The sequence below is a fragment of the Rosa chinensis genome, chromosome 1 (genome assembly GCF_002994745.2).
Source record: "Rosa chinensis cultivar Old Blush chromosome 1, RchiOBHm-V2, whole genome shotgun sequence".
NCBI lineage: Eukaryota > Viridiplantae > Streptophyta > Magnoliopsida > Rosales > Rosaceae > Rosa > Rosa chinensis.
Genome location: NC_037088.1, coordinates 37,932,664 through 38,047,297, shown reverse-complemented (window position 1 = coordinate 38,047,297; position 114,634 = coordinate 37,932,664). Strand labels below are relative to the sequence as shown.

Sequence of the window (114,634 nt, the reverse complement as noted above, 5' to 3'; positions counted from 1 at the left end):
AGTCCCTCACAGGAGAAGAGCTCTCAAGTCACAGCAACTGCCGCGGAAGAAAACAAAGAGAGAAGGTTGCCCGTGCGGGATGAAGAATTTAAAGGGTGTGTGAGACGGGTTGGGTAGAAAAGCTCAAAGAATGTAGACCGGGATACTAGGTGAAATCGAAGAGACTTTCCATGCGGCCCAAATTTGATGACAGCAAATGTAGAAGTGTTTACACTTTAATGAATTTGAAGGTGTTATCGATAATTTGTATAATAAAAACAAATTAGAAAATGCAAAAATGTGTGTTGATAACAATTTGGGGTTTGCTGAGTGTTCAGCGCTTAGGCTATTTGTTATGGATGTTCGGAGAATTGGGGTGGTAGAAACGAAGTTTTTAGCATGGAATACACCAACAATTTTTAGCATTGGTGATGTTGCTAGGGTAGATCGATCATTGTTGGGCGGAGGAGAGAATGGTGGTTGAAGATATAAAGAAATTATTGCAATTACAGGCTTTTTCGACACCGACCTCATTAGTTCGGCTTGACCTCAGTCCATTTGTAATAGTTGGCAAGATTGACCAACCCTAGTTGCCCTAAGTTGGTGCAGGTTAACCATACTAGCTAGAGAATGAAATTAGTAATATTATTCGCGAACATATTGAGCAATATAACCGAGAGGTAAAGATTTTAAATATCAATATCTGTACTTCAAGTGAAAGATGGCATTGCTCGTATTTATGGTCTTAATGTAATAATAGCAGGTAATTAGTGGAATTTGAAGAAGATACGACAAGCATTGTTCTGAATTTGGATCAAATAATGTTGGTGTTGTATTAATGGGGGAGTTCTGTTAAAGTAATGGGAACAATTGCTAGTAAGTGAGGCTTTATACATTAGTATAGAAATCAACACACTTGAATCCAAAATATAAGAGCAATAATTCTTGTGTGTATAATGTTATTAGTCCAACTTGTATATACTCTTGGTTCATTACATCATCAGAGCTAGTCACTTACTTGAGTTTGATAAGAAGTAATAGGCCTCCTGTGACGTCCCGAACCCGAATTCACCGGTTTACTAGTCATTTGGACGGTAAACAACTTTTACTTTCACTTTTACTGTCGTTTCAATGCTTTTAGGGGACCCTAAAAGTTGACTTTTTGTTTGGGTCAAAATTTGAGAAAATTTCCTTCATGAAAGTTGTAGAGGACGTTAAACCGAGCGCGTGCATATGTGGTACGTAAAAATTGGAGTAGTAACGAAGAAGTTATAAGGGTTTTAAGTTAGTGGCAGTTTTGTAATTTTGTGGAATTCATGTCTATAAATAGAAATCTGGACTTTCCATTTCGGGAAAGCCCCGAAAATTTCCAGTTTTCTTCCTCTCGCCAACGTAACTTTCCAGCGTCGCTGCCGCCTCGTCCGGCCACCTATGGCCATGAAATTGGTGTCCATCTCTTCGTCTTGAAACAAGGTTTCTATCTATATATGCCTTGCACCCTATCATTCACCATAGACGACGAATCGAAGCCAACAAGTTCACTGTAGCAGTTTGGGATTTTCGTCGATTTCCGGCGATTCCGGCCATCTCCGGCCACCAAACCGGCGTCGAAGGAGCGGTTTTTCCCAAGGATCATGTTGCCCCTAGCCTTGAGCCACGATTTGCAGTGTGGAGGTCAAATCGAAGGTTTGAAATTCTGAGTTACTATTCATGATTCGGGTCCAAACTTCTCTTTAATTGTTGAGGTACTTCCGTTGATTTTCTAACTTGGTCACAGTTGAAAGAATTAATGGGTGTGTTGAGAAGGTGCTACTGCCAAATTTTGGTGGCCATCAGAGATGGTGGCGGTGGCGGCGGCGGTAGCGGTGGCTAGGGTAGCTTTTTAATTTCAATTTCTAGCTAGTTAAATTCTATACTTATCATAGAGCTTGTATGTGAAGTTTGGTGAATTTTGGAGAAGCTTGGAATTAATTATGAATTTTTGAAGTTTAGGGTTTCGATTATCGAATTACGAGAATCCGACCGTCGGATATCTCTCGGTTCTGCCTTGGAACCTTTAAATTAACGAATTGGTATTAGTGGTATAATTTGGGTTGCATCCAAGGAGAAGTGGAGATGTAATTATGAGGAATTGATTTTAGGAATCGTATTAATTTGTCGAATAACTATTCACGGAATATAATTGTGTACAGGGCGATGTACCGAGCTATTGCTCGACGAAGGAACTCGTATGCATGGTCGCCTAAATAGTACTGTGAGTGGACATTTGTTTTTAAATTAATTCCGCATGCAGTATTATTATTATTTTCTTCCAATTGAGATTTAATTATGTTTTGAATATTTGAGATTTAGTTTATCGAGATTTATTTATGGATTACGAGATTAGTATTGAAATTCCTTCCCGAGGGCTTTTAGTAGATTTTTGAGATAGTCATTCATGAGTTATTGAGTTGGGAAATGATTTTCGGGAAGTGACTGATTCGGAAAAATATTATGAGAATTATTGTTTTCGAATATCAGTTTTTATGAAGATATACGAGTGCGATGGATTTAGCAATATTTGAGCATGATTGATTTATCGAGATTTATTGGGTTTTGAATTCCGCACTTATCAGACTTGGGTTAGATGGAGCTTTCTTTCCGAAAGCAATTATTGAATTATAGAGTATGTGATTATGCTTTCGAGGATTTATTGAGATATCGAGGATTGAGTTAGCGAGTTATTACTGAGTTATGCTTTTGGTGAATTATTATTGATTTATTGCGGTAATATCGAGTTTCTTTCCGAAAGCAAGTGATTGAAAGAGGTTATCTTCAGTTCTTGAGGAGGCTATTCAGTTTATTAAGGAGGCTAGTTTTGGGCGCATGCGTATCTTACCTAGTTGGCAGTCCCATCTAGGTAATAGTCTAGTTGGCAGTCCCTTCCAGACTACAGCTCGGTTGGCAGTCCCATCCGATGCGTCACCTGGTTGGCAGTCCCTTCCAGATGACATGAGGTAGTTAGTCGGCAGTCCCATCTACTACCTGTGATTAGTCGGCAGTCCCGTCTACTACATGTGGCTAGTTGGCAGTCCCATCTATCCACCGCCTCCTATTCCGGTTCTCAGTCCCTTCCGATGCGTCATCTAGGTGGCAGTCCCTCCTAAATGGCATGAGATGACTAGACAGCAGTCCTTTCTAGTCATCAAACGAGCCTCATGAAAATGATGTTTTTATAAGGATTGAGGATGAGATTTTAAGAGTGTTTTCAAGATTGTTACTGCATGCGAGATTTTAGAGAATTACTTGGGAAAGCATTAAGTTTTACTTATACATTTGAAAGTACTTATTTTTTCGTCCACTCACTCTAACGGATTTTAAATGTTTTCCCCTGGGCCCTTCGGTTTTAAATGCCCAGTTTGCAGGCCAGTTTAGCTTGAGGTCGAGCGTACTTGGGGTTGAGGCATAGCTGTCATAGCTTCCGCATTATAAAAGCATCGGTCATTTATCTTGCTTTCTATTCTCTTGTTCGCCTGTATATTAGATTGCTCTGATAACCTATGAGATTAATATTCTTAAATTCAGAATTGTTTATGAAATGAGATATGTGAGATGTTGTGATATAGGGAGCAGGGTGGCTCCAGGAGAATAAGGATGGATGATTTAGAAGTGTGGATGTTTTTCTACAGGTTTTGGGTTGTCCATTTTTAGGGGAAGTTCTGTCAAATTTTTGGTAGAATTTCTTCTAAAGTGGGCCCCGCAGGGCCTCTTCGGATTTCAGGGTGAAAACCGGGGCGGGTCCTGTCACCTCCTCATAGTGGTTCAATGGTCATGACATTTTGAGTGCTCTAGTCAAGTTTGTTGAAATTTTTTTGATAAATGAAGTAAATAGGCGAGTAGGACATTGTTATAATGCACATATATACATCTAACTTGAGGCCAACATGGGTAGTATTCAAATATCTTAGCATTGTTAAGGACTAATTGATAGGACCCGCCCCAAATTTCACCCTGAAACCCGAGGTGGCCCTGTGGGGCCCACCTTAGGAATAGCTCTACCAAAATTTCGGCAGAGTCACCCCTAAAATGGACTATCCAAAAACCTGTAAAACACACAAAACACTTCAAGCAAACCAACCTTATACTCCTGGAGCCACCCTGCTCCCAATTACCATCACCTCCATTTTCACAAAACACAAAACTCAACAATACTAATCCCAAAGGTTATCAGAGCAATACTAATACACAAGGGTATAAAAAGAAGAGTAAAAGATCAATTAAGGGATCCTACAATGCGGAAGTAGTGACAATTATGCCTCAAATGCCATGTACGCCCGACCTCCACTAATTCTCCTGCAAACTAGTCATTTGAAATCGAAAGGCCCAGAGCAAAGTAATTTAAAACACGTTAGAGTGAGTGGACAAAAATAAATAAGTTAATTCAAATGAAAGTAAAGCTTTAATACTTTCCCACATTTATTCCTTTAAAAACTCGATGCATGCAATGTGGATAAAACGTATTTCTTTAAACTCAAAAACTCGTGAAAACATTCCAGCCCCGCTGGTCAAAAGAAATCGAGCTAGCCCCGCTAGCTGAAGGTATCAGTCAAATATGGGGAAGAAGTTCTCACCATACAAATAAGGGAGCCTCCCAGGCTCGGGTCGGAGTGTCCCACACTCTAGAGCATCCCATGCTTTGCTCTACTCACCCATGAACACATAGTAAGCAGGGAGGAGTACTAATAGGCTAGCTAGCAATAAATATGATGACCCAAGTATGGTGGTTTAAAACCATACGAAAACTCAAAAATCAGTAAGGCTTCCCCAATACTCACGAGAAAGGACATATTCCAACGACGTGGCCCCGCACGCCAAAATAATCTCAAGTCAATGAACCATTAGGCGAGAAATAATCGATAAATATAATTCCATCGAAAATTTCATTTTCGAAAAATATTCCAGAAATCTCAATATCGACAAATAGAAATGTATTATAAATTTCCAGAAATCACCTCGGAAAATAACTCGTCGAAAATCATGATTTCAAATAAAAGCCATATATCGGAGATACTTATCGAAGGCTCAAAATCCATTTCTGAATCATAATTGAAAATAATTCATAATTAATCTCCGAAAATTAAATCATATTTCCGAAAATAAATCTTAAATCCAAATCCGAGCATAATAGATTCGTAACCGAAATTCATATGGAAAAACAATGTCAAAATTATAATCCAAGGCAAAATATTATGCTCAATCAATAAAATGATAATTAAATAAATCAATAATTTCAAAATAAATGCATGTATCATTATTTAAAACAAAAGTCCACTCACTGTACTATTTAGGCGATCACGCATACGAGTTCCTTCATCGAGTAATAGCTCGGTATATCGCCCTTTAAGTGCTCGAAATTGGCCGGTGAAGAAAACCCAGAAAATCCAAGAACCCTAGGATCGGGTTTTGATTGATTCTCCCTCTACACTGCAAATCGTGGCTCAAGGCTAGGGGGAAAATAATCCTTGGCGAAAACCGCACCTTCGACGCCGGTTTGGTGGCCGGAGACGGCCGAAAATGGCTGAATCGCCGGAAAAGCTCAAACTGCCCCCGTGAGGTTCCTTGCTTCAATTCGGGGTTTTCTGGCCAAATCGCAGAAACTCAAGGGCACTAACGTCAAGAGGAGGAAGAGGCGATCATGTGGTGGCCAGTTGCCCACCGGTTAATGGCCGGACGGCGGCAAATTGAAGGGGAGAAGGAATCGCCCGAAGAGGAAAGGGGAGAGATCGGGGGAAAGGAGAGAGAAAGGTGGGTTTCTGGATTTGGAAACCTACCACAGTAAATTTTTATTATTTATACAAATTTCTATCATGAACAGTAACTTTACCTTTTCGCTGATAACTTTCGCATACGAACTCCGATTTTTACGTACCACATGTCCACGGATTCGGTTTAACGTCCTTTACAACTTTCATGAAGAAAATTTTCTTAAATTTTGACCAAACAAAAAGACAACTTTTAGGGCCACTAAAAGTATCAACACAGAGTAAAAAGTTGAAGTAGTTGTCGTTTACCGTCCAAATGACTAGTAAACGGTTAATTTAAGATACGGGACGTTACACTAATAGTGTTTCTTCCACAGTTTACCACTCCAGCAATGTCTTCTTTTCCTAATTTTTAAGATCCTTATGCTCTTGAACCAACAATTCTGCCTCTTGAACCAATATAGTTAACTAAGAACAAATTTAGAATAACTAATGATTCATATAATGTCAATGCATAGTAAAGTGAAGTCATATATAAACAAATGTTATGTTTCCACACTAGCAAAACTTCGAGTACAACTATTGTTGGTTCAGAGTCTTCATTCTCACACGATTTTCAATGTGTGAAAGCTTTTACCTATGAGGCTTTGATACACATGGATTGTTTTTCCGTGCTCTCTCGAATGGGGGCTAATGCTCATCTCACATGATTTTAGAAGTCAGCCTGGGCCACACTATTTATCCATAATTAATTTTAATTAGTTCAATCTATGTGAGTAGAAAATTATAATTAACTCAGACTAATTTCTGTGTGGAAGCCCTAAACCCTAACTCACATTCATTTCTATGTGGAAGATAACTCACTCTGATTTCTATGTGAAAGAGTGATAGCATTTAATTTTTTTTTTTTTTTGCAGATTAATTAACAAATACATCTACAACCAATGTGTCTTTTTTTTTTCAACATTTCAACGAGATAGAGTCAATCTATTCAACAACAGATTTGCTCTGAAATTGCAAGATGAACCTACTAAAGATCCTAACAATTTGAACATAAATAGTATCTGTGCATAAGAATCAAAGTAGCAAATTGAAAACGCAACTCTAAACGCCATCACTTGCATCCCCTTGACATGATTGCAGCCGCAAGAGAGATACCATAGCAAATCAACCAAACAAAGTAGCTTGGAAGACGATGACAATGTTTCAAACAAAGAGCACCCACAAAACCCCCTTCTAGATTTATAACACAAGTGTCCAAATTGCGGATCATAGCTATATTAGAGAACCACCATAGGAAACATGAAGTCATGTTAAGAAAAGAAAATTGATCATATCCATAAAAGAATCAAAGTAGACGAAAACCAAATGGTTAGAAGTTCTTTATTACATTACTGGGTAGAATCCCGTGTATCCTAGCAGGTAACCGCTTAACACAACACCTAGAGGCTCGTTCTAGAGAAAGCCTCCTTATTTATAAAATTTGAGGATCTTTACTATTATGAGTAAGCAATACGATTATGAAGATTGAACTCGAAAGAGTCAAGGTGTTCAATATCAAGAACACATAACTGCGTCTTGTGAGATGTGTAAATTGCTCTTCCTATAGTGTGATAGTTGTCATTGTCTTGCCAAACGCCTCTTTGAGGGTTGGCCCGGGCGGAATGTCACCAAATACGTGCTTCACCAGTCATTTCCTTTTTTATTCTTTTATGGGAAGATCACTTCACCAATCATTCCTTTGATTCTCTCCTTGTAGGCTCTACTGAACCAGAGTCACCGGAAACGCTGCACCTGCCGGCGACCTGCGTTCTGGATGGAACGAACCCGATCGCTAGGCGTTCGCGATTCGGATTGCTATGTTTAGCGATCCCATGGTGTTGGCGAACTCACGCACATCAGAGCCAATTCCAATCACAACTCAGACAGATCAAAAACATGGTGTCACCGGAATCTGGAAACTCACACACATCAGAGACATTGGTACTGAGATTCTGAGAATCTGAACCATTTCCAAGAGCTCTTTTGATTTTCCACACCGATCTAAGGAAGCTGAACCTCTGCTGATATGCACCGCATCATCAAACGCCACCGCGAATTCAGCTTGCGGCAGAGAAGGAAGGACTGCTCGCCTCTGGCTTCCTCTAGATCGGCGGCAACAGTTCCTTCTAGTTTTTGAAGAGATGAAAAGAATCAGATGCAAAAATGTAATATTCGATTTGCTGGGATTCTGAGAAGGAATACAAAATCGCAATCTACTACATGCAAACAGTACGTACAACTACAAAGCATAAAAAAAACCTCTCCTTTCAAAAAAAAAAAACCTCTATTATTTTAGCTCAACTCAACAATGGTGTTTGGAAAAGGAAAACCATCCCATCAAGAACCAATTTTTGAAGAAAATTATGAAGGTGATGTCGGTGAGCTTGAAGACAATAATACTATTGAAGAAACTCAAGCAAGTAATACAGACCAATGATCGAGTAGAAACAGCCATGAACAAGCTCAAGAAATTCCAATGAATTTTGACATAAAGCCATTACTCAATGAAGTTATTATCACAGGTGGAGCGCAAGGAAAAAATTCGGGTGAAACAAAATCATGGACCTGCAAACATTGTGATGGTCAGTATAAGAGTTCATACACTCGCATTCACTACCACTTTTTTGGTAATCTCCCTGGAAAAAAATCAGAGATCTGTCGATGTCAATCATTGATTAATAATTGGGAGGAATATGCGAGGGTTCGCAGATATGGAAGCTGAAAAAAAGGAGTTTCTTCATCTTTGAAAAGCTCAACAATCTTGAGGCAACAACCACAAAAATCCACTGCGGGTGCTCTTGATGTTATGTTCAAGATTATAGACAAAAATCGTGTTGATATGAAGGTGATGAGAGGATTGTGCGCTAATGGAATTCCATTTAATGTGTTAATAAATCGCCAATTTCATGAGATGATTTCAGCTATAAATAATGGACCCAAGGGTTATAAGGCTCCATCTTCTGAAAAAGCAAGAACTACTTTGCTTGATGAGTGTAAACGAAGTCTGGAAAAATAATTAGCTCCTGTTAAAGATACATGGTTTACTCACAATATTTCAATTGTATCAGATGGATGGTCTAACATGAAGCATGAGCCACTTATCAACATTATTGCTGCAAATAGTAGAGGAGCGTTGCTTCTTTATGCTCACGATTTTTCTGGGATAGAAAAAACTGGTAAAGTGATTGCTGCCTTTATGCTTACTGCAATTGAAGATGTGGGATCGTCAAATGTCCTCCAGATAGTCACTGACAATGCAAAAAACTGTGAATCTGCTGGGAGAGAGATTGAAAAGGTACATAAACATATCTTTTGGTCTACCTGTGTTATTCATACCTTGAATCTTATTTTTAAAGATTTGGCAAAAGAGTTTGAGTGGTTTCAGAAAATTTATAATATTGGAAAAGCTATTGTTATGTTCTTTTTGAACCGTTCACATGCTTTGGCCACATTCAGAAGTCAATCAAAATTGGAGTTATTGAAAGTTGCAAAAACTAGATTTTCATTGCATTATATCTTGTTAAAGCGACTTATTGATTGCAAAGAAGCACTAGCAAGTACGGTAATTCTTCAAAAATGGAAAGATTGGGTGAAGACTTTAGACCCCGAGAAAAGAAAACTTGGGGAGAATATAACACAAGCTGTATTGGCAGACAACTTTTGGGATGATGTGTTGGCTATAGTGAATATCACAAAGCCAATATATTTTTTAATTAAATATTGTGATGGTGATGGTCAAAAGATGGGTAAAATTTATGAAAGGATGGACAATATGCTTGGAGAAATAAGAGAAGTTATGAGTTCTGGGCCGCACTCAAATTATTTTCCACAAGTCGAAAAGATTGTGCTCCAAAGGTGGCAAAAAATGAATTACCCTATCCATTGTGTTGGATATGCCCTGACGCCAAGATTTTATGATAGAGAATTTCTCAGTAAAAAAGCATGAGGAGGATTCACTCGAAAGAGCCCTAATCAAGATATAGAAGTGATTACAAGCCTCATGGAAGCATTTGATAAGATATCAGAAGATCGAGAAAAAGCAGAGTTATTACGTCAACAGTATGCCATTTTTCATCAGCAAAAAGGTATTTTTGCTACACAAGTTGTCCAGACAGATGTTGTGACTATGGATACCATTAATTGGTGGTCAACATATGGTTCACAAGTTCCAGAATTAGCAGAAGTTGCACAAAAGGTAATTTTTTGTTATTATTAATCTTTTAATCTCTGTTCATTTATAATTGTTATATATATATATATATATATATATATATATATATATGTCTAAAAGTTCAGCGGTAGCTGAACTTCAGTTAATGCTGATCCGATGAGCGGACCGCTACTTATGATATTTGGAACTTTCGTTTACCTGTCAAGTAAAATACAAAGGGCGTCAGAGGGAGACCGCGTTGAGCGGTCTTCTCTTCTCCGATGCCTAAGTTAGTCAATGTATTTGTGTTGACAAAGTAACCGTAGGTAAGTAGTAAATGCGTAATTAATAAGGAGAGAGGAGAGAACCTTTTATAGGTGAGGAGGGGGCTGATCTTCTCCATGTTTTCAATGTGGAACTGATGTGTTTCAGTCCCCAGCTTCTGGAGCTTCTGATGCTGTCTTGGCGCGGTGCGTGGCGGAGTGTCGGCGGTGATCTGGGGGTAAGCCGGGACTCAGGCGGTAGCCTGCTTGGCTGTGTTCCCATAGGTCATTCCTTTGGCGGGAGTTGGTACCGCAGGCGGTAGTATGAGCGTGGCTCATTGTAGCTAATTATGCTTGCAAATGCCTATGTAAGTACAAGTCCTCCAAGTCCCCAGTCAAGGAGGGCAATCTTGGTTGGGGAGTTGTGATTATATGCATTATATGTGTGTAATTATATCTAAAACACTATAAATAAGTCAATCCCCATGTCAATTTATATGTAATTAATCTATTTTTATTATTTTGTAGAATAAGCGGAATTGTGCGGAAACGAGAGAAATTGGTGCAAAAATTGGAGCAGATTGGAGTTTTCGACAAAAGGACGAAATAGTCAATGCAGGTCAACCGTGGTCAATGCCACAAGGGAGCGGAATTCAATTGCCTCCGAGAGTATATGTGGAAGTACATGGCGACGAGAGAAGAAAGAAGACGGAAAAGAAGAAGGGAAAGAATGGAGAAAAGAAAAGAATAGAAAAGAAAAGGAAATGAAATTTATTTATTAAAAAAAAATAGTTATGACATCATGCTGACGTTAGAATGTTTAATTGCATAATTATGCACGGTGGCTTTCCCTTTCCTGATTCTTTCCTTTCACCCTTCCTCTCAGATGTTGACACGCCAGCCTACCCTATCCCTTCATGTCTCTCGACCAAAAAAAAAAAAGGCAGCCCTGTATTTAATCCTCCCCCTCACAATTAAAAGGCAGACTGTTCATTCCTTTCTTCTCCGCAGCGCCACAACACCAAAACAGAGGCAGCCCTTTGGGCTACTCTCTTTCCCTTCCTTCTCCATTTTTTTTCTCCCTAACAAGAACCACACCACCTCACTAAAATTCCTTCTCCTCACTAAGATTCACACCTCTTCACCAAGATCTATTTCACCAAAATTCCTCCTCATCTTTTCTTCTCTTCACCAAGATCTATCTCACCAAGATTTCTTCTCCTCACCAAGATCTACTTCACCAAAATTCTTCATTCTCATCTTTTCTTCTCCTCACCAAGTTCCACACTTCCTCACCAAGATTCATACTTCCTCACTAAGATCCACCTCACCAAAATTTCATCTTCTCATCAATTTCACAAAGATTTAAAGGGGAAGCACTTCAAGCATTAGGGGTTTAATCACCACTTGGGTAAAAGGGAGAAATTATCATTTCAAGGCTTGTTATGTTTGCTTTTTAGCATTTGTAACTTGTTTTGGTTGTTCTCCCTCTTCTATACCTTTTCCTCTTTTGTTTGTATGAAATTGATGGAATTGATGATGTATATATTTATGGGTAGTGAGTAGAAATTTTGTTGGGGGTTAGGGTTGTTGCCTTTGCCCAAATTTTATGTAAAGAATGTCTATTTTAATGGATTGATGCAGTTTATTTTATTGGATGCTTATATCAATTTTTATTGGGTTGAAATGCATGTCTAGGAGCCTAGTCAACTCTAGGGTATGTATTTTAAGCATGTCTAGGACGGAATTAGAGGTTTGACCTCCTTTATTCCTAAGCTAGAACCCTCAATTTGGTATTGTATGAGTTATAAGCATGGTGATTAACACCCGCCGCTTGATTGCGAGGGTGAATCATTTAGTGGTCTAATTCTTGAGCTTTATGCCAATTAGAGCGACTTAGAGACCCTTGAACCAGCTCTAGCTCTCTCTAATTGAGTTTGTGTGACCCTTGAAATGGCGCATTAATGCCGTAATTGAGAATATATGGTCCTTGAGCCTTGAACAGCCTTGGATTCGACTACCGCCTAATCAAGAATTTTGCATCTACATTAGATAGCTCCCGACACATAGGATTTGGGTGAAGGAACCTCCCTAGCACCCAACACTCTCTTGTCTTGAATTTTTCACAAATTACTTTAGCAGTGCATTTTTATTTTTAGCAATTTTCTGTTTTCGGATCTCATATTTAGTTTAAGTCTTCACAATCAAAAATCACAATTTTGGATACTTGTTACTAGGATAATTTGTATTTGTGCTTAGTTGTCCATAACCAAGTGGGGGTTCCCTATTCCCTTGGGTACGATACTTGGAGCTTAATTTATTTACCCTAAACTTGATGACCGTGTTGTATTACGCGTGAGGCGCTAGTATAGGCACCGAATCAAGTTGCATAGCGGTTCGAAGCGTTACTTCTACTAGACTTGCAAGAGCATAATTAGCGTCGGTGCGTTGTCAACCATGGTCCTACTAAGCAAACATTTGTACCCTTTCGGGTGGGCCCCTGCTAGGCCCCCTAGGGAGTCCCCCACTCTCCGGCTAAAATAGACCTCTATTTGGTTAGTGTATTGTTTGTTGAGGGGAGTTGCGCTTGGCAGAGGGTGTTGGGTAGCGAACCCAATCTTTGATACCCAAGTGGCGGGGGTCAACATGCCTGATTAGGGCCGTTGAAGACTCTGTTGAAGCGTCCCCTTGTCCCGAAGGACCTTGGTTTGACTGTAACGCCGTGTGGCGGTCGTTGTAAAATTGAGGCGTTTCCTCGAGAATCGCCGTTGGCGGAAGTCCCTCCACTGATAGTACGTGGCCAGCAGTGTCGCAGGGTTTTGCTTGCCAGTAGCCCAATGAATGGCGTTGCGGTCAGCAATGACGGCCTCGCTTGTAAGGTAAATGGGGAAGTTCTACTGGCGATGTTGCGCTTAGCAGAGACTATCTCGCTTACAAGATGAAAAAGGGAGAAGTTCCATGTACTTACATAGGCATTTGCAAACATAATTAGCTATAATGAGCCACGCTCATGCTACCGCTAGCGGTACCAACTCCAGCCAAAGGAGTGACCTACGGGAACAGAGCCAAGTAGGCTATCGCCTGAGCCCTGGCTTACCCCCAGATCACCTCTAACGCACCGCCACGCACTGGGCCAAGACAGCATCAGAAGCTCCAGAAGCTGGGGACTGAAGCATGTCATTCCCACATCGAAAACATGAAGAAGATCAGCTCCTTCTTCACTTATAAAAGGTTCTCTCTTCTCTCCTCATTGATTATGCATTTAATACTTATCTACTGTTACTTTGTCAATACAAATACATTGACTAACTTAGGCATCAGATAAGAGAAGACCACCCAGCGCGGTCTCCCTTTGACGCCCTCTATATTTCACTTGACATGTAGCGGGAGCTCTAAAGAGTATCATAGATAGCAATCCGCCCATTGGACCAGCATTAGCAAAGGTTTAGCAACCGCTGAACTTTAAACATTAATATTGGCGCCGTCTGTGGGAATTCTTGAACATAAGGTCATCCCACCACATCCACCATGACTAACGGTAGCGGGGAAAACACTGAGGAGTAGGCGGATCAATCCGCCAACCCCTATCCCACCAACCCAATGATCAATGTCAATCTAGCGGTTAATGTTAACCATGCACTATTCAGCATGCTGGTCAACCTTAGCGGGGAACCCCAGGCAAGTTCCCAGGTCCCACCAACCTAAACCACAGCGGAGGCTTAGCCGAGTGGTAGCCGCCCTCCGGTGCAGGACCTAGCCGCTATGTATGAGCTGGCACTGGCGGACCTTCACAAAGCAAATAGAGAATGCGAGTAGGAGCACAGAGAAAAGGCTGAGGCCCAAAAGCAGGTGGTCACACTGATGTCAAGATTTGACAAGCTTAAGAGGGCGCTGGAGAAAACGCCAACCCAGCGCAAAGCGAACAATCGCAGAGCACCAGGCACAGTCAGCCCAACACCGGCGGATTGGTACCCGGACCAATCATACAGATGCAGATACCGCTGAACCCACCGGAGCTACTGGGAATGGGACCACCACTTCCACCCCGACTAATGTTGGAGCAGGAGGCAGAGTCACAACCACACACTAGCCGCTCAACAATCAAGGCCAGAACCGAGGGTAATATACATGTCCCCAGGCGAGAGCTGGGTCAGCAGAACACACAGGCAGGACCCGATGGGGACATAACCACCTTAATACTGGAGCGGATGCAACAACTAGAGCAAAGGCTAATTCGGGCCGAGGCAGGCACCCCACCGCCAATACCAAATCCACTCTTTGCGTCCAGATCAAGAGCATTCACTGCCAGGATCCTGCATGCCATCCTCCCTGCGCACGCAAAGACACCAAAGATGTCACATTACAGTGGTATAACTAACCCATTTTTCCATATGGACACCTTAAAAGAAGTCACCAATAACAAGGGGTTCGATGACGCCACCTTCTACCACTTGTTCAGCGAAACGCTAGATAGTGAGGCAATTTGTTGGTTTTTTTAGTGTCCGCCGAGGTACATTGACTTATCCCACGCACTATCAAACGCTTTCCTCTCTCGGTTCATCCTATTGGCGGCAGGACACCACAGTACGACACAACTATTTAGCCTCAAGCAGGGGGCGGAGGAAATGTTGAAGGCATTTGTCACCATGTGGCGAGGGGCAACATCCCAGTGCAGCGATCTTGATAAGACAATGGCGCTGGCAGCTTTCAAGCAGGGACTCCTCAAGGGGCCATTTCTCTATCACCTCAACTACAATCATCCAAACGCCGCTTACGACCATGTCATAAGTGAGGCTATCATCCATGCACAGGCAGAATTCATCACATATGGAGAAACCCCACCACCACCACCAACGCTTGTAAAGTCCACCCAACCCTCCGCCAGCCATCAGGAAACCGCTAGCAAAACCTCTGCTGCACCGCCAACTGATAAAAAGATAGAATGGCAACAGAGCAACCACTAGAGCAAGCTGCAGAAGGACCAGCATTACAATAAGGGCAGTCGCTCATTTCATGGGGATAACAGTAATAAACAGATGGAGTCATCCCAGCGGTACGCAGTGTTTATGGTCCTCACGGCCTTATACAAGGAAATATATGATCAGTGCAAGGACCAGATACCGCCACCACCCCCAAGGAAATACCCAAGGGTGGGAAAGCCCAGAAACATTGGCAAGTGGTGCAAATATCACGAGGACAGCAGTGGCACGATCATCGCGTCGCCATGAAATCCTAACAGTGGGAAATCATTCCTTGGCACCAAATATCTTTGAGGACCCCAGGGATAACGAGAAGAAATATGTCAAAAAGGAGCCTGTCAACCCAGAAACATCCTTAAGGGTTATCAGCATCTCCGACGAGCACCCTGAGCAGACAGTCCTCATCAGCGCTCATTCAGTTTCTACGTGACAACGCCGCCGTCTTTGCATGGTCCTACCCTGACATGCCAGGCATCTCCCCCAAGATCATCACACACAAATTGAGTATCAAACCATCCACCTACCCTACCTAGCAGTGGCGAAGGGCCTTTGATGAGGAGAGATACTGTGCTATAGGGGAAGATGTGGCCAAGCTCCAGAACATTGGATTCATCCGCCAAGTAAATTACCCTCAGTGGATTTCCAACTTGGTCATGGTAAAAAAACCCAGTAGAAAGTGGCGAATGTGTGTCGACTTCAAAGGCCTCAACAGGGCATGTCCTAAGGACAGTTTCCCACTACCTCGCATAAACCAACTGGTCGATGCAACCGCTGGGCACGAGCTACTTAGCATGATGGATGCCTTTTCCGGCTACAATCAGATCAAGATGCACCCTGGTGACCAAGAGTGCCCCTCCTTCACCACCGATAAGGGCCTATACTGCTACAATGTCATGCCTTTCAGTTTAAAGAACGCCGGTGTAACTTACCAGTGGCTGATGAATGCTATGTTTGCTGAACATCTGGGCAAAATCATCGAGGTCTACGTGGACGATATGTTGGTAAAAAGCATAAAGGCCAGCGGACACGTGGCAAACCTCAGAATTATATTCGCCATTCTCTTGGCCTATGGTATGCCCCTTAACCCAGAAAAATGCTTCTTTGGCGTCACCGCTAGCAAATTTCTAGGTTACATAGTCAGTGAACGAGGCATAGAGGCCAACCCTGACAAGGTACAAGCCATCCTCAACATGAAGGCTCCAGAGTGGAAGAAACACGTTCAGAGTCTCCAGGGCAAACTAACCGCCCTTTCTCGGTTCATCTCCAGACTCACTGACAGATGTCTCCCATTTTTCAAAATCCTGAAGACCACCCACAAGAAGGTCATTGATTGTAACCCAGACTATGAGGCAGCGTTTCAAAGCTTGAAAGAGTACTTGGTGGCAGTTCCGCTACTCTCTATTCCTATGCATGAAAGGCCAGGTGGTGGCAGACTTCATTACTGAACTCACCGAGTGATAGGTCGAACCCAGCACGGAAATGGTAACCGCTAAGGAACCAGCTCCCCAGCAGTCAGACTGGAACTTACACGTGGACGGCTTCGCTTGTGCCAAGTCCAGCGGCGCTGGAGTCATCTTAATAGGGCCAGGGGGACTAAATGTGGAATACGCATTAAAATTCAACTTCAAGGCCTCAAACAACATGACGAAGTACGAATCGCTCATCACCGGCCTACTCCTCGCCATCGACTCAGAAGCTGACAGTGTCAACATATTCAGCGACTCCCAGTTAGTTGTCAACCAGGTCAACGAGAGTTTCCAGGCCAAGGATCAACAGTTGGCGGCATACTTGGGTTACGTCAAGACGCTCCTCAAAAAATTCAAATTTCACACCATCACTCAGATCCCCAGGGAAAAGAACGCCAAAACTGATTCACTGGCCAGACTAGCAACCGCTCAACCACACCGAAGTCCAGCGGACACAAGGGTGGAGTGTCTTGACAGGCCTAGCAGCACAAAAACCCTAGCGAAAATCTTCAACATTGAGGTCAATCCCAGTTGGATGGACGAGATCATCGAATATAAGCGCAATGGAACATTGCCAGAGGACAAGGTTGAAGCACGACAGCTCAAGCGGAGAGCAACCCGCTACAACATCCAGAATGGCAAGCTTTACCGCCAGGGGTTCACCCACCCCAACCTCCGGTGTCTAACCCTAGGGGAGGGAAATGTCGTTCTGGCAATGATACACGGCGGAGAATGTGGAAACCACTTGGGCACCAGATCCTTGCCCAATCGGACAATGCAACAAGGCTACTTTTGGCCTACTCTCGGTGACGACGCCAGGAGGGTATCGAGATCTTGCCACAAATGTCAACAGTATGCTGATTTCCCACATGCCCCGACGGAACCACTGTCGATCATCATTGGTCCATGGATTCACTCCACATGGGGCTTGGACTTAATGGGAAAATTCCAAACCCCCAAGGGCCAGTTCAAATACATCATTGTTACCATCGACTATAACAACAAGTGGATAGAGGCAGAGCCACTGACGGTAATCCCCACCGCCAAGGTAACTCACTTCCTCTATAAGAACATTTATTGCCACTATGGTGTCCCCTACACAATCATCACAGACAACGGCACACAGTTCAACAACAAGGAACTCATATCTTTCACTGCTAGCTTAGGCACCCCGATGAGTTTCGCATCTGTCGCCCATCCCTAAACCAACGGCCAGGTCGAAGCAGCAAACAAGATAATCAAGAAACTGCTAAAAAAGAAACTCGACGACGCCAAGGGTTTATGGGCGGAGAAGCTTCCGGAAGTTCTGTGGGCCATCAAAACTACCCCAACTTCCTCCACTGGTGAAACACCATTCTGTATGATGTTCGGAACTGAGGCCATCCTACCCATTGAGGTAACTCAACCTACCACTAGGGTCGAAGGCTACTGCCCCAAGACCAACGGCGAGGGCGTCAACCTCGACAGAGACCTCCTAGAGGAAAAACTACACAAGACCCATTTGCACAATTTTCAAAACAAGCAGCGGGTATCGCGTTTCTATAACGCCAGGGTCAAAGCCTGGAACCTCCAACTCGAGGACTGGGTAATGAAGAAAGTCATTCCACCGCCAACAACACTTCGCACAACTTAGGAGGGTCCATACCAAATTGTGGAAGTCGCTAGCCCCGGCACCTTCTACCTAATGGACAAGGATGGCGTCACAACGACCCACCCTTGGAATACCGAACACCTTCGGTATTATTACAAGTAGACATCCCGCTACCCTAGAGCATCTTGACTTAGCTAAATTTTTGACACAATATTTAGCTAAGGGAAGCTACCCAACGGGTACAACCTCGCTTTTTGTAAAACGCTAACATATCAGCTATCAATGAAACGAGGAATTATTCAAACCATTGTCGCCAAGTCCAAGCATAAGAATTAAAGGGCAACGCTAACAAAGTTCAGCGGACGTAGTCCGCTACACCGTGCACTTGGAACAATTTTAATCCCTTTAATGTTTCATTGTCACAAAACAGCAGTCAAAACTCTAGCGGTCCATAATCATGCAAACATACAATCGATAAACACGTTCATCTCAGAAGCAAAATACCAATTGCATTTTAGGGGTCGGGACTCCCCGCTCAAGAATATTGTTGAATTACAAAAGGCCTTAGTGGCGCAAAAAAAAAAAAAAAAAAGAAAAGAAAAAAAGATAAAGGCCTCAGTGGCACTACTTCAGGCTGTGGAGCTATCTTCATAGACGAGGGGCATCCGCGGCAGTCTCGCCCTTCGGCAGCGGTTGTTGCTCGGACTGACGGCTCATCTGATCGGACCCATGAGTGGTAGGGCTCGGCGTTATAATGGTACCATCCACTCGGGTGTGGGCGGCCAGGAAGCCAGCACGGGAGACCTCGGACTGAGTAGGAGGCGGTGTTTGCTGAGAGTCGTCCGCCGGACGCACACCACTCTCCCAACTACCTGAACGGGTAACCTCAACCTCGGCGCGAACCACAGCCTGCGCGGGCGATGCGTTCTGACTGGACGACCTAACAGGCTGGGGCGCCTTGACCCAGTCAATGGCGCCCTTTTGCTTCAGTAGCTCCACGTTGGCAATAGCACTGGCCTTCGCCGCCTTAGTCAATGCTTTATTGTACTCCGCCGATTGCTTAAACGCCTCCACTGCTGCAGATGTCGCACGACTCCCCTCCGCTCCCAGACGAGCAACCTCATCCTCCAACCTCTTCACCTTAGCAGACTTAGTGGCAGAATCCCGCTGAAGGATCTCAAATTTCTTCACCTTTGCCGCCACTTGATCCTTCAACAAGGCTATGTCTTGCTCTAGCCTGGAGACATGGTCATTCTGCTCCACGTCCCGCTCAACGGCGACAGACAGCTTGCCGCTCCTTATCCGCCAACCTGTCCTTGGCCTCCGCCAGCTCCCTCTGGAGACCCTCGATCTCCTCCCTGAGCTGCTACTCCACCCGGGGCTGCTTTGAGGTTGCCAAGAACATCTCATGTAGCCCAACAGACAAGTGCCTGAAGGCCGAGCTGTAGGGCGACTGATCAACGGCGGTTGAGCGCATGATTCCCTCTAGCCCACTGAAACCTAGCCGCTAGTAGAGGTGGAAGATAAACTCCCACTCAAGCTCCGTCTGGAATGGGATTGGAGCAGCTTGGTTGAATGATGTCGCTTGTCAATCTGGGGCTGAGGAGCTCGACGCGACGGGGCTAAGGAAGTAGCGGGTCGGGTCTGATTTCGACTGGTCTAATGTGAACCCGATCTGATGATGTTGTCACCGAACAGAGCAAACGGTCGGACGGTGCGGTGGAGGAAACTTTTCTAGAGAAATTGATTTCTGGTGCCCAAGCAAAAGGTTGGGTCTGAACGAGGAAGATGAAGCCGATCTTGACAGGCGATGGAGGTAGCTGGTCTAATGACGTTGAAGTCCAAGAAGAAGACGATCTGGTCGTTCTTGAACAGACGTGAGAGTAACGCCGTTAAGAGAACAATAACCCTAACAATGGGGTTTTTGAAATAATTCAGAAAAATAAAAATAGAAAATAAGAGACAAAGTCCTCTCGGATCTTTGCTCTGATACCAAGTCAGATAAGACGAGATATAGAGAATGAATTTTCTGATATCTTATTACACCCATTCTGTGGTGTATATAAACAGATTACAATCGTACTACAACATACGACAACTATTGTGTACTACTGTACTACACAACATATACAAGGTAAGTAGTTACAACAATATATTCCCTTGTAGTCTATTCCAAATAGGGAACGATGACTCACACTAACAAAAGCTAGTTCAACCAAAACGAGAACGAGTAAAAAATTAAGTATTCCTTTTACTGAAGCATGTAGGAAGCTCCATTGTAGCTGCTACAAATTTAGCTAGCTAGTAGATACACATACATCTATTTAATTACAGGGGTGATGATTAGTAGTCTAGTACAATATTGGAGTAGCTTAAAACAACTGGATTGGTTGTAATAATATTTTTACAGAGTTGCTCACCTAAAGGAAGGAATGTAAGGAACAAGTGTACCTGACCGCTGATGATAAGTGCACAGTTTTAAATTGTTATAATTTCAGCATTTAAATTTAATACATGTGGCACGTATTCTCTTTTCTTGTTCTCTTCGTATTTGTTCTTCAGTTGTAACAATGTAATGTTGATATCACAATGTGAAATTACGTAGTCCCGATCTTTCAGCACTTGCATCACTGTTTTTCGAGTTTTATAAAGCCTCATAATTTTTCTTCAGTTAAATCCATCAAGATTATAAAACCCATAACTCACTATAAAACAAAACCTAGAGAACTAATTATACCGTAAAAATCAAATTCGGAGGATAAATAAGAAACGTATTCAAACCTAATTTGAAACCCTAGGTCAGGAAAGAAAGCATAATTCAGAAAAAAAAAAAAAAAAAAAAAAAAAAAAAAAAAAAAAAAACCGATTGTTTTCTGTGCAAAGCCAATCGGGGAAGAAAGACTGAGGAAAGAGAAGGGAATTGGGGATTCTTGGGTGGGGAAGAATTAAAGGCGGGCCGTTCGACTAGGCTATCTGATAAAGCCCAAAGCACATAGCCCAATTTTCCCTCCTTTTGTTATTATTTAGTATTTACCCAATAATATTCAGCGTCCCAGATATTGAACACAGGCCACAATAAAAAGAACTGGTTACTGATACAATGAAATTACTACTTTTATTTAGCTCACAGCTTATAGGTGAAGTAATCCGGAAGTTCTGAAAATGAAAGGGTGATCAATCTGCGAAGAAAGTAGGTTGTTGGACGGATTACAATTTACAAATATATACAAAGCTAGGACATCTAGCACTGCAAACAGCGCTACAAATATATTTACAATTCACATCTGTTGTAATAGCTGCAAGCCTGCAACGGGTAATACACCAGATATATACATCACATTAGTCTGATTCTATGTGAAACACAAAGAGCTATAAATATATGTGGGTGTTATCAGGGACTGGGAGAAAAGACTGACCATATATAAAGTCGAACTTGTGGATTTAACTAATTAAGGAGTGGATGCAGCTTGTATTTCCTCTGTTTTTTCTTCAGGAGGCAGAGGAGCTATTCATAATCAAGATACATTACCATACACCAGGAATAAAAGTAAAAAATTTAATTAATAAAACTATTAATTTGATCACAATATAAGAGGCTATGCTGTTATAAAACGGACAAAATCAATTAGTCACATACCATCCACAGTTGATTCCTCATAGTCATTAGCAACTACTCGAGACGCACCTGCTGCTTCCTCCATTTCTGGCTCCTTGTCTTTCTTGTAGTCCGGTTGAATATTTGTGATTATAATAGAAGGCACATGTTTAATTTTGTAGAAATCCTCTCCTTCTTCCCCAACCCTACTGCAGAATCTACTGGTCATCACATTGATTGTTAATTCCTTGAGGGTAGTAATATGCTGAAGCCCATCTGGTACTTCCCACAATTGTAAGCACCATTCAATATGCAATCTCTGAAGACTAGGCATGGCTTCTTTCTCCACCCTCCACTCGTTCAACATAAACAAAGCACTTAGTGTAAGAAATTCCAAATGAGGAAAGCCTCCTGGGGAGAAAACCATTGTTTTTGATTTGAAAGCATCACGACCCAGGTAAAGCACCCTTAACTTGGGCAGCATCTTCACTATATCTATCTGGTCACATCTCAGTTCTGTACTAACCAGCGTTATCTTGGTGAGTTTTGGATAGCCCAGGAGCTCTTCTGGAAACTCCTTCATTTTCCCAAGCAGTCGCAGTTTGTATAAATAAGGACACCTTAACACTATATCTCTTGCTATATCCTCATTATCATCTCGGTTTAGCTTCAAAGATAGCGATCGAAGATGCTCATATGTTATACTTCTTGATATCAACATGTTCTTGAACTTTTCCAAATGACTAGGTTGTGATACGATTATGGATATTTTCTTCAGATTGCTTAACTGAACAAGATCATTTAACTCACATTTCTCAATTGGAAGATCACCCAACGTCTGCAAATTGCACAGCCTTGCAAATGAGAGTTTCTGTTCACTTATATAGTGACGCCAAGGTAAATATAAATGCCTCAGTTGCTCCATATTCCAAAACACATTTCTGATTCGGGTTGCCCTCTCCCGACCAAAACAAGATCCTTCATATAAATAATAATTATACCGCAGATCTAGAGTTTGCAAAAGTACCAGATTAGAAACAGATGATGGCAACCCACTATATGCACTATGCTTCAGACTCAGAAACCTCAAGTGGACTAGATTCCCAATCGTTTTCGGTAACTGAAATTCTCTCTCTATTTTTTCAAACTTCAGAACTCTAAGCAATTTGAAGTCATTGAATACTGATCGCATTACTTTTTTGTTCCACTTTTGGTCAAACCCTTTTGGGGTAAAGTATAATAGAGACCTAATATGCTCATCTCTTCCATCTATACTGAAATCATATTTAACATTTTCGTCCAAATGGAGGGCAAGTCTTCGAACCTTGCCAATTAGTGGTGTCTTAGATACCAGTCCCGTAGAAAAGTTAATAATTCGGAGAAAATTCTCCTCTTCTGCCTTTTGCAAGCACAAGTCTCGCATAAAATCATGGAGACCGCAAGTTTTCACCTTCCCACTTAAACCATATTCTACAACTTGAACCATAGATCTTTCCACCAATTCAACTAGGCAACTATATGACAATTCTTCCAAAATTTCCCCTGAAACATGCATTTCTGACGTTGAAGTTATAAATCCTTCTGCAATCCATAATTGAGTAAGTCTTTTTACCCGTATCTCATCATCCTCAGGAAATTGGGCTAAATACAAAAAGCATAGTTTTAAGTGAGATGGTAAGTCATCATAACTCAATGCCAAGACACCTGAAACACCACACTCCTGACCTGTCTTTTCTCTTTCAAGGACATTTATGCCTCTCATTATGTATACATCAACATTAAGAAGTACTGCATCCCACTCATCAATCGTCTCTCGTCTACTAAGAAGACCAGCGAGCACATTGATGGCTAATGGTAAACCTGAACAATGTACAAGCATCTTCTTTCCTAATTCTCTCTTCTTTGCATAAATTTCCAAGTCTGAAAAAGAAAAGCAGTACTTCAGTAAGAGAGATTTAGTCATTACTGAAAACTGATTGTCATATTTACTTTTGTGTAGATAGAATGTCATCATATGCTTGAACATATAATATTGCTGTTCTTGCATATAATTTATAACATTTACAACATGCATATGATATGTTGAAACAAAAAGTTAGAAACAATTGCATATATATGAAAAGAAAAAATTAGATATAAACCCAATTTTCTAAAGAGGTATCGGGAAAAACCCAAGCATATTTTTCTATTAATCTACACCTAATCCACGTAGGCAACCATCGTTGTAAAGTGTTTATGTTTAATTAATTTTTTTTCTTCTTGTTTTTCTATATGCCTGATGTACCCTTAGGCAACCTTCCTTACAGAGTGTTGATGTATAATAGTAACATTTTGAAAGTATGTGATTTATGGCTTAATTCATGCATGCTTCGATTTCAAATTTTCACTGAGCAAAACTTTTATATATAGCACCATGATTTCAAACTATACAAATACTAGTTCAGTTCATGTAGACCATAAGAAAGAAGTTCAAATTTATTGTTGTTAACTTGTGTATCATCTTTGCATTCATGACCATATTCTCTTCTGAAAGTATGATATCCACTAATAAGGTATGTTATTCATGAGATTTAGTTTTCCAAATCTTTTCTTTTCTCATCATTGTACCCCGAATTTTCTTATGGTAAAGTAACTATTTCTAGATTTGAACTTTTTCTTTTGTGTATTGTCATATTAATTTGATCATTGTTCATTCTTAATTGTTACCTAATCGATAGATGCATGCATATAGGGACAAGTTAGAGATTTTCAACCTAAGAATATGGTCAACTCGCAATGATAGAATACCTAAGAAAGAGGTTGATATGAAAATTCCCAGAACGTACACGTCTAATCTTTAGGTTGTAATTAAAATAAAAACCTATTAGATTGGTTAAATACTTAAACGTCTACCTTTAAGTCAGGTTGCAAGTAAATTGATGAAAAACAAAAAATCTACCTTTAATATATAAAGTTTAAATTACTAAAAAGTAAATCTCATATTCATTTAAATCTATAAAGCCTTTGAATTCAAAAAAATATATGTAAAGAAAGGCTCCATAATTCTAGCGTTAATGATTAGTAGAAGGGAAAATGCTATAATAATGGGACCCAAAAAAAATAATCTAAAATTAAGGTAATTAAAGAGAACGTTAATTTTGCCAGCTTTAAATAGTGGCAATATATGTAATTTAGAAAAATAAAATAAAATAATTGGGTGCAGATTGAAAAAAATTAGGTCATTGACCCAAAACACCAAAATGAGCCAAAATTATCTCACTTACCCTAACAACAGATTTTTGTTCTTATACACACTTTAACAGCAAATAACCATTTTGCCCTCAGCCTAATTAATAAATTACAACCACTGTCACTCCCTCTCTATCTCATCCCTTCAGCCGGAGCCCGATCTCTCTCTCTCTCTCTCAAATTCCCTCTTCTTCTTCAACCTCTGAATCCCACATCAAACTCTAATTTGCTCTCTCCGAAATCGTCACCATGTTTCTCAAAGCTTCTCCGACCTCGTCTGAGTTGCCCACTCATGGAGAGAGCTTGGCTCCTCTGTTTTCCTCTGCTCCATTGTCATCTTCTTCCTCAATTTACTCCACCGCTCCTTTAAGCTCGTCCACGTCTCTGTTTTTTAGGCTCCAGCCAATGATGACAGGGTTGTGGTCTGTGCGGCCTCGAAGAGTGCGAACATCCGGCCTTTGTCGGATCCTGAGCCGCAGGTAGTTGCGGTCTCGCGGACACAAATCCTGACCTGATTGCGATTCCGGACTCCGACGATCACACTATATTGGCCTCCTCAACCCCACCTTCGCCATTCCGAAATCGGCTTTCATCAGGTCGTCGTAGCCACACGGCCTGCCTACCACATCTGGTCGGTCTCCACCACCTCCACTCAGAAGCGGGTTCAGATCTTCTGAAATGAAATTCCGACCATTATCACCGGCTCCAGTAGTTCTAAGCTCACCAATTCGAGTGATGTAAGGTTTTAGTTTAGGAAGGATGGAGTAATGAGACGTTAATACGGGTGATTGATTATGTTCTGCTGTTGTTATGTGGAAGTAGATGAATGCTTGGAGGCTATGGTGTTACAAATTGCCACTGGGAGATGGTGAATTCTATTCTGTCGCATTTATTCTAGAGAAAGAGGAGATGTTGGTGTCTGGGCTTATTTTGAGTCTTAAATAATGGGTGGGGATTGAATGCACGTTGTTGTTTATGTCCACAAGTTTCATTTTAGGGCTTTGTTTTTGTTTTGACTTTTGTCTCTTCTTTAGGCTTTGTTTTGGTCTTTAATCAATCATCCAATGTCGGTAAAATGAGGGAAGAATGCCCAGAAGGAAACAAAAAAGAAAAAAGAAATTTTTATCGAGAGGCAATAAAGTGCTGCTGGGGGGCAATATATGTTTTGAATTGATGTAATTTCCTCATTTTTTTTCTTAATCAAAGTTTTATTTGTCTAATTTTAGAGAGATTAGCTCTCATTCCGGCGACTAAAAGTTCTATTGGGGGCAATAAAGGTTCATTTGGAGGGCAATAAACCTTTCCAGCCCCATATGAGATCTCTGAAGACTTCTTTGGGGGGCTCTAAAGAAGTTTCATAAACTTCTATTGCCCCCCAATAAAGGTCTATTGGGGGGGCAATAAAGGTTTATTGGGGAAGGGGGAAATAAACCTCTCCGGTGACCTATGAGATCTCCGACGACCTCTTTGGAGACCTTCGACTTAGTTTTCAGAGAAGTCCAATGGCCAGTGATCGATGACAGGAATCTGGCGATCGTTGGCCAGTGACCAGACTCGGGTGAAGTCTCTTATGGCTTCTCTCTCTCTCTCTCTCTCTCTCTCTCTCTATGTAACAAAGGGGTGAGGGTAAAATAGTCTCAAAAAATAAAAAATAAAAAACTTAATTGGGTATTAGGGTAGACCTTATTAGAGTCTTTATGAGTAAGGGGGAATTTAAAAAAAAAAAAAAACTTAATAGGGTAAGTGGTATAAATGACCTAAAATTAGGGTAAATGGACAAAATCCCAAAAAAATAATATGTGTGGGTTTTTTTCCGTTAGATTCTATAGGAATTTCAATGAATTCCCCCATATGAACTACGGTGTTCTATGGAATGCAAAACTTCCCGAGGCTAGAAAAGTACAGATAAATATGCATTAGTTGGCTGAAAACAAAAATACCTGTTTTGTCGCTTCCACACATCGCTATCTTTTCAAACAGTTCCCAGCTCTGGTTGTCATCTAGTGGTCGAGGTTGGTGGAGATGATCATTTTTGGAAGCAAGCAAGGCAACTTCTTTCTTGCGAGTAGTGAGTAATATCCGGCTCTCTGTTTCCTCATTGATTGGGAATCCAGCTTTTATCGAATGCCAAGCCTCTTGAGTCCATATGTCATCAAGGACCACCAGACATCTCTTTTCTCGTTGGATACTAAAGACCTCCCTTGCTATTTCATCCTTTTTCATTTTGGAAATTTCTCTCCTTTTATCTGCTGTTGGGGAAGTGAGTTTAATTATAATATCTTCCAATACATCCTTTCCTTCCCATTGTTGAGATATACAGACCCAAGCAAAACAATCAAAATGACGCTTAACTTCATTTTGAAGGAAAACCTGTTTTGCAAGAGTGGTTTTTCCAGAGCCGCCCATCCCCCAAATAGAAACAACACGGTGACGCTTTCCTTCTCTCACCAACTCCTTCACTAGTATATCTGTGTTTTCCTCTAAGCCAACAGTATGACTTTCAACTTCATGAGCATAAGTTAGCCGTCGGTCTAGTTGCCTCTTAAAAGAAGAAGCGACACGGCCGACACCATCACCCCCACTTATTTGCCTGATGTTATAACTTTGCAAACTTGACCTCAGATGAGAAAGTTTGGTCATAATATCCCCAATTTCGGACCCAATCTTGTATCGGTTAACTCCTTCATTAAAGATGCTGGCAAACCTTTTGAGAGCAATCTTCACAGTACCTCCTCTCCTCCTGGAAGCCACTTTCAAGGCAAAAGATTCAACGACATCCTCCAAGTCATAAGCAGCATCTCTAATCAGTTTAACCCAAACGCGGACTACCTCTTCTTCTCCTTGTCTTGCATCTGCATCTCTAAGGAAGCCGCGGATCAAGTGTAGTTCAACTTTTGCAAGCTCAACTTGATAGCTGACTCCGCTCAAGAACTTCGCTTGCTGAATGATGAAGTCTCCGAGGGTCTTGATCCCTTCAGCCGCAACAACAACAACACCTTCAGCCATATTTCTGATTCTCTCACTCTCTCTCTCTCTCAAATTGGTGAAATTAATCTTCTTAATTTGCAGTGGATGGAAAACTAATGTTCTTCTATATGCAAAGATGCTTCCTTGTAGCTACCTCCATTAATGCTTCCTTCTATAAGTCAGTCAACGTCCCATGTGGGTGCTACTTTTCATTTTCCTTTTGTCATTAGCCCCGGCCCCAACTAGTCACTTTCGAGACAGTTAGCTTTTGTGATCTTAATGGGCTCATCAACTTTGGCGGCCTACCATCTGTCTCCAATTTGACCGTCCCTCCGAATTTTCACGCCTTAATTTCCTTCCACTCTTTGTTAAGTTTGTTTCCTAGCCAGAATTTCCACACCTTAATTTCCTTCCACATGCACAAGACCCCAACAAACACGTACCTTGGTTTTCAAGGTGTGATTCCCAAAGAATCCTACTCGGCCCGTGCAGCCGTGCTTACCTCCACTTCCACCTCATTACAAAGTGACCAAAGAAAGCTGCACTTGACTTCCTACAAATAAACGACAAACATTTCTCCTCCAACTCTTCTACCCATCCCAGTCCACTCCTCGCCCAAATCCACCCTAGCTAACAACCAACATCTCCGACCAATATGCATAGCTGGCTCGGCGGTGGACGACGTGCCCACCGTCCTCACTGGTTCATATCCTCCGTCTCCAATCGACGTTGGTGGCGTGCCCTGAGCTCTACCGGAACCTCGCCAAGCATTGCCATCACCAACACCATGTCGCTGCGCGCGTCCTTTTGCCTTAAATTTCATTTCATTAGGCATTCCGGGTTGTGGGCTCAGACCACAAGGGAATGGTCCGTTTGACTTAAATTTCATTTCATTAGGCATTCCGGGTTGTGGGCTCAGACCACAAGGGAATGGTCTGTCATGAGAATGGACCGGTGTAGTTAATCTCAAATTCTCATTGGACCGCACTTTTCTTTTTCGGTCTTATTTGCCCCTGATAACCAAAAAACCATGTTACCTCCGTTGTAAGTTGCAGCCATGACATATGTAATGGAGATTTAATACCGTTGAAGATAAAAAAGAAAAAAAATAAAAGAGATTCTTTATGGTGATCTCTGTTAAAATATAGTTCTTTTATGAAAGTTGAATCACAAAATCTTATGATAATATGACAAATGATACGTCAAATATATTTTTTATCACGTAAGAAATGAATACACTGAAATCGAAAATATATAAGCATCTGATAAAATCTTGTAATTCCATTTGTACATTAAAGAATGAGTATAACTTGTATGATATGTACACATACTGCGACTTCTTCCATGATCCCATTAGATTATCCTATTTGAGACTTCAAATGTAAGGGCTACACTCAATTTCCTTAAAACCAGATCTTTTATATTGGACCAGAAATTGCCATCAGGATATCACAAAACACTACTCATTTTTGTTGGAGTTTTAGGCACAAAGGCAGTTATGACTTTGTGTTGTACTAATCTAGGCAAGCCTCAAACTTCGTGACATTTGTAGTGCAACACTCAAGCTTGTTGAAACTTTCCTAGCAAAGATATTCTGTTCACCCATGAAACAATTGGATGAATTAAGTAAATATACAAGTATGACATTGTTGGTGTGTGCATATATCTGATTTGACGCCATGGCATGTGTTGGGAAGTATTCAAGTATCTTAGCATTGTTCAGGACTGACCTGTGTTTCTTCCACAGTTCACCTCTCCAGCAAAGTCTTCTTTACTTCATTTTTAACCTCCCGATACTCTGGAACTAGAACATGCTTTTGAATCAACAATTCTGCCTCCTGAACCAATACAGTTAACTAAGAACACTTTCAGAATAATTAATGTTTCAATTAGTGTCGATGCATACTAAATAGAAGTCATATATAAACAAACATCATGTTTTGGCACCAGCACAAGTTTGAATACAATTATTGTTGGTTAGGCCTCCCTATATAAAATCTATACATCCAATTTGTAATTCTTAATAGAGGGTGGATCCTTTTCATCAGAACAACAATACTATTAAGCAATTGATCACAATTGTCAACCTTAAGAGGCCTTGGAATACAAATAAACTAAGCAAGCCATTCACCATAGACTACGTATAGTCCGCATGTTTCTGATACCAACTGGTACTTCATGCCCATACGTAGAGTTAATAGAGTATAATCACTATAATGACATTCACGGGATATCAAGAACAGTCAATTCAAACAATAATTTATGCAATTTTAAACTTCACCTGGAAAATCTTCAACTACCACTTTGATCTCATCTCACTTATGACGAGTTTTGCAAAAGGAGTCAGATTTTGTTGAATAACCATGATGCCTGTGTCCATATCCTCCTGAACCACGCGTTTGATGTAATTCTTGATTGTCTTGACCCCAACTTTTGGTTTGTCAGGGAAAAACACATAAATCTGGTACACAAGAACCAACAACAGTTAGAAGCTGAACAATGCTACTTCTACCACATTAAATAACATCATCAAATACCTGATCAAAGTCGTGACCTCACTTCCTTCTATTCAATAGTAAGGTCTTCCCTTTTCATTTTCTCTCCATATTTGTTCTTACACTGGCAATGTGAGGTTGATATCAAAATCTGAAATTACGCAGTCCTGGTCTTTCTGCGTTTGCATCACTGTTTTTCTAGCTCTATAAAGCCTCGTAATTTCTCTTCAGTTCAATCCATCATTTAGCTGAAAGATTATAAAACCTATCTTTTTGTTAGTGAGGTTCTTTGGAATTACAAGAACAAAGATTGTCGCAAATTAAACATGACTGCAAAAAATTCATATTTACACGTGGGTACCTAAAGTTGCTTCTCCATATCATTAGAGATAATTCTACATGTATGTATAGAAAAGTTATCATATACTTGGTCCTCTGTACTGTATTCTTATTTTCAACGGTTAAAAGGACAACAAACAACCCTAAAACTTTTGTGAGATGAGGATAATGGATAAATAAAAGTCATCATAGTTCTATTATCAATACAAAATTCCAGTATGAAGAGTCAAGGTAACCAGAAATTACAATGTAAACATAACCAACTGAAAAACAAAACCTAAAGTGCTAATTATACCGAAAAACCAAAGTTAGAGGTAAAATAAGAAAGGTATTCAACCTAATTTGAAACCATAACTTAGAAGAAAGAGACATACCTATGTGACTAATCTGTGTGAAGCGACGAGGGAGACTCGAGGTTGATGATTAAGGAAGGAGGAGACACAACTCACAGCAGCGCTGAGAAGAAAGAGAGGGAATGGAGAATTAGGGTGAGGAAGAATTAAAGGCAACCATATGGGATTGTCAAAATGCCCAAAGAACATAGAACGGGTAACCTTATGTGAGAAAAGGCCATAACATGTGGCCCAATTATAGTGTTCGCGGCACAATCTCACAGTAGCAAATATCCATATAACAGGCTGCCAAAAATATGCAAGGTTATAGTATGACAAAATGGGATTGAGTCAATTAGTCACATACCGTCCACTGTTGGATCCCTGATGAGTCACCAGCTGGACCCGCAACTACTTGAGACGCACCTGCAGCTTCCTCCATTTCCGGCTCATCATCTAATCAATATTTGTGATTATAAGAGAAGGCACATGTTTAATTTTATAGAAATCCTCTCCTCCTTCCCCAACCCTACTGCAGAATCTACTAGGCAACAAGTTGATTGTTAATTCCTTGAGGGTAGTAATCTCCTGAAGCCCTTCTGGAACCGCCTGCAGTTGTTCGCACCATTCAATGCGCAATCACTGAAGACTAGGCATGGCTTCTTTCTCCACCCTCCTCTCCATCAATTCTCCAAGTGGTACTTTGAACCCATTTCACTAACGGAGATCTTCGCAAAATCCCAACTGCAATGTTCATTTCTGAGCTAACCTTCCATCACGACACTTATAAATGAGACTAATGCAATCCAGGTTTCAGCTTACAATAAAAGTACTTGGATAACATAACGGTAGGTGATATATCGTCCTGCAGTCTCACTCGGCTGGATTATCTTCACAACTTGTCCACGCTTAAGCCCGTAATATCTTGCAATTGGATCAATCAGCTGAATACGAGGAAGCTGAACACCATCCACCGAATATGAAAATGAATTACGTATCCAAATCAGTTTGGTAACCGCGGAAAAAGATCAACGGTTTGTTAAAATTGTTTGGAGGGTGCAAAGATAGATCAAGCACCACTACCAACAAAATATGCCCACCCCGAAACAATAAAAAGAATTTACTAAAGAGACTTGTTACACATTGTTTGTGTATATGCATCTAACTTCAGGCATTTGTTATTATTCAAATATAGCATTCTTCAGGACTGACCTGTGTTTCTTTCACAGTATACCTCTCCAGCAAAGTCTTTTTTTCCACATTTGTAAGAACCCGATGCTCAGGAACTAGAACATGCTCTCTAATATTTACCAACAATTCTGCCTCCTGAACCAATAGACTTAACTCAGAAAACAAAATCTTCTAATTTTGTGAACAGCATACAGAATGGCCAATACATATTAAGGTGAGATGAATATATAACAAAAGCAATGTGATTTCGCCAGAATTAGTTAAAGATGTTCCACCAACAAAATAAAAGATCACACAGTGCAATCTAATCCTCAAAATACCCTTAGTTTTTTCCTCTCAGAGGAGACTGTCGTATTAAACCGATTGTTTTTTGGTTCTCCCAATGTGCAAACACCACACAGATATGCCGCATTAGATAGCAATAAGAACATCTTTCTCGGCTTCGCTTGTAACCAAAGACAGGCCTAGTTAAAGTTTGATGCTTTTGTTGGGCATCTCTACTAACTAGAGTTATCAGATAACCCTATGCATCCAAATTGTCACTTTGAAGTGTCATATTGACAATACTATTAAGTGCATTCAATAACATTACTTGTGAATCAAAAATGGCATTCGAGTAGAGATAAACTAAGCTCTCCAACGCATAAATGGTTGGGAAGTAACATTGTAATTATTCAGCGTAGACCTATCAGCATATAGTTTTCATATACTAAGTTTCTGGTACCATGAGTTTCCAATATGTAAGGTAATAGACTATCATGACAATCACGATATTTCAAGAACAAACTTCATTCTAAAAATAATTTAAACAATTAAACTTCACCTGGAAAATCTCCAAGTGGTACTTTGAACCCATCTCACTAATGGAGGTCTTTGCAAAAGGAGTCAGATTTTGTTGAGCAACTAAGATTGCTGTAATCACATTCTCCTGATTCATGTGTGTAATGTAACTCTTCATTGTCTTGAACCCAACTTTTGGTTCGTCAGGGAAAAACACATAAATCTGGTGCACAACAACCATCAGTTAGAACTCAAACAATACTGCTTTAAGAACACTAAATCCCATCAAATACCTGATCAGACTCGTCACCTCTCTTCCTTCTATTGATAGTAAGGTCCTCCCTTTTCATGTTCTCTTTTGTTTTTAAACTGCGACATTGTCATGTTGAGATCATGATCAACAATTAGATAATCCTGATCTTTCAGCATTTGCATCACTGTCTTTCGAACCCTATAGAGCCTCGTAATTTCTTCTTCTGTCAAAACCATCTTTCCTGATAATTTACAAAACCCACCTTAGTGAGATTTGTTTGGAATAACACTGAACAAAAATTCTCGCAAACATGTTGACACAAAAAGTTGCTTCTCCATACCAAAGAAAATCATTTTACATGATCAACTACAATATGGAAAGAAGAAACATCATATATTTGTATTTTCCTTCTTTTCTAGAGTGATAAAGATCCCGAAAACTTTCAATTGCAGTGTGAAAAGTCAAGCTAACCAGAAATTACAACGTAAACAGAACACCCTCTAAAATCCTAAATTAAACCGTAAAGGTGTAAATTAGAAGAGAAGTAAAAGGTAATATGGAAAAGGTAGGTGAGGAAGAGAAATGAGAAGATAGAAGAAAGAGAAGAACCTGGCTGAGTGGGAAGAGAGGAGGACAGACAAGTCACAGCAGCTGCCGCGGAAGAAGACAGCCTTGTCCGTGTGGGATGAAGAACTTAAAAAGGGGTTTGAGACGGGCTGGGTAGAAAAGACCAAAGAATGTAGACCTGGATATCAAATTACAGTGTAAACATAACTGAGCAATTATACTGTAAAAATCAAATGTAGAGGATAAATATAAAAACGTATTCCAATCTAATTTGAAAGCATGGGTGAGGAAAGAAAGCATAATTTAGAAGAAAGAGACATACCTGTGTGTGTGACTGGTCCGTGTAAAGCGGCGAGGGACTGAGGGAAGAAACACCGAGCTGCTGTTGCGGTGGAAGAAGAAGAGAGAGGCAATGGAGAATTAAAGGCGGGCCGTATAGGATTCGGCCATCTTGAAAAAGCCCAAAGAAAATAAAGTGAGCTACCTTTTCATGGGTGAGAAAGGTCTTTTCATGCGGCCCAATTCGATTACTGGCTGCAGCAGCATAAACATGAAGAAACTGCAGCAAGTAATACAGATTCTGATCGGTAAACAATTTAGTAAATAAAATCTTTAATTTGATCACACAATAATACAAGATTACAAAGTTATGGTGTGATAAAACGAGATTGAGTCGATTAGTCACATACCCTCCACAGTCGATTCTTGATGGAAGTCACCAGCTGGAACCGCAACTACTTGAGAAGCACCTGCTGCTTCCTCCATTTCTGGCTCCTCATCCAAAGGAAGAATATTTGTGATTATAAGAGAAGGCACATGTTTGATTTTGTAGAAATCCTCTCCTCCTTCCCCAACCCTACTGCAGAATCTACTGGGCATCCCGTTAATTGTTAATTCCTTGAGGGTAGTAATCTCCTGAAGCCCATCTGGAACTGCCCGCAATCCTCTGCACCCTGAAATGCGCAATCTCTGAAGACGAGGCATGGCTTCTTTCTCCACCCTCCACTCCTTCAACATAACCACGTAATCAAGGGTAAGAAATTCCAGATGAGGAAAGCCTCCTTGGGAGAAAACCATTGTTTCTGATTCGAAAGAATGCCACCAAGGTAAAGCACCCTTAAGTTGGGCAGCTTCTCCAGTATTTCAATTCGGTCACCCTGCAGTCTTGTTCTAATCAGCGTTAACTTGGTGGGGTTTGGTAGCTCTTTCGGTAACGCTGTCATTTTCCACTCCAGTCGCAGCTTGGTGGGGTTTGCTCTTGCTTCTTCTTCTTCTAATAATTTGTGTGAAATATTCACTGGTGCACTATTAGAACAAGGATTGCCATCAAACATAATATCAGAGTGACCCTACGCTTCATCTGTAATGGACTAATGGCATTGACATGTTGCAGAACTGCAGTAAAATCCATGGCAATCTGAGTTTATACATACTAGCTAGAATTACTTTTCATAGGTTTCTTATTTTGTTTTGGTTGAGTGACATAAATATTCTCTTTATAAATGGGAGATCCTGAGATGGACCAGTTGTATAAATATATATAGATATCATATAAATACACACATGCAAACACTTTTGTTAGTCACCTCCAAATTTACTCAACCACAGGCAAAAGATATTCACTCTTTTACTCTGGATCCTGGTTCAAAAAATCTACCCAAGTACACCAATTTCTAGAGGCTAGGGAAGAGTTATTTAAACTCACGGAACTCTAAACATACGAAGCAACACCATTCAGCAAGGGAAATAAACATCCCTCGCTCCCTCCCAAACTTATTTAAACCAATATAATTAGCTTCTTCTTTACAAAAGAAAGGAAAAACAAGAGTGATAATGTATAATAGAAAAGCAGAAAATCAAGATAATCCACAAGTAGGAAAGTAAACATAACATATGCATTATGATCGTTAGTGAAGGTGATATGATGGAATAGCTACTAGATGCTTGGCTCTTGGAACCAAGATTCCAAACTCCTCTATCATGTCCAATTCAAGCATTAGGGTCTCTCCCAAATTGCCCATACATTTTTGGGTATCTACAACTTCTCCAAGTCTGGTTCCTCCACCATCCTCTCCATTCCCACTACATTTGCTATTCAATTGCAACCATTGAATCACAGACTATTGAAACCCCTCTTGTTAAACTCCTCATCCATACACTAGCTTCTTCCCAAACACCATTCTGTAACTCATGTCTGCACTGAGAGACAACACCTTGGAGCTTCTTCCCAACCAAAAGTTGTTGTTCCTTCGCTGCAGCCTTTCAAATACCAGAAGGGCTAGCTGATAAACAAAATACACCAGAAATTAGTGCACATCAAATAAGTAGGAGAAATCAGAAAAGGTAAATACATAAATTCTTAATGTATTAACTGTATCACAAGTATGTATAGATATGGTATATAAACAGTCAATTTATACCATGTACATCTACTTCTACTTCTACACACCTTTGTTATTCGGTTTGAATATTTGTGAATACAACAGAAGGCACATCTTTGATCCTTCCAAAATCCTCTCCTCCTTCAACAAGTCAACTGCAGAGTTCACTGTACATAGTTCTTGGTTCCTTGAGAGCAGTAATATATTTCAGGCCCATCTGGAACTTCCCTCAATTTTTTGCAATGATAAAACCTCAATGTGCAGTAGGCATGGTCCCCTTCTCCACCCTCAACTCATTTAAGATCAATTTATCAATGGTAAGACAAGGAAAGCCTCTTTCTGAGAAAATCATTGTCTCCCACTCGAAAGTACTAAATTCAAGGGTAAGCACTCTTAAGTTTTGGAGCTTCTGTAAAATGTCTAATGGGTGGTTCTCCTCAACCTCAGTTCCCTTCAGGTATCTTGGTGAGGTTTGGAAAGCACAACAGGTCTTCGAGTATATCTGTGATACCCCCAGTCAACTGGAGCTTGTATGGATATATCCATTGGCATATCTCTTCAACGTTTTGCACATCCAGTGATAGAGATCGAAGTTGGTTAAATGTGATTCTTCTTGATTTCAGGATTTCCTCCAAATGTTTAACTCTCTTGATGACTCCAATCGCCAAGACTAGAGAATGACAATTTCTCACTTTGTAAATGATCTTGCAGTAATAACAAATGCCCCATTTGCTTCATATTTCTAGCATTTTGTACACCCAGTACACATGTAAGTCTAGAGTTTGCAGACATACCAAATTAGCTATTGATGATTGCAAGGGTTCCCTCACACTATTCTTTAGACTTGAAAACCTCAAGTGAACTAGAATCTCAATAGCACTCAGTAACTTTATCTTTCCCTCCATTTGTTCCAACTTCAAAACTCGAGGCAATTTGAACTCCTTGAAATGTGATGGTAACAACTTTCTGGTCCACTTTTGGGTAAAAATATCCGAAGGTGGCCATCTCCTTCACCTCTTGTTCAAGGTAATTTTTCAACTTTTCCTTTCAAATAGATGGCAAGCCTTCTGACCCTACCTGTTAGGTGCCTTGGTTACTGAGCCTGCAGATGAAATATCAAAGAACATGGAGAAAATTCTACTCTATAGCCTTTAACAAGGACAAGTCTCGCATAAGATCATGGAGCCCGCAAGTTTTAACCTTCCCATTTAAACCAGGTTTTACAACTTGAACTATGCACCTCTCCACCAATTCACTTGATTAGGAGACTATACGATACATCTTCCATTGTCTCCACTGAACCATGCATTTCTCGAAGATATAATCTCTTCTGTAGTCCATAATTGAGTCAACCTTTTCACCGGTACATCATAATCTTTAAGAAATTGGGCAAAATTTAGAAAGCGTAGTTTTAAGTGGGATGGTAAGTCATCAAAACTCATTGCCAAGATACCTGAAGCACCATTTTGCCTGGTGCCTTTCTAGATTGCTGACAAGAGATTGATATCTCTTCATTGTATATGAAGTCACCTACTACAGCAACTAATAATGCAATTTGAAATTGTGGACGTAAAATTTTACAATAATGCAATTTGGATCCAACAGACGAGCCCATCAGTAATGAAGTAATGATAACTCGGTATACAAAGTTAAAGTTTACACAGAAGCTCTGTTATTATTGGTCTGTTACCTAATACAATAAGGGCTGCATTGCACCCATATGTGCGAGGGCCAGGGTTCCTTGTACTTGCTTTTCACAGTCCAAAGATACTTTGTTAGCTTAGAAGAACAAGTGAGCTGCTAAATATCAGAGTTGAATAAGATCCAGAACATAGATTCTCTATGATTCTCTTGATCACCAAAACATGAATACTCTTGGTCTCTTGGCTCTGTAAGAACGAAGAACAGCATTGGATGGAAAGACCTATAGAGCGCTAGTTAACTACTGGTGATGCTAAGACGATTTTCTTCACTTGATCACCACCAATTCAATTAGATTTTCTCTGCAGACAGTCCCTAGAAATTGAGGTGCAGTTCTTAATGTGAGGTGTATAACCTAAAGTTAATAATGATATCAACCCTGCACTAAATTCCATTCTGTTCTAAATGAACCAAGATTTGAGTTTGGTGTACTAAGACGGGTTTTGATGATGGTTGTTTCAACTAATTACCTGCTGCATAATTAAAGTGTCTATCTTGGAGGTTCTAAATGCGAAACCTGGAAAATTCCTCCAACCTGGGTTTAGACAGGGATATCACACATCAATACCGATTGTCAAATTGTTCCAGCAGTCGAGGACTACTGTTAAGTGTAAACCCTAAAGTTAATCATGAATTCATGATATAAACTTTTCAATTGTTCTAGCATGCAGTTATATTTCTATTGAACTCTCAACTTAAGCTTTTGGTTTTCCTGAACCAGGGAAATAAATTTAAAACATATGAAAATAAGAAAATTGTAAACTAACAAAATTCATGGAAGAACAAAAAGTTCATAACAAATCTGTAGTAGGAGACTCACCTCTGCAGGCAAATGGTGTGTCCCAAACCACCAGGCAGCCTTCTCACTTCAAAATGCACTTGCAGAATTTCCCTCACTACATGCCAAAAAGATAGAGACCTTTATTCTGGATAATAGTTTCAAAAATCTATCTAATTAAACCAATTTACAGTGCGAACAAAACATACTGCATTAACACCATTCAACAAAGAAGAAAACAGCGTTCCTAAATTTAACTGAATTACACCATATTACTTCATTAGTGCTTTCCCGTATCCAAAAGAAAGCAAACACAAGATGCTACTACACATAGAATAGAAAAACAGAACATTAAGATAATCCCGCCACAAGTGGGAACTAGCCATTACATACACATTGTCATCATTTGTGAAGGCGATATGATGGAATTGCCAGTAGATGCTTGGCCCTAGGAACCGTTATTCCAAATTCTTCAGTCATATCCAAATCATTCGGTGACATGTTTTCTGGAAGTTCCCAGTTAAAACAATGCACAAGTTGTGCCAGCACTAACTGGACAACCGTTAGGCCTAGTTGAATTCCAGGGCAGCGCCTTCGTCCAGAGCCAAAAGGAAGAAGCTCAAAGTGGTTTCCCCGAAGATCTATACTACTATCAACGAACCTCTCAGGTATGAACTTCTCTGCTTCAGTCCAAGCATTTGGGTCTCTCCCAATTGACCATACATTTATCATAATGCACGACTTTTTGGGTATGTGGAAGCCATTAACAGTGCAATCTTCAGTTGATTGATGGGGAAGCAATAATGGTGCTACCGGATGTAGCCTCAAGGTTTCCTTCACAACCATGTCCAAGTACTCCAACTTCTCCAAGTCTGACTCCTCCACCATCCTCTCCATTCCGACTACATTTGCTAACTCTATTTGCACTTTCATCATCTCCTCTGAATGCCTGATGAGTTCGGAGACTGCCCACTCAATTGTTGTTGCTGATGTGTCCATTGAGGCGAGCATGTCCTGCAAAGAAATTTACCATTGTTAGACAGAATGTGGAAAAGAGATCCTCTAATATGTTTCTCCTTTCACTAATGACACTTTTTGAATATAGAGTAAAGCGTTAAATCAGAATCATTCTGACCATGAAACTGTTGTCAGTTTGTCACCCATTGGGATTTATATCAGAAATATAATATATTAAATTAGAGCTTAAAGCAATCTCATTCTGGATATAAACACAGTGTATCAGCAAAAAAAACAAAAAATAGAATGAACCTAAATAGAAAATAAAATGAATCTCAGACAAGAATACCAAGACAGATATGTGAACGTGCTTAATTGTATATTACTTACCAATATGATGGCTTTGATGTTTGAGCGTCCGATTTGGTACGCAGATTCTTCAGACCCCATGAAGCCCTGCAACATCAACAAAGTCCTTGGTTCTTCTTTCTCCATGATCCCTAGATTGAAGATGCTCCTCCACAATCTTCTCCAAAAAGTCATCAAAGACCCTGTGAACAGCCTTCATTCGTTTAGTGAATCCATGGAGATCGAGTGGAGCAATGCAAGGAATGTAATCTCCCAAGTTAGGGGCAGCTCCTAATTGCAAGCCTTCTTGAATCAAGGATTTAAAACCCCTCTCACTAAATTCCTCATCCATGTATTTCTTCCCAAACACCATCCTGCAAGTCACGTCTGCGCTAAGAGACAACACCTTGGAGCTAAGATCAACCGAAACACGTTGTTCCTTGGCTGCAGACTCTCGAATAGAATCCACCATGTGGGCGACCTCTTCTTTCCTCATTGACTTGAAGGAGTTGATTTTGTGGTTGCTAAGTAACTCAAGAGTGCACATCTTGCACATGTCACGCCAGTAAGAGCCATACTCAGCAAAAGTCAAGTTCCTTTGGCCATAAGAAATATGCTTTGCACCTTCATGAGGCGGCCTGCTCGCAAACACAAGGTCGTGGGTTTTGAGGAACAGCTCGGCTGCTCGAGGGGAAGAGACGATAATGACAGGCACAAGGCCTAACCGCATGTACATGATGTCACCATACTTTCGGGCCAGTTGATGCAAATCTTTGTGAGGTAACTTCCCTAACAAGTTGAGGCTTCCAAAAATGGGAAACCCTCTCGGACCAGGAGGCAACCTCTTCTCGCTTCTCCATGTCCAGGGTTGCAGGACATAAACAAGCGCAAGCAATCCAAGTATTACCCAAATGAAAGCCATTTCTCAAAGGTTGAGCTAGCTAGGAGCTACTATAGAAGTGTTTAGTGTTTAGTGTAAGAATGCATTGTTTAAATAGACTTTGTTTAAGACTGTAGGGTTTTGAATTTTAGGAAAATGATTGAAATTCAACAAAGAATGGGCACATGTTGTGTAGCTTGGTGGACAAATACTGAGTTTATTCATTTCTTTTATTTTCTTGGTGATCACTCCTAGTCTGTCTGCCACAAATAGATGTGCCCAGGACACAATGCTAATATAATATATATAGAGGATAAAGGATAAAGCATAAAGGTTTTCTTTTGCGGCCACGAAAATCCTCGTAGCAATAATAAGAAATCCTTGTGTTCAAGGCTATCCAACAACTGAGATATAAGAGATAGACTGATCTCGTTGCTGTGTTTTTCTGTGTAGCTAAGTACTACTTTGTCTTTCTAATATCCAAGAACAAAGAAACACACAAAAACAACAGAAGTAGAAAATGATGAAACAAATCTCAAGAAGGAGAATCACCTTCGTGTTCGCTGTCCTCCCCCGCTTGTATTTGAAGCCAGCTCAATATCGGGAACCGACCCGGTCCCTTTCCATACCCTTTTCTCAAAGACTACAAACTGGCATGGTGGATGCTGGTAGGGTGAATACGGTTGTTTCCAGCATAGTTATTAGGGTTTAGCCGTTTAGGGGACAAGTTTTGGGGACCGTAAGGAACACTTGAATTTGACGGCTGATGAAGCTAAGATTGTTTAGCAGGGTCTTTTAATAATTTAATCTCTCAAGCAACCAAGCAAGCGTTATATTATATTCTTTATATTTTTTTTTCCTGTTATATTGAGGGGAGTCGAACTCCCTGATCTAACCTAATCATAACTCAATTCTCAAGTCCACCTCACCCAATTGAGCTTACAACAAGGGCAGTCTCCGCTTTTCAACATAATTTACTGCTAGCACTCTACATTTTACCTTTTACTACTAACTCCTCTCTACAATTCCAAACATCACTCCCATAAATAGCAGCGTAGATTTTGAATGGAAATTGCCTATTTAAGAGGGATGGCATTCATAATTACTGTCTTCCATTTTTTGGTCGGTCTTTTATAACATCCGATATTTCCATGTCATCTAAAACAGATCAACAAAGAAACCTAATCAGATGATCCTTTTTCAAGCAGCCCAGCTTTGGTTACCAAACATATGCTACCTATCTCTGCCGTTCCAATAACTTCAAGCAGCTCAGCCTTGGTTACCAGACAGATTAGAAACGGTGAATGATACCAACTATTTGGTGCCACACGAATATGTGAGTGTATCAAAAAGCTAACTGGTTCAACATCCACACGAGCATATGCATTCAAAAGAAAACAGAACCATAGTTAGAATCCCACGTTATGAATTCCAGAGCTGATTGTTAGGGGAAAGGGTCTGACAGAGGAAATAAGAATGTTTAGGATGACAGAGGAAATATGAACTAACATGAAAGAGAAGAAAAACAAAGCATCCCCCAAATTGGTTTCATGTAGCCATTCAATTCCTAGGAAAATAATCAAATTCTTTTGTACCAAATAACATACACCATGTCAACCGATTAACAAATTCTTTATCATAACTTTTCCAGGCAGAAGGTTCTTTGTTACCATTCGAAATCAGCAAACGCTTAGTCATGGTCAACTTTAGGACAAACTATCATTGTATTAATTCCTGGAAGTACCTGGTAAGAAATCATGATTACATTAATATGCACATGCCTAGTAAAGTGGTTAACTGCAGGTAAACTATACACGATGAGGTGATAGGCTGCCTGGCTCTTCTTTCCCTGGTTTATCTTCCACTTACAACCCAGGTAGGCTCCAGAGAAATCATTTTAGGAAACACCAGTTTATAGACACTACAACATAGAGCAGGCAGCCAAACTTTATTGGCAGAAAATTGGTCCTATGGTATATTACATGTGATGTCTGCACTGAATGACAGCATTCTTAAAACCAACTAAAACTTTCCCGGTCATCATCATAATAAGTGACCATGGAGCTAGAATATGTTCCCAGAATATATCTATCAAGTATACATTGTTTTACAAATCAATAGTAACCATATTAAATGATACATGCACAAGTGTGTTTGTGTACATTTGTATAAATGAGAAACATTTGATTTGATTCCCCATCTAGCTTTTTCATTACATGGCAAATGACTTCTTAAAAGGGCACCCTATAATGCCTAACTCAAAAGTTTGGGGGCTTGACTAACTTTAAACTTCATGGGAATACCAAATCAAGCATCAAAACCAAAAACTCAACCAAGATGCCCAATAAGTCAATAACACAACAGAATAATTCTCTGCCAAACTTCCATAAAGCAAGCATTCATACCATCTAATGCAAAAAAAGAAACAAATTGGCACAAGGAACTTCAAGATCAAACAGCTATGCATTAAACTGAGATAGGAACAGAATAACTATTCTACATAATTTCCAGTATTACATGATGCTACAAAGATTAAGCTACAATCATCCAAAAGGGCTAAAGTGACCAAGTTCCACATTCTCCTATCACTTAAAAAGTGGTGTGAAAGCAAGTTAAACACAAACTTACAAACTAGCAAACTCAGATATATCTTCATTAAGACAAACCCACATCTGCTACTATGAACAGGAAGCTCACTCATCCTCAAAGACACCACCATAAGAAATCCCCAAAACTCTGAAATTTTGGAAACACAACAAAACCCATTAGGGAACAACTCTTCATCCAATCTCCAATGCAACATCATCTAAGCCTCAGACGACGGCATTCTCTTAGCCTTCTTCTTCTTCTCCGATACAGCCTTTGCAAAAGCCTCCACAATCCACTGCTGTGACTGCAAAATCATCTCGGTCCTCTTCATCTCCATCTATATTTGCATAGTCTCAATCTCCCTGGCCATCTCCATCTTCATCTGCTCCATCCTCAATCACCCATCTCCCAAAACCTTAATCGCCGACACCATTTCCGCCACAGGGTCTCTCCCCCTCTCTCTTTCCCTCGACCTCTGCCCCAACCCCCACTTCTCCCCCCGAATTATAATTGCACTCTCTCATCACCTTAGCAGTAGTATAACTCGGCCCCGAATGCGAATTCAACCCGAATTTCGGATCCATGTTCGGATAAACTTTGTTCCCAGGCTGAGCTATACTAATGCCAGTCAGAATCCTAATCCTAAACCCACCACTTCCACCACCAACACTGCCCTTACCACTCCCCCCAACTCCATTTCTATACATCTTATGCATACTCTTCATATTCAACCCATACCTCAATTCCTCATAGAATCCCTGATCCTGATCAATACTGCATCTACGACATTAAACAGCGTCATCAAATACCTGAACAGAGTCATGATCAAAGTCATCCCTTTTCATGTTCTCTCCATAGTTCTTAAATCGTGGCAATGTAATCTTGAAACTAAGTAGTCCAGATATTTCAGCATATGCATCACTGTTTTTTGAACTCGATAAAGCCTCGTAATTTCTTCTTCAGTTAAATTGCGGCAAACATGACTGCAAATCCATATTTGCACGCCTGGTCACCAACCATATGATTAAAGATCATTCTACATGATCGACTAATTGGTCCTCTATACTGTAATCTTCTTCTCTTCTACAGTTAAAAGGACAAAGACCAATCCTAAAACTTTTGTGAGATGATGATAATGGATAGTCATAGTTGTAGTATTATCAGTACACATGTCCAGTATGAACTATGAAGACTCAAGCTAACCAGAAATTACAATGTAAACAATACTCCCTATAAAACAAAACCTAAAGTAATAATTAACTAATTAAACAGTAAAAATCAAATTTGGAGGATAAATAAGAAACGTATTGAAACACAATCTGATAGCCTAGGTCAGGAAAGAAGGCATAATTTAAAAGAAAAGAGACGTACCTGTGTGAAGCGGTGAGGGGACTTGGGAGAGGACTGAGGAATTTAGGTGGAAAAGAATTATAAGCAGGCCATATCAGATAAACCCCAAATATTGAAGGGCTACGTTATATATATATATGCGGCCCAAATATTGATAAACCAGCAGCTTGTGGATTTAACTAATCAAGACATATCAGGAGGAGGAGGAGGAGAAGCTGGTCATAATCAAGACATATCAGCAGGAATATATTAATAAAAGTTAAGAGAAGTGATCAATAAATAAAATCTTAATTTGATTACACAGTTGAGTCAATTAGTGACATACCGTCCAGAGTTGATTCCTCAGAGTCATCAGCAACTACTTGAGACGCACCTGCTGCTTCCTCCATTTGTCGCTCATCGTCTTTCTCATCGGGTCGAATATTTGTGATTATAAGAGAAGGCACGTGTTTGATTTTGTAGAAATCCTCTCCTCCTTCCCCAAACCTACTGCAGAATCTACCAGGCATCAGGTCAATTGTTAATTCCTTGAGGGTACTAATATCCTGAAGCCCATCTGGAACTGCCTGCAATTCTTTGCAATATTCAATGCACAATCTCTGGAGACTAGGCATGGCTTCTTTCTCCACCTTCCACTCCTTCAAATCTCCAAGTGGTACTTTGAACCCATTTCACTAATGGAGGTCTTCGCAAAAGGAGTTAGACTTTGTTGAGTGGGAAGCGGTGAGAGAAGTCGGACAGGAGAAGAGCTCTCAAGTCACAGCAGCTGCCGCGGAAGAAAACAAAGCGTGCGGATGAAGAATTTAAAGGGGGTGTGAGATGGGCTGGGTAGAGAAGCCCAAAGAATGTAGACCGGGGTGAAAATCCAAGAGACTCTTTCCATGCGGCCCAAATTTGATGAGAGCAAATGTTTAAAGTGTTTACGCTTTAATGAATTTGAAGGTGTTATGGATAATATATAAATAAATTAGAAAATGCAAAAATGTGTGTTCATAACAATTTGGGTTTTGTTAATACCTGTGGAAGGAAGAGTGTTCAGCCCTTAGGCTATTTGTTATGGATGTTCGGAGAATTGGGGTGACAGAAACGAAATTTTTAGCATGGAACACACCAACAATTTTTAGCATTGCTGATGTTGCTAGGTTAGATCGATCATTGTTGGGCGGAGGAGAGAATGGTGGTTGAAGATATAAAGAAATTATTTCAATTAAAGGCTTTGTCGACACCGACCTATTAGTTCGGTTTGAACCCAATCCATTTTGTAATAGTTGGCAGGATTGACGGACCCTAGTTGCCCTAAGTTGGTGCAGGTTAACCATACTAGCTAGAGAATGAAATTAGTAAAATTATTCGCGAAGATATTGAGCAATACAACCGAGAGGTAAAGATTTTAAATATCAGTATTTGTACTTCAAGTGAGAGATGGCATTGCTTAATGTAATAATAGCAGGTAAATTAGTGGAATTTGAAGAAGGTATGACAAGGATTGTTCTGAATTTGGATCAAATAATGTTGGTGTTGTATTAATGTGTGCCGGTTTGATGATACGAGAGGGGAGTTCTGTTAAAGTAATGGGAACAATTGCTAGTGAGTGAGGTTATACATTAATATAGAAATCAAAACACTTGAATCCAAAATATAAGAGCAATAATTCTTGCATGTATAATGTTATTAGTCCAGCTTGTATAAACTCTTAGTTCATTACATCATCAGAGTCGCTTGATTTTGCAAGAATTATTGCTCTTATATAGTGTATTAGAAAATATAGTACATATAGCATATTTTCTTGTAACAGAAATTGTGAGTTCTAGGCTCCCGTTTTATCTCCTTGGCAACTTAAGCATAAACATGGTAAGTATATGTCCTTACATCACCGATATCGCAATAAACACTACTAGCAAAATAACAATACACACGGATTTACTGTAGTTAAAAGCCACAGAAATCCGTGTGAAATAGAAATACTAACAGAAATCCGTGTGAAATGAGCATAATTGAGCCCACCATAATTTATACAATAACAATATCAACGGAAATCCTTGTGCATAAACAACAGTCACAAATATCCGTGTAAAAACTAAAACATTTTCACACGGATATCTGTGTGAAAATCAATTCACACGGATATCTGTGTGAAAATCAATTCACACTGATTTCTGTACGTATTATAAATTAGTTTATTTCGAAATAATTAATTTTTTATGTTATGTGAATTATGGAGGGACGGATTTCCGTTACAATAAGTATTTGATACAGATATCTGTGTGAAAAGAACATAATTGAGCCCTACAGTGATTTATACAATAACAATATCGACGGAAATCCATCTGAATAAACAATAGTAACAGATGTCTGTGTAAATGATAAAATATTTTTACACGGATATCTGTGTGCAGATCAATTTACACTGATTTCTGTGTGAAAATCCGAAATTAGTTTATTTCGGGATCATTAATTTTGTTTGTTATGTGAATTACAGAGGGACAGATTTCCGTTATAATAAGTATTTGATACAGATTTCTGTGTGGAATGAGTAATACACACGGATTTCCGTGTGAAAATGTTGACACAGATATCCGTGTGAAAAGAACAATGAGCTACAGAATTCTGTGTGAAAACGGAGACTACACACAGAAATCCGTGTGAATAAGCAACAGTAAAAACTAAAATCTTTTCACACGGATATCAATGTGAAAAGAACAATTAGCTACAAAATTCCGTGTGAAAAAGTATATGTGTATATTGAAAGAACGACGGATTGAGTTAATTTTTTTACACCGTACCTATTAATATGCTATAAATAGATAAGTAATGTCAAATTTATCAATTTTTTATTTTTATTTTTTGGATTGCACAAAATTCTTATATGTCTACTAATGTGGTATAACTAGTTTATTAGTTATAATGAAAAGTATACCTTCCATAAGCAACAATGCGTAGGAAATAGACTTTATCAAAATCGACCGTAGGATGTTATCATGATAAGAATAAATGGTTGTGTTCAAAATTTCAGCTATTTTCATCGTCGTTTGGGTTTGGATCTAGTAGGTCAACTCTAAACCTTAAATACTACATAAAACTAATATACTCATCACCGCTCACTCGTAACTTATTTTTTTGATCTGTAAACTCTCATGCTCTCATGGGTAGAAGCTATATCAACTAATGTAAAATTTTCTGAAATTTTATCTCCTCAAGGGTCGGCTCCCGTTAGGGAAATAGAAGCGTTTAAAGGGTTGACCAGTTTATTTCATGTCAAAATAACGGCGGATCGAGTTAATTTTTTTACACAATACCTATTAATACGCTATAAATAGATGGGTAATGCCAAATTTATTGAGAAATCGTTAATTTTTTTATGTTATGTGAATTATGGAGGGACGGATTTCCGTTACAATAAGTTTTTGGTACAGATTTCTGTGTGAAATGAGTAACACACGAATATCAGTGTGAAATGTTAACACGGATATCCGTGTGAAAAATAACAATTAGCTACAGAATTCCGTGTGAACAAGTCTACTAGAGACAGAATTCCGTGTAAACAATCGAATGACAATTGATCATGGCAAAATAACAACACACACTGATTTACTGTACTTAAAAGCCACAGAAATCAATGTGAAATGAGCATAATTGGACCCACAATAATTTATACAATAACAATATCAACGGAAATCCGTGTGAATAAATAACGGTAACAGATGTCTGTGTAAAAACTAAAACTTTTTCACACGGATATCTGTGTGAAAAGAACAATTAGCTACAAAATTCCGTGTGAAAAAGTATAGGTATATATAAGGTTGACCACTTATTTGATATCGAAATAGCGGTGGATTGAGTTTATTTTTTTACAAAATACCTATTAATACACTATAAATAGATGGGTAATATCAAATTTATTGATTTTCAATTTTTATTTTTTGGTTCGCATAAAATTCTTATATGTCTACTAATGTGGTATAACTAGTTTATTAGTTGTAAATAAAAGTATACTTCCATGAGCAACAATGTGGAGGAAATAGACTTTATCAAAATCGACCGTTGGATGTTGTCATGATTAGAATAAATAGTTATGGTCAAAATTTCAGCTATTTTTGTTATCGTTTAGGTCTCGATCTATTATATCAACCCTGAACCCTAAATACCACATAAAGCTACTATGTTCATAACCGCTCATTCGCAACTTATTTTTTCGATCTGTCAGCTCTCATACTCTCATGAATATGAGGTATACCAAATAATGTAAAAATTTTGAAAACTTTATCTCCTCGTGGTTTTACTCCCTTTAGAGAAGTATAGGTGTATATAAGGTTAACCACTTTATTTGATATTGAAAGAACGGCGGATTGAGTTAATTTTTTTACACCATACCTATTAATACGCTATAAATAGATGGGTAATGTCAAATTTATCAATTTTCAATTTTTATCACATGTATGGCACAAAATTCTTATATGTCTACTAATGTGGTATAACTAGTTTATTAGTTATAATGAAAGTATACCTTCCATAAGAAACAATGCGTAGGAAATAGACTTTATCAAAATCGACCATAGGATGTTATCATGATAAGAATAAATGGTTGTGTTCAAAATTTCAGCTATTTTCGTCGTCGTTTGGGTTTCGATCTAGTAGGTCAACCCTAAACTTTAAATACTACATAAAACTAATATGCTCATAACCGCTCACTCGTAACTTTTTTTTTTTATCTGTAAACTCTCATGCTCTCATGGGTAGAAGCTATATCAACTAATGTAAAAATTTCTGAAATTTTATCTCCTCAAGGGTCGGCTCCCTTTAGGGAAGTAGAAGCGTTTAAAGGGTTGACCGGTTTTTGGTACAGACATCTGTGTGAAATGAGTAACACACACGGATATCTGTGTGAAATGTTAACACGGAACTCCGTGTGAAAAGAACCATTAGCTACAGAATTCCGTGTGAAAAACTCTATTAGCTACAGAATTCCTTTACAATAAGTGTTTAATACAGAATTATCTATGAAATGAGCAACACACGAATATCTGTGTGAAATGTAGACACGGATATCTGTGTGGAAAGAAAAATTAGCTACTAAATTCTGTGTGAAAAAAATAGAATAGAGACAGAATTCCGTGTAAACAATAATTAACATGACAGTTATATATTACCGAGATAAATACACACGAAAATCAGTGGTAAATATATATGTATCTCACACGGATTTTCGTGGTAAATTTTTTCCCGCTCACTTTTTTGGAACAAATTCAATTTCCCTCCCCTAGTAGTATTACACACGGATTTCCGTGGATTTCTGAGGTAATGCACACGGATATCCGTAGCAAAGGTAAATGTATTTCACACGGATCGGCGTGGAAATTCCGCTTATTTAGTTTCAAAAAACAAGGGCAGGCCAATCAATTTATTCCCGCTCAATATTTGGATATTCCCACGGATTACTGTGGGTGCTGTTGTAAATATTTAAATAACAATTGATGATAGCTATTGGGTTACCGAGGTAAATTCACACGGATATCTGTAGTAAATGCAAATGTATTTCACACGGATTTCCGTGTGAAATACTATAAACACACAGATTTCTGTGCATAATGTTGCTTAAAACCAGAAAACACTTGACCAAAATCTAAAGCCTCCTCCGAATTCTCTCATGTCTCCCTCTCTCTCTCATCTCCTCCACCCACTTCCCCCTCCCTCACCCTCTCTCTGCTCCTCCGCCCACTGCTCTCCCTCTCTCTCGTATCCCAACTCCTCTTCTCTGCCTCCCTCTCTCTCATCTCCAAATTTTTTTGGTTTAATGGAGGACAGAGGAACTAGAACTGTATTCTCTCTCATTCGACACCCACTTCCGGTCACCACCGTGACTCACCTCCACCATCACTGACCTCCGACGAGTTTAACACAGCCTCCTTGAGTCCCTGCAACAACCCACGCACCGACTCTGCTCACTTCCACTGTCAAGCACCGCCTCCCTCCACTCCACCGGCATAGTCGACCCAGATTGCTCGCCTCCAGCGTCAAGCACCGCCTCCTTCCAGTCCATCCTTCCAGCGTCAAGCACCGCCTCTGATGAAGGTGTTGCCATTTTGTTGCTTCTACGTATTGATTGCCCCCCTTTGTTTTGATAAGTAGCACATAGTTAACCTGTAGGGTTCTTGGTTTAAGCAAATTTGCTTCTAGTTAACCGGTTGCATAATATATTGAAACATATGATCATATTTTCCCCAGGTGGTTCATGGGATGAAGAGAACTGGCGATCTCAATATGGTCAGGTCGTTCAAGATGCAGAAGTGCCAATCCCGGAGTCTTCACTGATAAGTTTATGGGACTGGGAAATGATCACAAAGCCAAGAAATGATGGAAAATGTGAGGTACCAAGGCCAAGGCTTGTTGGGAGGTTAACGAAGCCAATCCCAGCAGAATTTTTTTTTTTAACATGCTGTCACTATTACACACTGAAATCAGTGTGAGTTAAGAGTATTGGAATTTCACACGGAAATCCGTGTCAATAGTTATAAGTTTTGACACAGAAATCAGTGTGAGTTACAACCAGCACAGAAATCCGTGTGAAATACAGTTTACACATCTGACACAGAAATCCGTGTGAAATAGAGTTGTTCACACGGATTGCGTTCCATTCCGGTAATTTATATTTATGGAATTATGGGGCCCACGTTAGTATTTCACACAGACAACATAATCCGTGTGAGATGAGTACATATTTGACACAGAAATCCGTGTGAGATAGGTACATATTTAACACAGAAATACGTGTGAAATAGAGTTGTTCACACGGATTGCATTTCATTCCTGTAATTTATATTTATGGAAAGATAGTGGGGCCCACGTTAGTATTTCACACGGACAACATAATCCGTGTGAGATGAGCATTACCCCCCTCCAAACCGCACGGTAACACCAATCTGTGCGTGTACTGTGTGTAAAAGCTATCACACACTGAAATCTGTGTGAGAAAGTCTTATTACCCACAGATTAAAATCCGTGGGTAATTGTTGTTTTGCTAGTAGTGAAACACTGCTTTCAGAGTGGTTGATGTTAGAACTGCATCATCAGAGGCCTAGTTCTTGAGGTTTTGAGTGCTCCAGTCAAGCTTGTTGAAACTTTTCTACCAAAGATACACTTAATACTACTCCAAGTTAGTGGGTTCACCCCTGAAACAATTAGTTAAATCTAGTAAGACATTGTTACTTGAGGTCATGGCATGTGTTGGGCAGTATTCAAATATTTTAGCATTGTTCAGGACCTTCTTTCACAGTTTACCTCTGCAACAAAGTCTTCCCCCCACTTTCATTTTAAAGCTCCTATCCTCAGGAACTCAAATATACTCTTGAACCAACAATTATGCCCCCTGAATCAATACCAAGAATACATTCAGAATAACAAATGTTGTTGGAAATTTTATGATTTAAAATTAAAATATATTTTATTTATTTATTTATTTATTTTAGGGGTTATTTTTTTTTTTGTTTATTTCTCTATTTATGGTTTAACGGTTTTATGTTTTAAATATTTAATTATTATTTGACCGTTATATGGTTAATGAGGTTATTGATGGTATGGTAAGTGTGCCCTATATAAGGGTACGTGGCTATGGTTGGAAGGCATATGGTGAGACATGAAACATGCACATGTGTGAGAGTTTAGATCGTCGGATAATGAGGGTATACATGACGGTATAATTCACCATAATGCAACCACTCTAGCCAAATACCTCTACCAAAGATATTCTTACAAACTATATATATACATACTTTACTTATACACCGCTTTGAGTGCACGGGTGATAAAGGTTCAATAGGGCTTCTTAACTGCACGACGGAGCTCGAAGAGTTGTTGTATCTTGGGGGAAGTTCGTCATTCAACCCTGTGCAGTAGGGGACGAATCTTCTCTTAGGACAGTGATTGGTGAATCAAAGGTTTCGAATTTTCTGATTATAATGGATACAATCAATATTGATCCAGGTATGGATCTAGTAGATGGTGTTGTCTTATTTTTCTCTTCTATTAATTCGGGTCGGGATGTTACAATACATAATTACGTAATTTAATTTATAAATTAAAAAAAAAAACCAAAAAAGTATTGAATACTGATGGGTCCATGCGTGTCCATTCTGAAAGTTTCTCACATTGATTCTTAGAGACTCGCAAAATCGTTCTAGATCCAAGTTTAGAGGTGGTTGGTGCGACCTCTCTTACAATATACTGATGGGTGTCAACCTTGCTTATTTGGTTGGCTTAAGCAATCGATTTATGAGCTTATGGACCTCATTGGCATTACATTGTGGCTAATGTTTTGGTTGTTACCACATGGAATCTCGGCTCAGAATTGTGGATTTGGCAAGCTATAGGCTTCAGTCTAGTTTTGCACATCTTATGCTGTGCAAAAAGTTGCTTAGCTTATAAATTAAGAAACAAAATGTGTTTTGTGAAACTAGAAAACAATCTCTTCTTTCAAAAGTTACATCATTAAGTTGCTGCTTATAAAAGTTCGTAAATAGCAGCTTTCATAAGCTAAAAACTACGGCTGCTTTTAAATTAATTCCAATAATGCCACACCGGGTCTTGTCTTGGGACCTTGGTGTTGGATGCAAGTAGATCGGCATCTAGGAGGGAAATCAAGATCCAAACCTTCGTGGTCGAGACACAAGGTAATTAAAAGATAACAAAAAAACCTATTTCAGATTCAAAACCTTAAAAGTTCAATCGGTCATTGATCAATAGAACAAAAAGTACAAGAAAAACAAGGAAAAACTTAGAAAGTTATACAATAATATTAAAATGAAGATGACATTATTTATTTGAAATAATACTTTTTGTTTATTTGAGTGTATACTCTGTTTTGCTTAATATGTTTTTTTTAATGTCATTAATAATTACTCTTGCACATGTTCCTGTCATTCTTGAGGCAACAACGTTCTCAATAAAGCTGCAAAAGCGGAGGTTTTTGGTTGTAGAATGTCTAAAGCATACCCCGATCGATTGTTCTAGTGGGAGTTCATATGGCACTTCTGGCAGTTGTTCTGGTCCTCTAAAACTGAATCTCTTGAATTTTAGTTTCTGACATCGTGATAGAGGAGAAATTCAACCTTTAGAGTTAAATCTTAAAGTCAGCCATCATTGCTGATAACTCCATGTATTTTGTACCAGATATTAGTTTTCAGTTCTTTTGGTTTTTGATGAATTTACATTAGGAGTAGGGATTAGAGATAGAGCAAAAATTTGAAGTGATTATATAGCACATAACATGACAAAAGAAGGCAGTAACATTATTCAAATATTCATTTATATCAAATCATTAAAGAAGGCAGTAAATTATTCATGTAATCATTACATTCTGCTTATAATGTGATGAGGATAAGAGAGTTTAAAAGAAGAAAAAGAATGAATGTAGCGAACAACAAAAAATGCTCTGTAGAAAGAACAGCAATGATTATGGCACCAGATCAGTCTGGGCTTCTGTTCTTATTTCTTCATTGATACAGTCTGGTTTGGAGAATTTAAGATCTAGCCTTTAGTGTGTTTCCAATGTCAATGACAAAACGGTATCTGACGTCTGCTTTGGCAAGGCGCTCCATGGCAGTGTTCAAGTAGTCAATTGGGATGACCTCGATGTCTGCTGTTATGTTGTGCTTGGCTGCAAAATTGATCATCTCTTGTGTCTCCTTCATACCTCCAATGCCGCTACCAGCTACCATCTTCCTTCCTGTTAAATCGAACATTAGCTCTGTTAATAACCCTACAATGCAAAAGATAACCGGAAAAGCCAACTACTCGTAGTTACATGCTTACCCATGAGTAAAGGAAAAACTGGAAGCTCAAGAGGCTTTTCTGGTGCACCAACCATGACAAGCTTTCCATGAGACTTCAACAAACCAATCAAAGGCAAGAGAGGATGTTGTGCAGAAACTGTGTCAATGATCCCATCCATGGTACCAATGGCAGCCTACAAATTAATCAATGAAACAAAAATTAAGTAACTTGTTCATTGAATAATCCACTTAAAAGTCGTAAAAGATGTAACTTGTTCAAATAATTACCTGCATTTGATCTTGGTCACGACTAACCAAAAACGAATCAGCTCCTAGGTGTTTAACTGCTTCTTCCTCCTTATTAGGGGACGTACTGATCACTGTAACCTTCACTCCCATTGCCTTGGCAAACTTCACTGCGACGTGGCCTAAACCACCTAGGCCAACCACACCCACATGCATGCCGGGCTTGTCAAGTCCAAAATATCTCAACGGGCTGTAGGTTGTGATTCCGGCACATAGGAGAGGAGCAGCACAATCAAGGGGTAGGTTGTCCGGGATACGGAGTACGAAGTGTTCATCTGCAACCATAATGTCAGAGTAACCGCCATAGGTGGTGGTTCCGTCATAGTACTTGGCACTGTACGTGAGTATTTGTTTGGGGCAGTAGTTCTCAAGATGGTCGGTACAACTATCACAAGATCGGCAAGCTCCAACTATGCATCCAACACCGACTTTGTCTCCAACTTTGAATTTTTGTACATTGCTCCCTACTTCCGTTACTTCACCGACAATCTCATGCCTGCATTGCCAAATTGTGTTCATATATATTAGATTACTGAAGAGGGTTCAAGCATTAATATAAATAAAATGGTAAACACCTTTACCAGTTATTCTAGTAAAGAGTGTGCAGGAATAGGTCGAACGTACCCGGGAACCAGAGGATAGGTAGAGAAGCCCCATTCATTCTTGACCATGTGAAGGTCCGAATGGCAAATCCCACAATACAACACTTTGAATGTCACGTCTTTCTCTCCGGATTCCCTGCAATCAAATCGGTTGAACTTCAGAACTAGCTATAAAACAAACATGTACTATATATGGTTTAATCTGAAGAGGAAGAAGTGTTGTACTAGTTGACAATGTACCTTCTGGAGAAACTGAAGGGAGAGAGAACACCAGATGAATCTCTTGCAGCCCATCCAAATGCCTTCCTGGGGTGTTCTTGCTCGTTAGACATCAGTATTTTCTTTGTTGCAGATTCCTAACTGATGGTTTTGGTGTTGAGGCTTAATGTAGTTCGACTAGTAAAAGGTGAGAAACAAACAGATATGGAAGTATATGAGCTACCTTCAATGGAGTTAAATGCTATATATAGAGGGAGGAGATTTTAGGTTTGGGCTGGGGTGACGTACTGGGTGAGGAAAATAGAATGTCGAAGAGATGATGACGTATTGGATGAGCAAATTAATAAAAAAATTCAAGAGATTAAACTGACGTCAGCGGTCAACAGAACGGTATGACCGAGTTTAATGAAATAAAATTTTGTTGTTGAATGTGACTATGCTTCTTTGCTTCGCACGATGAGAGAGAAAGGGGGAACGATCGAGCTTCCAATCAATAGTTCGGGTCCGGCGCCGATAATACTTCCAATACTGAGGTAAGCTCTATTTCAATTTCTTGGTAATTTATTGTTGGGTTCTTCAAAATTGAATCTTTAATTTCCCAATTGGTCTATAAATATTTGATGGTTTCTCTCTGCTTTCTTTGTAACGAAGATCATGTGGATTTAATGATGATTATATAGAATTTCACTCTCTATGCTTTCTGTTTTGTCATGAAGAGAGAATGGGTACTTACCTTCTGCAAAATTGAGTACTGGATCATAAAGCGTGAGGCTTTGGTTATGATGTTTTTGATGTTGGGTTGTCATTGAGGTAATTGCTACTGTTTTACATAATGTGATCTCAATGAGAATGTACACATTAACATGCACTGAAATAGTGGTGAGTGTGTGTATGTGGAGGCTGATTGTTTTAGATAGATCATTTGGTGTACGTCTATGGTTAACATGAGCTGTATTACAGCGGTGGGCAGGCAAAGAAGCTCAAAGTTGTGGTACTCGAGCAGCTCAACCGACAGTTGGTGCTGAAGAAGATTTTGACGATTTTCTTAGGTGGCTTGAAAGATACGAAATGGAATCCCAAGGAGTGGATCCTAAGAGGGGTTGGGGATTTCGTGGTGTGCACAAGGTATTTTTACTCAGTTGAATGATATAGTTTCCTTGTGTATGTGGACGCATATGTCTGCAAATACATCTGCATTGTGTCATAACGTGTAAAGATTACTAGGGTAATTTGACCAGAGCTTCCAAACCATGTTTACTCCAACTGAATGTTATAGTTTCCATGTGTATGTGGACCTGTCATATCTCAGTGAGGTTTCTTGACACAAAATGAAAAAAAGAAACATCTAATTATAATTTATTTTAATATGGTTCTGCTTAAGCAAACTCAAATTGGTCTAAAACTCTTGCTGTGATGTGATGGATCATAGGTGTTGATACATACTGGATTACTGGTAGTTCAATCCTTTCTCTAAACGTTCATATGGGGACTGCTTCATTCAGTGTTTCATCACTTAAGTTCATAGACTTCTTTATGTTATGAATTGCATGAACTCTGATTCATTGCATTGGAGAGCATGATTAATTTGATTCATAATCTGTTTTGAAAATTGTCAGAGTGAGATAAATTGCATCTTTTTGTTCTGTTTTTTTTTTTTTTATTCAAATTTATTTACAGCATTTTATTTCCACCATCATGAGAACTGTTGCTTTGTGAGCTCTGAGGTGACGAATTCTGGTAGTTCAATCTTTCTGCAAACCTTCATATGAAGTCTGCTTCATTCTATGTTTCATTATTTATATCAGAGTCAGATATATGGCCTCCTTTGGTTACAATTTACACCTTTAAAATACCAAACTTCATTTTCTGTTTAAATTTCAATGTGAAGATACAGATCCTAATCATTTATTACTGCTTTACCAGAAGCTATGGCTTTTATTGTCGAGCATTTTGTTTGAAGTTGCAAACTTTGATTTCATGTTCTTACTAGGTTCTTTGAATTTCTGATACTTTCTGTATTTGGATAAGTTTGCTGTAATGGGTTTTTGATTGTGGTGCTTCTTCTTTCTAAAACAAAATTCTCCGTCTTATGTGGTATTGTCAATTGCATTCAAAAAGTGGTGTGTTTGATTGCAGAGATACTTAGGATGACGGTACAAACTTTGAGCTGACAAAGTTTGATAATGAAAATATAATCTTTGAGCTTTTACTCTACGTGTCTAAGTGTTTGTGATATATGTATAGAGTTTGCTATTCTGTATCCTTTTGATCATCAAGGAATTGTGATATCTGTATTTGTCCGCACTCTGCAGTACATCAATCCTATTATCAAGAATTCACAACATCATTTGAATGGGAACTTTTATATGCAATAGAGAGGGTTTTGACACTTCCATGTTTATATGTGTGAATATGAATGTTCCATTGCTTTTTCCACCTGTGGTGTGTATACAGTGCAGTCATTCCCTCTCCCATGTTGGTTCATATTTCAAAAAACCTTCTACTTACATACGGTATTGCTAATGTAAGTTAAATATTCTTGCTGAGCTGCTGTGTTTTGGGGATTGAGAGTTCTATAAAGATTGCTAGAATGCAAAATCAGTTGAGGAGGTAGGTTCTATGTCCTGTGAAATGCATTAGTAGTTCGTCCTCTTACAGATCTTTGCTGACATGAAATTTCTGACCATTGACTTTTGTTGTACGGCTCTTCTGGCTTTTTGGCTGCATCAGTATTGCTTAGGCCCCATTGATTAGATTACTCAATATATCTGTTTTTCTTATTCAAATCTTCAAATTTAGATACCACTATATTTTTTCAACACTTTCTTGGTCCAAATTTTCTGTTTCTAATAATATCAAGAAGAAAACAAAGACCTTAGATACAGATAAAATATCAAGAAGAAAACAAAAAGTTAGATACAGATAAATCAGATGCAAACTATATATAAACAGTGGTCAGTTTCTAATGCCTTCTCCAATAACATTGATTGAGGAGATTAATGCTCTAAAGTCTAAAACATATTTTCTTTTAAGCATTACCTCCTCTTATTCTAAATTAAAGTTCACATTAGAGAAATGACCAAAATATTACTTCTGCTATTGTGTCTGTTTGATATTAAATAGGGTTGGAAGGAAAGTGCTTCTTATATGTTACTGTTTGATCATATTCAAGATACATTTCAATGGCAACTTCAGTCACTCTTTTCTTCTCTTACCATCCAATCTTTCAGTGGCAGCCCCCAGATCAACATCAGATGATGATGATACATCTGAAGAACTTATATATAGTAATACCAGTAAAAATTTTACTTTTGAAATATGTAAATATGCAAGTCTGATTAAAACACCAGCTTTTGTACTATGGAAGGTATAACATTTTGAATTAACATTTCTTAGCTTATGATTGTGAATCTATTACGTACAATTTAGAGAGAGAAAAAAAAACTAACCCAAAGAACATAGAAGGGCTACCTTATATGCGGCCCAAATATTGGTAAACCAGCAGCTTGTGGATTTAACTAATGAGGTTTGGAGGGGATGCAACTTGTCATAATCAAGACATATCAGTAGGAATATATTAATAAAAATTAAGAGAAGTGATCAATAAATAAAATCTTAATTTGATTACGCAGTTGAGTCAATTAGTGACATACTGTCCACAGTTGATTTCTCAGAGTCATCAGCAACTACTTCAGACGCAACTGCTGCTTCCTCCATTTGTCGCTCATCGTCTTTCTCATCGGGTCGAATATTTGTGATTATAAGAAAAGGCACATGTTTGATTTTGTAGCAATCCTCTCCTCCTTCCCCAAACCTACTGCGGAATCTACCAGGCATTAGGTCAATTGTTAATTCCTTGAGGCTAGTAATATCCTGAAGCCCATCTGGAACTGGCTGCAATTCTTTGCAATATTCAATGCGCAATCTCTGAAGACTAGGCATGGCTTCTTTCTCCACCCTCCACTCCTTCAAATCTTGAAGTGGTACTTTGAACCCGTTTCACTAATGGAGGTCTTTGCAAAAGGAGTCAGATTTTGTAGAGCAACTAAGATTGCTCTAATCACATTCTCCTGAGTCATGCGTGTGATGTAACTCTTCATTGTCGTGACCCCAACTTTTGGTTCGTCAGGAAAAAACACATAAATCTGGTGCACAACAACCATCCGTTAGAACCCCGAACAATACTAATTCAAGAACACTAAATACCAAATCAAATACCTGATCAGACTCGTCACCCCTCTTCCTTCTATTGATAGTAAGGTCCTCCCTTTTCATTTTCTCTCCATGTTTGTTTTTAAACTGTGACATTGTCCTGTTGAGATCATGATCCACAATTAGATAGTCTCGATCTTTCAGCATTTGCATCACTGTCTTTCGAACCCTATTGAGCCTCGTAATTTCTTTTTCTGTCAAAACCATCTTTGCTGATAATTTACAAAACGCACCTTAAAAATTGTCGCAAACATGTTGACACCAAAAGTTGCTTCTCCATACCAATGAAAACCGTTTTAGATGATCAACGACGATATGCGTAGAAGAAACATGTTTTCCTTCTTTTCTAGAGTGAGAAAAAGTCCGAAAACTTTCAATTCCAGTATGAAAAGTCAACTAACCAGAAATTACATAACACCCTCTAAACCAAAACCTAAAAGAGAAGAACCTGGCTGAGTGGGAAGCGGTGAGGGAAGTCGGACAGGAGAAGAGCTCTCAAGTCACAGCAGCTGCTGCGGAAGAAAACATAGAGGGAGGGTTGTCCATGCGGGATGAAGAATCTAAAGGGGGTGTGAGATGGGCTCGGTAGAAAAGCCCAAAGAATGTAGACCGGTGAAAATCCAAGAGACGCTTTCCATGCGGCCCAAATTTGATGAGAGCAAATGTAACAGTGTTTACACTTTAATGAATTTGAAGGTGTTATGGATAATATATATAATAAAAATAAATTAGAAAATGCAAAAATGTGTGTTGATAACAATTTGGGGTTTGTTAATACCTGTGGAAGGAAGAGTGTTCAGCGCTTAGGCTATTTATTATGGATGTTCGGAGAATTGGAGTGATAGAAACGAAATTTTTAGCATGGAACACACCAACAATTTTTAGCATTGCTGATGTTGCTAGGGTAGATCAATCATTGTTGGGTGGAGAAGAGAATGGTGGTTGAAGATATAAGGAAATTATTGCAATTACGGGCTTTGTCGACACCGACCTCATTAGTTCGGCTTGAACTCAGTCCATTTTATAATAGTTGGCAGGTTTGACCGACCCTAGTCGCCCTAAGTTGGTGCAGGTTAACCATACTAGCTAGAGAATGAAATTAGTAATATTATTCGCGAACATGTTGAGCAATATAACCGAGAGGTAAAGATTTTAAATATCAGTATTTGTACTTCAAGTGAGAGATGACATTGCTCGTATTTATAATCTTAATGTAATAATAGCAGGTAAATTAGTGGAATTTGAAGAAGGTACGACAAGCATTGTTCTGAATTTAGATCAAATAATGTTGGTGTTGTATTAATGTGTGCCGGTTTGATGATACAAGAGGGGAGTTCTGTTAAAGTAATGGGAACAATTGCTAGTAAGTGAGCTTTATACATTAGTATAGAAATCAAAACACTTGAATCCAAAATATAAGAGCAATAATTCTTGCATGTATAATGTTATTAGTCCAACTTGTATAAACTCTTAGTTCATTACATCATCAGAGTCACTTGCTTGAGTTTGATAAGAAGTAATAGGCCTCCTCCTAGTGGTTGAATGGTCGTGACATTTTGAGTGCTCTAGTCAAGCTTGTTGAAACTTTTTTAGCAAAGATTGTCTGTTCACCCCTGAAACAATTTGATAAATGAAGTAAATAGGCGAGTAGGACATTGTTATAATGCACATATATACATCTAACTTGAGGCCAACACACGATTTTCAATGTGTGAAAGCTTTTACCTATGAGGCTTTGATACACACAGACTGTTTTTCTGTGCTCTCCCGAATGGGGGCTAATGCTCATCTCACACGATTTTAGAAGTCAGTCTGAATCTTTGTCATGGGCCACACTATTTATCCATAATTAATTTTAGTTCAATCCGTGTGAGTAGAAAATTATAATTAACTCAGACTAATTTCTGTGTGGAAGCCCTAAACCCTAACTCACATTTATTTCTATGTGGAAGATAACTCACACTGATTTCTCTGTGAAAGAGTGATAACATTTATTTATTTTTTTTTTTTTTTTTGCAAATTAATTAACAAATACATCTACAACCAATGTTTTTCTTCAACATTTCAACGAGATAGTGTCAATCTATTCAACAACAGATTTTCTCTGAAATTGCAAGATGAACCTACTAAAGATCCTGACAATCTAAACAAATAAGTTTGAACATAAATAATATCTTGTACATAAGAATCAATGTAGCAAATTGAAAACGCAACTCTAAACGCCATCACTTACATCCCCTTGACATGATTGCAGCCGCAAGAGAGACACCATAGCAAATCAACCAAACAAAGTAGCAAGACGATGACAATGTTTCAAACAAAGAGCACCCACAAAAGCTCCATCCAAATTTATAACACAATTGTCCAAATGGCATTTCACAGCTATATCAGAGAACCACCATAGGAAACAGGAAGTCATGAAGAAAAGAAAATTGAGCATATCCATAAAAGAATCAAAGTAGACGAAAACCAAATGGTTAGAAGTTCTTTATTACATTACTGGGTAGAATCCCGTGTGTCCTAGCAGGTAACCGCTTAACACAACACCTAGGCTCGTTCTAGAGAAAACCGCCTTATTTTTAAAATTTGAGGATCTTTACTATTATGAGTAAGCAATATGATTACGAAGATTGAACTCGAAAGAGTCAAGGTGTTCAATATCAAGAACACATAACTGCGTCTTGTGAGATGTGTAAACGCCTCCTTTGAGGGTTGGCCCCGGGCGGCATGTCACCAAATACTTGCTTCACCAGTCATTTCCTTTTTTATTCTTTTATGGGAAGATCACTTCACCAATCATCCCTTTGATTCTATCCTTGTAGGCTCTACTGCTTCATCATTAATTTACTCAGTCTTTCATATGAAACAAAGACTTGCGTGAATTTTGACATGCTCAACAATATATTACCAAGTCTACCGACCCTTCCAGAAATGAGAAACGATGGGCAAGTCCATTCTAGTACATAAAAAAGAGAACTATTCATGACCTGCATTTTGAACAAATTTTAAGGAACATTTGGCAGCTTAGTAAAAGAGAGAATAGCTAATTAGAAAGATTTGACGCATTATATATTTGTTTCTCAGTTTGGTTGGGCATCGAATATCTACAAACTTCATAGACTGCCTCAAAAATTGGTATGGCTCATCTCTCACCACCACCAAAACAAAAATGGTTTAAAAAATCAGGATAACTCAGTCTGAAAAGGAGGAGTTTAACAACTACAAGAACAACAACTGCATATAGATCACAGGAGTTCGGCATTACACAAGCTCACATTGCAGGCACTACGGAGGAATGCACAGAATGAGTTGAAAACATCATCATATATGCACAAAATCACTGCAATGTTCAGTTCAGAGCTAACCTTCCATTACGAAAATTATAAATAAGACTAATGCAATCCAGGTTTCTGCTGTACTTGGATAATGTAACGGTAGGTGACATATCTCCCTGCAGTCTCACTTGGCCGGATTATCTTCACAACTTGTCCACGCTTAAGCCCGTAATATCTTGCAATTGGATCAATCAGCTGAATAAGAGGAAGCTGAACACCATCCACCCAATATGAAAATGAATTAGGTATCCAAATCAGTTTGATAACCACGGAAAAGAAAACTAAGATGTGTTTTAAACATTCCAATCTAGAAAAAGATCAACAGTTTGTTAAAATTGTTTGGAGGGTGCAAAGATAGATTAAGCAACACTACCAACAAAATATGCCCACACTGAAACAATAAAGAGAATTTACTAAAGAGACTTGTAACACATTGTTAGCGTGTACATGCATCTAACTTCAGGCATTTGTTATTATTCAAATATAGCATTATTCAGGACTGACCTGTGTTTCTTTCACAGTGTACCTCTCCAGCAAGTCTTCTTTTCCTCATTTGTAAGAAACCGATGCTCAGGAACTAGAACATGCTCTTTAATATTCACCAACAATTCTGCCTCCTGAACCAATAGACTTACTCAGAAAACAAAATATTTTAACATTGCAAAACCACACAGAATAGCCAATACATATTAATGTGAGATGAATATATAACAAAAGTAACGTGATCGCCAGCATTAGTTGAAGATGTTCCGCCAACAAACTATCACACATTGCAATCTAATCCTCAAGATATCCTTTGTTTTTTTCTCTCACAGGAGACTGTCGTATTAAGCTGATTGTTATTTTGTTCTCCCAATGTGCAAACACCACTCAGATATGCTGCATTAGATAGCAATGAGGACATCTTTCTCAGCTTCGCTTGGAACCCAAGATAGGCCTAGTTAAAGTTTGATGCTTTTGTTGGGCATCTCTATTAACTAGAGCTATCAGATAACCCTATGCATCCAAATTGTCACTTTGAAGTGTCATATTGACGATACTATTAAGCGCGTTCAATAACATTACTTGTGAATCAAATATGGCATTAGAGTAACGATAAACTAAGCTCTCCAACACATAAATGGTTGGGAAGTAACATTGTAATTATTCAGCATAGACCTATCTGCGTATATTTCCATATTTCTAACACCAAAGTTTCTGGTACCTTAAGTTTCCAATATGCAAGGTAATAGACTATCATGACAATGACAATTTCAAGAACAAAACTTCATTCTAAAAAAAATTTGAACAATTAAACTTTTCACCTGAAAATTCTCCAAGTGGTACTTTGAACCCATCTCACTAATGGAGGTCTTTGCAAAAGGAGTCAGATTTTGTTGAACAACTAAGATTGCTCTAATTACATTCTCCTGATTCATGCGTGTGATGTAACTCTTCATCGTCTTGGCCCCAACTTTTGGTTCGTCAGGGAAAAACACATAAATCTGGTACACAACAACCATCAGTTAGAACCCGAAACAATACTACTTGGAGAACAACAGTAAATAGCATCAAATACCTGATCAGACTCGTCATCTCTCTTCCTTCTATTGATAGTAAGGTCCTCCTTTTTCATGTTCTCTCCATGTTTGTTTTTAAACTGTGACATTGTCATGTTGAGATCATGATCAACAATTAGATAGTCCCGATCTTTCAGCATTTACTGTCTTTCGAACTCTATAGAGCCTCATAATTTCTTCTTCTGTCAAAACCATATTTCCTGATAATTTACAAAACCCACCTTAGTGAGATTTCTTTGGCATTACAAAGAACAAAAATTGTCGCAAACATGTTGAGAGTTGCTTCTCCATACCAATAAAAATCAACTACAATATGCATAGAAGAAACAACACACATTTGTATATTCCTTCTTTTCTAGAGTGAGAAAAAGTCTGAAACCTTTCAATTCCACTATCAAAAGTCAAGCTAACCAGAATCAAAATGTCCTCTAAACAAAAACCTAAAATTCTGAACTAAACCGTAAAGCTGTAAATTAGAGGAGAAGTAAAAGGTAATATGAAAACATAGGTGAGGAAGAGAAATGAGAAGATAGAAGAGAGAGAGGAACCTGGCTGAGCAGGAAGCGGTGCGGGAAGAGAGGAGGACACACAAATCACAGCAGCTGCCACGGAACAACACAACCTTGTCCATGCGGGATGGGCTGGGTAGAAAGCCCAAAGAACATAGACCAGGTTACCTAGGTGAAAATGCAAGAGACTCTTTCAATGCGGTCCAATTTAGCTGAGAGCAAATGTAAAAGCGTTTATGTTTTAATGAATTTAAAGGTATTATGGATAATTTATATAACAAAAATAAATTAGAAAATGCAAGCAATGTGTGTTTGTAACAATTTCGGGTGTGTTAATACGTGTGGAAGAAAGAGTGTTCAGCACTTAGGGCTATTTGTTATGGATGTTTGGGGTGATGGAAACGAAATTTTAAGCATGGAAGACCACCAACAGTTATGGGGGTGGACAATGCTGAGGTTGCTAGTTAATTTGACCAGTCACTGATGGGCGGAGGAGAGTATTGGTTGCAAACTAGTTTTGCAATTACTCACTTTGTCGGTACCGAATACAGTTAACTAAGAACATGCTCATTTTTAAGATCCTGTTTTCCTCATTTTTAAGATCCTTATGCTCAGGAACTAGAACATGCGCTTGAACCGACAATTCTTCCTCCTGAACCAATACAGTTAACTAAGAACAGATTCGGAATAACTAATGTTTCATTTAAAGCCGATGCATGCTAAAGAGAAGTCATATATAAACAAATGTCATATTTCTACACCAGCAAAACTTCGGGTACAACTATTGTTTGTTGGGACTCTATAGAATATATGCATCCAGTTTGTAATTCTTAAGTTAGTAAAACCTTCTCAACAAAACAACCATACTATTAAGCAAGTGATGAAATTAATTGTCAACCTTAAGAGGCCTAGGAATACAAATAAACTGAGCACACTATCCACCATAGACCTGTATCTTATAGTCTGCATGTTTCTGGTACCTTACAAGCCCATACATAAAGTTAAAAGAGGATAATGTCATTCACGAGGTATCAAGAACAGTCAATTCAAACAATAAATTAAGCAACTTTAATCTTCACCTGGAAAACCTCCAAGTAGTACTTTGATCTCATCTCACTAATGAAGCGCTTTGCAAACGGAGTCAGATTTTCTTGAATAAGCATGATGGCTTTGTCCTTATCATCCTGAACCAAGCGTTTGATGTAATTCTTGATCGTCTTGACCCCTATTTTTGGTTCGTCAGGGAAGAACACATAAATCTGGTACACAAGAAGCAACAGTTAGAAGCTGAACAAGACTACTTCTACCACATTAAATAGCATTATCAAAGAACTCATTAGAGTCGGGACCTAGCTTCCTTCTATTGATAGATCATCTCTTTTCATGTTCTCTCCATATTTGTTTTAAAACTGCGACATTGTCATGTTGAGATCATGATCTACAATTATATAGTCCCAGTCTTTCAGCAGCTTGAGAAAATCAAATAAAGTAGGCAGGCTACAGACATGTCCACGTATAGTACGTATGTTTCTGATACCAAGTTTCTGGTACCTAACATTCCCATAAGTTAAAAGAGCATAATGACATTCAAGAGATATCAAGAACTGTCAATTCAAAGAATAAATTATGCAATTCAAAACCCTCACCTGGAAAACCTCCAAGTAGTACTTTGATCTCATCTCACTTATGAAGCGCTTTGCAAACAGAGTCAGATTTTGTTGAATAAGCACGATGGCTTTGTCCGTATCATCCTGAACTAAGCGTCTGATGTGATTCTTGATTGTCTTGACCCCTATTTTGGTTCGTCAGGGAAAAACACAAATCTGGCGCACAAGAACCAACAGTAAGAAGCTAAACAATACTACTTCTACAACATTAAAAATACCATCATCAAATACCTCATCAGAGTAGTGAACTCACTTCCTTCTATTGATAGTAAAGTCATCCCTTTTCATGTTCTCTCTATATTTCTTCTTAAGCCGTGTCAATGTAATGTTGAAACTATGTAGTCCAGATCTTTCAGCATATGCATCACTGTTTTTTTAAACTCGATAAAGCCTTGTAATTTCTTCTCAGTTATCGCCATCCCTTAGCTGAAAGATTATAAAAACCCATCTTATTGTTAGTGAGGTTCTTCGGAATTACAAGAACAAAAATTCTGGCAAACATGACTGCAAAATCCATATTTGCACATGTGGGTACGAAAGGTTGCTTCTCCATATCATTAAAGATCATTCTAGATGATCAACTACTTGGTCCTCTATACTGTAATTTTCTTCTATTTTACTGTTTTTTTTTCTTTCTATTTTTGAAAGGACAAAAAACAATTTTGAGAACTTTTGTGAGATGGTGATGGTGGATAGTCATAGTTGTATTACTCTCAGTACAAAATTCCAGTATGAACTATGAAGAGTCAAGCTAACCAGAAATTACAATGTAAACAATACTCAGTCTTAAACAAAACCTAAAGTAGTAATTATACCGTAAAAATCAAATTAGAAGGATAAACAAGAAACGTATTGAAAGCTAATCTGAAGAAGAAGAAGAAAAGAGACGTACCTTTAGCTACCATTGAAAGCTAGCACACAACAGAGTCTAAGTCTAAGCTAAATTCCACTGGTCTGTGTGAAGCAGGGAGGAATGAGGAAGTCAGAGTGAAAGGGCGTCCAATGAAGAATTAGGTGGAAAAAGAATTATAGGCGGGCAGATAGGATAGGTTATCGGATAAAGCCCAAAGAACATTGAACGGGCTAGCCCAAATATCGATAAACCAACAGCTTATGGATTCAACTGAGGAGGGGATGCAACTCGTATTTCCTCTGTTTCCTCATCAGGGCGAGGCGCTGGTCATAATCAAGACACATAGCAGGAATTTATTAATAAAAGTTGGAGACAAGTGAATTTATTAATAAAAGTTGGAGACAAGTGATTAGGACATACAATCTTTAATTTGATCACACAATAATTGATAAAGTATAACTTTTGGTTGACGGAGTTAGACATACACACGTGGGTAACCCACTCTGATACAATGATAAAGTAATTAGGAGTTCACATCCAAAATCAATTGGCAATGGATGGAGTGGCCCAAACCCTTATAAACCCATAGACAAAGTCTCAATTTTCCCATGTGGGATGTATATATTCTCAACAAAAATTAATACGGGATTGAGTCAATTAGTCACATACCATCCACAGTTAATTCCTGATGAGAGTCACCGACTGGACCCGTAACTACTATTTGGGACGCGCCTGCTGCTTCCTCCATTTCTGGCTCATCGTCTCTCTTGGAGTCGGGTTGAATATTTGTGATTATAAGAGAAGGCACATGTTTGATTTTGAAGAAATCATTTCCTCCTTCCCCAACCCTACTGCAGAATCTACTAGGCATCCCGTAAATTTTTAATTCCTTGAGGGTAGTAATCTCCTGAAGCCCATCTGGAACTGCCCCCAAGTTGAAGCACCATGAAATGCGCAATCTCTGAAGACTAGGCATGGCTTCTTTCTCCACCCTCCACTCCTTCAAATGATACAAGCGTTCAAGGGTAAGAAATTCCAGATGAGGAAAGCCTCCTTGGGAGAAAACCATTGTTTCTGATTCGAAAGGAAGCTGATTGAGGTGAAGCACCCTCAAGTTGGGTAGCTTCTCCAGTATTTTAATCTGGTCATCCTTCAATTTTGTTCGACCCGCCCGCCAAGACAGTAACGGCCTTATGCATAGTTTCTTCAGATTGCTTAAGTGAACAAGATCATTCAGATCGCATGTCTCAATTGAAACATTGACCAACGTCTGCAAATTGAACAACCTTGCAAATGACAGTTTTCCCCTGACACTCTGCAATTCTGGTAAATACAAATGCCTCAGTTGCTCCATATTCCAAAACACATTTCTGATTTTGGTATCCCTGTCCCACTCAATCCCAAAACAAGATCCATCTTCTAAATAATGACCCCGCAGATCTAGAGTTTGCAAAAGTACCAGATTAGATACAGATGATGGCAACCCACGAAATGCACTATTCTTCAGACTCAGGAACCTTAGGTGGACTAGATTCCCAATCGTCTTTGGTAACTCAAACTCCCTACATATATTTTCAAACTTCAAGACTCTAATCAAATTGAAGTCATTGAATACTGATCGTATTATTCTTTTGTTCCACTTTTGGTAGAACCTTTCTGGGGCAAAGTATAATAGAGACCTAATGTGGCCATTCTCACTACTGAACTCATATTTAACATTTTCGTTCAAATAGAAGGCAAGTCTTCGAACCTTACCAATCAGTGTTGCATTAGATACCGGACCCACAGAAAAGTTAACAATACCAAGAAAGTTCTCCTCTTTTGCCTTTTGCAAGCACAAGTCCCGCATCAGATCATGGAGACGGCAACTTTTCACCTTCCCACTAAAACCATATTTTCCAACTTGAACCATAGATCTTTGCACCAGTTCAGTTAGGCAACCATATGATACATCTTCCATTGAACCATGTATTTCTGATGTTGAAGGTATAAACCCTTCTGCAATCCATAATTTAGTCAATCTTGTTACCTGTATCTCATGATCCTCAGGATATTGGGCTAAATACAGAAAGCAGAGTTTCAAGTAAGATGGTAAGTCATCATAACTCAATGCCAAGACACCTGAAACACCACACTCCTGACTTGTCATTTCTCTTTCAAGGACATTTGTGCCTCTCATTATGTATACATTAACATTTCCAAGTACTGTGTTCCACTCATCAACCGTCTCTCGTCTACTAAGAAGGCCAGCGAGCACACTGATGGCTAATGGTAGACCTGAACAATGTATAAGCATCTTCTCTCCTAATTCTCTCTTCTTTGCATAAATTTGCAAGTCTGGAAAAGAAAAGAAACAGTACTTAAGTAAGAGAGATTTAGTCATTACTGAAAACTGATAACATTATATGCCAAAGTAAAAGTTCTTGCGGTCAAGAATCTATCATATACAATAAATCATTTTTGATCCATATCATGTTCTTGAAGAACAAACAAAACAGGCCCTTCCATGGTCATTCTTTCCAATATTTACTTCTGAGTAGATAGAATGTCGATAATCATCTTCTAGAACATGTAATATTGCTGTTCTTGCATATAATTCATAACATTTACAACATGCATATGATGAAACAAAAAGTTAGAAACAATTGAATATGAAAACACTAAGTTGTTCTATGGAATGCAAAACTTCCTTGGGCTAGAAAAGCACAGTATTAGTTGGATGAAAAATAATACCTGTTTTGTCGCTTCCACAGATGGCTATCTTTTCAAACAGTTCCCAGCTTTGCATGGCATCTAGAGGCTGAGGCTGGTGGAGATAGTCATTTCTGGAAGCAAGCAAGGCGACTTCTTTCTTCCGAGAAGTGAGTAATATCCGGCTTTCTGTTTCCTGATTGATTGGGAATCCAGCTTTTATCGAATTCCAAGACTCTTGAGTCCATATGTCATCAAGGACCACCAGACATCCCTTTTCTCTTTGGATACTACAGACCTCCCTTGCTATTTCATCCTTCTTCATTTTGGAAATTTCTTTCCTTTTCTCTGTTGCTGGGGAAGTGAGTTTAATTAAAATCTCTTCCAATACATCCTTTCCTTCCCATTGTTGAGATATGCAGACCCAAGCAAAACAAACAAAATGGCGCTTAACTTCATTTTGAAGAAAAACCTGTTTTGCAAGAGTGGTTTTTCCAGAGCCGCCCATCCCCCAAATAGAAACAACACGGTGACGCTTTCCATCTCTTAACAACTCTTTCACCAGTCTATCCGTGTTTTCCTCCAACCCAACAATATAACTTTCGACTTCATGAGCATAAGTTAGCCTCCTATCTCGTTGCCTCTTAAAAGCAGAAGCCACACTTTCACCCGCACTTACTTGTCTTATGTTATAACTTTGCAAACTCGACCTCAAATGAGATAGTGTGGTCATAATATCCTCAATTTCCGACCCAATCTTGTGAAGATCAACTCCTTCACTGAAAATGCAGGCAAACCTTTTCAGAGCAATCTTCACAGTACCTCCTCTCCTCCTGTAAGCCAATTTTAAGGCGAAAGATTCTATGACATCTTCCAAATCATAAGCAGCATCTCTAATGAGTTCTACCCAAATGCGTACAACTTCATCTTCCCCAGTTCTTGAATCTGCATCTTTCAGGAAGCCACGCATCAAGTGTAGCTCGACTTGTGCAAGCCTAACTTGATAGCTGACTCCACTTGAGGATTTTGCTTGCTGTAGGATGTAGTCTCCGAGCAGCTTGATCCCTTCGGCCACAACAGAAACAACAGCGTCAGCCATATTTTTGATCTTCTTTCTCCTCTTCTGTCTCTCTCAAATTGGTGAAATTAATCTTCTTACCAGTGGATGGAAAACAAAACAAATGTTCTTCTATGTGCAAAGATGCTTCTTAGTACATTACCCAAAAAAAAAAAGATGCTCTTAGTAGTTATCTCCATTTATGCAATCTGAAAATAAGGAAACATGAGTGCCAACCATGTGGGTGCTACTTTTCTTTTTCTATTTTGAAAGCTAGGGTGCTACTTTTCATTTTCCTTTCGGCCACGGATTCAGGATTTAAATTCGGAGTGGGTTGGAAAATGCCATTTACTTAACTAAAGCGATAAGATATTTTATTGCAATGTCAATAATTTATTGAGTTGTTAAATAGATTACACAAAAGAAAGTGATTTGAAATATTTTTTATTCAATAACAATAAATTTGAGAGAATAAAGTACTGGCAGAGATATTATTTTCCAAAAAAAAAAATATTGAACCTATAATGCATGCCACTGCTAATCTGACCTTTGACTCAAATTGAAGTATTATAATTGGTACACATTTTTATGTTAAACATTATTGGGCACACCAACTCATCTAGGTGATCCTAACCATTAACCAACTATAATATTTCAATTAGAGACAAAAAGTCAGATTAGGAGTGCCCATGCACTGGCATTATGCAATTCCAATTATAAGATCCAAAAGGTCTGATTTATGATTGAAGCCGGCCTCCTAATACATGAAATTGCAAGTCGTATAAGATATAATTTATATTTCTGTATTTTTTTTTTTTTTTCATTTTGTGCTTAAATAATGCCTCTGAATTTACATCTACGTAGATTTTACTAATTAAACTAGTAATATCACGATCAGTTTGGATCGAACCAGCTTCTCTAGTCCAAAGTCCCAGCCCGTGAATATACGCCCTCTGGTATGATTAATATGTATCATCCAATTGTCGGTCACATCAATACAAGAAACATTTCTTGCTAACAATGATATTGTTTTGGTTCGGAAATATAGAACTTCAATAATAAATTGCCAAGACTTGCATGCTAAAATTTACTTCTTCTTTTTTTTTTAAGAAGTTTTTTAAAATAAAGAAAAATAACTTCTAAAAAAAAATGTTAAGTAAAGCTACTCAAAAGAAAAACTTGGCAGTGTGCAATACTATTTAATCTAGTGATATTAGTATCTATACAGTAAATTATGGGATTATAGATACAAATAGTGTTGTACTCCTGGCAAGCCTCAAACTTCGTGACATTTTGAGTGCTCCAGTCAAGCGTGCTGAAACTTTTCCAGCAAAGATAGTCTGTTCACCCCTGAAACAATTAGATAAATGAAGTAAATAGACAAGTATGACATTGTTAGTGCGTGCATATATCTAATTTGAGGTAATAGCATGTGTTGGGAAGGGACGTACTCAAATATCTTAGCATTGTTCAGAACTGACCTTGTGTTTCTTCCACAGTTTACCCCTCCAGCAAAGTCTTCTTTACCTCATTTTTAAGCTCCCAATACTCTGGAACTAGAACATGCTTTTGTACCAACAATTCTGCCTCCTGAACCAATACAGTTAAGAACACTTTCAGAATAACTAACGTTTCAATTAGTGTTGATGTATATTAAATAGAGGTCATATATAAACAAACATCATGTTTTGGCACCAGCACAAGTTTGAATACAATTATTGTTATTCTCAAAAATAAAAAAATAAAAAAAATAAATACAATTATTGTTGGTTAGGCCTCCCTATATAAAATCTATACATCCAATTTGTAATTCTTAATAGAGGGTGGATCCTTTTCATCAGAACAACAATACTATTAAGCAATTGATCACAATTGTCAACCTTAAGAGGCCTTGGAATACAAATAAACTAAGCCAGCCATTCACCATAGACCTGTCTACGTATAGTCCGCATGTTTCTGATATTAGGTTTCTGGTTCTTTACTAGAGTATAATCACTATAATGACATTCACGAGATATCAAGAGCAGTCAATTCAAACAATAATTTATGCAATTTAAAACTTCACTTGGAAAACATTCAGCTAGTACTTTGATCTCATCTCACTTATGAAGAGTTTGGCAAAAGAAGTTGGATTTGTCGGATAACCACGATGCCTTTGTCTGTATCCTCCTGAACAAAGCCTTTGATGTAATTCTTGATTGTCTTGACCCCAACTTTTGGTTCGTCAGGGAAAAGCACATAAATCTGGTAGACAAGAACCAACAAACTTAGAAGCTGAACATACCACTTCTATCACATTAAGTAGCATCATCAAATACCTGATTAGAGTCGTAACCTCACTTCCTTCTATTCATAGTAAGGTCTACCCTTTTCATTTTCTCTCCATATTTGTTTTTAAACTGTGACAATGTAATGTTGATATCCCGATCTAAATTACATAGTTCCAATCTTTCAGCATTTGCATCACTGTTTTTCGAACTCTATAAAGCCCCGTAATTTCTTCTGCAATTAAACCCATCCTTCAGCTGAAAGATTATAAAACCTATCTTTTTGTTAGTGAGGTTCTTTGGAACTACAAGAACAAAAATTGTCACAACTTAAACATGACTGCAAAATTCCATATTTTCACATGTGGGTACCAAAAATTGCTTCTCCAATCTCCATATCATTAGAGATTATTCTACATGATCAACTACAATATGTATAGAAAAGTTATCATATACTTGGTCCTCTGTACTGTATTCTTCTTTTCAACACTTAACAAGGACAACAATCAATCCTAAAACTTCTTGTGAGATGAGCATGATGGATAAATAAAAGTAAACATAATTCCATCATCAGTACAAATTTCAGTATAAAGAGTCAAGCTAGCCAGTAAACATAACTAACTGTAAAACAAAACCTGGGCTAATTATACTGAAAAATCAAATTTAGAGGTAAAATAAGAAAGGTATTCAACCTAATGTGAAAGCATAATTTAGAATAAAGAGACATACCTGTGTGACTAATCTGTGTGAAGCAATGAGGGAAACTCGGGCTTGAAGATTGAGGAAGGAGGAGAGATAACTCACAGCAGAGCCAAGAAGAAAGAGAGGGAAGGGAGAATTAGGGTGAGGAAGAATTAAAGGCGCAGCCCGTATGGGACTATCTCATCTGAAAACGCCCAAAGAACATAGAACGGGCTACCTTATGTTAGAAAAGGACATAACATGTGGCCCAATTTTAGTGTTCCGCACATAATCTCACAACAGCAAACAGCCAAATAACTGGCTGCCAAAAGTACCCAAGCACAGCCTAGTTTATAGAATGAACTAGTGGATTTCAATAAGGAGTGGAAGCAGCTTGTATTTCCTCTGTTTTTTTCATCAGGAGGAGGAGGAGCTGGTCATAATCAAGAAATACCAGCAGCATTATATTAATAAAAGTTAGAGAACTGATCAGTAAAAAATTTAGTAAATAATATCTAAATTTGATCACAATATCAAAAAAAAAGTATGCAAGGTTATGGTATGATAAAACGGGATTGAGTGAATTAGTCACAAACCGTCCACAATTGATTCCTGATGAGTCACCAACTCGACCTACAACTACTTGAGACACATGTGCAGCTTCCTCCATTTCTGGCTCATCGTCTAATCCATATTTGTGATTATAAGAGAAGGCACATGTTTGATTTTGTAGAAATCCTCTCGTCCTTCCCCAACCCTACTGCAGAATCAACTCGGCATAGGTAGTAATCTCCTGAAGCCCATCTGGAACAGCCCGCAATTGTTTGCACCATTCTTTGTGCAATCTCTGAAGACCAAGCATGGCTTCTTTCTCCACTCTCCAATCCTTCAAATCTCCAAGTGGTACTTTGAACCCATTTCACTAATGGAGGCCTTTGCAAAATCCCAACTGCAATGTTCACTTCTGAGCTAACCTTCCATTACGATAATTATAAATAACACTAACGCAATCCAGGTTTCAGCTTACAAAAAAAGTACTTAGATAACGTAACGGTAGGTGACATATCTCCCTGCAGTCTCACTTGGCCGGATTATCTTCACAACTTGTCCACGATTAAGCCCGTAATATCTTGCAATTGGATCAATCACCTGAATAAGAGGAAGCTGAACACCATCCACCCAGTATGAAAATGAATTAGGTATCCAAATCAGTTTGATAACCACGGAAAAGAAAACTAAGATGTGTTTTAAACATTCCAATCTAGAAAAAGATCAACAGTTTGTTAAAATTGTTTGGAGGGTGCACAGATAGATTAAGCACCACCACCAACAAAATATGCCCACCCCGAAACAATAAAAAGAACTTACTAAAGAGACTTGTCGCACAATGTTAGTGTGTATATGCATCTAACTTCAAGCATTTGTCAAGTGTTATTCAAATATCTTGAATTCAAAATTAGCATTAGCATTATTCAGGACTGACCTGTGTTTCTTTCACAATGTACCTCTCCAGCAAAGTCTTATATTCCTCATTTGCATGAACCCGATGCGGAAGAACTAGAACATGCTCTTTAATATTCACCAACAATTCTGCCTCCTGAACCAATAGACTTAACTCAGAAAACAAAATCTTCTAATTTTGAACAGCACACAGAATAGCCAATACATATTAAGGTGAGATAATTATAAAAAAAAATTAATGTGATTGCACCAGGATTAGTTGAAGATGTTCCACTAACAAAATAAAAAATCACAAAGTGCAATCTAATCCTCAAAATATCCTTAATTTTTTCTTTTAGAGGAGACCGTCGTATTAAACCGAATGTTATTTTGTTATCCCAATGTGCAAACACCATACAGATATGCTGCTTTAGATAGCAATAAGAACATACTTCTCAGCTTCGCTTGGAACCCAAGACAGGCCTAGTTATAGTTTGATGCTTTTATCCATTGGGCATCTCTATTAACTAGCATTATCAGATAACACTACGCATACAAATTGTCATTTTAAGTGTCAGAATTATTAGGTGCCTTTGATCACATTACTTGTGAATAAAAAACGGCATTAGAATAGAGATAAACTAAGCTCTGGAATGCATAAGTGGTTGGGAATTAACATTCTAATTATTCAGCATAGACCAATCTGTGTATTGTTTTCATATTTCTGACACTAAGTTTCTGGTACCTTAAGTTTCTAATATGTAAGGTAACAGACTATCTTAACAATCACAAGATTTCAAGAACAAAACTACATTTGAAAAAAAATTTAAGCAATTAAACTTCACCTGGAAAATCTCCAAGTGGTACTCTGAACCCATCTCACTAATGGAGGTCCTTGCAAAAGGAGTCAGATTTTGTTGAGCAACTAAGATTGCTCTAATCACATTCTCCTGATTCATGCGTGTGATGTAACTCTCCTTTGTCTTGACCCCAACTTTGGGTTCGTCGGGAAAAAACACATAAATCTGGTACACAACAACCATCAGTTAGAACCCCGAACAATACTACTTCAAGAACACTAAATACCAAATCAAATATCTGATCAGACTCGTCACCTCTCTTCCTTCTATTGATAGTAAGGTCCTCCCTTTTCATGTTCTCTCCATGTTTGTTTTTAAACTGCGACATTGTCATGTTGAGATCATGATCAACAATTAGGTAGTCCCAATCTTTCAGCATTTGCATCACTGTCTTTGCTGATAATTTACAAAACCCACCTTAGTGAGATTTCTTGGGAATTACAAAGAACAAAAATTGTCACAAACATGTTGACACCAAAAGTGGATTCTCCATACCAATAAAAATCATTTTACATGATCAACTACGATATGGAAAGAAGAAACATCATATATTTGTATTTTCCTTCTTTTTTAGAGTGATAAAGAGTTGGAAAACTTTCAATTCCAGAATAAAAAGTCAAGCTAACCAGAAATTACAATGTAAACCTAACACCCGCTAATCCAAAACCTAAAATTCTGAATTAAACCGTAATGCTATAAATTAGAAGAGAAGTAAAAGGTAATATGAAAAGGTAGGTGAGGAAAAGAAATGAAAAGATAGAAGAAAGAGAAGAACCTGGCACATAAGTCACAGCAGCTGCCGCGGAAGAAAACAGCCCATAGAATGTAGACTTGGATATCAAATTACAATGTAAACATAACTGAGTAATTATACCGTAAAAATCAAATTTAGAGGATAAAAAAGACACGTATTCCAACCTAATTTGAAAGCCGAGGTAAGGAAAGAAAGCATAATTTAGAAGAAAGAGACATACCTGTGTGTGTGACTGGTCCGTGTAAAGCGGCGGGGGACTGGGGGAAGAAAGCAGCTCATGCTGTTGCGGCGGAAGAAGAAAGAGAGGCAATGGAGAATTAAAGAAGGGCCGTATGGGATTGGCCATCTGGAAAAAGCCCAAAGAACATAAAGTGAGCTACCAAACCATGGGTGAGAAAAGGTCTTTCCTTGCGGCCCAATTTAAATGTGGAAACTGACCATAAGTACACCTGTGCAAGTAATCAAAATGAAGCCTCTAGCCTTGTTCACGTCGGTTGTAATTAGGCTGCAGCAAGTGATAAAGATTCCGATTCAGTATGATATATGTGGTCAAGCGGAGCAACCGAGTCGAACTTGTGGATTTCACTAAGGAGTGGATGAAGCTTGTATTTCCTCTGTTTTCTCATCAGGAGGAGGAGGAGGAGGAGCTGGTCATAATCAAGAAATAACGGCATGAATATATTAATCAAAGTTAGACAAGCAACCAGTAAACAATTTAGTATATAATTTGATCACACAACTATGGTATGACAATACGGGATTGAGTCACATACCATCCACAGTTGATTCCCGATGAGAGTCACCGGCTGGACCCGCAACTAGTTGAGACGCACCTGCTGCTTCCTCCATTTCTGGCTCCTTGTCTTTCTTCTTGCCCCAGGCATTTGTGATTATAAGAGAAGGCACATGTTTGATTTTGTAGAAATCCTCCCCTCCTTCCTCAACTCTACTGCAGAATGTACTGGGCATCCCGTTAATTGTTAATTCCTTGAGGGTAGTAATCTCCTGAAGCCCATCTGGAACTGCCCGCAATTCTCGGCACCATTCAATGCGCAATCTTTGAAGACTACGCATGGCTTCTTTCTCCAACCTCCACTCCTTCAATTTATACAAAGAATAAAGGGTAAGAAATTCCAGATGAGGAAAGCCTCCTTGGGAGAAAACCATTGTTTCTGATTCGAAAGAATCAAAACCGAGGTAAAGCACCCTTAACTTGGGCAGCTTCTCCACTATTTCTATCTGGCCAACCTTCAGATTTGTTGTAATCAATGTTATCTTGGTGAGGTTTGCATAGTCCAGGAGCTCTTCCGGTAACTCTGTCATTTTCCCCCTCAAGAGCAGCTTGCATAAATGAGGACACCTTAAAACTATATCTCTTGGTATATCCTCATTAACATGTCCGCCTGCCGTCAGAGATAGCGACCGAAGATGTTTAAATGTGATGCTTCTTGATATCAACATGTCCTTCAACTTTTGCAAGTCACTAGACTGTGATGCAGTTATGCATAGTTTCTTCAGATTGGTTAATTGAACAAGATCATTCAAATCACAATTCTTGATTGAAACATTGACCAACGTCTGCAAATTGCACAGCGGTGCTAATGATAGTTTCTTACCACATACAGAGTGCTCAGCAGGTAAATATAAATGCCTCAGTTGCTCCATATTCCAAAACACATTTCTGATTTTGGTCACCCTGTCCCGACCAAACCAAAAAGGAAATAAAGCAAAACCACGAAGATCTAGAGTCTGCAAAAGTACCAGATTATATACAGATGATGGCAACGCACGAAATGCACTATCCTTCAGACTTAGAAGCCTCAGGTGGACTAGACTCCCAATCGTCTTTGGCAAGTCAAAATCTCTGTATATGTTTTCAAACTTAAGAACTCTAAGCAATTTGAAGTCATTGAATACTGACCGCATTATTCTTTTGTTCCAGTTTTGGTCGAAATTTTTTGGGGCAAAGTATAATAGAGACCTAACGTGGCCATCTCTTCTAACCTTACCACTCAACTCATATTTAACATTTTCATCCAAGTAGATGGCAAGTCTTCGAACCTTACCAATTAGTGCTGTCTTATGTACCAGACCCGCAGAAAAATTAATAATTCGGAGAAAATTCTCCTCTTCTGCCTTTTGCAAGCACAAGTCTCGCATAAGATCATGGAGACGGCAAGTTTTCACCTTCCCGCTTAAACCATATTCTGCAACTTGAATCATAGATCTTTCCACCAATTCAACTAGGCAACTATACGATACTTCTTCCAATATTTCCACTGAGACATCCATTTCTGACGTTGAAGTTATAAAACCTTCTGCAATCCATAATTGAGTCAATCTTTTTACCGGTATCTCATGATCCTCAGGAAAATGGGCTAAGTATAGAAAACAGAGTTTTAAGTGAGATGGTAAGTCATCATAACTCAATGCCAAGACACCCGATACACCATATTCTTGACCGGTGTTTTCTCTTTCAAGTACATTTGAGCCTCTCATTATGTATGCATCAACACTTCCAAGTACAGTTTCCCATTCAGCATCTGTCTCTCTTCTACTTAAAAGACCAGCGAGCACACTGATGGCTAATGGAAAACCTGAACAACGATCGAGCATCTTCTTTCCTAATTCTCTCTTCTTTGCATAAATTTCCTGGTCTGGAAAAGAAACCAAATAATTATTTTTTTTATTATTTTTTTTTTTTGCTTACCAATTCATCAGCATAAAACTAGTATCCGGACTCAGTAAGAGAGAGATTTAGCTATTACTAGTGAATTGACAAGTGCTGTCTGACATAAATATATGTGTGTGTATATATATATATACTATATATATATATATATATATATATATATATATATATATATCGATGTAACTGGTGTATTATGTTTGGAATGCAAAATTTTCTACCTTAGGCTAGATAGGTTGGAAAAAAAAAAAAAAAAAAACACAGACATTATACCTGTTTCCTCTCTTCTACATATCGCAATCTTTTCAAACAGTTCCCAGCTTTGCTTGTCATCTAGAGGTTGAGGTTGGTGGAGAAAATCATTTCTGGATACAAACGAGGCAACTTCTTTCTTACGAGTGGTGAGTAATATCCGGCTTTCTGTTTCCTCGTTGATTGGGAATCCAGCTTTTATGGAATCCCAAGCCTCGTGAGTCCATATGTCATCAAGGACCACCAGACTTCTCTTTTCTCGTTGGATACTACAAACCTTCTCTGCTATTTCATCCTTTCTCATCTTGGCAATTTCTTTCCTTTGCTCTTGTGTTGGGGAACTGAGTTTAATGAAAATCTCTTCCAAAACATCTCTTCCTTCACATTGTTGAGATATACAGATCCAAGCAGAACAATCAAAATGACGCTTAACTTCATCTTGAAGAAAAACCTGTTTCGCAAGAGTAGTTTTTCCGGAGCCGCCCATCCCCCAAATAGAAACAACACGGTGTCGCTTTCCTTCTCTTAGCAACTCTTTGACCAGCGTGTCCGTGTTTTCCTTCAACCCAACAATATGACTTTCAACTTCATGACCATAAGTTAGCCTCCTATCTCGTTGCCCCTTGAAAACTGAAGCCACACTTTCAACCCCTTTTATTTGCCTGATGTCATAACTTTGCAAACTCGACCTCAGATGAGAAAGTTTGGTCATAATATCCTCAATTTCAGACCCAATCTTGTATCGATCAAGTCCTTCATTAAAGATGCAGGCAAACTTTTTGAGAACAATCTTCACAGTACCTCCTCTCCTCCTGGAAGCCACTTTCAATGCAAAAGATTCAGTGACATCCTCCAAGTCATAAGCAGCATCTCTAATCAGTTTAACCCAAATGCGGACTACCTCTTCTTCTCCTTGTCTTTTATCTGCATCTCTGAGGAAGCCGCGGATCAAGTGAAGTTCAACTTGTGCAAGCTCAACTTGATAGCTGACTCCGCTCAAGAACTTCGCTTGCTGAATGATGAAATCTCCCAGAGGCTTGATCCCTTCAGCCACAACTGTGACAACTCCTTCAGCCATATTTCTGATCTTCTCTCTCTCTCTCTCTCAAATTGGTGAAATTAATCTTCTTAGCAGTGGATGGAAAACAAAAGTTCTATATACAAATATGCCTCTCAGTAGTTACCAGTTTAACACCAATAACATTGTGAACGTGAAGAGCCTTGAAAGGTGCAGCCAACCACGTGTGGTGGTCAGTGTAGTACAGCTAGCTTTGCAGCGGGAATCTGTCTCGAGAGAGGATCCGGGCCTTGAAAAGTGCAGCCGACCACGTGTGTCTATAAATTTGTTAATAATAAAACTATACCATTGCGAAGTTAACATTGAGATCTTTCATTTCAGCATAATATTGAATATATTTGAGTTAAATTATTTTAATATATAATAATGAGTTATGTTTTTATAAGAGATAATATATTATAAAATTATGAAAATTATAATATTAAATAATAGTTTCTTCAAAATCTTCTCAGAGACTAATAATGGCCTATTACAATTAAATTATTAATTATTAATTAAATTATGAATTATTAATGTACTGTTATAATTAGTCAATTAGCCGTTGGAAATTTTTGGTAAAAATAAAAAAAATAGTCATTGCATATGGCTTTGAATTATAGTTTACCAGTTATAGCTTATGGTGCAAACTTTATGCAAGAGGAATAAAAAATTCTCTAAAATATTCCTAAGTGATAAGCCAAATATAGCTATATAGCCTATCAATTATAGGGTACGGACCGTCCGGTGGCTAATGCTCTTAGCAGTGGATGGAAAACAAATTCCAACTATACTGAGTGTCTTTAGATTGCCATTGTATTTATGTCATGATCTATCGGGATTGTCATCACGGTTTTGGTGGGGACGAAAGGGGGGAAAAAAGGGTGTGCACTGGTTGAAGTGGAGTTCTCTTTGCCAAAATAAAAAGAATGGAGGTCTGGGTTTTAGAGACTTTGTGGAGTTTAATCAGGCTTTGCTTGCCAAGCAGTGTTGGAGATTGTTTGCTTCGCCGGATTTACTGGTTTCTCAGATTTACAAGTGCAAATATTATCCTGAATCTTCTTTCTTAGAAGCAAGGGTTGGGAGATCTAGCTCATTGATATGGAGATCACTACTGTGGGGGAGAAAATTGTTGCTTTCTGGTTTGAAATGGAGGGTTGGGGATGGTACATCTATTCTGATCTACCAGGATGCTTGGGTGCCAATCCCTTACTCTTTCAAAATTATGTCTCCTCCAAATCTGCTGGTTAACCGCCCTGTCTCTTATTTAATTTCAAATGGTTCCTGGAATTTTGAACTTATTTCAGGATTTTTTTGGGAGTCTGAAGTGTCAGCTATCTGTTCTATTCCTTTGCCTATTACTCCTTGTTCAGATAAACAAGTTTGGCACTATACAAAAAATGGAACTTATACTGTGAAGGGTGGTTATCAGCTTGCTCAGACTTTGAGGATTCGAGGTGCAGGACAAGAGGGAAGCTCTACTAATCAGTTGGACTTGGTTTGGCAGGTTATGTGGAAATTGAAAATTCCTGAGGGAGTTAAAGTTTTTCTTTGGAGGGTGATTCATGAGATTTTGCCAACAGCTTTGTTGTTACAACATAGACATCTCCTTGCTTCTTCAGTTTGCTCTAGATGCCAAGGTGAGGAGGAAACTATTCTACATGCCCTTTGGTCTTGTTCAAAGGCTAGGGAGGTCTGGAAGCTTACTCCTTTCAAGAGTGCAGTGGGTAGAGGACATTATGAGAATTTCAAAGAGCTGTTCAGATTTGCAACATCAGTTCTTACTTTGAATGAATTGAGTTTGGTGATTCTCATTTGTAGAAGGATTTGGCAGGCTCGTAATGATGCAAATTTCAACCACAAACTAGTCAATCCTCAATTTCTTTATGCTCAAGCTCTTCAATTGCAGCAAGATTTTCTGGAGAAACAATTACAGTCTAGCTACCATGCTAAGAGACCTACTGCTCAGGTTAGATGGACACGACCTTCTTTTCCTTTTCTGAAACTGAATGTGGATGGTGCTGTAAATGATGTTCTTGGTTTAAGAAGACTAGGAGCAGTCCTCCGAAATGAAAATGGTGATTTATTGATTACGGTTTCAAAAGGAATGACTGATGGTTTTTCTGTCAAAGCTACTGAACTATATGCTGCAGTCTTGGGATTTCAGACTATTATCCAAGCAGGTTTTCAATCGACACAAATCATTTTGGAAATGGATGCTTTGGGAGTAATTAGTGATCTGAATGCAGCAGATATCAATTGGTCGATTGAAGGTGCTTTGGTTGAAGAAGTGCGAAATCTTTTCCGCTTTTTCTCTTCAGTTATATGTACATATAGCCCTAGGAAATGTAATCAGGCAGCGCATGCTTTAGCAAAAAATGCTCTTTTGTTTCCTGCATTTCAAGTTTGGGTTGAGGAGGGACCACAATGGCTCTCCCGTGTACTTATTTCTGATGTAACTATCTAGATTGCTTATTAATGCAATTCATATTCCTCAAAAAAAAAAAAAAAAAATTCACAAAAGATAAACGAAATGTTATTTCAAAAAAGAAAAAAAAAAAAGACAAACGAAATGAACAGGACTGTTTTGCCCTTAGTTCTCTGCTATTTTACATGCTTACCTCAAACATGTGCTGTCACATTGAGAGTAACTCCACCGCCTCGGTCCATTTAGAATAGCGTTCTAATCCTCTCCCTTGATCTACCATGCCACCATGGCCTCCGATGGTGCTTCTCTGGTCAGTCCCTTCTTCTTCTTCTTTCTTCTTCCTTCTTTCTTCTTCTCGGAATGCCTCGTAATAACGAACTTTGATTTTAATTGATTTCAATTATGAATTTTTGTGGATTCACAGAGAGTTTAGACCCAGAGAATAGCTTGGAAAAGATCAAGCGCCAGCTTCCTTCTGGTTTGCGTCAGAACTTGCTCCAGAACCCACTTACCTTTTTCCTGATTAACTATAAATGGCTTCTCTACATTGTAAGTAGCCACTCTCTTTGTTCTTCAATTTGAAACATTCAGTATCGATTTATCTGTTTTCGGTGTTTGGGGCTTTAATTTGGGATTGCGTATCTGGATTTTTGTTCTTTGGTGGTTTGCAAATTTGTTTATTGGGTTCTGATATTGATCATTTCTGCACTGAGATTTTCGATTTTGTGTGGATTACAGAAAGGTTGGGACTGGGTTTCTTTGTTTGTATAATTGTATGTGCAAACTCACTCTAAATCTTTGTATGTCTCTGATTACGGGTTTGGGTGATGCAGAGATTACTGAAATTGTTATTAATTTTGGAGCTTCTGGATTTTCAGTAAGGATGAACGCAGTATCGACACAAGTTGTCTGAGGTTGTATTTCTTTTTCTGGGTTTTTGTTTTGGTGTTTCAATTGTGCTAAATTCTGGGTTTTGGGCAGTCAATTATAGAATCAATCATTGGGTTATTTCAGTAGTGTTGAAAGGTTTTAGTTCTTTAATTCTGTGTTGGATGAATGTAGGGGAAAATGCTCATTTAGTATTGTATGAGGTTCAGCTAGGGTTCTTGCAATTACTTCCACAAATAGTTGAATTTGATTTATGTCAATTTTTCGGGATTTTGTAATTGGGGTTTGTAATAAAAAAAAACTGATTTAGCAAAATGAAGAATTTAGAGACTACAAATCAAAATTTATTGGGACTTTGTAATTGAGCATGTTATTGATTGTAGTGTGTCTGTGTTTTTCCTTCATATTATTGATTGACTGCACCTGTTTTTAGCTTTACAATATGCAATTAAGTGAGCCTATTTCCTGTTGAATTTGGAATTGGATGTGGTTCAGTTTTAGTTTTTAGATCTGAATCAGATTGGTTTCCTTTTTTACTGAATTGGAAATTCATGCAAATTTTAATACCATATGCTCAGTTTTCTATTATTAATGTTATGGTTTCATTAACTATTCTGCATTTTCTTTGTGTTCAAGTGCAGCTTTTGATGGTTTGGAATTGGCTGTGGTTCAGTTTTAGTTTTTAGATCTGAATCAGATTGGCTTCCTTTTTTACTGAATTGGAAATTCATGCAAATTTTAATACCATATGCTCAGTTTTCTATTATTAATGTTATGGTTTCATTAACTATTCTGCATTTTCTTTGTGTTCAAGTGTAGCTTTTGATGGGTGAGGTTTTTGGTGCTAGGGTTCTTTTGAATTTCTTACTTTTGGACCAAGAAGATTGTTGATCAGTTTTATGTAATTTTTGGTCAGCAATTAAGACTATAGTGACCCTGTTTGAAAGTCTTATAAAAAAATTATTAGTTCTATGTATTTTAGGCAACCTTTAATCAATTAATCGAGTATAGTTGGTTTGAAAGTGAGACCTTTGGTTGCATTATTTTAGACAGATTATTGTTCATATAGTTTTATAGAGGTTTTAGGTTCTCTTATATTGATCAGCTTTGGAGAAATTCAATATATATTTTGAAATTGAATACACATGGTGGTTTTTAGGTTAAAAAAGTTTTTTAGTTTTGGTTTCGGTTGTTTATTACTTGCATTTCTGTTTTTTTTTTTTTAATTCTATTTTATTAGTATTTATATTTTCTTTTTTTGATGGTCTATGTTGGTGATTATCTTGCCCAATTTTTATTGTCATTTTTATTTTGTTTTAATGTAGTTTTTGGAACTGGAAGGGTTACTTTGTCGGGTTTCAACATAGCAGCAATAGTGGCCTGATTTTAGTATTAGTTCATGGTTTTGCACTAAGCTGGTCTTTTTCAGCTTTCTTTCATCCGTATTTGGCTCTCTGTTTTTTGACAAAGCTTCATAGATACGAACCTTCTTCTTCTTATATAATCATACAAGGAAGCCCAAGGAAGTCGCTATGCTCCTCTCACTCTCAGGTCACCCTCATTATCTCAAATAAGAATAATAATAGAAAACCAATTTTCAAACTATAAAACAATATAGAAAACCACTAACTAGGCGAGTCCCCCTACCTGGAGTCCAAAGCTAAGCGATGTTGGATGAATAATCGATGCAACTGACAGGACCCGACCCAGGAATCACCCCAATTACCTGGATACGAGCCTGCGGGGCCCACATTAAGCGAAATCCTACCGAAAATTCGGCAGAACCTCCCCTAAATATGGGCTACCCAAAAATTTCACAAACCTGGATATGATTACAACATTAACTTCTACTCAACCTACAATATCATATTTACAATCCAAGCACATATATTACATCCGGAAAGTTCAAAGCCCAATATAACCTCCGTAAGCAACCACAATCCGAACAACAACATCCATCAAAATCAAAAGAAAAGGCTTATCAGAGCAACACTAAAACTAAGCCGATATCATACAAGGTAGGTTAAGTAATAACCTACGGACAAAAACGGAAGCGCTGATTCCCAAAGTCCTTGAGCCTGGACGCAATCTCGGCTAATCTGAAATCTGGGCATTTGAAAACGAAGGGCCCAGGAGAAAACATTTAAAATCCGTTAGAGTGAGTGGACAAAACCGAAACTAGAGTCAAAACAATTTATGGTATGCTTCCCCATTTCTCTTTTTTAACAAAACCATCATGCAGCGAGTCTTTTTTTCCAAGAAACTCATTTGATTACTAGGAAGGACTGCTTCCTAGGCATCTCATGCCATCGGGGAGGGACTGCCACCCGATGACGCATCGGAAGGGACTGCCAACCGGAGTAGGAGGCGGTGATTAGTTGGGACTGCCAACTAGCCACAGGTAGTAGAAGGGACTGCCGACTAACTACCTCAAGTCATCTGGAAGGGACTGCCGACCAGATGACGCATCGGGTGGGACTGCCACCCGAGCTGTAGTCTCGAAGGGACTGCCAACCAGACTATTACCTAGAAGGGTCTGCCAACTAGGTAAGATACGCATGCGCCAAACTGGCCTCCTTGTCAACTGTTTCCTTTTTAATCCTTTTCTTTCCATAAAATCACATTTCAAAACTTAATACCATGCTGCATGCATTATTTAAATAAAAATAAAGGTCCACTCACAAGTGAATCTCGCAGCTAATCCTGCTGCCTGCCTGTGTCCTCCTCGCTCGAGGGCTCAGTACGTCCTGTCACAATTGCATGGATATAATTAACCATAATAAGGAAATACTCTCAAAAACAACTCATTTCCCTCGGAATAAGCATCCAATACTCACAAATTGTTATAAAACTCCCACACTTATTTGGGATTAATTCTATAATTCCTTAAAATCTCAATGCCCTCTAACTCAAATTACTCAACCGATTATCAAGGACTTTACTTAATTTAAATCTTCGCAAGAACCTTTCAACAACTAAACCAATTTAATCTCACCTCCTTCATCACAAATTACCACCAATCGATAGTATAAATCCTTCCAAAAATTCCACAATCATTCTTAATTTTTCCCTTTTTCTAATTCACGAATCCAACTCCACCTTCTCAATTTCACTCAACTACCTAACAAATAATTCACAATAGTCCTTTAACAATAGAATTTACCCAACACTACCAACATGACAATCCAACAACCATGCTCAACAATCCAAAACCAACAAAACCTCAATATCCAACAATTTCAAATTTAACACACAACTCAGAGATTAAAATCAATACCAAACAACCTATCAATTCCAAAATCAACACCACAACACACCCAACCAAATCTAAACCTGCAACAGTCAAAAATTTCCTACAAAACAACCCTCACAAACAGTTAACTAGCTTAAAACAACTGAACAATCTTCAACCCTGCAACAAATAGCTGAAACTACGCAGAAAGGGTCGAAAATTCAACCCAAATCGGAAATTAAAATCCGACCGCCACTGTTCATCAACCCTAACACCTCCTCCGGCCAAAACAAGCTACAAGGAGGTAGATAAAGTGTTCCATCCTTCCCAGCGACCCAAAAGCATAAGGATTTCCGGCCGGAGGTCGCCGGAAATCGAAAACCCAGCCGGAGGTTCTCAAACCCGATCGGCTTACTTCCCCTTAAATCATTCAAAACGAAGCTACCCAGATAAAATCGCGTACCTGAGAAGAAAAAGAATGAAGAGACGAAGCTACGGTGGCCGGAGGTGAGTCCAACGACGTCCGGTGGTGGAGAATCAGCCGGAAATGGTTCCGGGTGCGCAGAGACGGAAAGAAGAGAAAAACAGGGGGGGGGGGTTTGATATCGGGTTCTCCCGATTCTCTCTCTCTCTCTCCTTTTAATTATTCTAATTCCTCCTTTTTTTCTTTTAAACAAAACTAATAATTTTAAAAGAAAAGAAAAAAAATACCTTAAACTCTTAAATCACAACTTCCCGTAAAAACTCCCATCGAAACAAACTTCGTGTCCACGAACTCGATTTTTCGTATTCTACGACAATCTCAAAGAAATTTCCTAATTTTCCGGACTAGAGAAAAAGTCACTCCTCGGTCAACCACGGTAAAAAGTAACTAGTAGGTACGGGGCATAACAATCTCCCCTCCTTAAAAAGATTTCGTCCTCGAAATTGTACCTGTCAAGGAAAAAGATGTGGATACTGTTGCCTCATTTGATCCTCTGGTTCCCAAGTAGCTTCTTCAACCAAGTGATTCCTCCATAATACCTTAACCAAAGGTATAACCTTACTTCGGAGCACTTGCTCACGACGATCAAGGATCTGTACTGGTTCTTCTTCATATGTTAAATCTTCTGTAAGTGTAATGGGTTGATCTGGTAACACATGTGAAGGATCAGTGATGTACTTGCGAAGCATGGAGACATGGAAAACATCATGTACTTGAGATAGTTGTGGAGGTAAAGCCAAGCGATAAGCAACAAGACCAATTCGTTCCACAATCTCATAAGGACCAATATACCTCGGACTTAGTTTCCCTCGTTTACCAAACCTTACCACACCCTTCCAAGGAGATAACTTCAGAAATACCCAATCACCAACTTGAAATTCAAGATGCTTCCTATGTTTATCTGCGTAGCTCTTCTGTCTGCTTTGGGCCGTCTTAAGTCTCTCTCTGATCACCTTAACTTTATCTGTTGTGATTTCAATAATCTCAGGACCAATAAGTTGTCTTTCTCCCACTTCATCCCAACACAAGGGGGTCCTACACTGTTTCCCATACAAAGCTTCGTAGGGAGCCATACCAATACTTGAATGGTAACTGTTATTATATGCAAACTCCATCAAAGCCAAATGCTTATCCCAACTTCCTTTAAATTGTAGAGAACAAGCCCTCAACATATCTTCCAAAGTCTGTATTGTCCGCTCAGATTGTCCATCAGTTTGAGGATGGAAAGCAGTGCTAAATTGTAATTCTGTTCCCATAAATTTGTGAACCTTCCTCCAAAACTTTGATGTGAATCGAGCATCACGATCAGAAACAATGGACTCGGGAACACCATGAAGCTTTACAATTTCGTCCACATACAACTTTGCCAGTTTATCCAAACTAAAGGTTTCTTTAACCGCCAGAAAATGAGCTGATTTGGTGAGTCGATCTACAATCACCCAAATACCATCATTACCATCCTGCGTACGAGGTAACTTGTAAATAAAATCCATGGTGAGATGATCCCATTTCCATTCCGGAATTGGCAAAGGTTGCAATAACCCCGACGGTTTTTGCCTTTCCGCTTTCACTTGCTGGCACACTAGACATTTACTCACAAAAGCTGCAATTTCTCTTTTCATGTTTGGTCACCAATAGTACTCTTTAAGAGTCCGATACATTTTTGTACCACCAGGATGCAGGGCATACGCGGAGTTATGAGCTTCATCAAGTATTTCTCGTTTAAGTGCTTCGACGTTAGGAACACAAAGTCTCTTCCCAAACATCAATGTCCCATCTCTTCGAATAGAAAACTCCAGTTGCCAACCACCACGAACACCTTCTTTAATCCCTTCAATTCTTGGATCAAGAGGCTGGTTTTCCCGTATTTTATCAATGAATACTGGTCTCACATGAAAACTAGCCACCAGAGTACCAACCTCATCAACTGATAACTCAACCCCCGTAGACCTCAACTCTGACAACAGGGGTACTCGAGTGGCCCTTAAATATGACAAGGTCACAGATGGGTTCCTACTAAGTGCATCCGCCACCACATTTGCTTTACCGGGGTGATACTCAATGGTACAATCATAATCTTCAATCAACTCCATCCATCTTCGTTGTCTTAAATTTAAATTCGGTTGTGTAAACACATACTTGAGGCTTTTATGGTCAGTGAAGATCTGACATCTGGCTCCATACAGATAATGCCTCCACAACTTAAGAGCAAGTACAATAGCTGCCAACTCTAAATCATGTGTGGGATAATTCAACTCATGTGGCTTCAACTGTCTAGAAGCATAAGCAATCACATTACCATGTTGCATTAGAACACAGCCTAAGCCTTGTCTAGAGGCATCACTGTAAATTACATACTCCCCACTATCATCAGGCAAGGATAGAATTGGAGCACTAGTCAGCCGACTCTTAAGTTCTTGAAAGCTCTGCTCACAATTCTCAGACCAAACAAATTTGACACCTTTTCTCGTTAACTTAGTAAGAGGAGCGGCAATTCTAGAAAAGTTTTGCACAAAACGTCGATAGTAACCAGCAAGACCCAAGAAACTACGAATTCCCGTTACATTGGTAGGTCTTTCCCAATTCAACACTGCTTCTACTTTTTGGGGATCAACACTAACACCAGCAGCTGTAATGACGTGACCCAAGAATGTCACTTGGTCAAGCCAAAACTCACACTTACTGAATTTAGCATACAATTGGTGTAGCCGCAAAGTCTCCAACACAATATTCAAGTGCTCCGCATGCAACTCTTCACTCTTAGAATAAACCAATATGTCATCAATAAACACAATCACAAAGCGGTCAAGATATGGGCGAAACACCCTGTTCATGAGATCCATGAAAGCAGCGGGTGCATTAGTCAACCCAAAAGGCATAACAAGGAACTCATAATGACCATAACGTGATCGAAAAGCGGTTTTGGCTACATCCTCCACTTTAATCCGTAACTGATGATAACCAGACCTCAAATCAATCTTTGAGAAAACTCTAGCACCCCTCAACTGGTCAAACAAATCATCAATGCGGGGCAAGGGATATTTATTCCTTATAGTCACCCTGTTTAGTTTCCGGTAATCAATACAAAGCCTCAAGGTACCATATTTCTTCTTCACAAACAACACAGGTGCACCCCAGGGAGATACACTAGGTCGTATAAACCCTTTATCCGTTAACTCCTGCAACTGTACATACAACTCCTTTAGTTCCGCCGGTGCCATTCTATAAGGTGCCTGAGAGATGGGTGTTGTACCTGGAAGTAAATCAATGGTAAAGTCTATCTCTCGCACCGGGGGCAATCCGGGCAATTCTTCTGGAAATACATCTGGATAATCACCAACAATAGGAATTTGGCTAAGATCCATAACTTCGGCATTTGAATTCACCACATGTGCCAAATAAGCTTGGCAACCCTTACTCAACATCTTCTTAGCAGTTAAAGCTGAGATCATGCAAGATGGGAGAACCTCCCGTTCACCATAAAAGGTGACAACTGGCTTACCCGGACTCCGAAATAATACAGTACTATAAAAGCAATCCACTAAGGCATGATGCATTCGAAGGAAATCCATCCCTAGGATTACATCAAACTCCACTAACTCAAATGGAATCAAGTCCGCTTCTAAGCAAACTCCTTCTACAAACACTCCACAAAAACGATGAACCCATTCAATTCTATGTCTTTCCCCCGATGGTAGAACAACATGCCACTCTCCGAGTAGGAGAGATGGGGGCACATTAGCAAAGAAAGAAAACCTCTTAGACATAAAGGAGTGAGAGGCTCCCGGATCAATCAAAATGAAAGCTGGTTGGCCAAAAACAATTAACATACCCATAATGACGTTCGGTGCAGTGCGACCCTCCTGCTGGGTCATAGCATGAAGACGGGCCTGGGTCACTGGACGCCCTCTCTGTCCACGACCCGGCTGAGTGCTATTCCTGCCCGACAAACTGCCATGAGAACCCGAACTAGTAGCACCCACAGAGGTCTGACCCATACTCTGACTAGTAGTAGTGAAGACTCCCTGGGTCAACTGAGGGCATTCTCTCCTGTAGTGACCCCACTGGCCACACTGGTAACAAGTCCCCACACCTGCCAGACACGGACCTGCATGGTGTCTACCACAAGTAGCACACTGGGGATAGTCTCTCGGAATCGCCTGTCTACCAGAGCCTCCACTCGAACTAGCAGTGCCACCCCTGGACTGTCTCCTACCTGTCTGCCCAGGCCTCCTGAAGCGTCCCCTGAAACGCTGACGAGAGCTAGAATCTGAACTGCTCGGTCTACTGCCTGATGACGATGCAGAACCCGAACTAGAGGCAATTCTCTTAGATGGCCCCTGACTGGGACCGCCAATCTCCAAAGGTCGGGAACCGTCCAGATACCTAGCCCCACACCTCATAGCAGCCTCCACAGCTAACTTAAAAGTCGGATAATCGTGAGGCGCCAACCAATCTCGATATACAGGTAGGAGACCATTGATAAACTGATCAACCTTCAACTTTTCTGTCGCCACCAACTCAGGGGCAAACCGAGATAAAGCAATGAAACGCTCCTCGTACTGTAACACGGTCATCTCTTCAGTCTGCTTCAACTGCATGAACTCAAATCGGAGACGATGCTGGGATGCCTGATTATAGTACCGATTTGAGAACTCCGTTTTGAACTCTTCCCAAGTCATGGTAGTTGGGTCAAAACCCATATTCCTGGTACCCTGCCACCAAAGCCATGCATCCCCGTCTAGGAGGTCAATAGCCAAAGGAACCCTCCTAGTAGCTGGACAACCCAAGGACTCAAATACTCTCTCCATGCGGTTAATCCAGTCTCCTGCTACGGACTCCGTAGGAGCACTAGAGAAAGTATACGCCCCATGGCGTCTGGCACGCTCCACAGTATAGTCAGTCCTAGGATTGGGGAGAGCCGCTGCAAAACGCTCAAACAACCGCTCCACGGTCCGTAACAACCCACGAGGAACATGCTCATCATCACCCTCACTAGCGGGTGAATGATTCCTGCCAGCACGAGATCTGCGTCCGGGTCTCATTCCACCTGAAATTCCCATAACTGAGTTACACCAAGATATTTATACCAACAACAACTATCTTACATACTTGATTGGTACGTCAGCACCGAAGAGTATATGATGGGGAACCGCTGCAGTCGGGCCATCACTCGGGAGGTACTGAATACTATCAAGCATGTAAGACAACTATAAGAAGATATCGGCCACAGAATCTAATAACCTAGTGCTCTGATACCAACTGACAGGACCCGACCCAGGAATCACCCCAATTACCTGGATACGAGCCTGCGGGGCCCACATTAAGCGAAATCCTACCGAAAATTCGGCAGAACCTCCCCTAAATATGGGCTACCCAAAAATTTCACAAACCTGGATATGATTACAACATTAACTTCTACTCAACCTACAATATCATATTTACAATCCAAGCACATATATTACATCCGGAAAGTTCAAAGCCCAATATAACCTCCGTAAGCAACCACAATCCGAACAACAACATCCATCAAAATCAAAAGAAAAGGCTTATCAGAGCAACACTAAAACTAAGCCGATATCATACAAGGTAGGTTAAGTAATAACCTACGGACAAAAACGGAAGCGCTGATTCCCAAAGTCCTTGAGCCTGGACGCAATCTCGGCTAATCTGAAATCTGGGCATTTGAAAACGAAGGGCCCAGGAGAAAACATTTAAAATCTGTTAGAGTGAGTGGACAAAACCGAAACTAGAGTCAAAACAATTTATGGTATGCTTCCCCATTTCTCTTTTTTAACAAAACCATCATGCAGCGAGTCTTTTTTTCCAAGAAACTCATTTGATTACTAGGAAGGACTGCTTCCTAGGCATCTCATGCCATCGGGGAGGGACTGCCACCCGATGACGCATCGGAAGGGACTGCCAACCGGAGTAGGAGGCGGTGATTAGTTGGGACTGCCAACTAGCCACAGGTAGTAGAAGGGACTGCCGACTAACTACCTCAAGTCATCTGGAAGGGACTGCCGACCAGATGACGCATCGGGTGGGACTGCCACCCGAGCTGTAGTCTCGAAGGGACTGCCAACCAGACTATTACCTAGAAGGGTCTGCCAACTAGGTAAGATACGCATGCGCCAAACTGGCCTCCTTGTCAACTGTTTCCTTTTTAATCCTTTTCTTTCCATAAAATCACATTTCAAAACTTAATACCATGCTGCATGCATTATTTAAATAAAAATAAAGGTCCACTCACAAGTGAATCCCGCAGCTAATCCTGCTGCCTGCCTGTGTCCTCCTCGCTCGAGGGCTCAGTACGTCCTGTCACAATTGCATGGATATAATTAACCATAATAAGGAAATACTCTCAAAAACAACTCATTTCCCTCGGAATAAGCATCCAATACTCACAAATTGTTATAAAACTCCCACACTTATTTGGGATTAATTCTATAATTCCTTAAAATCTCAATGCCCTCTAACTCAAATTACTCAACCGATTATCAAGGACTTTACTTAATTTAAATCTTCGCAAGAACCTTTCAACAACTAAACCAATTTAATCTCACCTCCTTCATCACAAATTACCACCAATCGATAGTATAAATCCTTCCAAAAATTCCACAATCATTCTTAATTTTTCCCTTTTTCTAATTCACGAATCCAACTCCACCTTCTCAATTTCACTCAACTACCTAACAAATAATTCACAATAGTCCTTTAACAATAGAATTTACCCAACACTACCAACATGACAATCCAACAACCATGCTCAACAATCCAAAACCAACAAAACCTCAATATCCAACAATTTCAAATTTAACACACAACTCAGAGATTAAAATCAATACCAAACAACCTATCAATTCCAAAATCAACACCACAACACACCCAACCAAATCTAAACCTGCAACAGTCAAAAATTTCCTACAAAACAACCCTCACAAACAGTTAACTAGCTTAAAACAACTGAACAATCTTCAACCCTGCAACAAATAGCTGAAACTACGCAGAAAGGGTCGAAAATTCAACCCAAATCGGAAATTAAAATCCGACCGCCACTGTTCATCAACCCTAACACCTCCTCCGGCCAAAACAAGCTACAAGGAGGTAGATAAAGTGTTCCATCCTTCCCAGCGACCCAAAAGCATAAGGATTTCCGGCCGGAGGTCGCCGGAAATCGAAAACCCAGCCGGAGGTTCTCAAACCCGATCGGCTTACTTCCCCTTAAATCATTCAAAACGAAGCTACCCAGATAAAATCGCGTACCTGAGAAGAAAAAGAATGAAGAGACGAAGCTACGGTGGCCGGAGGTGAGTCCAACGACGTCCGGTGGTGGAGAATCAGCCGGAAATGGTTCCGGGTGCGCAGAGACGGAAAGAAGAGAAAAACAGGGGGGGGGGTTTGATATCGGGTTCTCCCGATTCTCTCTCTCTCTCTCCTTTTAATTATTCTAATTCCTCCTTTTTTTCTTTTAAACAAAACTAATAATTTTAAAAGAAAAGAAAAAAATACCTTAAACTCTTAAATCACAACTTCCCGTAAAAACTCCCATCGAAACAAACTTCGTGTCCACGAACTCGATTTTTCGTATTCTACGACAATCTCAAAGAAATTTCCTAATTTTCCGGACTAGAGAAAAAGTCACTCCTCGGTCAACCACGGTAAAAAGTAACTAGTAGGTACGGGGCATAACAGCAACACCATCGTCCACTGATCTCCTTTGAGTTATAGGAGGCCCTAATCCGGAAAGAAGCAAGTGTCACTAACTATATGGAAGTGAAAGATGACAAAGCTGGATTATTTTGGAACTGGATCAAGCTAAAAATTTCCAGAATTAAAGTTCAAGGTATACTGAATACATCTAAAAAAGAATCAAGTAAAAAGGATGAAAATTGAATAAGCTCAAAACATTTCAGCTGGTCAGAAATTGAACAAAATTGAATTGGTTTCCAGATTCCTTAATGAGACTGAAAATACCAAGCTTTGGATAGTTAGCTTTTAATAACATCACTGAGCTGTAGTAAAGGAGTCACAATATTTGCCAGTCATTTAACCAGAGACAAAACATAATGAAAACACAATCAATTTTGATGTGTTAAGAGAGAGCAAATGGAGTCTCTTTCAAATTGAAATTCACAAGAACATGCATTGATATGCAAGGCATTCAATCCAAAAAGAATTTTGCCGGAGTTAATTTAAAACTCAGGGGATTTGATCAAGTAAACGCTGTTTGGCTCCAAAACCAGCTGGTGTGCAAACAGTCTCTTTTGGGCGAGTGGTTGCGCAGGCGTACCAGCACCGCGGGGTGCATTCGTTGGGGTAGTCCCGTGACCTGACTTCTTCTTCAAGCGCTGTGGACGGGGAGAGCACCAACCTCGTCACAGGGTTCTTTTCTTGCCTTTGAAGAAAGGACTTTTTGCCTTACGCGGGTAAGGGCTTTAGTTGTGATCTCTTTGCGTTCACCGAATCGATACTCAACGTTGTAGGTTGAGCAGAGCAATCACTGGGAAGTTGAGAGAAGCACGGGTTTGCTAAAGCGTGACTTTAGCTTCGCTGGGTTGCGATGGCGTTACCCTTGCTTCGCTGAAAGTAACAGTGGCGGTTGTGCTCGCAGTCGGCTCCTGGGGAGACTGGCAGTACGGTCACCGGGTTGATCTGGTGAGGCTGACAGTCGGCTCGCGAGGAGACTAGGACTGGCGGGCGGTCACCGGGTTTCAACAAGGTTGAGGGTTTGCTCCAGGGAGGCTTTGTAATCGCTGGGATTGATTGATTTTTTAGAGAGAGGTCCTTTTCTGTATCGTCTTTAGCCTCTATATATAGGCTACTGCAGATTCACTTTCCTAATATGAATGGAATACTATATTTTAGGCCACAGTTATTGGCCTTGAATCAAATCAAAACTCTTAATAGTTTTGATATTATCGTATCGTAGGCAATAATTAATAATTATCCGCCTCTGTCGTCGCTAGAATATAGGCAAAGATTAATTGCCTCTTAGAGTCTCAGACGTAATCTTCCTCTTCAGGGAACTGTAGGATATGCATTAATTATATATATATCGTTGCGAGCACTCGTCGCAGGGATCCCGTAGGTCGCGGCATGCAATTATAAAGGATGCTTGTTTATTTGTAATCAAGGGCGACTGCATCCTTCTATATGTAGTACATCCAACTATATATGTATGTATATATATATATACATACATATATATATCCCAAGTACTCATGCATGCAGCATGCATAATTAACCTGTATATAAATCGACTTTGCTGACCTTGGCGAGCAAGCCTTAATTGCAATATATGTGTAGGCTTGATTCTTGTGCCATGCATGCATCACGTCCTCCTCTTTTCTTGATTGATTAAAGCCATGATCTTGTTTGATCTTTCCTAACCAACTACAACCACGATGCCATCTTTAATGCAAAGATCTTCCCATATGACCCGTCTTCGCAATCAAGTAAACCACTATTAATTATCAAATATCTTGATTATTAATAGTAAACCGATAAGATTACGATTTGCCTTCATATTACTTGGTCTTCAAGTAGGCTTTATTTAGCCTCTAAATAATATATTCTGAGCTTATCGCAAATATATGGCTTGGGCCACAGATATTGGCCCGATTCTCTTCGAGTTCCCTTCGTCGGAAAAAATGTTATTTTGGGCTCAAACAAACGCAATTCTCAAATACAAGTTGAGCAATATGAGAGCATGTAGTATGAATATAGATACAAAACCAGAAACCAACCAATCATATTATTAACCACATTAAGAACAAAGTTAAGAGAAAATAAGACACTCACCACTGAATCAAACGTATGGGTGAGTTCCCTCATGAAATTCGACAGGAAAAGATGAAGACAAGATGAATTTGGCCAAGCCCAGTCATATATCAAGGAATGCCACTTCCGATTTAAACATGCAAGGGTAATATAAGAGGACCTCATTGAGTAGGGTACTCAATAAAGTATATTGAGTTCTAAAATTGGTAGGAAGAGAAGGAAGTATAAACTGAACAATGATATTACCTCATAATAGAATTATTTCCAAAGGAATTTGAGGAATCCTGATAAGGAAAGAGGATAAAGAAAAGCTGAAAGTCGAAATTTGCTGATTTCTGAGCAACCTCTACTCAGATCGATGTACAGACTTCATTACAGATCTGATCGCACTGGTTTTTGTCTATGTTATAGAGGAGATGATGATGAACAACTTTGATGAAGAATGTTTTTCGATCAAAGGCTTCAATTTAGGTGCATTAAGGCATGCAAATTGGCTAACGTAAACAGGGCTAAGAGAAGCTTCAGGAGGAGAAGAAAAGGGAAGATTTTGTTTTCTGGCAAAAAAAGGTTATGCTTGTTTCTTAAAGAACTACTTTTGAGAATTGGGCTTAATAAGGTTAGTATCGATGGAGTTCTCTAGAAAGAGGTTAATGATATGGGATGATTATAATAAACTTAAGAAAATAAAATGTTAGGAATATAAATTGTAGAAAAGAGATAATTATTTAAAAGTAACATAGAAGTTGAACAAATTTTGTAAATAATAATTTTGCAAGAATCGTCATAAGAGATATGTTGAAGATTAGGAAACAACTAAAAACTTATCTGTCGAAACTCAAAAGAGACACTTGAAATTTCCGGGTCTCACAGTATTTCGCTCGGGGCAAGGACTATAATGCAGGGGACTAGACCTTGGCTTATGTAAGGAAGATACCCTTTAGTTATCCCATCGGGATACCTCGCTCGAGTAGAGGATTTATGAGGGCATATAGGCCTCGTGTACCCAGTGGGGTAGATAGGCTTGAGCCTTAGCACTCTGTGGAGTAGACAGGCTTCAAGCCTCTCATACCCGTTGAGGTGAATGATGGTTTGAGCCTCGTGAACCCTGTGGGGTATAGGCGTCGGCCTCCAGTACCGGTTGGAGGGCCCGGTCTCTGGTACCAAGCTGAGTAGTGAGAGGGCTTGGTGCCTCTTGTACCCGATGGGGTAGAGTGAGGGCTTGGTGCCTCTTGTACCCGATGAGGTAGCATGAGGGCTTTGATGCCTCTTGTACCCGATAGGGTACAGTGAGGGCTTGGTGCCTCTTGTACCTGATAGGGTAGAGTGAGGGCTTGGTGCAAGGATGACCTTGGCTTACCCCTTGGGGGTACCACGCTCGGGGCGAGGATTTATGAGATGCATGTTGCATTTATTTAGTGAGTTTCACATGCATATATGTAGTGATTTTAATTGACGGGCAATTAAATTAAACATGACATTAATACATAGGCATAATAGATATGATATTGAAATTATCAAACATCGTAGGCATGCTTAGATTATAGAAATCGTTATTTGAAGCATGTAAACCATTGCATTAGCTCAAATTTAAAAGTGTAAATGAGAACTTATTTAGAGCTGGTTGAAAATGATATAAACATTGCAAATAATGACGGAGTTGTCCAAGTATAAGATTTCCATGTTTTGAAAAGTGGTGTCACAATGTAGTGTGGATAATATATCCGGTTCGATTGACCGAGCCTTCTCAAAATAGAAATATATAGAGGTTAGCCCATAGTGTGACTGTTGGAGGTGAAAAATTCCGTAGAGGAGTTTGACCCAACAATTAATGCAGACTGGAGAGGAAGTTGAACCGGGGACAATCGAGATGTTTCAATTTGTCGTTGACTTGATGTTGACGAAGCACAAACTCCTTTTAGTTTCCTTCCTCTGTATTCTCCCTAGGCGAGCTCCCTCTGTAACCTCCCTATGCGAGCTCCCTCTGTAACCTCCCTATGCGAGCTCTCTCCGTAACCTCCCTATGCGAGCTCCCTCCTTAACCTCCCTATGCGAGCGCCCTCCGTAACCTCCTTATGCCTCCGTAATCTCCCTATGCGAGCTCCCTCCGTAACCTCCCTTCGTAATCTATCTTCACTCTGTCATCTCTCTATGTAAACTCCCTATGTAACCTCTCTCTGTAGCTCCTCTTCGTAATCTCTCTCTGCTTCTTGGCTTTGACGAAGAAGCGGAGTCTCCTCTTTGTCGTCGGTGTGAGAGAGGAGGAGGGAGTACCTGCAAAAGACCCTCCGATGCCTAAGTCAGTATCTTTCTGAGTCAAGAATTGAGGTCTCGACTAGAGTTCCATGCCATACCTGGAGGTTCTGCTTTCCTTTTATAGGCGACTTACAATTTGGGCTGCAAGTAAACTTGCATGGCAAGATACCGATATCTTGGATGACAAGCCACCATTAAGGCCGCACTTACTCCTGTAATAACTGTCACTTATTGGCAGCCATGATTGCTACACTAAATGCATTAACCATCGCATTTATGGCTACATTAACTGTCGCACTTACTGCTGTCATTACATTTCTTTAATTGCCTTGATTGCATGGTCAAATTTGTTGACTACCCCCACAGTGACTATGATAAAATATATAATTGTGAGGAGTGATAATTTGCTAAAGCTGTAATCAATGTGATTATGGCATGTAAATTACATGAAGTAACTTATGGAGGTATAATGTATATGTGTGCACAAAATAGTACATATATGCCTTAATTGAAAGGTCATATAATCATGCATAATATTGCTCAACCATGGGCATCATTTAAAACGTACTGATCATATGGATTGCATGGTAATAGAAATCATGCAATAGTAGTCGTAGGTGAACTTCATGGTAGCGTAATTAATAATAACTTCTAGCTTGAACTTGGAGCAATATATAGAATTGAAGTTGTGTTTCTGTGGTGCGGTAAGAGCACGTATGACTAAAGCAAATGTGCGTGACTGGTGTGTATAGAAATGTTTTGCAAGTGTACATGTACGGGATCATGTATATTAATTGGCACCTAAGAAATGGTGTTATAGCTAGTCAAGTTTGATATGTGTCCTCAAGGTGAGAGTCATACATGAACTGGTCCGATACTCTGAACTTGGTCAAATGGCAGATGCAAACGTATAGATGACTTTGTGTTTAAAAGTAGATGCTGCCACGTTCTATATGTAGCCATGTGCATTAATAGTGGCCTATGACAGATGTTTAAAGTGTGGTATCAATATATACTAGTTTGTTTGTGGTAAACTAGAGTTGTCACCTTTGACATATATGCCCCCAAATTGAAACGGTTTATTTGTATGCTTCCAAAAATATGCATCATAAAATGGTGAATAACTGAGTAGCCAATCATGGAGAGGGTACTATTGATGAAACGGTGGAAAGAATTGTGCATGAGGTAGCAGTCATCTTTTACCATGTTGACATGTTGTATGAGATTTGTGGACTAGCAAATCATGTGTAGACACATAATGCTCATGATGTGTCAAATGCCAAAGTGATGTAGTGAGAATAGTGAACCAACAGATTGTGCATGTGGTCGTGGTTCATACACATGTCATAAATAAGAAACTAAGAAACCACCAAGATTGGCAAAGCAAGGGTGAGATTTTTAATTGAGTTAATGTGTATATAGAGTTATAGACCACTTATCTTTGAATGGAGCCTAGGTGTCCAATAACATCAGTATTACCGGGTGCACAAAGAGAAACCATCACCGTGAGAAAATCGACGACCCAAGTGCAGAGCATATCACCGAGTGGTTGCTGCACTAAGATCAACCGGTAGTTGATTTCGCTTGTACAAGTGAGACCACATAAAGGAAGAATCGAGCTCTCATGTTCAAGAACTAAGGTGGGCTACCGGAAGAGCTGCTGGGATGGGTCACTGAGGGGTCTCCGGGATGGGCTGCTGAGAGGGGATGTTTGTGACGATCACCGGTAGGCTGGGTGTCCAAACAAACTACCTAGGTGCCCAAAGTTGTTGTTTTTTTTTTTTTTTTTTTTAAACCCCGGACGAGTGATATATTCCCGGAGAGTAAGTTGGAGAGCGTCAGCGGGTACCGGAAGCGAGTTCGGGATTGGGTCACCTAGAGGTGAAAGCTGCCGGGAGTCAAGAGCAGAGGTATTGGCAATGGGTGCCGGAGGCTTTCTCCGGGTAGCAATCTACTATGGTGAGGTGTGGTTAGCGACTCAGTGGCGAGTTCTTGGAAATAAAGCACTGATACCTAGAGTTGGTGCCCGATTGCCGAGAGCAAATATATATGTAATTCTGGATGCCGGAGGATTCTTCTACTTTTTTCTTTTGATTGCTGCTATAAGTGATTGGGCCATGGGCGAGACCCGACAGGTCTGTGTGGTACCGGTGGATTGAGGAACCATGCTTGCGAGCTCGTGGAGTGATGCCGGTGGGTTATAAAGCGGATCGTTGAGATTTGTCGTAAGTGGTTCCCAGATGGAGTAAAGGACTTGCACCAGCAGGTACTAGAGACTTTGTGATGGTGAATGACCCACAGCATCAGTATGGTGCACCAGCAGGTACCGGAGTCTCTTAAGCCAGGTCCCTGATTATTTATAACTGATGGGTCTCGAGCCAGCTATGGAACGAGACCTTGATTTCTAGATGGGTAGTGGTATTGCTTGGCCCAAGAGTGACCATGGAGATTCAATTATAGATAATTAAGTACCTGTACGAGTTTGAAGTTGCTGCATGGTTGCATGCACGAGTAAGAGAGTTGCTTGAGCACACACACGACTTTTAGTGTCGGCACCCACCGGTGTACTCGATGACGCGTGAGTCCCAGAGAAGAGTGGACTTGGGAGTGGAGTTGAAGGTACTTGGGAGTGGTATGTGCACGTACCCGCTGACTCGTAGTACCTGATGGCTCATGTACCCGCTGGCTCCTCGGAGGCTTATGTCAGGAAGGTGAGGGGTGTCTTGCTTGTACCCGCTCACTCGTGGTACCGGTACATGACCCGTGGTACTCGTACATGACTCTTGCTCAAGGTCGGAGGTGTACGTCTTACGTGTACATGATTAGTAATTCCTGTACGTGACCCTTGCTCAAGGTCGGAGGTTCTTACCCAAACCTAAGGACCCTCCTTCTAGAGCCAATGTTTCTGTATGAGAATACGGAACGAGAACTAAGTATGGATCATGATTTGGAGAGAGGGAGAGAGAGAGAGAGAAACGAGCATGTATAGTGGTTCACCTTGCCCTTGAGGCAAGGCTACGTCCACTTAGAGATTCCACTAGTAGTGAGGCCAAGTAGCCTTTGGTAGTGATACAAGTTGGGGGTCATGGATCCCATCCCCCTCTAAGAAGGGGGGACTTCCCTTTATAGCTAAAGGAAGTCCCATTCTATTATATATTTCCGATGTAGGACATAATACACATATTTACTTCTCTTGAAGCCTCTTGAAGATCATGGGAGGGTGGCCTTCCTACGAGGTATCGGCCGACCTCCACCATAGCTTGGTAGCTCGGGTGTCAGACTACAGGATGCATGTCGTAGGCAGGACTAACCATGTCGTGGGGCCCACCTATGAAGTCGTTGCTTATGTTTGGCGGTATGTAATATAAGTGATATCAACATTACCAAACCACTATTTGACACATAAAAATTGGCATATGTTTAAGTTATTTTTGGATTTTGGGCATTCATTGTTAGTAGAACCGAGACTAAACCAATAATATTCTATTCGGTTTGATTTTACAAAGAACCAAGAAATTTGGTAAGAGGAACGGTGTCAAACCGTTGGTTGTGAGTTTGGATCGGACCAGCTTCTCAAGTCCAAAATCTCAACCCGTCAATATACTCCCTCTGCAAGACCGGCCCTGAGGGTTTAGGGCCTCAGGCCACTGGTTGTCGGAGGCCTCCGATTGATATAATTGTCTCAATTATTAATAGATATAAATTTATTTGTGAAAATAGAATGTATGTACCAAAGCATAGCGAAAGAGCAGCCTTGACATATAATGTGCTAAGCCTTCATAAGTTCAAATCCCCTTAGTGCAAATCCCTTTCTTTAATTCTTTTTTCTAGATACCATGTATTATATCTATAAATATAATAAAGCATTAAAAATACCATAAAAACAGATTTTTTTTTTAAATGGTTTGATTGTTAAAATGTGAAATTCAAGTGAGACCACAATTTTTTTGTTTTTTTTTTTTTTTGCCTCAGGCCTTTACAATCTCAAGACCGGCCTTATCCCTCTGTTATGATTAATATGTATCATCCAATTGTTGGTCAAATCGATACAAGAAACATTTCTTGCTAACAATGATATTGTTTTGGTTCGGAAATACAGAACTTCAATAATAAATTGCCAAGACTTGCATGCTAGCTAGAGTAAGCAAAATTTACTTCTTTTTTTTTTTAAGAAGTTTTTTAAAACAAAGAAAAAAATGTTAAGTAAACTAATCAAAAGAAAAACTTGGCAGTGTGCAATAATATTTAATCTAGTGACATTACTATCTATACTGTAAATTATGGGAGGAGTCGACCGAGTCATGATTTGATGACTCATAAGTAGTTATTTATGTATTGTCAGTCATTATATAGTAATAAAAAAGTAACTTATCAACTTTGGAAAAATTCTAGTATATGTTGACATATGCCATACATCAGGTTTTTTGAATATCTTAGACTGTTGGATTTAATTAAAAGTTGAATATATCTAATAGTCAGAAATATTCAATAGTGGTGACCTGCTTACCAGGTAGCCTATATAAACATTTTTTTTTCTTTTTCAAAATTCTGAATTACATATCTACATTAAAAAAAAAAACCCTAAATTGAAAAAGAGGAGAAGACGAGGAAAAGAGGAAGAAAGAAACTGTCCAGTTTTGTTCTTGTACAAAGCGAGAAAACAAGTACGTACTACGTAGAATCCTAGTTTCATTGTTTGCACTCAGGTACGTAGAATCCTTATCATCTAGATGCGATTATAAGACTTTGTAGTTGTATGTTGTACCATTATCATCTAGATGATGGCTTTAGGGTTTTATGTTGAATGTCCCTTATTTTATGTTTGAGCACCGATTCCAGTTGAAGATTAGACTATAGAGTTTGAAGATCTTAAAAGCCTATGTTCGAATGCCCGATAACTGGCCCTCATGTATTTGCCCTCATGCCTAATAACTCTACGGATTTGTTTGCAATTGATTAGGCCTATTTCAGTTTGCTGGAAAAACTAAGGTAATAAATTGATGTTTTTGGAAGGGTTTTCATTGATGAACCATACTTGAAAGAATAGAATCAGTTTAACGTTTGGCAACTAGAGAAAGAGACTAGGTAACCATGCCTGTAACACATTCAATTTGTATTTTTAATCAAGATTTGTTAACTGTCAAAACCAAAAAATAAAAGTACAAGAGCCAGAATACCTTGACTAATAGACTGCTACAAGTGTAAACAGTGCCTCAGGAACTGTAACTTGTTTCATCTTTGTGTTTATTTGTTCTTTGACAAACAAATAAACACACTTCCAAATTCTACTAGGATCTTACAGCACTATACTGTTCTTGTCAGAGGCTCACTCCTTGGCTTCTACAGAAGAGAATTCGAGAATCGTGTCAGTTATTAGGGAAATTTTTAAGAACAGTACATGAACTTAAGGTCACTCCGAATTTTGGTGGCCAACATTTATATAACCCAAAATAAGTACATGAACTTTTAATCCCGACCCAGTTTTCATAAATGCCGTCGCTAACACTGTTAACACCTATGCCTTATTAATATGCCACATGGCATAGATGTTAACGGTGTTAGTGACGGCATGTATGAAAACTGGGTCGGGATTAAAAGTTCATGTACTTATTTTGGGTTATATAAACGTTGGTCACCAAAATTTGGAGTGGCCTTAAGTTCATGTACTGTTCTTAAAATTCTCTCCAGTTATTATTATCAATTTGGTATTTCTTCTTAAATATACTAATAAATATATATTGTACCATATTTGTGTAATGGGTTCATCAGAAAGATAGTCAAGTAGTTTTGTTATGTTTGGACTGGAAAGGGCCAGTTCCTATCACATGCTAGATTTACTTACTGTCATTTACTTTAGTTGCGTATTAATTATATACAGCAATTAATTAGTTGGTCTTTTGGTGAATTTATGGGTCATTGAGTGAGTAAATCAGTGTTTTTCCCCATCTCTTCAGAACAAGTCGTCTCAAGGAGCTTAGAGTGTGTCCCAGGTTAAAGTATTTTACCTTTGTTTGGTTAAGGAATGTAACTAAAGTTGGAGAATGTGCTTATGGTCTAAATATACAATTTTGTGTGTTCGCTGCCAGTAGGTTTTGATGCTTATAAATTCAAAATATTGCTTGCCTGTCTCATTTGCCTAATTAATATACCATATAAGATATACATTTTGCATTGTTCAATTCTGAGATACATATGGAAGTTCAACGTTGCAGATTTATTTTGGTGTGTTCTTGCTTCAGACTTCATGGAGAAAGAGGTGTATGAATTGATAAAGGCTGGGTCAATCTCTGTTGGTCTTGGCCCACATCGACTCCGGGTTGAAATTGCTACAGTGGCTCTTCAATGTGTCATACTACACAAGTTAGTATGACACATTGAAGAGCTTACCGCGATTATTTACTACACATTTACAACACGTATTCCACCTCGTGTAAGGTTTAGAGTGTGTTTATGGTTTTCCTTGTACTGTTCGTGGTTCAATAGATTGCTTTGTATAAAAAAAAAAAATGTTTTTGATGGTTTCAGCATTGTAAGTTGAGTGAGTTAGAAAATGTGAAGCTTCTATTTACATGAAGAAGTGAGGAATGTAGAATGGATTAGTCAAAAAGGGAAAAGCTGATGAGTAGTGGATGGATGAGCAATTGATTATGGTTTGTTAATATTTGGGTAATATTTTCTTTGTTTCAGGCATGGATGGATCGTATGAACCTTCAATATCTGATATTGGTTTGGTGTCCCAAAGTTCGATAAATGAAAGTGACTGTAATGAAATGCAATATAAGGGAGTTCGGTATGATAAGTTGTCTACAGAAGATCTTAAAGGCCAGGAGTTTAAGATTATAGAGGAAGCTAAGTCCTTTTACAATGCTTATGCAAAGGCCATAGGTTTTGAAGTTAGAAGTGACTACAAGAGATTAAGTATACGCATAATAGGGAGAGTCACTTCATTGCAATTGGTTTGTTCTGCTCAAGGGAAAAGAAGAGAAGAGTACATGAGTAACAAGAAAAGAGTTCACAAGCCAAAGAAAGAAACAAGATTCAATTGTCCATGCTTGTTCAAAGTAAGGTACCGTTCGAATATTAATGCTTATATTGTTGATGATTTCATAACGAACCACTCACATCAGCTTGAACAAGCACATGAGTAGCATCTTCTTCGATCACACAGATCAGTTGAAGATCATCATTTAGCACTAGCCATATCTATGTAGAGAGTGTCTATTAAGCCTTGTCATACATATGAATACATTGTTGATAGATCAGGAGGTTTTAAGAATGTCAGGTTTATTATGAAGGACTTATACAACAAGTTAGATTCAAGACGCCGATAAATTTTACTTGAGGGTGATGCAGAAGCTGCACTTGCATATATGAGAGGCAAAGTTGCCACAGACTCGCATTTCTACTGCAAGTTTAGCATAGATGAAGATAACAGGTTGGCGAATGTTTTGGAGAGACTCTAATTCTCTGGTGGATTATACTTGTTCTGGATTTAGAACTTTTTGAACTAGCCAAGATGAGTGTAGACCCTTAATCAAGTGAAGTCAATATAGAAAAGTTTGTATTATATCTCATTTTCAATCTAAAAATCTTTCAGTTTTGCCGATATCAGTATTAATATAATTTCTCACTTTCACATTGACAGGGAAGGCAGCATTGAACCAGCAACATCATCCACGGAGTACTTCAACAAGGAGAAAACTGACTGAAGTATGATGACACACTTTGTGTAGATAGAGCTGGAGGGAGCAACTTTTTGGACAACCTCCATAACTGCCCATCATTAGGCTAACAACTTTTCAGCATACACCTATTTTTGGCAAGCAGATCAAGCAGTGATTGTAACTAAGCTAGCTTGCAACTAAAACAACCTATTTTTTGCAAGCTAATCCAGCAGCAACTGTAACTATGTTAACTTTAAACTATGAAAACCTATTTTTTGAACACTACCATAACATCTAGCTATATTAGTGGTAATGTTATTAGGACACAATCAACATCTTCTGTTATAAATGATTTGCCATCAGAATTTACTTCTCAACTACATTCTCTATCCTTCTAAACTTTCATATTTCATTCCAAAACCTGCAGCAAAGCGCGGGAACAAATTCTAGTTAACAACTAAAGTTTTATTTTCTGGCTCTATTAATAGGATAAGAACATTACACCATACTAAGCTTGCAAGCTTGTAGAGATAAGGTGATCGGTAGTATGTTCATGTTTTTCTTGCATAGTCGAGTTAGGTAATGGTTGTTGTATGTGCACCCCGCTTAACCCTAAGGTATTGGGTCTATTATTTGGCAAGTAGCAACTCCAAAGGAAAAATCAAATAGAACATTACAATACAACAAGACTCAACTGAAGGGCTCAACATAACAAACACAGACTAGCCAGAGACAGCAAGGGCATAGACCAGGTGTTAATGCCCAAAAATCCAGCTAGCAGTCCCAATTCATATTGCAGCTCAATAAAAAAGAAAGGCGAATTACACACGAATCTTCATGCCATGCACGTGGACCCAAGCCACATTCACGCATTTGGGGTTTACAAGAATGGGTGTGGTGTGGAATGTAACGGAATTACATGAGACCCGTTATTAGTTTTAGGCTCGTTGGTAATTTTAGACTTGGGACCAAAATTCATGCCCAACAGCCTAACTTTTAATATGGGTAAGTGAAAAAGAGATAACACAAATTGCCAAGCCTTATTTATCAATCATAAACAACAACTATCTTTACCAATAATTCTCTTATAATCCCTAACGAGACAACCAAGCATCCTTTTTACATAACAGTGAATTTACCCGTACATGTGTAACAACAATCACAGCAGCAAATCCTACCTAAATTATGGCAGAAAATCTGTCAAACCTGTTCTACAATCTCCTTTAGAAAAAACCTAACAGACCAAGAGGCAGTACAAAATCCAGGACACGCTTTTAACCCAAGCCATCTCTTTACCCAGCAGTACAAACCTTTAATCGAGATTCCTTTAATTAACTGCTGGAATTGCATATAAATAGCTGTGTTATTAACTAAGAAAGGGATCATAATGGAGTGTGCTAGCAAGCTCTCTAGCACTCTTCTTCTCCCATGCTTCCTCTCTTCCACATCCATCCATAGCTTTCCATCCTTTCAAACTCACCTACTGTCCAAACCCCTTATCTCATATACCTCAACCAGTATACAACACTACTGGGACCTCTTCTTTTGAAACTCATGCTTTTCTAGCTCCCACACCATACGCACCCTCCTAAGCACTTCATTGAAAATAACGCACAATCAGTTCACTATTGTGAATGAGGAAGAAGTTGCCGGGAGTAAAACAATAGCAAACTTCCTAGGATTTTCAAATCCTTCGAAATTTGTTGGGCCTAGTCTTCGCTAACTCAGACAAAATGGACAAGATTTTGGGCTCGGCCATGGTGATTTCACTACCATACAACCGTGATCAAAAGTGCCTTTACACCAGGCAAGGCCATCCAAAGCACCCAAATAACAGCTTAGAACACTACTAGCCAAATAACAATTATCCACATATTTAAATTTGTATGAAATAAGTCTTTCACATGGTTTTCAATGTGTGAAAGCTTTTACCTACGGTACACACGACTTGTTTTTTCCATGCTCTCCCGAAGGGGGTTTAACGCTCATCTTACATGATTTTAGAAGCTAGTGTGATCTTTGTCATGGGCCCCACTGTTTATCCATAATTAAATTTAGTTCAATCCGTGTGAGTAGAAAATGACTACTTACACTGATTTTTGTGTGGAAGCCCTGAACCCTGACTCACACTCATTTCTATGTGGAAGATAACTCACACTAGTTTCTATGTGAAAGCTGTAAATCCTAACTCACACTAATTTCTATGTGGAAGAGTGATAGCATTCAAATAAAAAATTTGTAAACTAATTAGCAAATGCATCTATGACCAATTTTTTTTTTTCAAGAACATTTTTTTTTTTAATTTACTTAGACAAACGATAAATAAATTAGTTACAATCGATCTGCAGAGATGACTTCCTCTAGAATAGGTGGAGTGGAAGAAAAATAAATATCACAAGGTTCGGTCGCTAACGCCATACGAGCTAACTTATGAGCAGCTTCATTACCTTCACGAAAGGTGTGAGTGAAGGAACAACCTGGTAATTGCATAAACAAGTCAGCCACATCTTCAGAAATAAGTCTTAGTTGCAAATGAGACAAGGACGGAGATGAGACTGCCTGCACCAGCTGAAGTGAATCTGTCACGAACTTGATAGGGGAGAGACCATGATATCTCATGGACAAGGCGACAAGCTTCGATGTGCGCTGGAGATGAAACATGAGCAATACTACAGGCTGTCCCAGAATGAAAATTACCAAGCCAATCTCTAACAACTATCACTACACCACCTGACCTTGTGTGAGGATCAAAAGCTCCATGTAAGCAAACACTTTAACCACCCAGGTGGAGGCTTCTTCCAAGTAGAGCGCATGCGAGTGATGCGACACAGTTTGGGAACATGAATTTTGGCTCTCAAGTGATTATCTAACCAAACTTGTGCACCGAGTAAAAGTTCTCGAGGGAGACATTGTTGACCTTGCCATAGCTGAATTATCTCAATGGATTTTGAAAGTCATTTTGAGGCTGAAATAATTTAATGTTTTTTCCTTGTCATCCATCATTTCCTTAGCAAATAAGGATTTTATTATGTGATTGTCCATCCAAAATGTTAGTGTGAGTCATCATCATCTATTAGGAATAGACTATAAGGGAATATATTGTTATAACTACTTACCTTGTATATGTTGTGTAGTATAGTAGTTGTAGTACAATTGTACTCTGTTTATATACACCACATAATGGGTTTAATAAGATAAAAAAAAAACTATTCATTCTCTCAATTTTTCCCAAGTTCTTACTCTCTTTGACTTGGTATCAGAGCAAAGATCCGAAAGGACTTTGTCTCCTTAGTTTCTTTCCTTTCCCTCGATCCGAGGGATTGATACATAGCTAACCCCTTTTGTTTGGGTTTGGATTTTTTCATCTTCTACTATTAATCAAGACAGGTCTTCTTCTCTTTAGAGACCGACCTTGTGTCAAACAGATCGCCGTCGTTCAGAGTTCAGTCGGCCTCATCTGCTGCCTAAGACCACCGTCGCTGCTCCTGCCCAGGCGACGTCGTCGCTCCTCTTACCCAGTCGGAGCTCTCTTGCCCAGTCGTTGCTTCTCTTGATTCAGTCGGCATTCTCTTGCCCAGTCGGCATCGGCTTCAGCCCCAGATCGCCGCCGCTCCTTTCATCAATCCAGACCAGCGTCGTCCTCTCTTACCTGCCCGGCGTTGTTCTGTGATTACCAGACTGGCGGCTTCTTCTGCAACCAAGCCAGCATCAAGTCAACCCGACCCGTTACCAAGTTGCTGTCAACCCGTGCATCCACCTGATCCGTGCAACAGGTTCTCCAAAAAAAAAAAAAATATGCACGTTCTATTATAATCTTTTCTTTGAGTCTTCTATCTTTTCCGCTACATATTCTGTGATTGTGTGATTACTGCTACTATAGTGTTGCGATGGGTGGTGATGGAAGTGAAGGACAGGGTTCTAAGATCAATGAGGTCCAAAAGATTGAGGTTTCTGTCCGAAATTTAGACGGGGGTTCTTTTGGAGGTCCAAAACTCAATGGTACCAATTTTCGAACATGGAAGAAGATTATGTCTGTCCATCTTTGTGGCATACACAAGATGGGGCACGTGACTGGGACAATCAAAGCTCCTAGTGAGGAAGATGCGGCCACTTATGCTAAGTGGGAGGATGATGATGGCTCTGTGATGGCTCTCTTATTCAAAGCCATGACTGAAGATGTGCTACAGTTGGTGGAAGAATGTGAGACTGCTGAAACAATATGGAAGATGTTGGGGGATTTGTATACCAACGAGTCCGATTTTATACAGGTACATGAATTGATGTGTAAGGCAGCTAGTATGCAACAGTATGGGCAACCAGTAGCTGTGTATTTCACCAAGCTGAAGAATATATGGGCTGAAATTGATCAGAAACGTCCTTGCAAAATCAAGAATCAGGAAGATCTTGTGTGGTACCAGAAGGAGAAGGAGCTAGAAAGGGTTCATGTATTCCTGAGAGGGCTTGATGAGAAGCATAGCAGTGCCAAGGGAGAGTTGCTTAGAATGCCAGACCCTCCTAGCTTGACCACAGCTTTCACATACATTCGTAAGGATGAGTCTCAGCAGGAAAGTCTCAAACAGGCGCAAGTTGAAGTATCTAGCCTAGCTATTCAAGCACTAGCACCTTTTCTTCAGCAGTAGAAATCAGTACCAGTTCATCAGCAAGGACCCCCACCAGGCTTCACCAACCGTTCTCGTCCTCAGTGTTCTTATTGTACCGACCTTGGGCATGTTTGGGAGACTTGCTGGAAGCTGAATCCGCACCTCAAACCTAAAAAGCAAGGTTATCGTCCTAAGGCGAAAGCAGCTGCTGTTCAATTGGTCCAAGAACCAGATTTCTATGGCGTAGCTGGACAAGATCATTATACAGCAGGTGGAGTTACCCCTACAGCCTCTGTAGCTGGTCGTGGTAAAATTGGTATCGCTTTAAAGGTTTCTCACTTTGTTGGTTCTGATACATGGATTATTGATTCTGGTGCTTCCGATCATATGACTTATGACAAATCGTATTTTATTGAATTATCCTCCCCACCAGTATCCTATGTAACTAATGCCAATGGTGAGGCTTTTCCTGTGTTAGGGTTAGGGTCAGTGCGTCTTACTCCCACTTTAGAACTTCATAATGTGTTATATGTGCCTGACTTATCTCATCACTTGATATCTGTCCCACAGTTAAACACTGAGTCTAAATGCTCTGTAACCTTCTATCCTATGTATGTGATTTTTCAGGATCTTCTTACCAGAGAGATAGTCGGTCGGGGGTATCTGAGGGGCAGGTTGTTCCATCTGGATCAGACATACGCAGGGGAGAAACCAGGAGCACAGTCCCGAGCCGCTTTGACTTCGAATTCTGATAAGTTGAGTGAAATTTGGTTGTGGCATCGCCGTTTAGGGCATCCATCTTTTAGTCTTATGAAAAAAACCATGCCTACTTTGTTTATTGGTGTGGATGAGTCTGTTTTACATTGTGAAACCTGTGTTTTGGCAAAGAGTCATCGTGCTACTTATTCTCCTAGTATTTCTAATAAAAGTATTATTCCTTTTGAGTTGATTCATTCTGATGTTTGGGGACCTTCTAGAGAGCCCACTGTCTCGGGTATGAGATACTTTGTGTTATTTATTGATGATTGTACGAGATTATCATGGGTTGCTCTTCTTAAAACCAAAGATGAAGTCTTTCCTGCTTTTCAAACATTTCGTACTCTTGTTCAAACACAATATCATAGCACCATTAAAGTTCTTCGTTCTGACAATGGGGGGGAGTATGTTAACCATGTGTTTCAAGAGTTTTTAAAAACCCATGGGATTGTTCACGAAACCACGTGTCCACAAACACCAGAACAGAATGAAGTGTCTGAACGGAAAAACCGTCATTTACTTGATATGGCTCGTGCTCTTCTTTTTAGTACTCATATGCCTAAGTATCTTTGGGGCGATGCCATACATGTTTCCTCTCATCTTATCAATCGTCTTCCATCCAGTGTCCTTTAGGGCAGAATTCCATTTGAGGTTCTTTCCTCTTATGTCTCCTTACCCTCATTTCATAATCTTCCCGCTCGTGTTTTTGGGTGTGTTGCTTTTGTCCATATACCAAAAAATCAGAGGTCTAAGTTGGATGCCCGGGCCCTTAAGTGTGTGTTTGTTGGCTACGGCGGTTCTCAGAAGGGATACAAGTGCTATCATCCACCAA

At 39.3% G+C, this 114,634-nt stretch overlaps 10 protein-coding genes, 1 long non-coding RNA gene and 2 pseudogenes across 14 annotated transcripts; 3 read left to right on the top strand and 10 right to left on the bottom strand.

Moving 5' to 3' along the window:
* Positions 1–21,370: 21,370 nt before the first annotated feature.
* LOC112197289 (putative disease resistance protein At1g50180) lies at positions 21,371–30,313 on the bottom strand. Its single transcript, XM_024337914.2, has 6 exons — positions 30,283–30,313; positions 29,732–29,839; positions 26,975–29,014; positions 21,849–23,726; positions 21,628–21,716; positions 21,371–21,515 (listed from the first exon to the last, which is right to left on the bottom strand). Exons 3-5 carry the CDS (start codon positions 28,038–28,040, stop codon positions 21,661–21,663), a joined length of 3,000 nt encoding a protein of 999 aa, XP_024193682.1. The 5' UTR covers positions 28,041–29,014; positions 29,732–29,839; positions 30,283–30,313; the 3' UTR covers positions 21,371–21,515; positions 21,628–21,660.
* A 6-nt stretch (positions 30,314–30,319) lies between these two features.
* LOC112197380 lies at positions 30,320–45,709 on the bottom strand (annotated as a pseudogene).
* Positions 39,221–41,045, bottom strand: LOC112197336 (cytochrome P450 71AU50-like). Its single transcript, XM_040506462.1, has 2 exons — positions 40,221–41,045; positions 39,221–39,832 (listed from the first exon to the last, which is right to left on the bottom strand). The coding sequence occupies exons 1-2, from the start codon at positions 41,043–41,045 to the stop codon at positions 39,221–39,223; spliced, it is 1,437 nt and encodes a 478-aa protein (XP_040362396.1).
* Positions 45,710–54,244: 8,535 nt separating the features above from the next.
* On the bottom strand, positions 54,245–56,045 carry LOC112197358 (probable mannitol dehydrogenase). Its single transcript, XM_024337991.2, has 5 exons — positions 55,855–56,045; positions 55,637–55,750; positions 54,995–55,508; positions 54,747–54,900; positions 54,245–54,660 (listed from the first exon to the last, which is right to left on the bottom strand). The coding sequence occupies exons 1-5, from the start codon at positions 55,944–55,946 to the stop codon at positions 54,455–54,457; spliced, it is 1,080 nt and encodes a 359-aa protein (XP_024193759.1). The 5' UTR covers positions 55,947–56,045; the 3' UTR covers positions 54,245–54,454.
* A 105-nt stretch (positions 56,046–56,150) lies between these two features.
* Positions 56,151–59,223, top strand: LOC112197422. Of its 4 annotated transcripts, none has more exons than XM_024338109.2 (3): positions 56,151–56,366; positions 56,794–56,958; positions 59,064–59,223. In XM_024338109.2, the coding sequence occupies exons 1-3, from the start codon at positions 56,290–56,292 to the stop codon at positions 59,089–59,091; spliced, it is 270 nt and encodes an 89-aa protein (XP_024193877.1). In that variant the 5' UTR covers positions 56,151–56,289; the 3' UTR covers positions 59,092–59,223. The 4 variants fall into 4 exon arrangements, 3 of the variants coding, with proteins under 3 accessions (XP_024193877.1, XP_024193849.1, XP_024193892.1); XM_024338081.2 differs by having other exon boundaries at positions 58,957–59,223; XM_024338124.2 differs by lacking the exon at positions 59,064–59,223 and adding an exon at positions 57,970–58,948.
* A 578-nt stretch (positions 59,224–59,801) lies between these two features.
* On the bottom strand, positions 59,802–60,252 carry LOC112197474 (DNA-directed RNA polymerases II and IV subunit 5A). The gene is made up of 2 exons (XM_024338173.2): positions 60,052–60,252; positions 59,802–59,978 (listed from the first exon to the last, which is right to left on the bottom strand). The coding sequence occupies exons 1-2, from the start codon at positions 60,250–60,252 to the stop codon at positions 59,802–59,804; spliced, it is 378 nt and encodes a 125-aa protein (XP_024193941.1).
* Positions 60,253–63,233: 2,981 nt separating this feature from the next.
* Positions 63,234–68,213, bottom strand: LOC112197397 (annotated as a pseudogene).
* LOC112197317 (putative disease resistance protein At1g50180) lies at positions 65,670–71,932 on the bottom strand. The gene is made up of 3 exons (XM_024337942.2): positions 70,702–71,932; positions 70,225–70,305; positions 65,670–65,957 (listed from the first exon to the last, which is right to left on the bottom strand). Exons 1-3 carry the CDS (start codon positions 71,756–71,758, stop codon positions 65,926–65,928), a joined length of 1,170 nt encoding a protein of 389 aa, XP_024193710.2. The 5' UTR covers positions 71,759–71,932; the 3' UTR covers positions 65,670–65,925.
* A 1,016-nt stretch (positions 71,933–72,948) lies between these two features.
* LOC112166293 (DNA-directed RNA polymerases II and IV subunit 5A) lies at positions 72,949–74,234 on the bottom strand. Its single transcript, XM_024303096.1, has 4 exons — positions 74,154–74,234; positions 73,862–73,960; positions 73,221–73,306; positions 72,949–73,066 (listed from the first exon to the last, which is right to left on the bottom strand). Exons 1-4 carry the CDS (start codon positions 74,232–74,234, stop codon positions 72,949–72,951), a joined length of 384 nt encoding a protein of 127 aa, XP_024158864.1.
* An 846-nt stretch (positions 74,235–75,080) lies between these two features.
* Positions 75,081–78,064, bottom strand: LOC112166284 (DNA-directed RNA polymerases II and IV subunit 5A). The gene is made up of 7 exons (XM_024303089.2): positions 77,939–78,064; positions 77,740–77,824; positions 77,191–77,360; positions 76,950–77,129; positions 76,148–76,261; positions 75,261–75,828; positions 75,081–75,097 (listed from the first exon to the last, which is right to left on the bottom strand). The coding sequence occupies exons 1-6, from the start codon at positions 78,062–78,064 to the stop codon at positions 75,703–75,705; spliced, it is 801 nt and encodes a 266-aa protein (XP_024158857.2). The 3' UTR covers positions 75,081–75,097; positions 75,261–75,702.
* Positions 77,737–81,844, bottom strand: LOC112197276 (putative disease resistance protein At1g50180). The gene is made up of 5 exons (XM_024337897.2): positions 80,681–81,844; positions 78,492–80,375; positions 78,157–78,365; positions 77,939–78,064; positions 77,737–77,824 (listed from the first exon to the last, which is right to left on the bottom strand). The coding sequence occupies exons 1-3, from the start codon at positions 81,735–81,737 to the stop codon at positions 78,304–78,306; spliced, it is 3,003 nt and encodes a 1,000-aa protein (XP_024193665.1). The 5' UTR covers positions 81,738–81,844; the 3' UTR covers positions 77,737–77,824; positions 77,939–78,064; positions 78,157–78,303.
* A 2,563-nt stretch (positions 81,845–84,407) lies between these two features.
* LOC121050967 lies at positions 84,408–85,674 on the top strand. The gene is made up of 3 exons (XR_005804580.1): positions 84,408–84,451; positions 84,566–84,690; positions 84,975–85,674. It is a non-coding gene; the product is annotated as an uncharacterized LOC121050967 (long non-coding RNA).
* A 17,678-nt stretch (positions 85,675–103,352) lies between these two features.
* LOC112166268 (protein FAR1-RELATED SEQUENCE 5-like) lies at positions 103,353–108,490 on the top strand. Its single transcript, XM_024303068.1, has 3 exons — positions 103,353–103,413; positions 107,469–107,847; positions 108,427–108,490. The coding sequence occupies exons 1-3, from the start codon at positions 103,353–103,355 to the stop codon at positions 108,488–108,490; spliced, it is 504 nt and encodes a 167-aa protein (XP_024158836.1).
* The last annotated feature ends 6,144 nt before the right edge of the window (positions 108,491–114,634 follow it).

Excerpts from the sequence above, each read along its gene's own strand:
- LOC112197474 (XM_024338173.2), bottom strand. The coding sequence starts at position 60,252 with ATGGTTTTGACAGAAAAAGAAATTACGAGGCTCAATAGGGTTCGAAAG. Across the intron at positions 59,979-60,051 it reads GGGGTGACGAGTCTGATCAG|ATTTATGTGTTTTTTCCTGA; the intron begins GTATTTGATTTG and ends GTTGTGCACCAG.
- LOC112197289 (XM_024337914.2), bottom strand. The coding sequence starts at position 28,040 with ATGGCTGAAGGTGTTGTTGTTGTTGCGGCTGAAGGGATCAAGACCCTC. Across the intron at positions 23,727-26,974 it reads GTGTGGAAGCGACAAAACAG|ACTTGGAAATTTATGCAAAG; the intron begins GTATTTTTGTTT and ends TTTCTTTTTCAG. Across the intron at positions 21,717-21,848 it reads TGAGGAATCAACTGTGGATG|CTCCTCTGCCTCCTGAAGAA; the intron begins GTATGTGACTAA and ends GATTATGAATAG.
- LOC112197358 (XM_024337991.2), bottom strand. The coding sequence starts at position 55,946 with ATGTCTAACGAGCAAGAACACCCCAGGAAGGCATTTGGATGGGCTGCA. Across the intron at positions 55,751-55,854 it reads CCCTTCAGTTTCTCCAGAAG|GGAATCCGGAGAGAAAGACG; the intron begins GTACATTGTCAA and ends ATTTGATTGCAG. Across the intron at positions 54,901-54,994 it reads GTGACCAAGATCAAATGCAG|GCTGCCATTGGTACCATGGA; the intron begins GTAATTATTTGA and ends ATTAATTTGTAG.
- LOC112166268 (XM_024303068.1), top strand. The coding sequence starts at position 103,353 with ATGACGCGTGAGTCCCAGAGAAGAGTGGACTTGGGAGTGGAGTTGAAG. Across the intron at positions 103,414-107,468 it reads GTTGAAGGTACTTGGGAGTG|GCATGGATGGATCGTATGAA; the intron begins GTATGTGCACGT and ends TCTTTGTTTCAG. Across the intron at positions 107,848-108,426 it reads CCATGCTTGTTCAAAGTAAG|GGAAGGCAGCATTGAACCAG; the intron begins GTACCGTTCGAA and ends TCACATTGACAG.
- LOC112197276 (XM_024337897.2), bottom strand. The coding sequence starts at position 81,737 with ATGGCTGAAGGAGTTGTCACAGTTGTGGCTGAAGGGATCAAGCCTCTG. Across the intron at positions 80,376-80,680 it reads ATGTAGAAGAGAGGAAACAG|ACCAGGAAATTTATGCAAAG; the intron begins GTATAATGTCTG and ends TTTCTTTTCCAG. Across the intron at positions 78,366-78,491 it reads TCGGGAATCAACTGTGGATG|CTCCTCCTCCTCCTCCTCCT; the intron begins GTATGTGACTCA and ends GATTATGACCAG.
- LOC112197422 (XM_024338081.2), top strand. The coding sequence starts at position 56,290 with ATGAGAGAGAAAGGGGGAACGATCGAGCTTCCAATCAATAGTTCGGGT. Across the intron at positions 56,367-56,793 it reads ATAATACTTCCAATACTGAG|CGGTGGGCAGGCAAAGAAGC; the intron begins GTAAGCTCTATT and ends GCTGTATTACAG. Across the intron at positions 56,959-58,956 it reads GATTTCGTGGTGTGCACAAG|GGTTGGAAGGAAAGTGCTTC; the intron begins GTATTTTTACTC and ends GATATTAAATAG.
- LOC112166293 (XM_024303096.1), bottom strand. The coding sequence starts at position 74,234 with ATGGGTTTAATTGCAGAAGAAATTACGGGGCTTTATAGAGTTCGAAAA. Across the intron at positions 73,961-74,153 it reads TGCTGAAAGATTGGAACTAT|ATTTATGTGCTTTTCCCTGA; the intron begins GTAATTTAGATC and ends CTTGTCTACCAG. Across the intron at positions 73,067-73,220 it reads AAGAAGACTTTGCTGGAGGG|GGGTGAACAGACTATCTTTG; the intron begins GTAAACTGTGGA and ends TAATTGTTTCAG.
- LOC112166284 (XM_024303089.2), bottom strand. The coding sequence starts at position 78,064 with ATGGCCAATCCCATACGGCCCTTCTTTAATTCTCCATTGCCTCTCTTT. Across the intron at positions 77,825-77,938 it reads CGGACCAGTCACACACACAG|TTATGTTTACATTGTAATTT; the intron begins GTATGTCTCTTT and ends ATAATTACTCAG. Across the intron at positions 77,130-77,190 it reads CTGATCAGATATTTGATTTG|ATTTATGTGTTTTTTCCCGA; the intron begins GTATTTAGTGTT and ends GTTGTGTACCAG.
- LOC112197317 (XM_024337942.2), bottom strand. The coding sequence starts at position 71,758 with ATGGCTGACGCTGTTGTTTCTGTTGTGGCCGAAGGGATCAAGCTGCTC. Across the intron at positions 70,306-70,701 it reads CTGTGGAAGCGACAAAACAG|ACTTGCAAATTTATGCAAAG; the intron begins GTATTATTTTTC and ends TTTCTTTTCCAG. Across the intron at positions 65,958-70,224 it reads TCTACCATTAGCCATCAGTG|TGCAACCAATACTCTCCTCC; the intron begins TGCTCGCTGGCC and ends GCAAAACTAGTT.
- LOC112197336 (XM_040506462.1), bottom strand. The coding sequence starts at position 41,045 with ATGGCTTTCATTTGGGTAATACTTGGATTGCTTGCGCTTGTTTATGTC. Across the intron at positions 39,833-40,220 it reads ATGTTGCAGGGCTTCATGGG|GACATGCTCGCCTCAATGGA; the intron begins GTCTGAAGAATC and ends ATTTCTTTGCAG.